Source organism: Halichoerus grypus, chromosome 8 (assembly GCF_964656455.1).
Source record: "Halichoerus grypus chromosome 8, mHalGry1.hap1.1, whole genome shotgun sequence".
Lineage (NCBI taxonomy): Eukaryota > Metazoa > Chordata > Mammalia > Carnivora > Phocidae > Halichoerus > Halichoerus grypus.
In genome coordinates, this window is record NC_135719.1 from 40,100,818 (window position 1) to 40,215,977 (window position 115,160).

The 115,160-nt window shown below is 53.9% G+C and overlaps 4 protein-coding genes across 12 annotated transcripts; 3 read left to right on the forward strand and 1 right to left on the reverse strand.

Annotated features, from left to right (window-relative positions):
- Positions 1–5,246: 5,246 nt before the first annotated feature.
- On the reverse strand, positions 5,247–69,037 carry SNX33 (sorting nexin 33). 6 transcript variants are annotated; one of them, XM_078079058.1, is made up of 4 exons: positions 65,765–67,920; positions 59,680–59,885; positions 43,838–43,954; positions 5,247–6,095 (listed from the first exon to the last, which is right to left on the reverse strand). In XM_078079058.1, the coding sequence occupies exons 1-3, from the start codon at positions 67,221–67,223 to the stop codon at positions 43,841–43,843; spliced, it is 1,779 nt and encodes a 592-aa protein (XP_077935184.1). In that variant the 5' UTR covers positions 67,224–67,920; the 3' UTR covers positions 5,247–6,095; positions 43,838–43,840. The 6 variants fall into 6 exon arrangements, with proteins under 6 accessions (XP_077935184.1, XP_035945893.1, XP_035945889.1 ...); XM_036089994.2 differs by lacking the exons at positions 5,247–6,095; positions 43,838–43,954 and adding exons at positions 54,828–58,763; positions 68,699–69,037 and having other exon boundaries at positions 65,765–67,597; XM_036090000.2 differs by lacking the exons at positions 43,838–43,954; positions 59,680–59,885 and adding an exon at positions 37,076–37,154.
- Positions 8,021–49,723, forward strand: CSPG4 (chondroitin sulfate proteoglycan 4). Its single transcript, XM_036089991.2, has 10 exons — positions 8,021–8,212; positions 26,553–26,716; positions 28,149–31,688; positions 33,005–33,487; positions 33,867–34,043; positions 35,696–35,894; positions 35,975–36,109; positions 36,239–36,405; positions 40,234–40,417; positions 40,728–49,723. Exons 1-10 carry the CDS (start codon positions 8,125–8,127, stop codon positions 42,560–42,562), a joined length of 6,972 nt encoding a protein of 2,323 aa, XP_035945884.2. The 5' UTR covers positions 8,021–8,124; the 3' UTR covers positions 42,563–49,723.
- Positions 68,138–106,952, forward strand: SNUPN (snurportin 1). 4 transcript variants are annotated; one of them, XM_078079063.1, is made up of 11 exons: positions 84,706–84,937; positions 86,356–86,409; positions 87,972–88,134; positions 91,529–91,676; positions 97,549–97,653; positions 98,627–98,723; positions 100,360–100,457; positions 102,792–102,869; positions 104,365–104,445; positions 105,657–105,819; positions 106,359–106,497. In XM_078079063.1, exons 3-10 carry the CDS (start codon positions 87,977–87,979, stop codon positions 105,768–105,770), a joined length of 879 nt encoding a protein of 292 aa, XP_077935189.1. In that variant the 5' UTR covers positions 84,706–84,937; positions 86,356–86,409; positions 87,972–87,976; the 3' UTR covers positions 105,771–105,819; positions 106,359–106,497. The 4 variants fall into 4 exon arrangements, with proteins under 4 accessions (XP_077935188.1, XP_077935189.1, XP_035945907.1 ...); XM_036090014.2 differs by lacking the exon at positions 105,657–105,819 and having other exon boundaries at positions 84,717–84,937; positions 106,359–106,952; XM_078079062.1 differs by lacking the exons at positions 84,706–84,937; positions 86,356–86,409; positions 105,657–105,819 and adding an exon at positions 68,138–68,158 and having other exon boundaries at positions 106,359–106,952.
- IMP3 (IMP U3 small nucleolar ribonucleoprotein 3) lies at positions 74,404–75,598 on the forward strand. The gene has a single exon (XM_036090028.2). It carries the CDS (start codon positions 74,508–74,510, stop codon positions 75,060–75,062), a length of 555 nt encoding a protein of 184 aa, XP_035945921.1. The 5' UTR covers positions 74,404–74,507; the 3' UTR covers positions 75,063–75,598.
- Positions 106,953–115,160: the final 8,208 nt, after the last annotated feature.

Here is a 115,160-nt window from a genome sequence, read left to right on the forward strand (position 1 = left end):
ACTTTACAGGGAGGATCCTGGCAGGCATCACCTCAACCAAGTGATGTAAATTAACATCACCAACAGTGGGCCAGAGAAACGCGGTATACCTCCAAGAGGATGCACTGAGAGAGCACAGCATCACTTCTGGGCTGTTCCGGCCACAGATGCGTGACCCGAGCCCAATTATAAAGAAGCCACATAAACTCAAATCAAGATTCACTTCACCAAAAACTGGTCTGTACTTGCTGAAAAGGGCAATGTCATGAAAGACAAAGAAACACTTAAGGAAAGAACTTTCCCAGATCAATAGAAATCGAGAGGGAGGACAACTCAACGCAATACAGCAACTGGGATTCTCCTTTGCTATCAAGGATATTACTGGGGAAATTAGCAAAACAGAACGAAGGTCTGTAGCTGGTTAAAAATAGGGTAGCAATGTTAACTTCCTGATTTTGATCATTGCTGTCTGGTTATGAAAGAGAAGGTCCTTGTTCTTAGGAAAGAGCTACCAGATGGGGCGCCTGGGTGGCTCAGTCGGTTCAGCCTCTGCCTTTCTGCTCGGGTCATGATCTCAGGTCCTGGAATCGAGCCCCATATCGGGTTCCCTGCTTAGCAGGGAGCTTGCTCCTCTCTCCTGCTTGTGCTCTCTCTCACTGTCACTCTCAAATAAATAAATAAAATCTTAAAAAAAAAAGAAAGAGCCACTGGAGTGTATAAGGATGAAGGAGAGCCATGTCTGCAGCTCACTCTGGATTAGCTCAGGAAAAAATATGTATATACATAGAAAAGAATTTAAGATCTGATAAAATATTAACATTTGGGAAATCTAGGTGAAGAGTATGTGGGAAATATTTGTAATGGCCTCACTGCTTTTCTGTAAGTCTGAAATTATGTCAAAACAAAAAGTTGAAAGAAAACCCGTTAGTGTCTCAGGGTTCAGTCCTGGGCCTTCTGTCATTTTACCCCACCCCTCCTCTTGCCTGGGCGGCCTGCCCTCTCTGTGCTTCAGTCCCAATGTCTGTACTGCCGTGGTTCCCAAACAGACGTGGCTCTGGCGGGGCCTTCCCAGGGGCTTTCAGCCCTCATACCCGACGGCCCACACAGTGTCACTGGATTTCTCACAAACACCTCAAAATCAACATACCCAAAACTTCTCTCCTGAGATGTCGCCTGTCCCCCATTTATCTCAATGAACGACGCCACCAGCCATCCGTGTGCCCAGACTGGAAAACTGGGCTTGTCACGGACATCTCCCTTGTCCTCCCATCTCCATATCCAACAGGCACTGCATCACTGTGGGGAGCCTGTGAGCTCCCCCAGGCAGGCCCCTGCCATTGAGTCTTGTGTCCCCAGTGCCCAGCATAGCGCCTGACGTATACGGTAAGTACTTAAGAAGTATTTGTTGAGGGGCTCCTGGGTGGCCCAGTCAGTGAAGTGTCCAGCTCTTGATTTCAGTTCAGGTCATGATCTCAGGGTCCTGGAATCGAGCCCCGCATCGGGTTCCGCACTCAGCAGGGCGTCTGCTTGTCTCTCTCTCCCTCTGCCCCTCCTCCCATTTGCTCTCTCTCTTGCTCTCTCTCTAAAATAAATAAATAAATCTTAAAAAAAAAAAGATTTGTTGAATGAATAAATGAGTCGATTCATTGATTGATCAAGGAAAGGTCTCTCTTCGCGGGAGCAGAGTCCTACTTTCAGAGTCCCAGCCAGGCTCTCTGGACTATCACTTACACTTGCCCAGATTTGCATCAGTTATCTGCTGCTGCATAACAAATTATCCCCCAAACCTAAGAGCTTAACATAGCAATAAACCTTTACTATCGCACATAGTTTCTATGGGTCGAGAGTTCACAAGCAGCTCAGCGGGACAGTGTGGGCTCCCAGTCTCTCAAGAGACAGTAGTCGAGAGGTCAGTGAGGGCCGAGGTCATCTGAAGCTTTGACGGGTGCTGGCAGACCCACTTCCAAGATGAGCGGTGAGCTGGGGCTGGCTGTGGGCAGGAGGCCTCAGTTTCTCTCTTATAGGGCCTCCAGGGGCCCCTCAGGCATGGTGGCCGGCTTGCCCCAAAGCAAGCAGTCAAAAGCTGCCGTAGCTTTTAAAGATTTTATTTATTTGTCAGAGAGAGACACAGCAGGAGAGGGAACACAAGCAGGGGGAGTGGGAGAGGGAGAAGCAGGCTTCCCGCGGAGCAGGGAGCCCGATGTGGGGCTCGATCCCAGGACCCTGGGATCATGACCTGAGCCGAAGGCAGACGCTGAACTGACTGAGCCACCCAGGCACCCCGGAAGCTGCCATATCTTTTATGACCTCGCCTTGGAGGTCCCACTCAGTCACCGCCGCAGTTCTTAGTGGCCTCACAGCCCAGCCCTGTTCCGTGTGGGAGGTGGCTAAAGGGGGGTTGAATGCCAGAAGGTGGGGACCGTGGAGGGCCATCTTGGAGGCTGGCTACCGCAGGTTTTTCACTACAGCAGGACAACAAGCCAATGGGGCCCGAAGAGGCTGAACTCCAAGCTGTCTGTTCTCGTGTAAGGTGGCGCACGCACTGAGCCCCACACAAGCTGAAGACACCCTGCAAGCTCCCTCCGGATGTCTCTTGGGTGTCAGTCTTGCCTTTCCTTCAAGGGACTCCTGGGAGTCATGCAGAGGGCAGGACCCTGGCATCAACAATTGTCATCATCATAACCACCAGGCACTGCCCCTCCAGCCCCTCTGTCGGAAAACCTCATCAGACACCATGGTGGTTCTACAATTTACAGGTGAGAGAAGAGGCGCAGAGACCTGAAGGGACTCGCCTGAAGCCACACAGGAGAGGCTTGGCAGAACCGGAGCTCTGGCTCCTAACCCGACAGTCTTTCCACCGCCCTGCCCAGCTGCCAGCTCAGACCCACATCTCCTAACGCCCGTCACAAGCCTCGTTTCCATCCTGAGCAGGTACTTCTCCTCCCTCTTTCAGGAGCCCTGCCCTAGCCCCCAAAGGCCAGACTCTGAGCACGTATGTTCACAAATTTTCCATCCGAACAGGAACTCTTCATCCCCCTCCCAGACGCGCTCTCTGCAGGCAGCCAGGTCTACTGCAGGGCACAGGAGGGTTAATAGGATGAACCAGCATTTAGAAACAGCACAACCCCAGGGGCGTCAGCTGCGGCCAGCTGCCCATAGCCACTGAAGCCACAGGCTTTTGTGGACATGGTGTGGCCTGTCCCGGGGACCAGAGACTGAGGGGGTCCTACACCACCCCTCAGCCCTGTCTCCCCGATCCAGCTTGGGCGTGGCACAGAGCCTGCTCCCACTCCCAATCAGCGCCAAGCCCCACCACTAGCCTCCCATCCAGGGCTGGCTCCTGGGGACAGCAAACACAACTTTTCGGCTCCCGAATTGTGTAATTGTTGGGAATGGCTGCCTCCGCCCCTCCTAGGCCTGGCTGCCTGCACTTACAGGAGCCCCACAGACACCTCCAGCCAGGAACAGAAGCAAGACCACTCCTAGCAGAGGCTGCTGGTTGGAAGCCCAGGCCTGGGAGCCCCTGGCCATGAGACTACAGGGCCATGGAACTGGGGCCAAAAACCTGTGACCCTTGCACAGTAGCGGCCTGGGTTCTGTGTCCCTCACGGCAGAAGGCCAATTCCCTAAGGGCAGGACCTGGGCAGCTAGAGTACACCCCAATGCAGACAGCACCCCATCTTGGGCAGAAGCACCCACCATTTACCAGCAAGCTGGCTTTGGCCACGGGTTCCCTGGGTGGAGCCCATGTGGTCAGAGTGCAAAACACAGAGGCACCCAGAGGGCCCGGCGTTGGCCAGGGGCAGGACCAAGCCGTAGCTGCTGCCAGAGCCGGCACTGAGTCCAGGAAGCGTGGAGGGTAAGAGGGACCAGGCGTGCCTGGCCAGCATCGTAGCTGAACTCTGGGGGCAGGCAAGCGGGTGATGCTGGGTTTGCTGTTGTCTTGTTCTCACAGAAGCCGATCACTTAGAGAAACTGAGGCAGCACAAACCACAGGTCCCTGAAGCTTCAGAACACTCTGAATCCTTCTTCATCCTTCAAGTGTATTCTGAGTTTCCCTCAACCCTGCTCCGAGTGCTATCCCCATGCCTTGCTGAGAAGGAGTTAGTCGAGGGGCAGGGGAGACATTGTGTCCCACCTCCTGACCTGGCTAGGCTTGCCCTGGGAGGCACAGGAGTATTCAGGGATCATTATTCCAGGGAGTCCGTGGAAAAGCAGGAAGGACTGGGAGGGCTTCCTGGAGGAGGGTGAGATATGGCCCCGGAGGCAGGGGCAGTCAGGGATGGCCACCAAGGGCAGCTGGCCAGCCCAAGCCAGAGGACTTCATGGCAAAGGTTGGAAGGCAGAGGGAGAAGGCCTGAGCCAGGGAGGATGCCAGGGAGGCCCTGGTCCGCTCTGCTCGGGACCCGGCCTTCGGGGACCCAGGCGGGCATGCTGAGGAGGCCGGGGAGCAGACACTGCCAGGTCCAACAACCTTTGCTCTTGAGACAGTAGGAGGTGGTCAGGGAGCAGCTCCAAGGCCACATGGGGCCTCAACTTTCTGCCAGTCTGCTGGCATGACGTCACTCAGCGCGACCCGGGTTCCGGCCCTGGGTACCGGCTGGACAAAGGCCAACCTGCGTATGCCGGAGCCCCAAGCGCCCGTGCCCACTGGGGCCTCAGTGTTCTCATCAGTGCAAAGGGAAGGCTAGCCCCCATCACGCACAATTCCCAGGGTTGTCAAGAGACCAGGTGCGGGTTCTGTAACTGCGAAGCCCCAGCAGAGAAGCAAGCGCAGGTTACGACTGCTGCGCTGGTTGCCACTATTTGCCTGGGCCCCTGTCTCTCTCCCTGGGTGGCAGCAGGCAGAGGGGCGCTGCGAGCTGGTCCTGACTTGAACCTCGGCTGCGGGCTGCGGGCTGCGGGCTGTGGGCGGGAACTCTGTCCGGAGGCTCCACAGACAAACGGCTCCTGGTAGTGGTGGGTAAATCTGCATGGGGTGGGGGTGGGGGGGGGCGGCAGGGATTGGGGAGAGAGAGCAGATGAGAAGAGGGAAGGAGGAGAAGGGAGGGGAGGGCGATGGGGTGGGTAGAAATCTTCACCCAAGTTTTTGATTCTTCAAGAAGCAGAAGGCACCTCTTCTGTTTTCATTCCTAAAAAGAAAGCTCTTTTCCTCCAAACACAGTGTTCCCAGCAGCGCCCCCAACCCTAGGCCCACACTTGGCCAGTAATTAACCCCTAACAAGGACCAGGTGCCTTGCTGACTGGGGGGTGGGGACAGGGACAAGTTGTGGAATCAATGGCTTTATTGCCACTGGAGACCAGCTGACCACAGCCCCGCCCCAGGCCTCCTAGGGTGAACCGATGAGAGTTCTTCCGTTTGCCAAAGTCCCCACATAACAGCAGCACTGGCTTCTTAGTCAACGTCAGTGCACACTTATTGAGCACCTACTGTATGCAGCTGCCTCTGGTGGGGAAAGTTCAGCCCTCAAGGGGCTGACTTTTCATCAGGGGAGGTGATGAGTGTGGAGCTGTGTACAAACTGTGAAGGGCAGGAGCATGTGAGGGCTACAGAGAAGGAAGAGACAAGTGTTTGTGGAGCGCCTGCTGCATGCTAGCCCCCGGGCTAGGCACGGGAGGTGCATGAATGCATTTAATTGTCACTAACCCAGTTCTACAAATGAGAAAACTGAGCCACAGGAGAGGTGAAGCAACTTGTTCAAAGTTGGACAGCCAAGTAGGAGAGCTGGGATTCGAACTCAGGGCCGGGTTCAAGATCAGCACTCAAACCAGCACACAGACACGGAGCAGCACATTGTGCTGTGTGGTAAGAGCACCAGGTTTGCCGTCAAGGACCTCGTTCCACCTCTTTGCAGCTGTGTAGACTTGCTCAAGGCCCTCGATCTTTCTCAGCCTCAGTTTCTTCATCTGCAAAATGGGGCTCAATTTTGTGGCAAACTGTGAAGTGTTGTACACATGGTGGGATAGTCGCTAGTCAAGGAGAGGGCCTGAATGCTCTGGAAAACAGTGTGGTCTCCTCAAAAAACTCCAAATAGAAGTACCATATGATCCAGTATTTCCACTTCTAGGTATTCAGCTGTGCAGAACCACAGAACCTCTGAGATCCAGTCTTTCCACTGCCAGAAAGAAGAAAACAGAAACATGAATTCAAAAGGATACATGCACCACCAGCAGAACACAGTGTTTACTGCTGCACTGTAGCTGCAAGATACGGAGGCAGCCTGGATGCCCGACTACTGATGAGTGGATGAAGATGTGGTATATACATACAGTGGAACAATACTCAGCCATCAAAAGGAACAAAATCTTGCCATTTGCAGCAACATGGATGGAGCTAGAGGGTATTATGCTAAATGAAATCAGTCTGAGAAAGACAAATACCATACGATTTCACTCATATGTGGAATTTAAGGAACAGAAACACATTTAAGAAACAATTGAGCAAAGGGAAAGAGAGAAAGGCAAACCAAGAAACAGACTCTTAACTATAGAGAACAAACTGAAGGTCACCAGCGAGGAGGTGGGTGGGGAATGAGTTAAACATGTGATGGGGATTAAGGAACGTGTGTGCTGTGATGAGCACCAGCTGTGTATCGAAGTGTTGACTCACTAGATTGTACACCTGAAATTAATATTACACTGTAATTAATTATAAAAAAAATTTTAAGGTGAGGAGGGTCTGGGAAGAGAGTGCTTCCCAGGGGTGGGTTGGGGGTGGGCCGAAGCAGGCAGGTGTGAAAGAGGGATTCTTTTTTTCTTTTTTTAAGATTTTATTTATTTGAGAGAGAGAGCATGAGCTGGGGGAGGGGGAGCAGAGGGAGAGGGAGAAGCAGACTCCCCACTGAGCAGGGAGCCCGATGCAGGGCTCCATCCCAGGACCCTGGGATCATGACCTGAGACAAAGGCAGATGCTTAATGAATGAGCCACCCAGGCATCCCTGAAAGAGGGATTCTGAGGGAAGAAGGGAGGGGAAAAGCCCTGTGGGGTGATCTTCTACCCATTTGCTGGGTGGAGAAGCCGAGGCCAGGCAGTGCCGATGCTGGGGCTCGGCACAGAGCAGGCAGAGCCTCTACGGGCTGGAAGTTCTGCAGTAGTTATCGCCCTTTCTCCTCCTGTTTGGGGCGAGGCTGATGTTGTTGCCTCGGAGGGAGTCAAGAGGAGCAGGACCGCAGCCTGAAGCTGTTAGGTAGGAGTTAATGCAGGGCCAGATTTCCCGCAGGCAGCCTCAGGAAGTTGAAACACCCAGATTCAGGAGTTAGGAGGCCTGGGGTCCTTGTCCCAAAGGGCCAGGGACCTACACTCCACCTGGGGCCTTGTAAGAACCACTTCCAGTTCTGAGCCAGTTTTCTCCTCCATAAAATGGGGCGGGGGGGTAGGGAGGGAGTGGTTCTCACCCACCTTGTAGGGTTATTTTGAGGCAAATGATACTGCCTTGTGGGAGAGTCTAGAACATCTCTCCTTTATAGACTGGAAAACGGAGGCTATGCAGGGCAGAGAAGGCCAAGGTCACAATGCCAGGGGACACAGAGCAGAACCTCAGGCCGGTGCCTCTCTGTCCAAATGGAGTCCCGAGGAGACCTGAGAGGAAAGCAGCCCAAAAGCTGTCTGGGTGGGGGTAGGCGTCTGTCCTCCTAGGCCTGGAGCTTACACGCACGCAGGCGCGCACACATACACACACACACACACACACACACACCACACACCAATCCTTGCAAGGGCAGGAGAAAGAGAAGTGAGGGGGCTAGCCCAGCTCAGGTCTCCTCCCAGAGGAGGTCTCCTGGAGCCCTTGGGTCAAAGCTCTGGGGGTCTAGGCTCCTCTGGGACTTTGTCCCAAATCTGCAGGGCGGGGCCTGGATCTAACAGAGCTGTAAGGGTCTCCTCAGCCCTGCACGGGGAGGAGCAGCCCAGCACGGGCCCTTTAAGGAAGTTGGGGGTGAGGGGGGCCAACGGGGGAGCCCTGTCCTGAAACCGGAGAGGGCTGGCGCCTGCCCCGCCCCCAGAGCTAAGTAAGGCGGCTCCAGAGCCCCAGCCAGAGGCAGTTGAGCCAGCCTTCCAGGCTTCTCTCAGCTCCCGCCTTTCCTCTGGTGTCCAGGCTCCGGACTCTGCTTGGCTCCTCGAAAATCCCGCAGCACAGCCCCGCCGTGATGCGCTCGGGCCAGCAGCCTGTGCCTCCGGCCCCTGCCCTGGCCCTGGCTTTGACCTTGGCTATGTTGGCCAGACTCTCATCCGCAGGTGAGTAAGGTGCCTGAGACCACCGGCCTGGCCGGAGCTGTGGGGGGGGGGGGGGGCTCCTTGGGTAGAAAAATGGGACAGGAGGGCCCAGAAGTCACCCCCAGACTGGGAGACAAGGGGGCTGCACTTCTGCTCCAGGCTGGGCTCTCTGGGAGTTCCACTCTGGGGTCGAAGCAGGATCCCCAGTGAGAGCTCTCCAGCTTGGGGCTTCTGTGGGCTCTGGCTATTTGAGGTTGGCCCCAGTCGGACTGTCTAGGGTGTGGCTTTGTGCAGGACTGTCCGCTAAACCAGTGGGGCCACCCAATGCTGTCTGGGCCCCCTGAGCCCAGCAGGCTTTTGGTGACTGCACTGGTCCCAAAGGACACTCCGTGACAGCCAGAAGCCAGTACCCCGGCCTCCGCGGCCCAGGCCAGGAACGGGGCTTGCGCTGCAAGGCGAGAAATGGGGAGGGGGCCGCCCTGCCCCACCCTGTATGGGGCCCCACATGTGCCTCAGCCTCCACAGCCTGCAGCCTCCTCTGGCCTCCTCCAACGGCTCCGGCCCCCTTCCTTGCCCCCAGGTAAACTTGTACGGCCTCTTCACCACCACCTGCCTCCTGCCTTCCTCTCTAACTCCTATCTCCTCACCCCCCTCTCCTAACTCAGAAGGCCTGGTTAGTGACAGATGGGACCACCCACTCCTCAGCCTCCCTTCAGATATCCCACACCCCCACAGGGGCCTGTCCCCCAGACAACCCTGGGCAACCCTGCCACATTTCCCTGTCCCGGGCTTTGGTGCTTGACCCCAGCAGAGACTGTGACAGTTCACCTTCTGAGGGGCACTAGGATGCATCTCCTCTCTGTTACATGCCAGAAATCCCGCCATGACGGCATTCTTCCTTGAGTCAAGGCATGGTCTAGTTATGCCATAAGAACCATGGCCTCAGGGCCCATCAGTCATTACTACCCATGTATGAATCAGTGCTTCAGCCTACATCTTTCGGGACCATTCCCAAGAGCAGCTCTGAGCAGTGGAAGAGGCTGATTCTCCCTTCCAGGGGCCCAGGCCACACCCTCCTCCCCATCAGATGGGGAAGCCAGCTCTAATGGACAGCATCACGAGGCACCCAGAGGGAAATGAGTCAGGGGAGGACCCCCCACTGGGGTGAGTCAGAGCTGGATCCCCAGGCTCTCTGCTCCTAATCCCAGGGACCCCCTCCTTCAAAGTCTCAGGGCCCGGGTGATGGGCTGGGCCTCTGGAGAGGTGTGAAAGGGCCATCTGGGGTGACTGGAGTGGGCGGCTTATCCAGCCTGAAGCCTCCAGCCAAGAGAGTCTAGCACCCCCATCTCCTTGGGCTTCGACTGAGAGCCATTCTCAAATACCTTCTCAGCATCAACAATGTGCAAGCATTGTGCTGGGCAATAAGGAGTACACAGAAATGGATGGGCTGAACTTGAACTCATTCAGGAGGCAGAAAAGTAAATTAAAACTCAAACAGCAATTCCTATCATGTCTGCAAAGATCCAGATGAAGAATATGGTGAAGAGAAATTGCCAGGCAAGCTGGGGCAGGCCAGAGGTGATCCTGGAGCCAAGCTGTGGAGGATGGGAAGGGGGTCAGTACTCTAGGCAGGAGCTCAGCCTGAGCAAAGGCACTGAGGTGGATGTGAGAAAAGCATGTTGAGACAGGAAGACCAGCAGCCTGGTTAGAAGGCATATTTTGAGCACCAGCCAGGAAGAGCCATTGGGCTGGGGCACAGAATCCTTAAATGGCAGAATACAGCCCACAGCCTATGCCCTGTTGGCAATGGGGAGCCAACGATGATTTTAAGGCAGGAGCGTAGCATGGCAGCGGTGGGGTTTTATAATGTTAAGCCAATCTCTGCCTGTAGGAAGAATTTGGAAATGGGAGGGGGATGGAGAGCTAGAATCTTCTCCCCCTCCCAGGCAGAGTTCCCCTTCAACAATCCATCTCTGTCACCAAACCTGGCTCAGCACCCTCTCCTGGTCTCTGCAGAGGGTCAGCCCATACCTGAGGAAGGCATCATTCCCATCCCTCCTGGACACCCTGAGCCCCAAAGGCCCTCGAGGTCTCAGGTACCAGAGTGAGGCGCCCTGGGACACTTTCCCTGCATTCATCAACATTCCGGGACATCTAGGTCATGAGGCCTGGGAGTCAAGCACCCTTGGAGACCATCTGGGCCAAGCTTGTAGTCGTACAGACTGGGAAACTGAGACCCCAAGGAGGAAGCAAAGTGCTCTAGGTCCCACAGAGAAGTGCAGCAGCGCAGGAAGAGCCCCCAGCCCTGCTTTGAGGGAGCGCCCCGCCTGTGTGGGAGCTTAGGCTAGGGCCACTCTGCCAGTGCGGGGTCTAGCTCCTTCTGAGCCCCGTGGGAGGCGTTCGGCAGTGGGGGAGACTGGGTTTGAGCTGATGTGGACTTGGCATTCCAGTCAGGGGAACAGCATGAGTAAAACTGAGAGGTCAGAGTGAGCACAGAGCCTGCGGGACCAGTGGCTCCCATACCTCTTACCTGGCCTGGCACCCGCTAAGGGTGGGTGGTTGAAGTAGGACTGAGGGTGGGGCAGGAGTACCCCGAAGGGAGGGCTCCTGCATTACCCAGGTGAGGACTCTGACCTGACGGGGTGTTTTAGAGAACAGGACCATGGAGCCATCAAGTGCAAGGAGTTGAGTCGGAGTAGATTCTTCTGCCTCTAGGGATCCTCTGGGGAACAATGGTGCTGGAGACGTGTGTGTTTGCGCCTGTGCGCACTGCCCCGGGGCCTCTGGGGCAGGGCAGAGGCCAGCCCCTTGGCCCAGCCCACCCAGGCTCTGGAAAAGTTGTTCAAAAACCAAGTATAACTGAGCCCGCCCCCACCCGAGGTCCGCCTGCCCTCCGGGGCAGGACAAGGAGGGTCTTTCAGTGCTGTCCGCCTGGGGGCTGTGGAGGGGGCTGCCAGGTGGGCCAGGCAGCGGGCGGTGATGGCAGGAGGGGAGCGGGCTGTGCATGGAGCTCTCAGAGGAAGTGTATAGGCTGCTTCTGGGAACTGGGCGTGCTGCCCAGGAGGGGGCAGGCAGGGGAGGGGGAGTTGGAAATAGCCCTGACGTACACACTCACTGGCGCACACAGATGTGGGTGTGCACACGAGTATGAACAGCTCTGTCCACAGCCGGCCGCGCTCACAGACCTGGGCTGGGTGGGGCCCAGGATAAGGAGGTGAGGGCAGGATGGGGGCAGGGGCTACCCGGCTGTTCTGCGGCTCCTGTTCAGTACCAGGAGCAATCAAACAAGGGGCCTTCAGACTTGAGCCTGCTCCCCTCCTGGTCCCTCTGCTCCTTCATAACCTCTCCCCCAACTCCGGACCCCACCCAGCTCCCTGCTGGCCCCCAACATGCCCCCTGCCCCGGCATGTGCCCAGTTCTGTAGAGCTTTCTAGAGTTAAGACTCTCTCCAGGTGCAAGCTTCGGTTGGGTTTCAAAAGTGCCACGTTATCATTATTACTGAATGTAGATGAGTGATTTTGGAACAGAGTTTGAACAGTTTCGTTGGATTCTTTCTGGGGTAGAGGCGCCTATCTCTCTCGCTTCTCAGAGGGGCACATCATTCCAAACAGGGGAGAGGGTGGAGCTGTCTTCTAATTGGGCCCTCACCTCCAGAGACATCCCACGGTGGGGGCGGTGGGCTACCCGTGTCCTGCGCAGCCTCACAGCAGCCCTGCAAGTCAGGGAACGTTCCCATTTTAGAGATGAGGAAACTGAGGCTCAGAGAAATGCAGGGACTGGGCTCGGGTCCCTCTCCGGGCACACAGGCCACAGTGTTGTCACTCCCCTCAACAACAGCCCAGATGGGGCTAGGTGGGCCCAGGCCCCTGCAGCAGGGGAGAGAGACAGGTCTTCAGGGGCGAGACAGCTCCCCGAGGACCCCAGAACTCTGTTCCTGTGTCCCCATACCCCACCTCTCCGACCCTCCCTCCTTTGTCACAGCAGAAGCAAATCCTCTTCAGGAAAGTCCCCCACCCCCTTCGACGGCTGGGGTAGCAAATGAAGCCACGTTCGTCCTAGATGCAGGGCAGTGGCACTGAAGGCTGCCATTGAGGTGGCCTGGTGGCACGGCTCCCCGAGCTACGGACAGTGCCTATCCTGTTGACCTTTCCTTCCTCCCGCTCCGCTCCTGCCGGCCCCCAGCCGCTCCCAGCCTGCAGACGAGCCAGCTGTGCCGGCTCTGAGGCCCCTTAGCCAGGCCTCCGCCCCTGCTCGCGCCTACCCACATCAGTGTGTGTCTCTCTCATGGCTTTAGCCACGCGCTGGGTCAGTGAGGCTGCCTCCCGTCCCAGACCTTACTGCAGAGGCTCCGCACCCCAGACCCATCTCCCCATGGTTCGTAGGGAAACTGGGGCCCAGAGAGGGGTAGCTACTTTCTCAGCATCACAGACCAAGTCCTTAGCAGGTGGGGGCGAAGCCTCCCTGCTCTTTGTCCTTGTATCCTGCCTCGGGTGGTGGCCTTGCCCACAGGACCAGCAGCTCCCTGCAGGCAGACCTCCCATCTGCTTTCCTCGGGGGTCTCCACCGTCTTGCTCCACACAGGGCTGAGCCCACAGAGGGGCATATTGATCCCTGAGTCAACCAGTGTTTTTCAGACTGTGCCCGGGATGCCCCAGGGCTTTATATCCAGAGGGGGCTGAGCCTGGCAGTGTGGGAGGCCAGCCCCACCCTCAGCCACACATAGCAGCTCCACGAGCAGGCTTATAGATTTGGGTTTTGTGTAAGATGTGGTTTGGGTAACATGTTTTGCGACTTGAAAAAAAAGAAAAAAGACGTGAAAACCAAGCAATTGCTTTGAGTTGAAACATAGAGCAGCGAAGACTCAGGTCAGATACAAGGAAGAACTTCTTGGCTTTCAAAGAATCCAAATCAAGACTGATACCAAGAGCCCCTGGAAGGTATCCTTTCCCAGGTGGAGCAAGGTCCGGGGGCCTGAAGGCAGGGAACAGCACACAATCCCAGCTTCCTCCCAGCCAAGCCTGGGGACCTAGCCCCTCCTGCCCCAGCATCCCATTCCTGCCACTCTTGGAACCAAACGGGACATTCCCGAGCAGCCAGGTAGGCAGGAGCCGCACGGGGGCCACCTGCCTGCAGGCCCAAAGACACCGTGACTATGTTGGGCCCTCTCTCCCCCTCTGATCTATCAGCCTCTACATTCAAGGTGATCCTGTGTCCCAATGGGTGGCTGATGAGCCCAGCCATCAGATGATAATCCATGATCCCTGGGGCCCTTCCACCTTTCTTCAAGCTGTTCCCTGCAACTGGTCTTCTCATTGTTCAAGGCCCAGCTCCAGCTCCACCACCACCACCCCTGTGGGTCTTTCCCAACCCTTGATTGCTGAGGCCCACAGCCTGTCTTCCCCCTTCCTGGGGCCTGCCCTCCTTCTCTGTGGGGCTACAGGCCTTTTTGCCCCCTGCTCCACGACCTCCATCTGTATGACGCCCAGGAGGTACGTGTACACGCATGCGTGCACACGTGTACACACACATACAGTGTTGCTCAGCAGCCTGGCTCAGGGCCTAGCAAGGAGTGTCCAGTCCCTCAGCCGGCAGTCCTGGGAGAAACCCCCGAGTCAGGATTCACAGCCCCCAGCTCCACAGACGAAGCAGGGCCTCTGGCTGGGACCAGCCTCCTCTCTGGGTAGATGGAGGGGGCTGGAGAGAGGAGACCAACTTCCTTTCCCACCTAAGAGCAGCCCTCCCCCACCCACATTTCAGGAGGGGCCAGCTATAAATATCAGTGGGCCCAGGATGCTGGTTCCCACGACTCCAGCCCCTCCCTGCCTCTTCCCTGCGCACAGCAGCTGGGGCCATCCCCCCTCTCCTGCAGCTGGAGGCTAGCCAGGCAGGCCTCAGGCCCAGAAACACACACACACACTTCCCACCATGGTCAGGGAAGGAACAAATCACCCTTTTTGGGTGCCTTGGAGCAGCTAAGAGCGAGCCCCCTCCCGCTCCTCAGTCCTGACTCAGGCCCCACCTCTCCCTCTTCTGAGTCCTCAGCTCCAGGAACTTCTGCAGGGCTGGGGGAGGCGGGAGGTCAGGCACGCCGTGGTAAGGAACATGGCGTTAGAGAGCCCAGGATTTCATTCCAGCCCTACCCCTTGATGTGTGACCTTTCTGAGCCTCAGTCTTCTCTCTAAAATGGGGATAAATGATTCCTACCTCCCGTGCTGTCAAGGATCAAAGCCCTTTGCCAGAGTAAACACTCAGCAGGTGCCTGCTCCTGAGTTTGCTGTCTTTCTGTTGTTCCCATTGTTTTCTGGACCGGGGGCAGACCCAGCAATAAGGGGAACTTTGAGGAAAGTTCCAAGATGGGGGAGTGGATGAGGGGGTCCTGTGAGCGTGTCTGCGTGGGACTCAGAGACACGGAAAAGGGGAGGTGGGTCCCTAAGGGAGCGAGCAGCCAGCTGCAGCCCAGGACACTTCAGAAAGGGGGAGGGGGTCCTGCATCTGACTGACTCGCTGGGCTGAGGTCCACACACCTCTCCCACCATGAGGAGAAGCAGGACAGCCCTCCCCAGCCCCACCCCAAAGCCTAATGGCCCCTTGGACGGAGATCATTGGTCCTGGGTACAACACAATCACTATGTGTTGAAAGAATCACCAAATGAAACTCAGACCCTGTCCAGAGAGCAGATGGGTGGGGACGAAGAGAATGAACAGGCACCGGGAACTTTTGTAGGATGGGGAGCCTAGACACCCATCTTTGCCCTGCCCACTGCCCACACCTGGGGCCCCTCTGGAGGTGGGGGTGGGAGGCAGGGCCTGTGATGCGAAATGCCCTCCAGGGCTCCCATGAGGCTGTTAAGGAGTGGTGACTCCTTAAGCAGGAGGACCTGCATCACGACGAGCAGAATCCAGACGGAGGGAGTGAAGCACCCTCTCCGTCCCGAGCTGCTTGGACCCATCGGGGATGTTGGTGATGCCCGAGTCCGTGTGTGTGAGAGATCAGAGCTGGGGGAGGCGAGGGCAAGTGAGTCTTGGGAACGGGCTGCAGAGCGGGACGAGCAGCAGGGGCCATGACTGCTGGAGGGGCTCTCTGGGTGAGAGGCTGGGCAGAGTCTGGGCCCCCATCTTCTGCCTTCACCCCCATAGAAGTAACTCGCCTCAGCAGACCACTGGGCAGAGCTCAACCAGCTCCCCGGATGTGTGCTAAGCGCATCCAGGCGCCTGCCCCCGGCTGAGGCTCCGTGTCTCGGCAGCTGGTGCCCAGCTGAGGCCCAGCTGAGCTCTTCCAGGGCCAGATACTCAGATGAGAGCCTGTCCCTCCAACTGTTGACAGCCCTGAGGCAGGTGAAATGTTGTAGGGACCGGAGCCAGCTGTGCAACCACAGCCTTGGGATACCTGGCCCTGCTGTGTGGCCTCGGGCAGACTCTCCCTCTCTGGGCCTCTGGGTAGGATATTCAGTCCCCGAGGTCAGCTGTAAAATTGTGAGCTCAAGCCCCTTGAGAATAGGACAGGGGGCTCTGCCTCTATCCAGAGAGAGCCAGCTGCCTGTCTGGGGCCAAACAGCAAAGCGGCCTGGGCCTGGATGGGGGCGAAGAGGCAGCCCAACCTGCCTGAGCTCCCTGGCACCTAGACACCACTTTCCCAGTGGGCACGAAGCCCCGGGGCTCTCCCCGGATGAGAGTAGTGGCTCCACTCCACCCCCGGTTCCCATCCTCCACCCCCTTGCTCTAGCCTCACCCTACCAAAAATAAACCCAGACCACCCCATCTTGTACCAGCCGGACCCACCCAGCTCCTCCAGAGCCAGTTGAGTCACCGCTCCAAGCTGCTCCTTTTTTTAACTGTCTGAGTCACAGGCTGTGGCTAGGGCTTCAGGACACATGCCCCCGGCTCCAGCCACGCCACAGCCTCCAACGGCTCACCCAAGGGGGACCTGGCTAGAGGCTGGCAGCAGGCGTGAGCCCAGGCCACAGCCTCCCCCTGCAACACCTCCAGGCCGGGGGCACCCGCCCCCCCGGCAAGCCAGAGCCCACACCTGTCCCCAGCAGCCCTGGCACCCCCTCGCCTCATCTGCCCGGGGAAGTTTTTCAGGGATCTTGGTGACAAAGCCCATCTGTGTCGGCGCTGACCCCACAGCATTTCTTTGCCTCCAAAGAGGTCTGGGCCTCCCACCCTGGGACGCAGGGTCTCCAGGCCCTGGGCCCTACCATGATGGGAGTGGGCCAGGCCACAGAGATACCTGATTCCTGCCCCTCCTCACTGGCTCCAACTTAGACTCTGACCCCTCTGCCCAGAGCTCCATGAAGACTTTCTATGGCACGGAGGCCTCCACCTCAGGTCTCTCCCGGCTTCCTCTATCCGCTCTCCTCACAGGGTCAACCAAGCTCCAGTCTCTCTTGCCCCATCCCTCCGTCTCTTCCCCATGGCTGTCTCTGTCTCTGGTGGCCCCGTGTCTCTGGTCCTGCTCTGTTCCTTTTCCTCCACCCAGTCCCTGTGGTGCCTCTCCATCCGGCACTTCACACGCGCAGGTCCTTCCCCGGCCATCCCAGCAGACACAACACACCCTCACCTCCGCCCATTCCCAGAAGGGGCTCCGGGCCCCAGGGACCAATCCTGAGAGAAATTTTCCATCCCCTCACCCAAGTCCCCTCCTTCCCCTGCCCTGAAGCACAAGCTACATCCTGTCATCCTGTCGTAGGGGATGTCAAGATCCCACAGGCACTTCCTTGGAGGCTGAGACAGAGGGGCAAGGGGCCTGGGAATGGCCCCACCCCCAGCCCCTGCCTGAGTGGGAGCCCGCACAGCCTCAGCCCCAGCCATCTCCTGTCTGTGGCCATGGCCTCCAGCTATAAATAAGGGCTCTGATGCTATTTTCTTTAAAAACAAGCACCAGACTCAGTCACCATAGACCCAGAAAAGCATTCCCTGGCTGGGGCAGTGTCCCACCCCACCCCAGCCATGGCCCAGCTCCCCCCTCCCCCCACCCGCCTGGGCACTGGAGTCCTGAAGGGAGAGAAGGACTGAAGAGAAGCCTGGAGGTGAGACTAGGTGGGGGAGAGCGGGGGCCAGCTTCCAGATGCGGCCCCTGCCCGCTGGGTCAGCTAGAGAACGCAGCCGCCCCCCTCGCCCTCCCTGCCTCCGGTCTCCCTTCACCAAGCCGCGCCGGTCTTGTTCCTGAGACACCAGTGTTAACAGAGAGGTGACAGTAGCTCAACTCCCCAAGCCACGGTTGAGTGTCTTGGCACCCCAAACGCAGAGAAGGAACTTTGGGCTGTGGAGAAGGGTGGGGGAAGACTTCCTTCCTGAAGGAGCAGGAGGGCATTCTGCAGGCAGGAAAGAAAGAAGAGCTGGCCTGAGCAAAAGGCTGGGAGTGGGGACCTATCAGGTGCAGATGGAAAACAGCCCAAGGTCTAGTGAGGCTGACATGTGGGGTGTTCACGGGAGGTGAACAGGAAAGCCTGGCAGGGCTGTGACAGGGTGACCCAACACCTTCGGTGCCACACTAGGGTTGGGGCTGGATAGAGGGGCAATGGGGAGCCATCGAAGGCTTTCAGACAAGGGAGGATGACAGAGCGACTTTCAGTTTGGGTTAACAGTGGTTGCTATTAGCAAAACAAGGCGGGAAATTCATTAAGCCAAGCAGGGGATGGTGACCATCTGCCTTGTGGGATGGCACAGAGGAGCAAGAGGGGGAGATGAATTTGAAAGAGAATTTAGGGGCAGGATGGCTGGAACATGGGGAGGGAGGAGGGAGAATGTCCAAAATGACTTTCAGATTTCTACCCAGCCATGAGTGGATGGGGAGGCCTTCTCTGGAAGGCAAGCAGGTTTGGCGAGAAATGACACTAAGTCTGGCTTGACATGGGTGGGCTGGGGTTTGGAGGTCCCTCTGGGTGTTCCTGGTGCAGATGTCTCAGGAGGCATTGGCAGGTGGGCCCAGAGCCCCGGAGCGTTGGTGCTGGAGACAGAGATGTGGGTGCCACGGTAAAGAGCCGGTGCCTGAGGCCAGGCGAGAAGAGGTGGCCTGGAGAGAGCACAGCGGTGGGCACAGCTCGGCGGTGCTGGGCGTCTGGGGCATCCGCAGGCCTGGAAGGTGGGGAGTGGTAGGCAGGAACCTATTCCAAGAGAAATAGGGGCCTGCCCATGGGGAGAGGTCTCAGGCTAGGGATCTCTGGGGGACCTGGGTAGCACGGAGGCTACTAGCAAGGACTCTGGGTTTTCCTGGTCCCCCCTGCCAGGCCATGGCTCCTGCAGGCATCCCACTCACGCTGGAAGCTTGCTTCTCGGCCTGTCTATGGTCGGCTGATAGAAAACCCCTCACAGGGGCCAAGGGCCACATGCATTTGATCCCTGTATTCCCTTACGTGCTCATGTTTCCGACATCAGCACACGTGTATGGGCCTCCTGGATGGCAGATGCCCTGCGCAGGGGATATGGGCCCTCCGTCCCGTCCTCAGGAGCCTCCGGTCTGGCTCCACGGTAGCCCCTGTGGTGACCACAGCCCTCCACCAGCCACTTCCTGAGGAGCTGGGCTGGGCAAGCCAGGTCTGCGTTAGTCTCCCCAGCCAGGTCCCCTTTGCACAGATGGGAAAACCGAAGCCAAAGAGAGCACAGCAGCATGTGGTTGGGGGGCGGGGGGGCTGGCCCAAGCCCCTGCTTCCCCCAGCCTCCTGGACAGGGGCCTGCCATCTGTGAGGTTATCCCGCCTCTCTTCCCTGTATTTCAGAGGAGGAACTAAGGCAGAGTAACGGTGGCTTCCGCAAGGCGCACAAACTCTTGAGCACAAGCTGGGCCAAATTGTCCAGGCCTGTGTCCAGATCAACAGTCATGGCTTCCGCCAACCCCCCATCCCAGCTCACACACTCACTGTCTCCAAGCCCAGTCTGCCAGGCTGGGGGAAGCCCCAAGACACCTCCCCAAGGGCCCTGCCCTTAGCGGTTTCTCATCCCAGAGCTGAAGGGGAGCTCAGAGATGAGCAACGCTTCCGTCTGCTTCCTGGCTCTGGATTCAGCCCCAGAGAGGGAGTGGCCCCACAGCGTCCCCATCCCCGGGGCAAGCTTCTCACCCAGGCCCCTTGCCCCTCCGCCCTCTTCCCTGATCTCCAAGACCCCAGTGGGCACGACCAGCATTTATCACTGGCTGTAGGAACGTGCCATCCTTAGCCAGCCCCGAAGAAGGTCCCTCCTGGATCGAGCCAGCCCCAGAACCAGACCCGTCCGGCCACACCAGCAGAGGCCAGCTGCCAAACCAGCCGCAGAAAGCAGATGCTCTCCCCTCCCCTCCTCACTCCCATCCCCCCGCCCCCCAGGGAGCCCCTGAGGACAGGAAGGGAAAAAGTGTGTCTTCAGGGCACGGGGCCAGCTCTCACACCCTCCTCCTGCTGGAGCCAGTGACAGATGCCCCACTTCCAAGTCACACACACACACACACTCCGAGTCTCACACACACACACACGCACACGCACGCACGCACGCAACAACAACCCCCCACTGCTTCTGTGTGCACCCGTCCCTCCCGGAAACCACAACACCAGCTCAGAGCTCAGCCCAGGGGCTCCGATCCAGCCCTGCTGCTCCTCTTGAGGCCTCAGCACAGGCAGTGTCTTCTTTGACCCTCGTCGCCTCACCGGTAGCAGGGGAGCTAGGTCCCAGAGACCCTGTTGGGGGAAGGGGCTGCTGAGCAGGCCCAGCGCGGAGCGAGGAGGGTCTCCCGCTCTGTTTCTTCTCTGCCAGATCCCCTACCTCAACCTGGGCCCGCTAAGACAAGGGTCCCCCCCACCCCCCCGCCCAGGGCCAGGAAAGCCAGGAAGAGGGGATGTGGAGAAGGGCCTGGAAATCCAGCCATCTCCCTGCACAAGGAGGAAAATTATAAGGCGAGGAAAAGCCTCTCAGGATTGCTCCACACACAGCAGCCCCGCCCCTCTGCGCCCGGGGCTGGGGAGCAGCAGGCCCCCACAAAGACTCCATTGAGGCCCTGCTTCCTCCCCGCCCCAGCCCTCCAGCCTGGGTGGACTCTGAGCCGCTTCTGGAGCAAACCTCTCATTTTCCCTCCTGCTTCCTCTGTACCACACATGGCTGAGAGCCCAGGGTACCAATCCTTTTAGGTAATCACCTTTTAGAGGAGGTCCCTAAATTGGAAATGTTCCCCAGTATATGCCCCTCGGCTTGGGTGGCCTCCAAGCTCCGGGTTAGAGAACCGGTAGCTGAGGCCAGTGACAAGGGTCAGGATTCAGCCAATAGCTGAGGAAACTTGTCCCATCCTGGCCTCCTTGGTCTCGCAAGAACCAGAAAGGCAACCAAACCCTCTCAGGGCCCTGAGAGTGAGTCTTATGGCTCAAGAGTTGCTGGAGTGAAGAGAGACGGGCCCACCTCAACCCCAGCTGAGGTCTCCCTAGTGCTGAGACAGGGAGACCGGCTGCCGTGAGCACAGAGCCTGACATCCCGCACTGGGAAGCTACTGTCTGCCAAGAGGAACGGCTCCCTTTTTAAGTTCTGTGTGACTTTGAACTAAGCTACTGTTGTTCCTGTGGCCGTGGCTTGTGGGGCAAGAGAGGAGCAGGTCGTCAGCGGGTCTCTGGGACGGCCCAGGGTTACGGACTCTCAGACTGGGGTCAGGGAGGTAGGAGAGTCAGGGCGTGCAGGTGTGAGCATCTCCCAGGCAGCTAGCGCCAGCAGGTGGTAAGCGTCGAGGCTTGGCTCTTGGGATCCTGCTGTCACCACCATGAGCAGGGTATGTTGTCCCTTTGGTCTGACCTAAAGTCTATCCCTGTAACCTTCCCCCTTGTTACCTTCGGAGGTAACAGGCTAGGGGGAAGGTGACAGCTCAGTGGACAGGGATGAGCCTTGGGACGTGCTGGGGGGCCTGACACCAGAGTAGGCACAGCGTCAGGCACGGCCAGGGCAGGTCGTGTCCAGTATCTAGAGCCAGACTGGACCCCCCACACCACATCGTCACCTGCCCCGCACTCACCTCAGAATGCAGTGACACGGACCTGCACTCCGTCACACTCATGGCTATGTGCCACCCACGGTGGCCGTGCACGGGTCTTCGGGGCTTTGTGTGACTGAGTTCCCACACCAGCTCCTGGCACTGCTTTCCCAGCTTGAAAAAGGGAGTGGGCACTGTGGGGAGCTTCAGCCCCATTGGCCTTGGGGTCTGTCGCTCTGGTTCTAAAGAAGTTTCCACCCCTCCCAGCCTCCTCAGAAGTTCCCTGGCTTGGGGGCAGAAAGCTGGTAAAGAAAAAGCACATCCCTTGGAGGCCCGAGGGGAGGGGGTCTGGCCTGAGTTCTGGAGAGCCTGGGTGACCTCAGGGAGGGCCTGGCTGCAGGAGCAGGGCACCCGGCCCATGCCTGCCCTCACGCAGGGCCACCCACATACATACCCACATACGCACCCACAAGGGAAACAGAAAGCCCTTCATCCCTGCCTTAGCCGTCCTAGAACATTCCCTCACGGCCCCCCTCAGACTTCTCAGGAGAAGGGCTCTCCCAGCCTCACCCCTGCCTGCCTAGGATGTGGATCTGGAACAGGATCTCCGGGTCTCTCTTGGTTTCTCCTCCTTCATCTCCTTCATCAGGCCTCTGGACCCCTGCGTGCAGTTTCTGTGGAGGAGGGAGGTCTTCATTTCTCATTCTCGGTTTTAACATCTTTCTCAGGCTTTCTCCCCCAGGTGGTTCTTCTTTTCCGTGACTGTGTTACTGTGCTTATGAATGAATGAGTGAGTGAGTGAATGAATGAACGAATATGGATCCCCCTTCTCTCACCTCCTGCTCCATCTCAGTACCGCTGGGTACACCTCCCCAGCATACGCATGTCCAAGTCTCCCACTGACCCTCTTTGCCCCTGGGACCTGGGCGTGCCCCTGGGCCATCCTGCCCAGCAGCTCTGACTCCCAAACTTCCTCCCTTATAAAGTCAGGCGGCAGCAGACACCCAGGAATCCTGCTGCCTGTGACGCATGCTGGCTGTGGGGCTGCCTGGCTGCCCTCAGGCAACCAGGAATGTGGCGGGAGCGGGGCACACAGGGATTGATTGCCTGGGAGTAGGGTGGGCTGGGGGTGCCTGTGTGGGCGGGGCTCAGTCGGGTGGCTGGGCCAAGACCTGCCGGCTTTCTGCTTCTCTGTCAAATTGTTTTCTCCTCTGGAGACTCAGTTTGTCTGGAAACCCTACTGAATGCTAAAGCTGCAGAGAACTTTGATATCGTGGAACCCATCACCCAAGGATGGGGGCGCCCAGGGCTGGGGAGGCAAGAGGCCCCAGGCCTAGCTCTCTAGACTGTTCTGGGGCAAGGGTGGTGCTCCCAGTGACAGCCAGGATAGGGCAGGGGGAAGGGGGGAGCCAAAGGCAAAGAAAGACAGGGAGAGGCAGAGATAAGGCAGCAAGGTGGCCAAGTGGCCAAGACAGAGACAGAAGAGATAAGGGACAGAGACAGAGAGAGACAGTGTGGCTAGCCCTAGGCATTGTGAGGATTCAGAAGGATCAGGGTCTGCAGCGACCCCCACCCCCGGTGACTAGAAAAGGGACCCATGCTTGAGAACCTGCCCCTGGTCAGCCCGGGAGAGCATGGTGGGGGCCTGATGGGCAGAGATACTCCCTACAAGGAGACCCCTTGTCCCAAGCCACTGACAGATAAAAGTAGAGCATCGTGGGGCAAGTAAGCCTCACGCTTGGGGCCCCCCAGGGGCAGGCTTCAGGTCCCCATTCATACACACGCTAGGAGTGCCCCAGGGAGACCAGAGATGCCAGCACAACCTGTGACCGGCCAGACGGTGGCTTGCTAGGGACACTACGCTAAGCTTCGTCTCCCATCTGAGACGAGGCTTGGCGGGGAAGGACATAGGCTCTTTCTGTGCCCCCAAGCCTCATCTCAGGAAGAGGGATGGAGCCACTCTGCCTTGGCCCAGACAGAACGCCCAGTCCGTGGTCAGGAAGGGCGGGAAGCTGAGGGATGCTCCACCTTCGGCAAACCTCTGGGATGGATGGGCGCCGGGCAGGAGGGGTGGGTGCCCTCCAGGAACACATGGCCCCTTTCATGGAGCCTGGCCCAGCCGAGTCACGGCGGGCGGCACCGAGGGGCAGGACAGGCCTGGGCACAATCACGGCTCTGTCCCGGCGGCTTCCAGCCCACACGCACACACATGCACAAACACACAGCCTTACGCAAACCCAAAACACACCCCCGAGCAGCCACCCACACACTTCAACACACACGCAAATAGGCATCTACGTAGTCCTGGACACCCACCCACGAACTGTCTTGCAGGTAGAGAAACCCAGACATTCGGCATTCTTTCAGCCCTCCCACTCACCCCAGACCCCTTGTGGCACCTGCCCCCCCACACTGAACGCTTGGCACCACCCAGACAGCCCACACCATTAACCCTCTGCATACCCCTATCTGAGAGCAGACTCCAGCACCAGAAAGGGACCTTTGGGACTAATCCCCACAGACAGGAGGGGGAGAGACTGGGAAGGAGTGCCCATTTTACAAAATGCTGACTGGGAGGCCAGACAGGGCCCCTTCTCCTGGCCCAAAGGGCAGCCCACAAAGCTGCTACAGGCCTGAGCTGGTGTTTGGATGAATCATGGGTCTTCTTGACCCAGGAGAGTCAAGGGCAAGTCTCCAAGCCCTGATGATGCCTTCTCTCCACCCCCCCCACTGCCCTGGGATCCCAGTCAGGCCACTGAGGCTGGCTTGGTTCCTGCTACTTTTCCCTCTCCTCCTCTATCTTCAACTTTCCCAGAGCCTTGCTGCCCTTTGAAACTACCCAGTTCCCTCCCTCTCTCCTCTATACCACCCTCACCTCCTCCAGGAAACCTTCTGGAACTGACTCCTAACTCACTTCTTTATCCTGCACTGCCTCCCCATTTGCAGCCTCTCCCACTGTCTCCCAGGACAGGGATGCTGGGTCCTTGCAACTGCGGCCTATCAGAGCCGATAAGGGGCAGCAGAAGGAGACCAGGAGGTGGGGGGACTGGCGCTGTCAGAGTTTCCAAAACGCTGGCCAGCAAAGCCTCCGAGGCCTCTGTTGGGACGAGGGGGCTGCCCAGCCCGCACACTTCCAGCCGCACAAGGCAGCTTGTGTGAGCGCTTCCCTACCCAGCCCCACAGGAAGCAGCAGGGCCCAGCCCCTCAATAGGCTCATTCAGACCCCAGCTCTATGGAAAGTACCTCTACTTCCTGCCGCCCTCCCACTCTGGCCTGGAGAACGAGGCTAAATGGGCTGCCCCCTCCTCTTGTGGGAGGGGGCTAGAGGCAGGTGGTTAGGTGGGCAGAGCCAGCCATCTCCTTCCCTTCCTGCTGCGCGCTGGACCCGACCATCCCCACATCCACCTTTGACAAAAGGGAGTGTGAATGGGTGTGAGCTTATTCCCCCCTCCCCCCCCCCAGGAGCTGGCCCCTTCCCCATGCATGCTAAACAGGTAAATGTTGAGCAACAGCCTTTCTGGGGGAGAGGGAACAAAGATCTGTAGCCTTTGCCTCTTCCGTGGTGTAACATCACCTGGCTGGCAGAATTCCTACAAACTTAACAGTCAGCTCTTACCAGCTACTGTGAGCTCCAACCTGCGGGGGCCCCACCTTCTGTGCAGGGGCTGCCCTCAGTTCTGTGTGCTGCCTTTTGTTCTTAAGAATCAATGCCCTTGAGGCGCCTGGGTGGCTCAGTCTTTGGGCGCCTGCCTTAGGCTCAGGTCGTGATCTCGGGGTCCCAGGGTCTAGCCCCACATTGGGCTCCCTGCTCAGTGGGGAGTCTGCTTCTTCCTCTCCCTCTGCCCCTCTTCCGCACTGATTTTCTCTCTCTCTCTCTCTCTCTCAAATAAATAAATAAAATGTTAAAAAAAAAAAAAAAAGAATCGATGTCCTTGCGGATGAGGTGCCCGCCCCCTGTCAGTTCTCCCAGGGAGGGTCTGCCCCTCACCAGCACCAGGGTGTGCTGACTCCGCTGGGCCATAGCCACGCAGATGGTTTTGTAGCCCTCAGCTGATCCCTTTAGCTCCTCAGACAAGGTTCTGGCGTTGCCCACAAGTGCTCGCAAGAGGGGATCCCTGGAGGGATTTCAGCTCCGCCCAAGAGGAAGAACGTTATCTTTCTTGGACATCCCTGTGGACTCCTCCAGTGGCTGATGCCACCTCCTCAGGTCAGGAACCAGCATGTATGTGGCTGATGCCACATCATCCCTATCGAGGCCATCAGAAGCCCCAGAGAGATGAATCACCTTTTTAAACCATTCCTGTCCCCGCCGCCCCCCCTGCCGCCACCCCGCCTTCCCTAGCCCTGGACCTCTGGGGGACAGAGTCAAAGTTATACTTGGCCTTAATCTCTGCAAAAAGAATAAACCGGAAATCATTGCAACTGGTTGGAGGTCAAGGGAGGCTAATTTTGGGAAACAGTCTGGAGAAGGTGGCAACTTAAAAAGAGGAGGTATCTCAGTGTGGGACCAAAGGGGCCCTGCACAGTGACCACCAGCCTTGGGAAACCCCAGATATGGCCTGCTCAGGCCATCTGGACTTGGGCCCTCTGGCCTGCTCAGCAAACCTTCAGCCTTCCCAAGCCCTGTCTTTAGCCACAGACCCAGGCTCAGAAAAGTCAGCTGTAGTCATCAACGGCTCCCCAGCCATGGTGGAAACAATAGGGCCGGATCTGACCACTCACCAGGGACTATCAATAGCTCTGCAGCAGGAAGCAATATGGGGTGATGCAGGAAGTTTTAGCCCATTTGGGGTCCAGCACTGCACGTGGTCTCCATCTGGCCTCAGAGCCTTTGCTCCCTGGTGGACTCAGTCCGACGAGTTGCCACCCCCACCCCCAAAGACATCTGGGAGCATGGCCCAAGAGAGAAGCCGGGATGGGTGGGCTGCCTGTTTGAGCACCACAGTGGGAGGGCATGGCATGGAAAGCATTGCCCAAGAACCAAAGCATAGGGCATTTAGGAGAAGGAATTTGAGCAGGGATCAGTGTGGGGTAGGGATGGTTCTCCTGGAACTCCATTTCGGGGGCTACGATCATCAGGCCAGGTTACCCAGTCAAGGATGGTTTTCCTTTAGGCCCGAGAGGGACTAGACCCAGGATGGAGAATCCTCTAGGGCCCAGGGGAGGAGAATTAGAGCTGGCCGAGGCCCCTGGCCCCAGGAACCTCTGAGGAGGAAACGTGAGTTGCTTGGAATGGGTCTGGCCTCCTTTGGAGCCAAGGTCTGGGCTGGACACAAGGTGAGGCTGTGCCTTCTGGCGCCAGGACCAAGCAGGTGATGGGCCACACAGAACCACGAAGCTGCACCAGCATGAACTCCCTCCTGCAGCCTACTCATCCTCTGCAGCCCCTCTCCTCCTCCAGGCACGAGTCCGTACTTTGACCCCAGCCCCCTCTCTCACACAGCCTCCTTCTTCGGAGAGAACCACCTGGAGGTGCCTGTGGCCACGGTTCTGACCGACATAGACCTCCAGCTACAATTCTCCACGTCCCAGCCCGAAGCCCTGCTTCTCCTCGCAGCGGGCCAGGCGGACCACCTCCTCCTGCAGCTCCACTCTGGATACCTAGAGGTCAGTGATGCCTCCCTGCTGGCCTCCTCCTCCAGCCCTGAATGGTCCCCCAACCAGCTGGGTGACCCTGTGTGAGCCACTTTCACCCGGGGTCTCTAGGTCTCCACTGTGAGGTGAACAACAGCACAGCCAAAAGCGTGGCTCCCTCGTGACCTGGCTGCGCCCTGCAGCCTGCCCCCCCACACTCCCACCGCAGCCCCCGGCCAGCCCTTTCCCTCGCTGCGGGCCTGTGGTCCAGGCCAGATGGCCGTCTCTGACCTCTCGCTGCCAGGCCCTCGCTCACCACACGCCCTGGGCTTGGCCCTGCCCCACCCCCGTCTCAGCGCGTCCCCTAGCACTGCCCTGGGCTGGGTGCCCTCTCCTGGGACTCAGCAACCCTGTGAGCGCCCCTGCCGAGCACCAGTCACCCCGCCGTGCTGCTGTCTGTCCGTGACAGGGGAAACAACCAGTACTGCCAAAGCTTCTCCGTTTTCCCGTTTCGTCCTGCCAGTCACCACAAGCTTTAGTAGCAAAGAGTCCTCTGGATCTCTCTCTTGAGGCTCCCCCCTAACCATGAAGAGTTTGAGAACCTGAGGTCTTAGTCCAAATTTGGGAAAGCCATCAGCTTCCACACCCCAGTGGGGAGAGGACTAGGACGGTCAGAGCACCTGCTGCTGCCATTGCTTCTCACTGCCACAAGGTGTCACTGTTGAGCGAAGGCCAGGTACAGCCCAGGCCTGATGCTCTCGCTCTCGGCCAGGTACCGGGATGCCTCAGCCCTGTGGAGGTGCTCCGTACTTGGACTCCCAAGGCCACAGTTCTTAGTGCTCTGCTCTTCCAGTTCCCATACTCTGCCACCACCCATTCTACCATACGGTCGTGGGAACACCACACCAGAGCCAGTTCTGGTGCCAACGTTGTAGAGACAGAACTGCGTTCTCCTCTCCCCAAGGATCTCTCATCCCAGATCCAGGAGCTTTTCTTTACGTAACCTTCAACACAGAGAGCACCTGGAATTGGGCTCTCCATCCCTGAGCAGTGAGCCTGGCTGCCCCTGTGGCCCCAAGGTGTTCAGGGGATTCCCAGGTGCTCATTATTCCAGGGGTGAATCTTCTGGATGCCAAGGTGATTTTCTGGTGGATCTCCCCCATAGGAAAGTTGGGGAGAGTAAAAAATGCAGACTGAATCTCTAGGAAAGCATCGTGCTATATGCCAGTTCTCTGATTCCCATCAGGAAGCCCAGAGCCCATCTAGACCTGACTCAGAGATCACTTTGGTGAGTGTTTGGGGGATAAGTAGAGGTGGCAGGAAGGAGACAGTGGTGGCCTGAGAAGCCCCTGTCCCAGGACCTCCACTCTGGGCACTTTGCTGTGGCAGACCCGCTATGTTCTAACGGTAGAAGCAGATGAACTCAAAGTGCTGCCCCCACTCCCATTCCTCCATCTTTCCCCAGGTCAGACTCACCCTGGGCCAGGAGGAGCTGAGGCTGCAGACCCCAGCTGAGACTCTGCTGAGCAACTCCGCCCTCCACACCGTGGAGCTGACCGTTTCAGACAGCGAGGCCTTGGTGTCCGTCGATGGGCTCCTGAACACCTCCGCCCCCATCCTGGGGGCTCCCCTGGAGGTCCCCTATGGGATCTTCCTGGGGGGCCCTGGGAGCCTTAGCCTGTCCTACCTGAAGGGAGCTAGCAGGCCCCTGAGGGGTTGTCTCCACGCTGCCACCCTCAATGGCCGCAACCTGCTGCGACCACTGACCCCAGGCGTGCACGAGGGCTGCGCTGAAGAGTTTTCTGCTGATGACAGTGTGGCCCTGGGCTTCTCTGGGCCCCACTCACTGGCTGCCTTCCCTGCCTGGAGCACTCGGGAGGAAGGCACCCTGGAGTTTATACTCACCACTCGGAGCCAACAGGCGCCCCTGGCCTTCCAGGCAGGGGGCCGGCATGGGGATTTCATCTACGTGGACATATTTGAGGGCCACCTGCGGGCTGTGGTGGAGAAGGGCCAGGGCACGGTATTGCTCCACAACAGCGTGCCCGTGGCCGATGGGCAACCCCATGAGGTCAGCGTCCACGTGGATGCTCACCAGCTGGAAATCTCCGTGGACCAGTACCCCACACGGACTTCCAACCGTGGGGTCTTCAGCTATCTGGACCCACGTGGCAGTCTCCTCCTGGGGGGGCTGGACACTGACTCCTCTCGCCATCTCCAGGAACACCGCCTGGGCCTGGCCCCGGGGGCCGTCAATGCCTCGCTGCTGGGTTGCATGGAGGACCTCAGCATCAATGGCCAGAGGCAGGGACTCCGGGAAGCCTTGCTGACGCGCGGCATGGCGGCAGGCTGCAGGCTGGAGGAAGACGAGTATGAGGAGGACCCCTATGGCCCGTATGAAGCTTTCTCCACCTTGGCACCTGACGCTTGGCTGGCCATGGAGCTGCCTGAGCCCTGCGTCCCTGAACCAGGGCTGCCTCCTATCTTTGCCAATTTCACCCAGCTGCTGACCATCAGCCCGCTGGTGGTGGCCGAGGGTGGCACGGCCTGGCTCGAATGGCGGCACGTGCAGCCCACGCTGGACCTGAGCGAGGCCGAGCTGCGCAAATCTCAGGTGCTGTTCAGCGTGAGCCGCAGGGCACGCCACGGTGAGCTCGAGCTAGACATCCCCGGTGCCCAGGTACGGAAAATGTTCACCCTCCTGGACGTGGTGAACCGCAAGGCCCGCTTCGTCCACGATGGCTCTGAGGACACCTCCGACCAGGTGATGCTGGAGGTGTCCGTGACAGCCAGGGCGCCCGTGCCCTCCTGCCTTCGGAGGGGCCAAACTTACATCCTGCCCATCCAGATAAACCCCGTCAATGACCCACCCCGTATCATCTTCCCACACGGCAGCCTCATGGTGATCCTGGAGCACACACAGAAGCCACTGGGGCCCGACGTTTTCCAGGCTTACGACCCAGACTCCGCCTGCGAGGGCCTCACCTTCCAGCTCCTTGGCACCCCCACCGGCCACCCCGTGGAGCGCCGAGACCAGCCTGGGGAGCCAGCAACTGAGTTCTCCTGCCGGGAGCTGGAGGCGGGCAGCCTCGTCTATGTCCACCGAAGTGGGCCAGCCCAGGACCTGACGTTCCGGGTCAGCGACGGGCTGCAGGCCAGCCCTCCCGCCACACTGAAGGTGGTGGCTGTCCGGCCCACCATTCAGATCCGCCACAACACAGGGCTGCGCCTGGCCCAGGGCTCCGCTGCCCCTGTCTTGCCCGCCAACCTGTCAGTGGAGACCAACGCCGTGGGGCAGGATGTGAGCGTGCTGTTCCGAGTCACCGAGGCCCTGCAGTTCGGGGAGCTGCAGAAGCAGGGGGCAGGTGGGGCCGAGGGTGCCGAGTGGCGGGCCACACAGGCATTCCAGCAGCGGGATGTGGAGCAGGGCCGCGTGAGATACCTGAGCACTGACCCGCAGCATCGCACCGAGGACACCACGGAGAAGCTGGCCCTGGAGGTGCAGGTGGGCCAGGAGACCCTGAGCAATCTGTCCTTCCCAGTGACAATCCAGAGAGCCACAGTGCAGCTGCTGCGGCTAGAGCCGCTGCACACTCAGAACACCCAGCAGGAGGCGCTCACCACAGCCCACCTGGAGGCCACCCTGGAGGAGGAGGCAAGCCCCAGCCCCACCACCTTCCACTATGAGGTGGTCCAGGCCCCCAGGAAGGGCAATCTTCGGCTACAGGGCACACGGCTCTCTGACGGGCAGGGCTTCACCCAGGATGACCTGCAGGCCGGCCGGGTGACCTATGGGGCCACGGCCCGCACCTCAGAGACAGTCGAGGACAACTTCCGCTTCCGTGTCACAGCCCCGCCGCACTTCTCCCCACTCTACACCTTCCCCATCCACATTGGTGGTGACCCGGACGCTCCCGTCCTCACCAACATCCTCCTCTCGGTGCCGGAGGGTGGCGAGGGCACCCTCTCTGCTGACCACCTCTTCGTCAAGAGTCTCAACAGTGCCAACTACCTCTACGAGGTCATGGAGCGGCCCCGCCATGGGAGGCTGGTTTGGAGGGGGGCACAAGACAAGGCCACCGCGGTGACATCCTTCACCAATGAGGACCTGCTGCGGGGCCGGCTGGTCTACCAGCACGACAACTCCGAGACCACAGAAGACGATATCCCCTTTGTGGCGACCCGCCAGAGTGAGGGCAGCGGTGGCATGGCGTGGGAGGAGGTGCGGGGCGTCTTCCGCGTGGCCATCCAGCCCATAAACGACCATGCTCCCGTGCAGACCATCAGCCGCGTCTTCCACGTGGCCCGGGCTGGGCAGCGGCTGCTGACGACAGACGACGTGGCCTTCACTGATGCCGACTCCGGCTTTGCTGACGCTCAGCTGGTACTGACCCGCAAGGACCTCCTCTTTGGCAGTATCGTGGCCGTGGATGAGCCGACGCGGCCCATCTACCGCTTCACCCAGGAGGACCTCAGGAAGAGGCGAGTCCTGTTTGTGCACTCGGGGGCCGACCGCGGCTGGATCCAGCTGCAGGTGTCTGATGGGCAGCACCAGGCCACCGCGCTGCTCGAGGTGCAGGCCTCAGAGCCCTACCTCCACGTGGCCAATGGCTCCAGCCTTGTGGTCCCTCAAGGAGGCCAGGGCACCATCGACACCGCTGTGCTCCACCTGGACACCAACCTCGACATCCGCAGTGGGGATGAGGTCCGCTACCGTGTCACAGCCGGCCCACACTGGGGGCAGCTGCTCCGGGCCGGCCAGCCAGCCACGGCCTTCTCCCAACAGGACCTGCTGGACGGGGCCATTCTCTACAGCCACGACGGCAGCCTCAGCCCTCGGGACACCCTGGCCTTCTCTGTGGAGGCAGGGCCTGTGCACACAGACGCCACCCTGCAAGTGACCATTGCCCTAGAGGGGCCATTGGCCCCACTGCATCTGGTCCAGCATAAGAAGATCTACGTCTTCCAGGGGGAGGCGGCTGAGATCAGAAAGGATCAGCTGGAGGTAAAGGGCCGGGGGACGGGCAGAGGTGATAGGCCTGATGAAGGGGGCCCTTGTGGTGAGCCCTCCTGCCAGGTGTGCTTGGCTGTCCGGGGATGAGCCTGAGGTGACCGCCAGGTCAGGCGTCTGTCCGCGCCCTGGGTTTGCACCTGCACACGTGCACTGGGGCGTGCCTGAGAGTCTCTGGGGGCGTTTGCGCGTCTGCCCACGAGCTATGTGTGCCTCCACACGTCAGGTGCACACACGCACATGCTGTGCTGACCGTGCGGGTTCCTGGGCCCCACCCAGACCGAGGAATCTCTGAAGTGGAGCCCGAGAATCTGCATTCTAATAATAAGTTCCCTGGGAGATTTTCATGGGTACAGACTTTGAGGACCAGAGGCCTTGGAGACAGACTTGTTTGATCTCCAGGCTCCCGTGTCCTCAGCTCTTTTCCCAGACCCCAGACCAGGCTCAGGACCTGGAGAGCTGCTGACCATCCAGGAACCTCACAGAGCAACCGCAGGCCTTCCAGCAGGCCTACTGACCCAGTGTGTGACCTCAGGCCAGTCCTTGCCCTCTCTGCCACACTGCCTATTTCTGAGCCCTTCTGAGTGGTTCCGGCTGTTCGGATTTGGGGGCAGACTGTGACTAAACATGTCTGGCATCAGAAAGGCTTTGCCCTGAAGGAGGCATCATTTGAGCCAGGCTTTGAAGAGTCTGGGGTTTCAGTGGCAGGGAATGAGGGGACAGTATTCCAGGCAGAGAGAACAGAATTCTGGAATACAGACAGTATTCCAGGCAAAGGCACCGGATCAGGAGTGTGAGTTGGGGGTGACGTGTGGCCTTCTGTAGCTGGCCCATCAGGTGAGGGAGCCCGCAGTGGCCCTTGGGCGGGACCTGGGTCTTCTCGCCCCGTAAAGCCTGTAGTGTGTGGCGCCCGTCCCTCTCAGAAGGGTGGCCCGCCCTCTGGTGGTGAAGAGTAGCAATAGCGGGGGCAGGGGCTCCCTCTGTGTATGTGCGCGTGCATGCGTGTTACAAGGGCGTGTTATGTGTGAGATGTACGTGTGTGTCTGTGTCCACACATCAGTGTGTGCTGATATTGCACTCTGTGTCACTGAATCTGGGGGCATGTGACGGGGTGGGGCCGGCACGAGGGTGCAGCCCCCACCCCCCACCCCCACGACCAGCTGCATGTCTGGGTGGTGTGTGTGTGAGCCTGAGAGCGCCTCTGTGCGTCTAAGCAAGCGGTGGTGTCTGCGGCCCTCCCCGGGAGACCGAGCCTGTTCTGGCCACCTAGGGACCATGACAGCCTCCCTCTGTGACCCTCCGTTACCCAGGCAGCCCAGGAGGCAGTGGCTCCCGCTGACATTGTGTTCTCGGTGAAGACCCCCCCGCGGGCCGGCTACCTGGTGATGCTGTCCCACAGCGCCTCGGCGGCCGGGCCGCCCAGCTTGGACCCGGTGCAGAGCTTCTCTCAGGAGGCGGTGGATGCCGGCAGGGTCCTGTACCTGCACTCCCGCCCGGAGGCCTGGAGGGACGCCTTCTCCCTGGATGTGGCCTCAGGCCTGGGTGCGCCCCTGGAGGGTGTCCGCGTGGAGCTGGAGGTGCTGCCTGCCGCCATCCCCCTGCAGACGCAGAACTTCAGCGTCCCTGAGGGCGGCACCCGCACGCTGGCCCCTCCACTGCTCCGAGTCACCGGGCCTTACTTCCCCGCGCTGCCAGGCCTGGAGCTGCAGGTGCTAGAGCCGCCCCAGCACGGGGCCCTGCGGAGAGAGGACGGTCCCCGAGACGGGACCCTCAGCGCTTTCTCCTGGAAAGAGGTACAGCTCTCAGGGAGGCCCTGGGCGTGCAGCCTGGCTCTGGGCGCAGGGCTGGGGGGAAGCCGTGGGCACTCCCCATCTGGGCGAGCCGCCCACAGGAGGCAGGGCGTTCCCACGGAGGGAAGGCCTCTGCTTTAGATCCCTTACGTCACTCCCTCCTCTCTGGGCAACTGGAAATGACTGTCCCATCTCCCTGACTCCTTCGGTCCTTCACTCTGGGAGAAATGGCTGTCCCCATTTCCACCTGCAGGAACGGAAGCTCTGAAGGAGTCAGGCTCCCCCCACACCCAAAGGCAGAGCAAGAAAGGTGCTCGGCTTGAGACTCACCCCGCTCTCGGGCCTGCTGGGGCCTGACCTTCAGCCTTGGGCCTGCCTGCAGGTGGAACAGCAGCTGATCCGCTATGTGCACGATGGGAGTGAGACGCTGACAGACAGCTTCGTCCTGGTGGCTAATGCCTCAGAGATGGACCGCCAGAGCCATCCTGTGGCCTTCACCGTCACCATCCTGCCCATCAACGACCAACCCCCCATCCTCACCAAAAACACAGGCCTGAAGGTGAGAGCAGCCTGGGGTTACCTCCTACCTCTCTTCCCAAAGAGAGGCCCAGCACATAGCTTCCCCTCTCTGAGCCTCAGTTTCCTTCTCTGAAGGAAACATGCCTCACTAGGTTGTTGGGAAGAGAGAAGAGTTATTGCACTGAAAATAGAACACAGGTATGAGACTTTGTTATTGAAGACTTATAAGTGCAGCAGGCAGCCTTGTGAATGGCCATCCTTGGCCCTGCTGTTCCCTGGACTCGCCCTCAGCAGGAGGCTTTTTCTATGGCTCAGGACCAGAACTCTTGAAGAAAGTTCTTTCAAGCCCTTAAGGGTGGACTCCAGGTAGAGAGTGGTTAAGCTCCTCACTTGCACCCACAGCCGGTGAAGGCCACACCTTGGCTTCCCGAGCTCTGCCCCTTACATCCCCACAGAACAGCAGTGCCCTCACTCAGCAGAGGTCAAAGCTGGGGCCCAGGCAGGTCACAACATTTCTCCACGATCACAGAGGTAGTTACTGGTGGAACAGAAAGGGCATGGCTTGACCAAGATCACACAACATAGTGGATGGGCAGGGCCTTGATGCCAGCTTCTAGGGTCAACAGGAGCCATGGAAGGATTCAGAAGAGAGCTGACTTGGGCTGTCTGTGATATGAGGCACTGGACACCTTCGATGGTAGAGGATGTACCTGAGGGAGCAGTGCAGCGGTGGGGAGGGCAGCAGAGTGGTGGGCAAACCGGCTAACGGCTGCCCTGGAACCACAGGCAGATGGTGCTGTGTGGCATCTTGGCCAGCAGGTGATGCTGTCCACCGTGTTTGTGCCAGGAGCCCGGCGCTCCACGCGGTGGCCCCCCTCCGGAGCTCGGCCTGGGGGTAGTCTGGGGCTGGGAGGAGGTGCCCTGGAATCCCAGAGGGCTCGGTTTTCCCTGTATGGGAGCCCCTCCCCGAGGCTGCCCAAGTTGCTGACCCAGCCAGAGTCAGGTAACAGGATCCCAGAAATGGGATCCTGCCCTGCTGGCAGGCGGGAGGCCGAGGGGGGCTGCTCTTCGCTCTGAGCATGGGGAGGGGCTGCCCACACCCCTCCCCCACCTGGTTGGGCCTCGGGACTGCACTGAAAACACCTGAACCCTCATGGCAATGCTGCTTCCATGCCAAGGGACAGGGGCCAACCCTCAGCCCCTCCAGCCTCTGTGCCTCCCATGCCCTCCCTCACCTGGAAGGGGAGCCCATTCATAAGCATCCTGGAGAGGCAAACTCACCATTCCCGGAGTGTGCCCAGCCCATGCCCAGACTCACTATGGAGGGTCTAAATGGAGACCCCTGCCCTGCCAGTGAGACAGAGCCACTCAATGATAGCGGCACAGTCAGTAGGGGCTGGGGTGGGGGGAGTTCTCTGAAGGGAGAGAACTTGGTGAGGGTAAGAGCTGGGGGCTTCCTGACGTCGGGGACATGAGCTGGCCTTGCAGGACAAGCAGGATTAGGGCGGAGAGAAGGGAGCCTGGGCCCTGGGGTGACAGGGGAAGGTGAATGGGGTGGAGGGCCCTTTGTGAGGGGGAGCCCAGCATGGCCCGGGCCTGAGCTGCAGTGTGATGGTGATGGCCTCAGGGCCAGGGAGGAGCAAGGTGGGAGAGCGTGGTGGGGACAGAACCTTCACAGGCCTGTGTCCCCAGATGTGGGAGGGGGCCACGGTGCCCTTCCTTCCAGAGGCCCTTAGGGGCACAGACAGCGACTCAGGACCGGAGGACCTGGTCTACACCATCGAGCAGCCCAGCAACGGGCGGGTGGTGCTGCGGGCGGCGCCAGGCACCGAGGTCCACAGCTTCACCCAGGCCCAGCTAGACGGCGGGCTCGTGCTGTTCTCGCACAGAGGTGGGTACTCAGAGGTGCGGTGCCCTGAGGATGGGGAGCCACCATGGGCCAGCGAGACCCAACTCCACCCCCATCCGCAGGCGCCCTGGACGGTGGCTTCCGCTTCAGCCTCTCCGACGGGGAGCACACTTCCCCCGGACACTTCTTCCGAGTGACGGCCCAGAAGCAGCTGCTTCTCTCCCTGGAGGGCAGCCGGACGCTGACCGTGTGCCCAGGTGGGTCTGCCGAGCACGGCATGCCTTGTAGGCCAGGTGACACGCCAGGGTCACGCTGCTTCGCCAGCAGTCGCAGACCTCGCCCTGGCTCCTGGTCCAAGGCCAACAGGCCCCTTCTGCCTCTCACAGGGTCGGTCCAGCCGCTCAGCAGCCAGAGCCTGAGAGCCAGCTCCAGTGCAGGCACCGACCCCCGACACCTGCTCTTCCATGTGGTGCAGGGCCCCCGGCTGGGCCGGCTGTTCCATGCCCAGCAGGGCAGCACTGGGGAGGCCCTGGTGAGCTTCACTCAAGCCGAGGTAAGGGCCCAGCTCTCTATAGCCACCACGTAGACTCCATTCAGCCCCGGGTGGCCCACTCTGCCTGTGGACGTGGACACCGCTCCCACATCGTGGGTAGCAGACACTCCCTGGCCCCACCATGGCCCAGGCTGTGCCTGCCTTGCCCTGCGGGAGCCACCAGTCCAGTAGGCAGAGGGTGCGAGAGATCCCGGCCCAGAGCAGGGATAGGGTCCTGGGGCATGGCTTCCAGAAGCCGCAGGTGGACCTTAGGAGCTGGAGAGGGTGCTCTGAGTCAGGGACACTAGGATACCCCCGTGGCTAGTGAGGGGCCGTACTTGGTTCAGGGGTGGAATTTGACATGAAGGCAGCTGTTGGGCTTGTGAGAGATGTGAGCCTAGGGCTCAGGTCAGAAGCCTGCAAGAAGTTGAGCGGATCCTGGGAGCAGATGAGTGGACAGAAGGCAGCCGAAGAGGTTGAAGTAGGAGTGAAGCTGCCATCTCTCTTCAGGGCCTAGCTGTCCAGAGCATGCCAGAGGCCACCGGTTAAACACTAGAACTCTTAGCCATGGGAAGAGGTATACTGCTAGGTTGCTGGGAGCCTCTGCACCCACTGTGCAGGGGTGGGGGCGCGGGGGGGCGGGCAGCCATCGCTAAAATCAACACCCCTTCCAAGTGCAGGAGGTACTTACTGTGAGTGCCTGGCAGCCTTGGCTCTCTCCAAAGGTAGCGCAGGTGGGGAACTTTCAGGCATCAGTGAAAGAGGTGGCTCTAACAAGGGGTACACGGCAAAAGGTCTCACGTCGGCATCCCCCGGGCCCAGGTTTTCTGTTCTCATGAACCCCTGGCTTCTGCCCAGGTCTCCTTCCCACAATAAGAGATTCAGGAGGGTGGCGGCTGCAGCAGCTAAGCACCCTGAGTCCCTGGGAGCCACTGTCATCGGATGCCCAGGAAGGGGGAGGGAAGAGGACCAGGCCCTCAGGGTCCCGCCCCCACCCACAGTGCTTTCCCCACACCCCAGCAATACGTGGGATGAACGTGAATGGCCACCAGGGGGGCAGGATGGCAGTGCCACCCTGGGAAGCTGGGAAGAGGCTTCGTGGCAGAGACTTTGTCCTGGCTTTGGGGCAGGGGCAGGGCAGGACTGGGTCGTGTCTTGACAGCACCATTGTCCTGCAATACTGAGTTGGGTGGGGCAGGGATCAGGTGTCCCGTTTTGCAGACAAGGAAACTGAGGCTTCCTGAGATCGGGTGACTATTCAGAGCACACGGCTAGTAAGAGGCAAAACCAGGATTATGGCTTCTGACTGCTAGTCCAAGATTTCTCTCACCAGAGGACAGCGCTTGCTCCCAGAGCTCAGAGACCCCTCCCCATCTTGCCTGTGATTTGCCTCACCCCCAATCAGACACCTCCCATCCACAGAAGTTCCTGCAGGCATCCATCCTCCCACCCCACTCCTGGGGGTCTCCACTTCCTGCCACCCTTCAGCCTGGGCCAGAGGTTACAGCTGACAGTCCCTGCGGGCCACATCTGGCCCACAGATGTGTTTTATTTGGCCTACACAAGGCATTTAATATTTTTAAATTAATGGTCAACATATAACCTTTGGGGGATTTTACACATAGACACACACACAGACACACACACACGCACACACACACACACAAAAGCCTGATTTCCAGTTTCTTTTTTTTTTTTTAAGATTTTATTTATTCATTTGAGAGAATGAGTGCAAGTAGGGGGGAGGGGCAGAGGGAGAAGCAGACTCCCCGCTGATCAGGGAGCCCAACATGGGGCTCGATCCCAGGACCCTGGGATCATGACCTGAGCTGCAGGCAGATGCTTAACCATCTGAGCCACCCAGGCGCCTGTGATTTCCAGTTTTTTAAAAGGCTCTGTTCCCTCCTACAGCAATCAGCTGAGGAGTAGCCACCCCTTTCACCCAGGCTCTGCTCCCCCTTTAGAACCAAGGTGATCCCCCTTCAGCATGTGGGTGGCTCCCCTGTTAGATGGGGAACTGCTCACCAGGTCATCACTACCCTGCGGTCCTAGAGTCTCCCACACGCTGGGACCCTGGGTTCCATCTCAGTATTGCGCAAGCCCTGTTTTTCTGAGAAGAAGAAATAGATAAGCCACGAGGACACATTTGGATTAGCAGGGGGAGGGAGCATAAGTGAGGAATATCCCCAGGTGTTTACCAGGCATACAGCCCTGGAGAACAGCAGGGATTGTGGCAGTGGGTAGGAGGCGAGGTCGCAGGGTAAGGGGTCAGAGTGGGATCTTTGTGGTCAAAGGAGGAGTCGCTGTACTATCTGAGCAAGAAGGACAGTAACCTTACTTACATTTTAAAAGTCTCACTCTGGCTTCAATGTTAAGAACAACTGTAGGGGAGGGATCAGGGGCCAAAGCTGGGACACAGGAGGCCATGGCAATAATCCAGGCCAGAAGTGATGGCATGGGAGAGAGGGAGGAGTCAGGGATGACTCCAGGGGTTTGGGCCCGAGCCACTGCAAGAACAGAGCTGCCATCACGTGAAGCGGAAGGACTAGCAGGGGTACACAGGTCAGGAGTGGGTCTGCTGCAGGCCACCTTTGAGCCGGCCCTTAGACATCCACACCGAGCTGCCGGAAAGCAAGTGGAAATGTGAGTCTGGAGTTCGGCAGAGAGCAGTCTGGGATGGAGATAGAAGTAAGGGGGTCATCTGCAGAGCTGACCTAGGAGGACACGTGGGATGTGCCTGTAGATGGAGAAGACTCTAAAGGCCAAGCTATAGACATTGGAGAGAAGAGGGGGGAGAACGGAGTCTGTGAAGGAGCAATTAACGAGGCAGGAGGAAAACATGAGAGTGGGACACGCTGGAAGCCAGCGGATGGTAGAGGAAGGAATGCACAATTATGTCCAATGCTGCCAAGCAGGTGAGTAACACGAGGCCCATGAACCCACCATTGGATCTAACAATGCAGACGCTGTGGGCACCTTTGGGTGAGAACAGGAGGAAAGGCCTGGGTAGACTGCACTCAGGACAGCATGCGGGACATTATAGACTATTCTTTTTGGAGTTTTGCTGTAATGGAGAGCAAAATGGAGGAGAGGGGTGACAAATTTGGTGGAAAAAGTGAAGTCACGAGTCTTTTCTTTAAGAGGGAAGAAAGGGGGCGCCTGGCAGGCGTGGTCGGTTAAGCATCTGAGTCAGTTTCGGCTCAGGTCATGATCTCAGGGTCATGATCTCAGGGTTGTGATCTCAGGGTCGTGGGATCGAGCCCTGCGTTGGGCTCTGTGCTTAGCGCAGAGCTTGCTGGAGTTTCTCTCTCTGCCCCTCTCCCCTGCACGCGCACAGGCTCTTGCTCTCTCTCTCTCTCAAAAAATAAATAAATACATCTTTAGAAGAAAAAAAAATGGAAGTGGAAGAGAGAATAACATGGTTGAGTAATGATGGGAATGTTCCCTTTTGGGGGGAAATTGTTGCCATAGGAGAAAGAAGGAAGATGGTAAACTGGTGTCTTCAGTGGGGAAGAGGGGCAGGGACCCAGGGCAGAAGCGGAAGGACCAGCTGTTGACAGAAGCGATAGAATACTGCTTTCCCTGGGGGCTCAGAGAGGTGAGGTGATTTGCCTGAGGTGGCAGAGCCCAGATAAGGCATCGGGCTCCAGGGCCAGTCTCCTCACTGCCACATGACTGCCCATGTGACCCACTGGTAAGGGAGAGCAGGGGTTACAGACATGGGCCGGGGAGAGCCAGGAGAGCCGAGAGTGAGGCTGGGCACGGAGGGCTCATCAAGGAGCCTGGAAGGGGCTCCCGGGCGCCACGGGCTCAACCTGCCTCTCATCCCAAAATGGGGTGCCCCCACAGGTGTATGCTGGGAATGTTCTATATGAGCACGCGATGCCTCCTGAGCCCTTCTGGGAGGTCCACGATACCCTGCAGCTCCAGCTGTCGTCACCCCCTGCCCCCGATGTGGCCACCACCCTTGTTGTGGCTGTGTCTTTTGAGGCTGCCTGTCCCCGGCGCCCCAGCCGCCTCTGGAGGAACCAAGGTGAACCGCATGATGGGCTGGCACAGTTGGGGGGACCCTGGGCGGGTCCAGAGAGGAGGGGACACAAGACCGGGGTCAACAGCTCCCATGTCAGTCCCCAGGACCTGGGAAGTTAAGGGAGGGTGAGAAGGTGGGGACACTTTGAGGTCAGAGAGGAGACATGATCCTCATCCTCCAGGGGACCCTGAACCCCACCCTGGGGTACCTGGTCTGAGGGAAAAGGCACAACCTTGCCGTGGGGGTCCTGGTCTGAGGCTCTGAGGCCTTTCTTCAGTGGACAGGACCTTCATAGCCTCTGTCCCACCCCCAGGTCTCTGGGTCCCCGAAGGCCAGCGGGCCGAGATCACCACGGCCGCCCTCGATGCCTCCAACCTCCTGGCCAGCGTTCCGTCACCCCAGCGCCCAGAGCATGACGTACTCTTCCAAATCACACAGTTCCCCACCCGGGGACAGCTGTTGGTGTCTGAGGAGCCCCTCCACGCCGGCCGGCCCCACTTCCTGCAGTCCGAGCTGGCTGCAGGGCAGCTGGCCTACGCCCACGGCGGCGGGGGCACCCAGCAGGATGGCTTCCGATTCCGTGCCCACCTCCAGGGGCCGGCGGGGGCCTCCGTGGCGGGACCCCAAACCTCAGAGGCCTTCGCCATCACCGTGCGGGACGTGAACGAGCGGCCACCTCGGCCACAGGCGTCCGTGCCGCTCCGGCTCACCCGGGGCTCCCACGCGCCCGTCTCGCGGGCCCAGCTCAGCGTGGTGGACCCGGACTCGGCGCCCGGGGAGATCGAGTACGAGGTGCAGCGCGCCCCCCTCAACGGCTTCCTGAGTCTGGCGGGGGCCGGCCCAGGGCCCGTGACCCGCTTCACGCAGGCCGACGTGGACGCCGGGCGGCTGGCCTTCGTGGCCAACGGGAGCAGTGTGGCCGGCATCTTGCAGCTGAGCGCATCCGACGGGGCCAGCCCTCCCGTGCTCGTGTCCCTGGCCGTGGATGTCTTGCCGTCGGCCATCGAGGTGCAGCTGCGTGCGCCCCTAGAGGTGCCACAGGCCCTGGGGCGCTCCTCACTGAGCCGGCAGCAGCTGCGGGTGGTGTCAGACCAGGATGAGCCGGATGCTGCCTACCACCTCTCCCAGGGGCCCCGGTTCGGGCAGCTCCTGGTGGCCGGGCAGCCCGCCGCCACCTTCAGCCAGCTCCAGGTAGACCAGGGGGAGGTGGTCTTCGCCTTCACCAACTTCTCCTCCTCTCGCGACCACTTCAGCATCCTGGCACTGGCCCGAGGTGCCAACGCGTCAGCCACAGTGAACGTCACCGTCAGGGCTCTGCTGCGCATGGGAGCGGGTGGGCCGTGGCCCCAGGGGGCCACCCTGCGCCTGGACTCCACTGTCCTCGATGCTGGTGAGCTGGCCAACCGCACAGGTAGTGTGCCCCGTTTCCGGCTCCTGGCAGGACCCCAGCATGGCTACGTGGTCCGCGTGCCCCGGGCCAGGACGGAGCCCAGGGACAGCCAGCTTGTGGAGCAATTCACCCAGCGGGACCTTGAGGATGGAAGGCTGGGGCTGGAGGTAGGCAGGCCAGAAGGTCGGTCCCCCGGCCCCATGCGCGACAGTCTCACTCTGGAGCTCTGGGCGCAGGGTGTCCCCCCTGCCGTGGCCTCGCTGGACTTTGACACTGAGCCTTACAATGCGGCCCGACCCTACAGCGTGGCCCTGCTCAGTCTCCCCGAGCCTGCTCAGACAGAAGCAAGGAAACCAGAGAGCAGTACCCCCACGGGGGAGCCAGGCCCATTCGCCTCCAGCCCCGTGCCCACCATGGCCAGTGGGGGCTTCCTGGGCTTCCTGGAGGCCAATATGTTCAGTGTCATCATTCCCGTGTGCCTGGTCCTCCTGCTCCTGGCACTCATTCTGCCCCTGCTCTTCTACCTCCGCAAACGCAACAAGACGGGCAAGCACGATGTCCAGGTCCTGACTGCCAAGCCCCGCAATGGCCTAGCCGGCGACACCGAGACCTTCCGCAAGGTAGAGCCGGGCCAAGCCATCCCGCTCACAGCGGTGCCCAGCCAGGGGCCCCCCGCAGGGGGCCAGCCCGACCCAGAGTTGCTGCAGTTCTGCCGGACACCCAACCCTGCTCTCAAGAACGGCCAGTACTGGGTGTGAGGCCTGGCCTGGGCCCAGATGCTGATCAGGCCGGGGACAGGCTTGCTCAGGCCCCGGCCCCATTGCTCCCATGCCCTGGCGCTGAGTATCCTGAGAGCCAGAGATACCTGGGGACATGTGCAGTGGAGGGTGCTGGGAGGAAGTCCCAGGGATCCGGGACCAAATAGAGTCAAGAGCTGGAATCTCCCCAGCTTTCTCCATGCCTGGAGAACTGCAAGGGGGCGGGCCAAGGTCAGAGGCATGCTTGGAGTCAGTCCCCCTGCCCTGGAGCTAGTTTGGGCTGTCAAAACCAGAGTGACCTCCTAGATACGTCAGGATTCTGGATCCTGGGTCTGTAATCTTGGGTAAGTCACAGCTGACCCAGGCTGCTAAAAGGGCAAGGAGAGGAGAGGGTCGGGGAGATAGACGGGGATTCCTGGCTTTTCCACTCCAAGCCAGGCCTCCCTTTGTCTCTGTCCCAGAGTTGATGGGAAAACTTTTTCCCCTGGTTTTTTAGGGAGATGGTATTCCCTAGAGTAGAGGGCAGGAGGAGGGAGCCCCTCCACTCTCTAGGAGACATAAGCCAGTAGAATAATATATTCAGGGTGCGAGATGGGGTGGGTTGCTCTGGGGATGGGTTTATTTAAGGGGGATTGCGAGGAAGCTATTTAACACAGTGTCGAGCTAGCCCAGACTGATGGAGCCCCTGAGAGTGTGGGATGGAGGAAGGTCTGAGGCCAGTTCATACCCAGAGCCCCACCTTGACAGGCTGAGGGCTAGGTAGGCAGTATGGGTCTGTGGCCCCAGACCAGGCTGGGCTGTGGAGGGGGCAGGGTCTCAGGCCGGGGGCCGCTGCAATGTCTGTGCTCGCCCAAGGACTGGGGGGTGAGCAGCTGGGGGCACTCAACTCCATGGGGCCTGGATAAATGGTGCTGTGGAGGTTCTGGACAGCTGTGTGTTATTTGTCTGACCATGCACTGGGCCCTTGTCCACACCGGCCTGCACTCCCCAGGGGCAGGCTGTCCCACCAGGCCCCAGCCTGCACGCTGGACAGGGCCACATGAGCCCTAAATTTCCACCTCCAGGGGCCTTTCAAATCTCCTCTGTACCCACCTGTGTAGGCAGGTGGGCCAGTCTTTGTGGGATGGGACCAAAGTCCTTTAGTTTAGTAGAGATAGGCTAGGCCCCTCCAAGGAGCTCAAAGAAACAATGAAATCAGGAGATGTATTCAGTGTCCCAGCCATAGATTTCTTAGCCTGAGTTTTGGCCTCCACAGCCTCATCCCTCTGCACCTACCTCTCAAGCAGTTGGAGTGGCAAAGGTCAGGAGACAGGGGGACGTAGGGATCCCAAGGCTGGGACCTGGTGCTTCGGGGGAGACGAGGGGACCACCACTGGTGCCTTCCCTTGGCTCCTGGAGATTTTCACAAGGAAGATTTCTATTGGTCTCCACCCCCCAACAAGAAGACCAAGAAAGGGTGCTCCTCCTCGATGGCAGGGTAAGCAGCAAGGATTCTGAAAAGCCAGCTGTCCCGAAAGGCTGTCCTCTGGTTAGAGAGGGATTTGAGATACAGGGTCTCCAGAAGACCCTCTATGAGCTACTAAGGAGTCACCACCTTCTGCCCCTCTCCCTTTTGAGGGTTATGGGCAATGAGGACAGATTCTGGGTCCCAGGTGATACTGCCTGGCAGTAAGCTGAAGTCCTCAGAGGAAACGCAGCGTGGGAGGTGTGCGAGCTCTGGGGTGTCAGAGCCCGGGGCCTGAGCACAGCTAGATTGGGGGTGGAGAGCCCCAGCCAGCCTTTGACAGCTGACCGGTGTCTGGGGAGTAGAATCACCTCTTCCCTGTGTCTCCATATCGGTAACATCTGAACCAGGAACTAGGGCAAGAGAGGAAACTCCCTCCTCCCCACTGTGCTGCCCCTAGAGTACCTGCCAGGACACCTCTCAGCAGCCCCTTCCCATCCCGGCATCCCCCAGATCCTCCTCCACTCACAAGACTGGGGCAGGTCACCTGGAATCCTGGCATATCACTGCTGAAAGGGCCCCCAGGGGACCAAGGGCCGGCTGAGAATCAGAGAGGGTGCTGTCCAGTCACACACAGCCAGGCAGCATTAGAATAGACCAGACCCCAAGGCCCAGCCAGCTCTTCTTACCACACTGAAGAGCCTGCACCCAAGGCCCGTCACCAGGGCCCATAGATGGGGACCCCCACAGAGATCCCTCTACACCAGAAGCTCAAAATCCTGGCCTGGCTTCCTGCTACAGCCTAGTCTCTCTGGCACCCCTCAGGCCAGCCTCACACAAGGGGCCCTGCCAAGGGTGTCTCCACACCACATCCCACGCGCTCTGCCCTGCCTCTTCCTGGAGCTCGGGGCCGGATCCTCAGGGCCCTAATATCTGGCGCCAGTCTCCACCCAGGGCGACCAGTTTCCCTGGGAGTGTAAGCTGAGACAAGGGTGACAGACCCGCCAGGCAGGATCTGGCCTCATCTCCTATTTCCCTCCCCCCGCCCCCAGGACTGACGACACCCTCTCCGTTCACTCAGCCCAGCCTGCCCTGCCCACCCCCCACCCCCCCAGGGAGCTGGCACAGGCTGACACTGCTCCAGCTCCTTTCAGCCCATGCTGGACAGTGGGCTAGTACCCAGGGCATTGTGCACACAGCGCCATGAGGACCTGGGAGAGGGTCTTCCACTGGAACGCCAAACTTGGAACCCACTCTAAATGTGGGGCCTCGATTTATGTAAATCCCTTGCAGATTTCAGATAGGCACCCAAGGCTTAAGGGGATTGCTATCCACTTTGCAAAATAACTCACTATCCCCTTACTTAAGAAGCTAGCTCCTCCCAGGCACTGAGATAGGAGTGAACCTGTGCACAAGAGTTTAGGAATATCTGGGAGCACTCTGACCTCTTCTTCACACACACATGCACACACACACACACACTGCACTTACGCACACAGCTGTGTACCTTTAGACCTTCAGACACACAGCACACACCTGCCTATGTAATACATCCACCCACACAGAGACACAGATGCACGCACAAGCTTCGGAGCTAAGTACTCCTCACCTGCGGGCCCCCCACAGTCCTCAGAGCCGGCCATGTGGAGCCAAGGGCTAGGACTCCCTGACCATCCAGAGACCCAAACTGACATCAGCAGAGCCAGGAAGTGGAACCACAGCAGGAGGGGGTGTGGGGAACAGGGGGATGGCCAGAGGGCCCAGTTCTTGGGGTCCCCAGCTTGGAAGTCCTGCCCACCACCCAAAATGTTTTAGCCTCTTAGATGCTAAAGAAGGGGCTCCCTTAAGCCCCTCTCCTCATGCTAGGAGCTGGCCCTTCAAGTGGAGCTGCTATGGCAGCTGTGGACCCCACAGAGCTGGAACCATCATCCCCCAAGAGGAAGCACGAGGCATGGATCTGCCCCTCCCTCAACTCCACCTCTCCCGATGGGGGTGGGAACTGCCAGGGATGCTGGCATCTTCTTCTGGGCCCCGAAGATTCAGGATCTTAAAGGAATGGAGGTACTTCAGCAGCTCCCAGAATGCTCCGGTTAGGTCTCCCGTTCCTTGCCAGAACAGGTGAGGAAGCCCTGGCAAAGGATTGGAGCCAGGATGGGAACCAGACCTGCTGGAGGCCTCTCTCCACAGCCCCTCTCCTTCCTCGTTAGTATAGTGGTGAGTATCCCCGCCTGTCACAGCCCCTCTCCTACCCGAGGTTCCCTTGGAGTTAACACCATCCCTGTCGCTAAACCACTAGGATTAGTGGGGCATTGGCAAGGGCATTTTGTGCCAAAAATGCTGTGGGAGATGCCCATAGGAGTCCACCCAGCCCTTCCGAAGAGTCCCAGACATGCCAGTGAGTAACTACCACACCATGACGTGTGCCCTAACCCAAGGCGTGTCAACAGGCTGCTGAGGGAAGCCCAGCGTGGGAAGGCAGCTGGCTCTGCCCGCTTCCCTCTTTCCTGAGAGAGTGTGGGGTCTTCCCACGGAAGGGACAGCCATGCGGTTGCTAAAGCTGAGCATACCCAGCTACCTCGTGGTCTCATTGCCCTTCTCGGTGTCGTGAGGTACAGTACTTATGATAGCTGCTGTCCTCATTAAGGATACCAGCTCCTCAGGGCGCCCGGGGGGCTCAGCCGGTTAAGCGTCCAACTCTTGATTTTGGCTCAGGTCATGATCTCAGGGTGGTGAGACTGAGCCCTGTGCTGGGTGTGGAGCCTGCTTAAAATACTCTCTCCCTCTGCCTCTTTGCCCCTCCCCTCCTTACACACATGCTCTCTTAAAAAAAAAAAATGCCACCTCCTCAGAGGGCCGCCAGGATAACTGGTAGGTTGTTGTGCTGTGTTCCTTCACAATGCAGATGTCCTAAGACCCCCCGAAGACAAAAGTAACCCTTGGTCAAATCATCCTATGGCCAAGAAGGGACTTTTCTACCCAAACACAGCCTCAGCTGGGGGCTCAAGGAGCTCCCATGCCCCTCAACCTGAGCACTGCCAGCTCTGTTAGCCCAAAGCCTAGAGCTAATTCCAAGGCTTCCCTTGGATGCCTTGTGAGGTCACAGAGGGCTCAAGTGACCCTGGGTCCTGAAGGCCCAAGCTGCATGGACTAAGTCTTTGTTGCTCAAAGTGCGGTCCATGGACCGGGAGCACCAGAAGCATGTGGGAGCTTGTTAGAAATAAGAACTCCTGGGACGCCTGGCTGGCTCAGTCAGAAGAGCGAGCGTGCGACTCTTGATCTCAGGGTTGTGAGTTCAAGCCCCACGTTGAGTGGAGAGATTACTTAAAAATAAAATCTTCAAAAAAGAAAAAAAAATGAGGACTCTAAGGCCTCACCCCAGATCAGCTGAAACAGACTCTGCATTTTAACAAATAGTAAAGTTTAAGACACTTTGACTTAGGTCCTCTACCTCCAAATGGAGAAACAGAGCTGAGAGAGGCAGGGACCAGGCCAAGATCATAGTAAGTCAATGACAGAGCTAGAAAGAAGTCAGACCCCATGATCCAGTTCCAGAGTTTTGTCTTTCAACTCAAGCTGTCCATCCTTCTTCCCCACGCTCTTCTGAAGTCCCTATGTCCCCTGCAGATTTGGGCAGACAGGGTTCTGTTGTGGGGATTCCTGCTCAGGGGCCTCCACTGAGGACAAGAGGGAAGCAGAGGAGGACGAGGCTGGTAGCCAGGCCTGACCCAGTGGGGAGGGTCTGCAGAAGAAGCCCACTTCCACCCTCACCTCCCAAAGACAGGTTCCCTGGAAAGTGCAGCAGCCCCCTACCACCCTGCCTTCTGCAGTCCAGCTAGTCCCTCCCTCCCCACCTGTCCAGATTCCACCTGCAGAGGGAGGGACAGAAGGAGGGGTCTGGCCAAGGCCCCCAGTCAGTGTACTGGGTCTCCCCCACAGTAGAGCAGCAGCAGGCAGCAGAGGAAGGACGAAGAAGCTACCTGTCAGGCCACTGCATGGGCCCGGTCAAGAAGGAGGGCATGGGCCTCCCACAGCACTCTGTCCTGTCCTGCAGAGGTGGGGAGCGAGGGAGGCTGGACCACTACCTGTCCCTTCTGGACCCCAGAACAAATGCTGTGGCCCCCCAGCCAGCGTGCTGTGTTGGTGCTGTGCGTGCCTTTGGGGCCCCCAACTGCCCTCCCCCCAGAGGCTGCTGAGGCCCCCAGCCCCCTGTCCTTGCAGTAAACATAAGTCAAGGCTGTGTGCCCACCGGGGGGCAATGTCCAGCCGGGCCCGGGGCTAGGTACATAGCTGATGCTTGGTAAACATCTACTGCCAGCATATAGCCCCTCCTTTCCCACCGTCCAAAAGGTCTCTAACCATGATCCCACCCAGACCCCATATCCTGACTTCCCATCTGGTTCCCCCGGCTTCCCTCATCCCTAGGAGTGCTAGCAGGGCTCCCAACCACTGCTCTGGCCCCCAGACCCCTCCCAGAGCCCAGGCAGACCTGGCCCCAGGTCCTAAGTTTCTAAGGAACAGGTTTAATCTGTCCCTGCCAGACTCTTGAGCACTCACTTCTCTCTTCCTCCATACGCACCAGCGGCTCCCTCCTACCAGATACCTGGGGTCTAGCTGCTCAGAAGCACATGGGCAGAACACTTTGACCAAATCATATATGGGAGCCTACCACTAATGGACTCAAACTGATTAAATGGGACAGGAGGAGGAGACAACCCAGAACCGCCTTACACTCGCCTTCCCTTGCCGCTACACGTCCTCCTCAGAGCTCCAGGAGCCACTGGCCACTGTGCCCGCTGTTCTAACCACTGTAGGGCTCACCTGATCCCAACCTTCAGAGACCAGCCAAGGGTGCCCCCACCTTTACTTGACCTAGAGGACCCTGCATTCAGTTCAGGTCTCAGAGTCCCAGCCTACTTCCTGGAGGCTCAAAACCCTTCCAGATGCCAAAGATGCATCTTTCAGCAGTGGGATTCCCAGCACCTAGAGACGCCTCAGGGCAAGTGTGGGTGAGCCAGGGATGCTGGACATGCTGGCCAGGGCAGAGACCTCCAAGCACCAGAGAGCAGCAGGGAGAACCCTGCTGGGTCTTGTTGGGGAAGGTGGAGCCTTTTCTAAAGGGCTGTTGGTTGAGCAAGCAGGCAGGTGGGTGAGGCTGGCGGAGCCTGGGCACTCCTGGAAGGCTGTGAGTCAGGGCAGAAGGGCTCCTCCTGAGTCAGCCCTGCTAAAAGGTTGCCCTGTGGGCGTGGCTCCTGAGCTAGGCAACTGGGGCGTGACCGGTGGACCCAAGAAGGTTCCAGGCCCTGGGAATTCAGCCCCTCTGCCCCATGAGCTGCCTGAGAAGCTCAGTCTGGGGATAGAAGCCATGAACTAAAGGAGGGAGGGCAGCAATGGTGACTGTGCCTGCCCAGTGAACTTGTACAAGTCCACCCACCTGTGGATGGGATGTGCGACCCTAGCAAGTACGGACCCAGGCCTGGGAGAGCTTGCTACCTGCTTTCTGCCTACGGCCCTGCCTCCTGTCTTCATTTCTGCCCAGTTCCCAGTTCCTACTGCCAGGAATGGTACGTGATTAGCCAGAGGCCCCACCCCCTGCCTGAATTAGAACCTCTCGAAGCAGTGCAACTGACCAAGGCTGCTTTTCCAAGTGTTGTGGCAAAGCTCTTAGAACAGCACCAGGCACAGAGAAAATGCTCAATAAATGTTGACTATTATTATCAGTGCTGTGATGGTGGTTATTACTGAATCGCCTAGCATATGGGTCTGGCATATTGTAGAAGTTTAACAAATGGTCAAATTGACATTATTGTTATTACTATAATTTATTACAGCCATCACAGTGCCTGGCGCAGAGTAAGTGCTAAACAAATGCTCAGTCCTGGAGCATTTGGAAATTCCCCATTTGGAAAAGAGGGACATCAAGGCAGGGAGAGTGAGGTGTGCCGAAGGGGTCAAGTTCTGCCTAGAAGCTGGCAGCCACGCTGACCTCCCTTCCTCCATCCCACCCCATTGATCCAGAAGACCTCGGAGGAGGCTTGACCCCAAGGACCCAAGAGGGAGGAGTTGCACCTGAACCTGCCTGGCCGGTGGAGGAGGGCAGGGTGGGAGAGAGGGTGGGCCCAGGGAAGGCCAGAACACAGGGGCTTCCCGGAGAGGGGAGACTGGGCTATGCCTGAGGGACAGAGTGCCAAGCTTAAAGCGGAACACAAAGACAGGGGCCAGATGATGTGGAGCCAGATGGCCGAGAAGACCGGCCCCGGAACAGACAGGGGCTCTGGGGATCAGGCTTAGAGAAGCTCCTGTGGAACTCCCAGTCTGATAGGGAGTAGCCCCCCGGAGTCAAGGTGGTGCTGGGCTGGAAGCTTGTTCTTTCCCACTGCCCTCCTGCCAGGGCTGACCCTTTAAGATGCAGAACTGGGGTGGGGAGCAGGGGACTGCTGGGCCCCTGGGCCAGAACTCTGCACCCAGGTCCCCCCCACCCAGTTTGAGTGACCTCGGCTGCCCAACTTCCCAGGGGTCACCCTGGGAGCCTTAGGAGTCAGCCAGGTTGGAATACCACCACCCCTCCTACATAGCTAGCCACCCCCCACCCAGCTGATGCCAGCCCAGCCCAGGGAGGGAGGAGGCTGTCTGCTCGGCCACCTGGGATGGCACAGCCTCCTACTAGTCAGAGAAGGACAAGGAGTGGCTCTCCGGGCCACCCTTGCCTCAGACCCAGCCCTCCAGAGGAACGAGCAGGGACTGGTGCGTACATCCTTCCCACCCTTTCACATGCCATGCCTTGCTGAGAAAGGGGGAGATACTCCCCAGAGCAAGTCCCTGGATTCTGGGGGATGTGGGGGATGATGTCAGGAGGAAGCCCGCTTTCAGCCACCAGCTGCTGCAGCAACACACGCCCACGCACGCCCACGCACACCCACGCACGCCCACACATGTTCACAGGACTGCCCCACGTGGCAGCGCACACAGGCATGTGCAGATGCACTCCCTGACAGCAGCCGACCTGTGCAAACCACAAGCCACACACCTACCCTCCCCAGAGATCTGAGGCACAGCCCTGCAGACAACCCAAGTCGCCTGCCGTGAGCGGGGCACTGCGCTAGGCACTGGGGCTATGGCAGTGAGCAAGACGAACCCAGCTCCCCCCAAGGCTGCCTTCTAACAAACAGATATATTTAAAGTCTAACTTTTGCATAGAAGTATTTATTTGCAGATGAGAATGTGTAATGTCTGGAGTTCGCTGGAAGCAAGGGATGTGGGGGAGTAAAATCTTGGCCCAGGATGATCATGGCTGAAGCTGACATATGGGCACATAGGGATCTATTATATTAGTTTCTCTTTTTTGTATATGTTTGAGACATACGTGTATATAGTTGGCTGTTGATAAATAAAATGAAGAACAGTAAGGCAGGGCAAGGGGACAGAGGACTAGGACTAGGAAGACTCTTTAGATGATCAGAAAAGGCTTCTCCAAAGAGGTAACATTTTAAGCAACGACTTGAATTAACTGAGGTTCAAACCACACAAACATCTGAGAGGAAGAACATTCCAAACAGAGGGGGCCAGCAAATGCAAAGGCCCTGGGGTACAAGCATGCTGGGCTTATGTGAGGAACAGCCAAGAGTACAGTGGGTCTGGAATTCTGTGACCAAAGGACAGGGGTCCAAGGCGCCATCAGAAAGGAGCCTTGTGGACTGTGGTAGCAGCTTGGAAGCTGGAGTCAGAATGGCAGGAAGCCCTAGAGGTTGAAAGCAGGGTCAGATATGATTGGATTTTTTTTTTTTTTAAGATTCTGTTTATTTATTTGAGAGAGAGAATGTGTGCGTACATGCATGAGTTGGGGGGAGGGGCAGAGGGAGAAGCAGGCTCCCTGCTGAGCAGGGAGCCGCACGTGGGGCTGGATCCCAGGACTCTGAGATCATGACCTAAGTCGAAGGCAGACACTTAACCACTTAACCGACTGAGCCACCCGGCGCCCCTAGAGTACGGTCTTAAGAGATCACTCCAACTTCTTAAGAGATCACTCTGACTCGAGTTGGACCATCAGGAAGTAGTCGAGAAAGCAGAACAGCTTGGAGGCTACTGCAATTGTCTACGCAGGTGGTGGCTTGGGACAGGCAGTGAGATGGTGACACGGGTCAGATTTGGGATCTCTTCTGAGGAGCTAACAAGGCTTTGCTCATGGATGGATGTGGAGTGTGCAAGAAAGAGAGGAGCTAAGCCTGCCTGCGTGTCTGGGCCTGAGCTTCAGGGTGAGAGGTGTTGCCTCTTCCAGGCTGGGGAGCACAGGGGAAAGCATGTGTGGCCAAATGACTACAGGCAGAGTGCCAGCAGGGGACCCTCACACAAGCACGGGTGCACACACTGACGGGTACTCAGCGACCACACGGGTGGACACACACACTCCGGGTGCCAGGCGCAGACACACACCCCATTCCCCTCCACCTGCCTACCCTACCCCCCACGGAAGCCCCAGGGCCAGAGCCCCTCCCTCCACCCTCTCCAGCTCAGCCTCGGCACTCACAAGAACCCAGTCCTAGCATTCCCTACCAAGCCTCACTCTCACCCCCCATGTGGGCCCCTCAGGTAAGGAGGCTCCCGACCCAGTTCCTTCCACCTGCGTCTTGCCCCTGACCCCTACCCTGCCTTCATCTGCCCAGCCCACTCTTCCATGGCCAGGTCCTGCTCCCACACTCCAGCCTGAGGCCCCACAGAAAATTATCAGTCGACAAATATTTGCTTGGTGCTCTCTGTGGGCCCAGCCTTCTGCCCTTCTGCCTGCTACCTTGAAGGCACGCAGCCACTCGCCGCCCGCCTCCCTGCTCCCCTCGATTCCCAGCACGCGTGCATTCACTCCACAGCAGGACAGCCGTCCCTGGGCCGCCTGGCCTGCCCGCCTGGGAAGGGCACAGCTCTGTGCCCGGACAGCCCTCAGCCTCAGTGGGATGCACTGAAGAGCAGCACGACCTGGCACGGCTGACGCCGTGCCTCTGAGCCCCGTTCTGCTGGGACACGTTGGCAATCATTCTCACCTTCCGGGCAGTTGCGGACAACGAGGTAACTCAAGGGAGGCACTGAGCCCGGTGCCCAGCACGCAGCAGCCATTCAGCGTGAGTTGCTGTGCACTTGGGCCACCCCCCCGACCCCCTGCCTGGCCGGCCTGTGCGGCCCTGAGGCTGCGGCACACCGAAGCAGTGACATGCCCACACTCGTGAACGCATGCCCAAGTGTAACTGTGACAAACCGAGACTGAGTAGTGGCTTTGCCTGAGGTCCCCCGAGTCTACCCAGGGAAGGCCTGACATGAGCCTGCATCTCTTAACTCTTGGGCCCCACTCTCCTGTGTGTGACGGTGTGTGTGACAGCCAATGAATGGCCCAGGGGACACTTCCTGCCCTGGGCTGACGAGTACTGTGACAGCCAGGAAGCCCCAAGGAGTCTGCTCCCCATGAAGACATGGCGGCAACACGGGGCAAGGCTCAAGGTCTGGAGGTGGTCAGGGGCCTAGTCTCAGGCCCAGCCCTGCCATCTACCTACTGTGTGGCCTTAGAGGGCTCGCTCAGTCAGTTTTCTCACTTATGAAGTGGGGTGACAATATTCCTGGCCCAGCCTCTCTCTAGGGCTGCTCTAAGGCTCTGCTCAGAGGCCGGTTATCCCAGCTACCCTTACTGAACACCCGCTATGTGCAGGCCTGTCCAGTTGGTGCGTTGCTCATGTAATCCTCCTAACAGCCATCTGGAACTCCCGTTATAAATAGAGAAATGGAAGCATGAAGCAATGAAGAAACATCCCCAGAACAAGTCCATGTAGGGTAGGATTCGCACAGGGCTCAGCCACTGCAGCCAATCCCAGGGCCCTGCCCCTGGGAGGTGGAGAGAGAGGAAACAGGGGGCTTGTGGCTATCTGGGGGCAGCAGGGCTGTCCAGCGGAGCTTCATACTACCCCGCCCATTATATTCCTGCCGAAATAGCAGCAAGGGGGACCAGGTCAGCCCGGAAGAGGCTCCAGGCACCTCCAGGAGGCCAACTCCCACCTCAGGCATCAACAATTTGCCTCCCAGCACAGGTGACCCAGACCTGGGGACCATCTCACACCCGCTCGGCTACTCCAGCACCTCCCTCACTGGGCCCCCCTTCCTGGTCTGTAGAATGATGCCAGCAATCTCTTGCACGCAGGGTGGTTGGGAAATACTGGCCAGCCAGCATCTGCTGTGGTGCTGCCTGCGCTGGGGGGGGTAGGGGCCCCGAAGTTGGGCGATCCAGGAGCAGCAGGGACTTGGCCCCTTCCCAGGTAGAGCCCCAAGGTGGCAGCCAGACCCCAGATGACAAAGGGTTGCATAGGATCTCTAGTGCCTCCCAGAGCTTCTTGTGCTTGAGTGTGTGCTGGGGAGCTGTGGAATGCTGACCAGGAGCCCCAGAGGGGACCACAGGCCACAGAAGGGACTTTTGCCAGCCCCCTGAGGTCCCTTGAGGTCCACAGGTATACAAGGGAGGGAGGGAGCCCTAAGTGCTCAAAACAGGCCAAAGGCCAGACCCACAGAGGCCTCAGGATGGGGATCAAAGGAGCAGGTGGTGGGAAGACGGGGCGGGGGGGGGGGGCCGATGACCAGAGGATCCAATGCTAACCTAGGACCACGGTGGGCACTACAGGCCCAGCGCCATGGTCCAGGAGTCTGCAAGAACCCACAACAACGTGAGCAGGGAAAGAAAAAAAAAAAAGTAGCAGGACACAAAAAGAAAAGAAAAAGACAAAATCAAAATTAATAAAGTTTAAATAAGTATCTGTAAGACAAGGCATTGCCAAGTAATAAACTGAACCCAACTGCAACAGGTGTATATGAACGATCTTTAATGTGGAAGGCAGGCAAACTTTCATATGTGTGATAGGGTGTGGGATTCAGCCTCTAAAATTCAAAGTGCCAGAGGCCTGCCCACCGTCTTCCAATGTGCCATCCCCAAATCTTTGAAAGGAGGGGTCCACAAATTGATTTGAGATTCCTTTTCTACCATGTGAGGGAATGAGAATGCAACAAAGAAATTCTGGTCAGTTGCAGAGAAATGAGGCGATGCTCCTCACACACGTTCATGTGTAAGGGGAGATCCTGGGGCAAGGCCGTGGCCACTGTGCAGGGCTGTGGTCAGCCTCTTCGTCCCTGGGAGCTGGCGGGACTCACCCTACCCACCAGCCCCTTCACATTTCAGCAGTTGGGTCTGCCAGCCTCCCGTTCTTTCACCTCTGGAGTGGAGCTCTGCCAGACCCTTTTCCTTCAGACCTAAGTGAGTCAATCAAGACTTTGAGGAAAGACGTCAGGGAACTGGGTTCGAGTCCAGCTCCACCTGGGTCTCACTGTGTGATCCCAGGCCGGGCCCATCTTCGCTCTAGCCAAGCCTCAGTCCCTTCGTCTGTGAAATGGAACAACGCCGCCTACCTGGGCTGCTGTGAGGACCAAGGAGGCCACAGCTATGTGAGACTCGCTTTTTCAACAGCCCGGACTGCACTGGGGTTTGACTAACAAAACAAAACCAAAGGAAAAAAGGTTTGCGCTAAACTATCCTGAAACCCGGGACTGGGTTTCACAATCAGAGCGCTCTGCTGAGTGCCATCTGGGGGAGGTGAATTTTCATTTCTCTCCGTGGTTTTTGCCAGGGCTCCTCGTCTCCTACCCCAGCCCACGGAGCCCTACTGGAGCTGAACTGGAAGGGAAGCAGGTTGAGGGTGGGGGGGGCGGGGAGGACAAGCGGGCTTGGCTCCTGGAGGCCTGAGTCAGCAGGCAGGCAGGCAGGGCGGGCCCAGTCCTCACATGCTTGGGGAGGAGATGGTGCAGGAATGTTCCTCCCGCCCAGGCCTGGGCCCTGCCCACTGCGTCCCTGCCCTGGCTCACATGCACACTGCGGCCTCAGCTCTGGCTGGACAGATAGGAGAGGCCTGGAGCTTTGTTGGGTGGGTTCAGCCAGGGGCCTATGAGGCAGGAGGGATTGGCCCTGGGGACCGGCCGCAGAGCTACCTGGGGCTGGGCTCAAGCCCTTGAACACCCTCGGGCCAGTGGCACGGGGTGACACAGCCAGCTGCCACCCCTCACCAGACCTCGAGTTCCCCAACTGGACAGCGCCGGTGTCAGATGACAGGTGATGCCACTGGCTCCCCCAGGAGGTAGCGCGGGTGCAGTCTAGAAGCAGCGACACGCGTGACACCTTTGCTCTGAGCATGTGTGACTTGTGGCCGTGTGTCTGAGTGTGTCGCTCTGTGCGGGTAGGACTGCGGTACGGCTATGCGTGGGGACACAATGTGACCAGTGCTGGGAAGAGATGATGCGTGTGCAGCCATGGCCGTGAACGTGTGCCGTGGGTGGCGCCGTGGCTGGGAGTGCCCCTGGGCGAGCACGTGACTGTGCATCTGTGTGCGGACGGCCAGGGCTGGCCCATGTCCCCGTGGGCAGGGTGTGTTGGCTGCACGTGGCTGTGGCTGCTTGGGCTTGGGCAGCTCTACCTGTGACTTCGTGGACGTGTGGATGACAGCGCGGCTGTGCCACGGGATGGAGGAGAGGTGCTGAGCGGGCTCTGGAGCCACCCGTCTGCCTGCCTCCCCTCCAGGCGTGGCACAGTTGTGGCAGAGCTGTGGCATGGCGGTTCGTGGCCCTCCTGTGTGTCCGGGAGGCAACAGATGCAGGATCTGAGGGCTGCCTCCATCCCCAACCCCCACATGTGGCCACAAAGCCGACTCCTTTCGTGGGCTGGACCACGACTGGGGATCAGAGATTCAGATCCCCCCTACCCCCAGGTCCTGACAGTTGCCCAGGGCAGAAAGAGGGGCCTTGTTTTCCACCCCCTCAGAGCAAAGTGAGGGAGGGTATTGGAGATAGCCGGGCCCAGCTCTGTCTGGAACATCTGCCTGGCAAGTGACTGAGGCCAGCAGCAGGCCCTGCCACCACCAGGATGCTCCCACGCCTTCCCCAACTGGTCCCCCAGGGCCCTCCTTCGAGGGGCTCCGGTCAACCCAGACCAATCTCAAACTGCTCCCCCCAATACCCCAACCCACAGAGAGAAAGAAACCTGAGGGAATGGCTGTGACATCCTCACTCCCCATTACATAGAAGTCTGCCCCAGCCTAGATATCTCAGGATGCCCACAGTAGACCTGGCCCATCCCAACACTTCACTTCTGGACTCTTCTCCCAGGTCCAAGCCCTCCTGAGTAAAGTCTCAGACCACCGCCCTCACGCTGAGGATGGGACACAAGAGGGTAATACTATTCCCAGGGCAGGAAGCATAAGCAGGGGACTTTCCAGGCACTGTGGGTTAAGAAAGGCGTTTCCACCACCCCTCCCCAGACTGACCTCAGTAAGGAGCCTCCCCCACTGTGCTCAAGAGTACTGTCTACAGAGGCGGCCTGGAGGTCAAAGCTGCGAAGAGGTTAAGGCAGGAAGGTCCTTGGGTGGGTTGGAAAATGAAGGAAGGAGGGCAGGGAGGAGGGAGGGGAAAATTCCACAGAAAGTCCCAAATCTGACCTAATTTTGACCCAGGGCCAGGGGCCCATTCCAGAAGTTCCTCTGAGGAAGCTCTGCCCTGAACGGAGAGCCTTTGCTGCCCCCTCCCCACTGCACCCGCCATTCCTTACCCCTCTCACTGCTATAAGCTCCCTGGGTCCCTGGCCTGGTCAAAGCCCCCCGAGGCCCAGACCCTGCCAGCCCTATTCTCCCACCAAGTCCCCCTTGCCCCGAAAGAGAACCGTGGTTTGACTAGCACCCCTCCTTCCCACATGGAAACTGATTCCTGCTCATCCTAACTGGGACACCGCTGAGGGCCCGGCTGGGGGGGGGCGGGTGTAGTTCTCCTCAGTTCCCAACACAGAAGCCGCTACAGGACTGGGTGCTCTGGACTGCTTGCCCCACCTCTCCTGGACCAGGGCTTTCCTGGGGGCCAGGCTGGGGCATGCCTCCCTGGGGAGAAGAACCCCGTCAATTAGACTGTCCTGGAGCAGGTCTCCTCTCCCTCACTCATGCAAGCTCAGCCCTAGATCACTGAGCAGCACAGCCTAAGCCCAGCAGGACTCCACCCGTTTGAGAGATGGGGAGAGTGAGGTCTGGGAAGGATGTGTGTCCAGCTGGGGTCCACGGCCACCTCTAGCTCCCAGCTAGCACCTGCCATCAGCACAGTCCTCCCCCCAGCTTTAGAGGTTTTGTGCCCACCATGACCTCACAGTCTAAGACCTCCCAGGGACACTTAGGGTTTCATCCTTCCCCCACCCTCAATCCCTTTGGGATCCAAACAACAAAAAAAAGCCATGCTTTTGTTGTCTTCATTGCAAAAGGTTTATCAAGAAAATAAGAAAGAAAAAAGACTCAGGCAGCAGGAGCCAGGAGTGGCCATGACCTCCTGGGGAGGCCAGCAGTGGGAACTGTCAGTTCCCCCAACCCGCCGGCCCACACCCTGGCCTGGGCGGAGGGAGTAGCCCCCCTGAGGATGTAAACATGGGTGGGAGACAGCACAACCTGGCTGGGGAGGGAGCCGGGGCTGGCATCACAGTGAGGATGGCCATGGGCATGCGGGCCCAGGACTTCTGGGGCAGTGGGCAAGCCCGCCCCCGTCTTTCTTCCCCTTGGCCTTCCCTCTGTGCAATAGGAAGGATTCCGAGATTCACTGGGGCCCGAGCCTGCTCGAAATGTGGAGAGCCGTTGCTGGTGAACTCAAATATCTGGTAACTTCTGGGTGTCCTCTCCAGGAAGGTGCCACCAAGGTCCTGGGGTCAGTGGCTTGTCTCAGCACCTTGAGCCCAGGGAAAAGATGCGGCATGGTCCCCTAACCAAGGGGTAATGGAGGCTCAGCAGGTGGAGGGGAGTCAGGAGGGAGTTGGCCTGCAACTCCTCCTAAGGGAACAAGGTGAGGCAGGGACAGGGACATGGGAGGAAGAGCCCTCCCCTCTGTCACACAGGCCAAAATCCCCACCAAGGGGGCACCAACTTACTTGGGAAAAGTAAGGGAGAGAAGATGGGCGTTTTCATGTCTTCTCACCTTTGCCCATGCTATTCGTCTCTTCTGAATGTGCCCCCCACCCCTGGCCCCATCTACTGTCTGGCAGGTCCTTGTCATTCTCCAAAACACTACTCAAATGTCACCTACTCTATGGAGCCTTCCCTGACCAGCAGAATGAGTGGTTCTTTCTTTAAGCTTCCAGGAAGCCCTTATTTACCATCAGTCACCCTCCGGTGCCCTTGTCTGTTTCTGTGTCTGACCCCACTTCAACTGGGGACTCCCTGAGGGCAGGCATGTCGCAGCCCTGGGACCCAGCCAGCATCTGACACGGGGCCACAGGAGGCCCCGGTGCCTGCTGAATGAACGCGGGGGTGGTGGCCAGGTGAGCGAGTTCTGTAGGTTCTAGCGGAGGCTAAGACCATGGCCTGACCTCAAGCGACTGACCCAGAGCCCAGGCCTCGGCCTAGAAGATTCCTGACCCCAAATCTCACCCCTGCTGTACCCCTACCTCTAAGAGCTGGGGGTCTTCCCCAGGGGGACCCATGACTCCTCCAAAGCCCACCCCAACCCTCCCAGCCACTACTGGTGCAGGTAGGTCTAGAGAGCAGAGCGCACTGCAGCGACCAGACCCAGGCACAGGGTGGGGGCCGGGGACACATGATCAGAGGCTGTCATACATGCGCAGCGTCTTCTCCAGCTGCTGGCCTACCCGCTGGTAGAAGAGGATCTGCTGGCGCAGGTAGTTCTGCATCATGTGCTTGAAGTCGAGTTCGCGGCGCTGGTGGAAGTGGTTCATTTCGGCCTGCAGGGCGAAGCCCACCACGCGGCAGCGCCTACGAATGCCATCTGCCTCCTCCTGCGCCATGCGGCCCTCGTCACTCATGCGTTGGCTCTCCTTCACCTTGGCGAAGGCGCCTGGCACGGGCACAGTGGAGGAGGACAAGGGAATTAGGGCTCTGGTCTCCCCCCTTTGCTCCCTATGCCCTCCACGAGCCCCCTCAGGGACAGCCACCTGGGTGTCTCCCCCAGGACCGTCCCCAAGCCCTCACCATTGGCACATCTTCCCTCCGAACCTGGGGCACTGTCAGTAGCCCACGGCACTCAGCCTGTCACAACCCTGCTGGCTGTATCGAGTTCCAGGACAGGGCTGTCCTTACCCAACACAGGCACCGATCGCCTCTCACACTGGCTCCTAATCAGCTCAGACATCACCTCCTCCAGAAAGCCTTCCCTGCGCCCCCACGGCATCAGGTGCCTCCCAAAGTTCCCGGGTCTTCCATCAGCCACAGCTCTGACCACCCTGTGCTCACTCTGCCTGCCTCCCTCTGGTCTGTGAGCTCAATGTCTCCAGCACCCGGGGCCAGGTCTGGCCCCCAGGAAAGCTTGGTACATGTCTGCTGAGCTGATTCAATCTGTTCCTCGCTGAACTACTACAACAGGCCCCTAAGGGGCTCCCACCTCGGGCCCAGTGTCTGAGAGGTTCTCCACAGTACCTGAAGAACAGCCAAGATGGGCACCCAAAGCTCCAGACCTCTCCCAGCTCCCCTCTGCCTGCACACGAAGGTCCCTGCCCATTTGCCTAGCCGGGAGGCACCCATTCCACACTGACCCCATGTTCATCAAACTCACCCTGCTCTTCCCTACCTCCACATCTCTGCCTGCTAGATCTTTCTGCATAATTTAAGGCCCCTGATCAGGCTCAGTCACCACCTCCACACCAGAGCCTCCCACAGTGCCCCCAGGTGCAATGCCTCCTGACATTCCAGGGCGCTCCCCACCCCCATCACAATGTTGATTCTAAAACAGCACCTTGAAAGCCACCTGGTATTTTCCTTTGTGTGTGTCTCCCCACAAACAGGCCCTGCCCCTCCTCACACCAGCCTAGAGGGACCAGAGGAGGCCCTGTAATAACCAGGTGACAGATGGGGGACGGGGGACGAACCTGGGCAGGGGACCCAATTTAGAAGAATCTGAATGAATCAGCAAGCAGTTGGTGAATGAATTCCAGTTCTGAATTAACAGACACTTGACTAATTGTGCACTTGAACCGTGTGCACCGTGGGGCCAGTTGCCGGAAGGAGGAGGCAGTTTGCCTGTGCCTGGCCCTCAGCCCTCGCAGGGCTGCAGGGAATCCACTGTGTGAGGCAGAGGAAGGGTGTAGGAAGGCTTGGCATGCAGGACAGCACCCCCCCCCCCCCGCCCCCGAGCACTTCAGAAGCATCCAATGCGCACCAACAGCATGCTGGGGGCCTCCAAGATGTGTTCTTTTGACTCTTCACTCAAGATGTCTGGTGCATTCAAGATCCTTTTTTCGGTCATTTACTCTATGTCAGGCCCAAGGCTCTACATGCTGGAAGTAATTGCAGAAGCCTTTAGAAGGAGCAGCACCCATATAAGCTGGCAAGTGCATGGCTAATTGGCTAACGGGGGCATCTGGGGTGGACAGACACGAGTTTGGAGAATCTCCAGGGCCACTCACACAGCACTCAAAAGAACTCCGCAGTCACCAGCTCCCAACCCACTCAGTCTTTCTGCCACCCTCCCTGAGCCTCTCCTGCCTCCTATTCCATCCCAACTGCCCAGGTGTGGGCAACGGAAGAGGGCTCAGCCCAAGGCCCAGCATGAGGACCCAATAAGACACTTCAGAGTGAAAGAGATCCTAGAGGCCAGCTTCCCACCCCCCACCTTGTACAGAGGAAACTGAGGCCCTGCCAGGGAGGACTTGCCTAGGGGCTCCCAGCCTCCTTCGTGCCCCATATAAGGGGGCCCAGGGGTATCCCTCCATGGCTGGGGGGGTGGACACCACGTCTCCTTCAGAGAGCCCATGCCAAGTCACCCAAGTCACCCCATCTGTGTGGGGACCCAGATAACAGACAAGGAACCTACTTGAAGACGAGACACTAACTAGCCTGGATTCCAGATGCCTGAAAAAATCTGGGTGCAGTGAGGGTGGACCTGTATTCCAGAGGGCTTTTCTGGCCTTGGAGGAAGGAAAGCCTCCTTTTGTTGATGAGAAGACAGAGGCCCAAGTAATAGAAACGCATCTATTGAAATTGCTAGGTATCCACAGACAGGGAGGGGGCCAGGGACGGGGGACAAAAGCTGTGGGGGGGGGGGCAGGCAGAGGTCCCACCCTGCTCTCTGTCACCTCTCCACCTTGTGACTCAGATCTGGGGCTGCCCAGCTAACACTAACATACCCCAGAGACAGGCTGGGAGTTGGGGCTCAGGCCTGTCCAGCATCCCCACTACATTCTGTGTAGGCCTCAACCCTAGAGCTCAGGACCTAGGGGAGCCTCCTGCCCTGGCAGGTGTCCTGTGGGCTGGATCCCAGGAACCAGGAAAGGGGGTGGAAGCTTCAGAGCCCCAGGGTCCCAGGCATACTCCTTAAGCTCCCACCTTAATGCATCCTGTCCCCACCTCTCCGAGGTAATTACCCCCCGCCCCGCCCAGGTCAGGGAAGGAGGTCTGAGTCCTAATCCCAGCTGTGTCACCTCCAGCAAGCCACTGCTCTTGCCTGGGCTGGAGGTCTCCCAGCTGTCAAACGGGACAGGCTGGACCAGGTCTGATGCTGCTGACAACTGTTCTCAGCGGCACAGTGATTTTGAGTTTCCAGATCTGAAAAATGGGATAATATCTGTGCCTGCCCTATAGCGTAGTTAAGGTTTAACTGAACTCGTCTGTACCAAGTACTTAGGCCAGCACCCGACAGAGTCAGAGCTCAGGACGCTACGTGCAACTGTGTGCAGACTGCTTTTCAGTCACAGCAAGAACCAGTTGGTGGTAGCTGGTAGCAAGAGGCTTCTCTTCGTTTACGGAACCCTAGGAGGGGAGGGTTTAGAGGTGGCCAGGTGATGATGGCCTGGAACACAGAGGTTGGACTCACCCATCCCCCAGACAAGCACTAGGTCCTGCAGGGGACATGCTGCCTTGGCCAACCTGAGTCCCATGGCCACGTTCGCTCTGCGGTCCTGGGCCTGCTTCCAGCCCACTAAGCATGCAGCTGAGTTCGTGGTACTAGAGCACCCAGCCTCCCTCGTCCCTCCGCCTCTGGCTCATCTACCCAAGCACCCATCCCTTGGGGAGCTCCTTCACCCCATCTGTCTGGCACAGGGGAAACAGCCTGGGCTGTGCGGTGACACCCCTGGGCCCAATTCCTGCTCTGCGTATCATCCCACCTTGCTACGCCTCATCTGGAAAATGCAGGGGACCACAGTAACTTCCCTGCCCTGGCTGGCTCGCAGGGAGGGGCCCTGCACAGGTACTATTTCCCCTTGTCCCAGCCTAACTATGACCGGGGCCCCCTTCACCCCCCAGACTGCCCGGGGTTTAGATGGTTAGTTATATGGTTCCTCTTCTCTTAGAAGACCCCTGGACTGAGCTCCAGGGGCTGGGCCAGGGGGCAGACAGACTGGTGGCTTCAACTCAGTGCCAAGCAGGTTCCGCGATCCATTTTACTAAGGGGGACACTGAGGGGAGAAAAACACCCTCACAGTCATCTCAGAAGCAATATTTGTCCAGACCCTGGCCTCCTGACCCCACCTAAGCCTCCTGTCTCCTTCCTTCCATGGCCTCTGCCACATGCTTGCCATCTTTCAGATGTCCGGGTGGACTAGACAGAATTCTGGAGACCTGAGGCCCAACTTTCCTGCTCCTTTCTCTGAAAAAGAGTCCCAGCCACAGGGCCAGCATGGAACTCCTCCTCCCCCCATCATCCCCCAAACCTGTCCAATTCCGTCTCAGCCAGATCCCAAGCCCCCCTCCCTAACTTGCCCGACCACAGCCCAGAAGGAGGAAGAGTAGGCCCAAATGGGTTGGTCCACTGGGGAGGGCTCCTCAGGGTGAGGGAAGGCGGGTGAGCCTCTGCCTAAGGTTGAAAGCACCAGCCCAGAGGACTGCCGGGCCCCCACTCTCAGAAAAGCCTCAAGTAGAAAAACTCAGAAATGTCCTCTCTCAGCTCTGTGTCTCTGCCCCGGAGTCAGAAAGGCCAGTGTGGCTTCACCTCTTCCTGCTTCAGTGCAGCCTGGCAGCCCTGGCTGGGTAAGGGGCTGCCTCCCTGCCTGCCCCCAGCTCTGCCCTGGGGGACTGACCGCAGCCACTGCCCACACAGAAACATGCTCACCAAGGAGCTGGTTGAACCAGCTTGCCCAGGCCCGAGCGCAGCAGTGACCATGCCTCCACTTCCGCCCAGGGAGACACCTGCCCCACAGGGCCCCGGCCGGCCCCCTCTGCCACATCCCTGCCCCAGAGCTCAGAGATCCGCTCTAAGGCATCACTCTGTTCTCAGCCAGATCCTCCCCAGGAGTCTCCCCTCCTGAGAGCTCAGTGGCTCGACCCTCCCTTGTTTTCTAGATCAGGAAACTAAGGTCCAGAGAGGAGGAGGCACGTCCCAGGAATACCCAGCAAAGTGGCAACACAGCCAAAACGAGAACTCAGGGCTCATGTCTCCTGAGGCTGAAAGAAGAGGGAAGGAGAAGGACAGGAATGTGAAGGTGAGAAAAAAGGGCAGGGAAAGGAAGGAGGATGAGAAAGTGAGGAGAGAAAGGAGCCTGGGAGATGGAGAAGTTCTAGAAGTCTATCTCCTGGTAAAGTAGAGCAGGGCTGGCTTACTCCCGACTCTCCAGGATACTGAGGCAGAGGGTGGTGTTTGCTGTCCCCGAGGCTCAGTCCAGAGGTCTGCCTCGGGGCCCCGCCCAGAGGAAAACTCTGCACCAAGCCAGGCCTGACCTCAGGGCCTAGGGGCCAGGGAGCCAGCCCCACGCCCTGCAGACGTTCTTCCTGAGTTACCAAGCAGCCCCAGGGAGGACCACACCTCTCTCCTGACATCTGCCCTGCCTGTTGTCCCAGGACTCAGCCACCTGCCAGGTCAGCCCCTGACTCACTGTTCAGGCAAGAGAAGCCAGGTTAAGGAAGAGGGAGTTGGATGGGCCATGTGGGTAGTGCCCTGAACCCCTGTTGCTCCCCTGGACCAGCCCGGGTGCCCCTAGGTGACCTGGGATGAGTCACTTCCCTGGCAGTTCCTTGACGGCCCAACAGTAACAGACAGGGGCCCATCCTGTCCCTCCCCCACGGAGTGGGGGCCATGAGAACTGAAAACACAGCTGGGCTTGGGAACTGGCCAACATGGACGTGTCCTTGGGGAGGCGCAGAAGGAAGGGACAGTCTCAGCTGGGCCACGGACTCCCTGTGCAACCAGCCTTCTGTGGACACCAGCTTCTTCATCTGCAAAATGGGGACAGCGAGCCTCCCGCACACAGACAGGGAGCTCACAGATAGGGTATGCGGTGGAAAGAACAGGCTCTGAAGCCACAGGGGCAGGGAGTGGAGCTTGAGAGGAGTGGGAAGACAGGCCACACTCTGTGCTCGTTATCTGTGTCCCTGTCCCCCACGAGCCTGTGGGCTCCTCAAGGGCAAGGCCTGGGCCCCAGTCATCTCCGTGTTCCCAGACTCAGCCTGATACCTTGATCAGCCTGATACCTGATACCTAGGCTCAGCACAAAATGGATAGATGAGCAAATGAGACAGAAACAGAAAAAATGGAATGCACGAGCAAACAATTGGACAACACAAGGTAAACAGCGAGCTCCATGAGGTCAGAGACCAGAGCTGTCTACAATAATATCCCTGCACCTAGACTAGCACCTGCCCCATAGCAGGTGCTCGACACACTGTGGAATAAATGAATGAGACTGAAAGACTAGATGGCCTGCTCCATTCCCCTAGGCCATCCTCAGATCCCCAGTTCCCAGCAGAGCGCAGACTCAGCAGGGGTCTCCTGCCCACTCTGGCTCTTACCTTTCTGCAGGTGGATGATGTCAGGGAAGTTTGAGAGCAGGCCCTGGTAGAGAGACAGCGTGTCGAGCATCTGGAAGAGGTCGTTCTTGGGCTGCTCAGCGAACATCTCACCAACAGCTTCATAGGTACGGCCCGTGTGAGAAATGGCACTGTTGAGAGCCTCGGAGCTAAAGGGGGGGTCCATCTGGAAAGCATGACTGATGGCCTGGAAGGCATTGCCCAGCTTCTGGAACTCCTTGCGGAAGCCTCCCACATGCTTGCGCACCAGCTCGGATGCTACGGTGCTGAGCTGCAGGACGCTGTCGTCCATCTTCTTGCTGAAGGCCTTGAAGGTGTCCACACGGTCCTCCACATCCTGCAGGTCCTGGTGCTCCGTGGGGATCTGGAAGGTGAGCAGGAAGCTGGCACCCACCATCTCATCCTTCTCTGCCCTGCGTTTGCCCATCTTCCACTGCTTGTCATCCAGGCAGCTGAGGAAATGCTGGAAGCCCTCGTACTGGGACAGCACAGGGTGGCTGGTCATGTGGTCCATCCAGAGGATGAGCCGACGCTTCCGCTTCTCAATAAAGTCTTCCTCGAAGCGACCTGTGGCCTGCTTCTCTGGCAGGTGGGGCACCGAGATGACAGTGAACTTGTGCAGCAGGCGGTTATAGAGCCAGTCAAAGTGTTTGTAGCGCCGGTAGACTGGCGAGCCAGCGTGGGTAGGTGTGAGCTTGTAGGAGATATAGCTTTTGATGCCCTTGAATTTGGTCTGTTTGGTGGGGTCCTCCACTGAACAGGCAAACGGGTGGGGGTTGGCCTTCCACTGGGGGCCACGAGGGCCCATTTCGATGGAGTACGTCTCAGCGATCTTGGCCATCATGGGCACATCACCCAAGATAAAGGCCTCCACTCCAGAGCGCACGAAGCACGAGAAACGGTTGAGGTTGCGCCCCACCACACTGCCACGCTTGGCAGATGCCAGGCTGTCCTGCCGCTCCAGGGCTGGCTTGGGCCGAAAAGCCATGTGCTGGCTGGGGTAGGCACCAGGGTAGGAGAGGTTGAGAGGGGGGTGCCCGTTGGTGCCCAGCCCACCAGCCCGAGGCTCCTCCACCACTGTGCATCCATCGTCCCAGTCATCCCAGTCATCGTCATCGTCCTCCTCGAAGCTGCCCTGGTGTGAGAGGAAGCCACTGCCCCCACCACTCCTGGAAGGGCTGGCCACGTCATATGAGCTCACCTGGGTGCCCAGAGAGCCTGGGCTGCTGGAGTAGTCGGCATGGTTGGAGCTGGGACCAACCCGGATGATCTCCACGTAAGAGGCAGGGAAGAGCCCTGTCTCACCTCGGCTGTTCTGGCCCTGCAGCCAGCCATCCAGCGAGGTCTCACTGAAGATGACCAGGTCCTCATCCTGATGGATGCTGATCTCCTCCTTGTTCTCGCTGCGGAAGTCATAGAGGGCTCGGCCTTTCAGCGCCATGGCTGGGCCAGTCGTAGAGAGAGATGAGACAGGGTCCTACCCAGAACTGAGAATGCACTAGCAGCTCAAGGCCTGTCACAGCAACTCAGTCTCTCAGCCCCTAAACTGGGGTATAAGCACCCACAGATGCTATCCAGCCTCCCACTACTCAAAGCAATGTCCTCGGCCCATTAACTGCCCTATTATTATTAGGTCTCCAGCACACTGCTGTGAGCAGGAAGGGATCATGTCCATAATCTGCCTCCCTTCCCCTGGCAGCCCCAGAATGGGTAGTCTCTCCTTCCTTCCACTCCCAGAAGAAAAGTCAAGTGACTTGGAGAAATCAGCTCTGAAAGGGCAAGAATTTGTTTGACACTTTCCACTGGAACAATGTTCTGAAATAGAAGAGAATCACTCAGAAACCACCGTTCCAGAAATCCGGGCAGCTCTGGCTCCCAGCTCCTTCTGGCTTCTCTCACATTCCTCTGCAGATCTGCTCCTTCCTCCTCCTCCTGGGCCACTGGGTTTTCAAAAATCCAGAAAATCCAAGAGGGGCATGGAGAAAAGCAGCAGCCTCTTGAATCCAGTCCAAGGGTGGATGTGTCCGGCTTCCCAACCAGCCAGGCCGGGGAAAACAAGGACTGAGGCTTACACAACAGGCCGCCAACTCCGTCGACCCCAGCGGCCCAGCCCGGTCTGGCCTGGCCCCCAGCCCCCAGCCCCCAGCCCCCGGGCCCCCGGGGCCCCCCGGCCCCCAAGCCCTCAGCCGGCTCAGGAGGCTTCCCCCACCCCGCCTCCCGAGTGGCCAGCCCCCACCCTAGGGAAGGAGGGGGTGCGACGAGCCGCTCTGGCGACTTCTGGCCACTAGCTGAGTGGCCTCTTTTGTTTGCCTAGCTCCTCAGCAGCTTCTGAGCCTGAAGCTAACCCTGCTCTGAGTCCAAGGACCCCATCCAAAGGTAACCTCCGCGGTCCCCGGTCCCGGCGCGCAGGTCGTACAGACCCCCAGCCCTGGCGTGCCCGCACACACTCAACAGGAGTTTGGAGAGTGCGCTCCGGCAAGCAGATGGCGCGCCCGGCCGGCTGGCGGTCCGTCGTCCACTCGGCCCCGCGGTGTCCGGCCGGTGGGCGGCGGGCCCTCGTCCAGCACTCGCAGCCCCTCCGCGCCGCCAGCGAGAAGCTAGCTCCAAAACAACAGAAAAAAGGGATTCCGGGAGGTGGCGTCCGGAGAAAGGAGGGAAGAGCCGAGGGGGAGGTGAGGGGTGGGGAGAGGGAGGGAGGGAGGAAAAGCAGGCTGGGGAATTGGGCAAACTCCACAGCACTTCCGTGCGTCCTGGCTCGGCAGGGATGGCCCAGCTCCGCCCTCCCGCGGCCTGGGGCGCTGCAGCCCGCGCCCCCGCCCACTCCTCGCCCGCTTTCCTTCTGGCGCTCCGGGACGGGCTTGAGGGAAGGCGCCGGGACCCCCCGCCCGTCCACCCTCGCGGGGAGACACCTCTTACCCGAGGGGCTTGAGCGCCGCCGCCGCCTCGCCTCCTGGGTTCTGTCACCCTCCTGCCTTTCCCATGACGCAAGTGGAGGAAAACTCGGAAAGTTCGCAAAGTGAGGGCTTGTGACGGGGGCGCCAGAGCCGAGACCCGGGGCAGGGGGTTGAAGAAGGGTGCTGGGAGAGCCGCAGACAGCCGCTTCCCATTCCCGTGCCCCTCCACCCCACTCTGGCGAGACTGGATGAAACTGGGCCGTGGCGCAGCCTGGGGATTGTTCTCCGGAGGGGGCCCCAGGGCGGGCCCCAGTGCCAGCAGCGCCCTCTGGGAAGAAGCCTGAGAGGTCTGGGATACTGGCCGCTGCAGGTCCTGGTACCTTAGCCAGACAGGGCCAGAAGCACCCCTGCCCTGGGAGACTTCCTTCAGAGGGAAAGACAAGACCCTACATATGTAGCAACAGGGAACAAAGCTTAGGCACGACCCGGCGCGGCCTCGGGGACTAGATTTTAATCGGCCGGCAGTCAGCGGCAAGGAGAGAGGGGTGGTCTGCTTAGGCTTGCACGAACAGGCAAGGGGGATCTGACCCTTGGTCACCCCATCCGGGACACTCTGGGCACCGACTGCCAGGCACTGTGCCAGGCACTGGGGATGACATCACAACAGGCAGTAGGTGTTGTGCCCTCTTGGGTTTACAGTCCACCATCTTGTCCTTAATTCATCTATCATACTGTGTCTGTCTCACTCATTCAATCATGCAATCAAGGAAACATTAACTGAGTAATCATTCTGTTATCAGGCCCCCTGGGCTACAAAGATAAATAAGACATTGTCCTAACCCTCCAGAAGCTCAGGTATGTCAGAAGTAGACCGGTAACTCCCTACCCAGTGTCACCAGGGCCATGAAATGTGCATGGGAGGGCACCTATCTATCCCATGGGTGGAGTAAGGATCAAGGCAGGCTTCCTGGAGGAGGAGGGGCCTAAGGTGGGACCAAGACTTTAGCTCGACTCCTCTTCTAGCTATGCCCTGGAGCCTTGCCTACCCCTTCTAGCTAGAACTTCCTTCCTCCTCATTCTGACTCTTCCTACTTGCTGCAGATTAATTGGCCCAAAGTAGATCTGCTAAAGGTGGGCACCTTTGATGTTTTGAGGGGTGTAGGGCGCAGGCCTCTGGCTCCAAAACCCAATTTCATCGGTGCAGTGAGTAGATCCAATTCCCTATACAGGGCTGGCATATGACCTGAATAAAGGCTTATATACAAACCCCAGAAGGCCAGGTATTTTTTTTTTTAATTTTTATTTGTCACTGTAGTTGACATATAATATTACATTAGTTTTGGGTGTACAACATAGTGATTCAACAATTATATACATTACCAAATGCTCACGGTGGTAAGTGTAGTTACCAGCCCAGGGATTAAATTGCACAGAGAAATACAACTGGTCAGGCAGACCTGAATTTTTGCATCAACAGCGCAAGGCAGTCTGAGCTGCTCCTTAGGAAGCCCAGTTATCAGGTTAGCTCAGAACCTGGAAACCCCATGATAGGAAGAGATGGTGTGACAAGTCTTTCAGCCAAAAAGCCTTGAGATCTTGTCCCCCACAATAGGGCCAGCCCTTGATTCTAAGGATTCGGGTCATCCTACTCTTGCTACAACCAGAGCTGGAGTATGTTTCCTCCAGCTACTTTTGGGACACCCCTTCTCTGGGATCTCGCTTCAGTTCACATAGCCTCTCTCCAAGCTGAGCCTAACAACAGCAATTACTTCATTAGTGCCACATACTGTGATAAACATTTTACCTTTATTAGCTCCCTTAATACAATCGATGGGATTTCTGCTCCCCCAAGCAGGATCCTAGTCCAGCTACCACCCTATGGCTTTTAGTTGGTTCCCAAACACCTCAGACACAGTCATAGACCAAGCATCTTAGACTTACTCCCACATCTGTTCTGGGTGGGTTTTTCTAACTCTCAGGGGCCACCCTTATTTCCAGGTTCTTGGGGAAAATTCTCTTGAGCCTCACAGAGATTTCCATCCAGTACTGATATCTTCCATTCCCTCCCTTTCAGTGACCCTCTTCAAGCCTAGGGATAACACAGCGCGCGCGCACACACACACACACACACACCGCCAGGTGCTAGTCTCAGAAAACTGCACTAACCTTTGTGGTTTCCCTACACCCTGCCCATTCCCTTGAGACAAAGTCCCTTTATTCAATTCTCTTCACATTATTCTAATTGGAGTGTGTTCTCTCTTTCCTGCTGGGGCCCTGACTCATGCTTGACAAATAACATCCATTCCCCATCCAAGCACCCAACTTTCCTCCTTTAGGAAAGGAGTCAGCAAGGGAGAAGTGCAGCCAGTGGTTTCCAGGCTGACCCCCCTGGTGGCAGTGTGGGTACACTGGACTACATTGTAACAACGCACACAAGAGGACAACAGCCTGAGATAATGCAAGGGTACCGGGCTAGGGAGAAGTAAATCTGGGAGTTTATGCAAGTAGAATGGACTGGAATGGCATCCAACAAGCTGTGGGTATTGAAGAAAGAGTCAACCCACATCTTTAAAAAATAGATTCTCCACTCTACTTCCCCCACCAGCTACTGTCCCATTTCTCTGCACGCATGAGCAAAATTCCTCAAAATAGCCATCTATACTAGCTGCCTGCAATTTCTTTCCTCTTCTTAAACACCTCTAGCCAGTCTTTCACCGGCAGATTCCACTGAAACTATTCTTGTCAAGGTCAAAGTCATCAATGACCTAATGGTTATTCTCAGTTCCCCTCTTACTCCCCTCTTACTCAACCTCTCCATAGCATTTGACCGGGTTGATACACTTTCTTCACTTGCATCGGGAAGACCATACTCTCCTGGTTTCCCTTCTACCTCACTGGTTCATCCTCCTCTCTCCAATAATTCTTAATACTAGAGTGACTACAGAAAGCAGTCCTCTTGTCTTTTCTATCATATTCACTCCTTTGATGACCTCGTCCAGGCTCATGGCTTGATACATCATCTATCTGCCAATAACATCTCAATTTTTTAATCTCCAGCCTAGGCCTTTCTCTAGAATTCCAGACTCAAAAGTCTTTCACCTTGACATCTCCCCTGGGATGTCTAATAGACACCTCCAACCCAACATGTCCCAAACAGTATCAGGCATTGCACCCTAAACCTGTTCTACTTGGCAGCCTTCCCGATCTCAAGTGATGAGTAGTTTCTTCCACTTGCTCAGGAGAAAAACTGGAGCCATCCTTGACTCTCCTCATCATCCTGGGATTCCTTTCACATCAGAGTCTCACTACTGCTCTCCTGGTCCCAGCCACCATCTTTCTCACCCAGATCACTGCAATAGCTTCCTAATGATCTGTTTCCATCCTTGCCTTCTGACAGTCTGTTCTCAACACGGCAGTTGGAGTGATCCATTTAAAATATAAGTTAGATGTCAATCCTCTGCTCAAAACCATTCAGTGTCCTCATCTCACAAACATAAAAACCAAAGTCCTTACTTACTCGAAGGCCTATGAGCCTGTCATCTGAACCCTCTTTCCTCCCCTCCTAGCCCACTGCTCCTTCGAGGATGGCTATTACTCCTCTTCTGGCATGCCAGGTGCATTCCTGTCTTAAGGCATTTGCAGACTGTGTCCTCTTCCTCAAATACTCTTCCCCTAGATATCCATATGGCTAAATCCCTATAAAATATCACCTTCTCAATAAGACCTACCCTGACATGCCCTATATAAAATTACAGCCCTTCCTCACCCCAAGTTCTCCTATATCCTGCTCAGTTTTGTTTCATAATGCTTATCACTTGCTAACACATATAGTTTAGTTTTTACTATGTTTATTGTCTGGGGAGAAGGAAGTTAACCAAGAGTCCTACTGCAGACATGCTGAGCAAGGGCTGAGGATGGGAGTAAGGTTGGGGGAATATGAAGGGCAAGGATGCAGTGCAAACTGGGAGAAGATATTTGTTCCATATATAACTGGTTAAGGCTTAATAGCCATAATACATAAAGAACATCTTCAAATCAATTAGAAAAAAAGAAAAAAAAGCAAACTGTATTAGTTTTCTATTGCAGCTACTACAAGTTACCACAGACTTGGTGGCTTAAAGCAACCCAGTTTTATTCTTTTACAGAAATCCAAACTGGGATCTCACTGGGCTAAAATTAAAGTGTCAGCAGGGCTGTGTTCCTTCTGGAAGCTCTAAGGAAAAATTTGTTTCCTTGCCTTTCCAGCTTCTAGAGGCTGCCCATAGTCCCCTGCTCTTGGATCCCTTTCATCTTCAAAGCCTGCTAGCACGTCACTCAGACTTCTGCTTTCATCATCCTATGTCCTGACTCTTCTGCCTCCCTCTTTCACTTATAAGGACCCTTATGATATCATGGGACCCACTCAGGTAATTGAGAATATTCTCACCATCTAAAAATCTTTCATTTAACCACATCTGCAAAATCAGTGTGTATACAAATTACCTGGGGACCTTGTTAAATGCAGACTCTGATTCTGTAGGTCAGGAATGGGCCTAAAATACTGCATTTCCAACAAGCTCTTTGCTGGTCCACTGGCTCCACTTTGAATAAGAAGGTTCTCAATGTATTTAGAGATTCATGTGTAATGATAAAACTATTTTTTTCTTTTTAAGCGAAAAGGAAAAATAAACACAAAACTCAGTATAGATACCATTACCTCTGGCTGGAGGAGTGGCTGGAAGAAGTAGATGAAATGGTCCTGGTGACATTTTCTTAAACTGGGTGTCCGGTTCATAAGTATTCATTATACTTTGTAACTTACGTATATTACATATATTATTTTCCACATATCAAGTATTATACTTAAAAGGACATGAAAACCATACAAAAATAAGACAAAATGATCAGCGAAGAAGCTAGGTGGCGTCAAAGGCCTGGGCAAATAAAGTGGTTAGTCTATATAACTTACAGATATAACTAGCCTAACAGCGTTTAATTTATTAAACTCAGTACTGGCTGACCAGAAGTCCACCCAGTCGGGCTAATTTATATGAGCTCAACTAAGGAGTTAAGTTTCATATTTAATATCCAAATTTCTCAGACTTGCTGGGTTTTATGAACCGCCTAGCATTCCTGCTAACAATACCGATTTCCAGGAGGCTCCCGTGTAAATCTCGATTCTGTGCGTGTAAGGAAACAGCCGGGAAATCAATATTTTATATGTTCGCCGGCGTCCAGCCCCACTAAACAGGGACCACTCGCCCGCCTGGTGAAGGGCCTCGCGGTAGCGAGCGACCGGGACTACCCGGTTAGCCCCCGGCCCGCTGGCTTCGGTAAGCTCCCCACCAGGTGGGAGGAACCCGACGAGAGGTTAGCACGGTAAACCCCATCAAACAAGCACGGACGGCGGTCACCCGTCTTCCCCAGGATTGTCCTCAGCTTCTCCGAGCAGACTCACCTGGAAGTCCCTAAAAGACGTTAAGTCTGAATGAGAGGAAACGATTACCGCACTAGAGGATATATTTTTGGTAACTGAAGACCTCGCGAAAATTTAAAACAAAAAAACGAAAACAAAAACACCTCCCAGTGTCATGTCCCCGCCCGCCGCCCCACCTCCAGCCTTTCTTCGCTACTTCTTCCCGGTTCCTTCCGCCAACGCGAAAGGAAACGCGAGAAGAGACGTGGGGCGTGGCTCCACTCTGACCAATGGAAATCGAGGGCGTGGCCCTGAGCCTTTCTCTCATTGGCCCAGGGTCCCCCGGCCTGATCTTCGCGCTCGGAGACGACGGAAGTCGCCCAGCCGCTTGTACGCGCTCGTAGCCTGGGGTTTTGCCGCCCCGGGAGCCACCATCATGGTGCGGAAGCTTAAGTTTCACGAGCAGAAGCTGCTGAAGCAGGTGGATTTCCTGAACTGGGAGGTCACTGATCACAACCTGCACGAGCTGCGCGTGTTGCGGCGTTATCGGCTGCAGCGGCGGGAGGACTACACGCGCTACAACCAGCTGAGCCGGGCCGTGCGCGAGCTGGCGCGGCGCCTGCGCGACCTACCCGAGCGCGACCCGTTTCGCGTGCGCGCCTCGGCCGCACTGCTGGACAAGTTGTACGCTCTCGGCCTGGTGCCCACGCGCGGCTCGCTCGAGCTCTGCGACTTCGTCACGGCCTCGTCCTTCTGCCGCCGCCGACTGCCCACCGTGCTCCTGAAGCTGCGTATGGCGCAGCACCTCCAGGCCGCCGTGGCCTTCGTGGAGCAGGGCCACGTGCGCGTGGGCCCCGACGTGGTCACCGACCCCGCCTTCCTTGTCACGCGCAGCATGGAGGACTTCGTCACCTGGGTTGACTCGTCCAAGATCAAGCGCCACGTGCTGGAGTACAATGAGGAGCGCGATGACTTCGATCTGGAGGCCTAGCGGGTCGTCCCAGCCGCGGCTGTATTTCATAGATGGGAAAGCTGAGACTTGGTGTTTGAGATTCTGAGAGGGCGCTCTCCCCGAGAGTGTGTCAGCCAGGCTTTGGTTCTTAAGAACTTGGCCCCTCAGCCGCAGGCCACGCACAGAGCCAAAGGGTACGGCCGTTTTCCATGAACTTTTGTTAGTCGTTGGACTATTGATAATTAAATGACTTATTTAAGAGACACTGGGAAGCAGTTTTGTGCTGCACTACGGAATTGTTAGATTATGTGCCTGAAACATGGTAGTGTGAAGGAACTTTGCTCCCCACCCCTTCCCCTTAGCTTTCTCTTTATTTTATAGCAGGATGGTTTGGGTCAGTGTGTTTAATTCGAATACTTGCTCTGGTTTTGTGATTACGCTGTGTACAGACGATGGAGAATTTGGTCTCAAGTTTTCATAAAATGGGTGAGACTGTAGTGTTGTGGGTGCCCTCCCTTGCCTAAAGGAAGACTTCCTAATGCCAATAAATGGTCAAGCTGCTTTGTATATGCAAATTTTTGTCTGTCTGGTTTTCTCATATAGGTTCACATCTGGGCTCCTTGGCCCAAGAACCCAGTAGAAAAGAATAAGGTCAGGAGCGACCTGCCTGTGGGTGAGGCCTGCCACAGGGGGGCATGTGGAGGTTGCAGGATGTTGTACAGGGCTGGGCAAATTAGTCAGTTTACCAATCCCTTCCTCGGAATGAGTGTTTTGGCAGAGCTCTTCCCCACAGGACTTCCTGTTGACATTCCAGCCCCAGGAAATACCATATTAGAGGGCTGAAGTGTTTGCTGTTTGCTTGCCTAAGGAAATAATCACCCTGTAGCTTGGCCATCTAGCGGTTGGAAGTGGCCCAGGAGGTTCCTGGAAACATGTTCGTGGTAGGCAATTGGGAGAATAGGGAGACTACCTCTTTTTACACAAGGAGAAAAAGTAGGATGCCAAGACCAATGGATTGGCTTTTATATATGCCTTCTCAATGGAGGTGAAAGGCAGCATCTGGTAGAGAAACAAGGGAAGGGGACACTGTGGATGGTAATAGCAAATGCCTCCACTATATGTCAGGCACAGTTATAAGTGCATTAATCTGTTTAATCCTCCCAACAATGCTAAGAAGTGGGGAATCCAATTATCCTCTGCTTTTCAGATGAGGGAACTGAGGCAGAGATGGATCAAACTGCCCGAGATTGCATAGCCAATAAGCGGCGGAGCTGGTATCATGCTCCCTTTAAGAGACTGTCAGCATTGGCACAGCCAGCCCTTGAGATATGTAGGGCTTTAGAGAGAATCCCTGAATTTGAGTTTCTAACCCAGCAGAGAAGAAGCACCAAGCAACGGCATTGGTCCCCAGCAAGATGCTATATAAAGGTTGAGCAAGGAGCAGGCTTTGAGCTGCCAAGGCTTAACACTCACTGAGACCCTACGTGTTAGGCTGCCATTTGCTCTTCCCAACAACTCTGCAAGGTAGGTGGTGTTATCCCTGTCTTTTCAGTTTGGGAAATAACTGAAACAAGAACTTTGTCCAAGGTTGAGGTTCAAGTCCAGGCTTATGTGGCTCTAAAGGCCATGTTCTTTTCTTTTCTTTTTTTTTTTTTTTTAAAGATTTTTTATTTATTTGACAGACACAGTGAGAGAGGGAACACAAGCAGGGGAGTGGGAGAGGGAGAAGCAGGCTTCCTGCCAAGCAGGGAGCCCGATGTGGGGCTCGATCCTAGGACCCTGGGATCATGACCTGAGCCGAAGGCAGGCGCTTAACGACTGAGCCACCCAGGCGCCCCAAGGCCATGTTCTTTTCAATGCCGTTCCTTTAGAAGTGGAAGGAGAGAAAATTCTACTCCTCAGCTCTGGTGGCTGGGCACATTCTCTGCCCATTTGAGGAATGTCCTCAGCGCTCCCAGGATTGGGGATTTCATGGAGAAGTTGGTGTTCTAAAAGCCACCTCTGGCTCCTACCCAGATCGCACAGGGCAAGGCAGGTAGATTGGCCCTTTGGAGTAGTTGGAGCCTGCATCGGTAGACTAAACATACAACTTCAAAGTTCTCTTGAAGGAAACTGGGTTTAGGAACTTGGGAGTAAAATCCAAGATTCCTTAGAAAAGTCTTTCTTTCTTTGGGAGTAAGGTATGAAAGAAATAACTTACCAAAAGTTATTTAAAAACTGGGGCGCCTCGGTGGCTCAGTCAGTTAAGCGTCTGCCTTTGGCTCAGGTCATGATCCTGGGATTGAGCCCCACATCTGGCTCCCTGCTTAGTGGGGAGTCTGCTTCTCTCTCCCTCTGCCTCCCCTCCCACTCACTCTCACTGTCTCTTGCATGAACGCTCTGCACTCTGAAAATCTTTAAAAAAACTTTTTTAAAAACTTAAAAAACAAAAACAAAACCTATGCAAGATTCAGAAGGCAAGTTCTAGAACCAGACTATGTGCTCTGAATCAGGACTTCTAGGCTTAACTAGCTGTGTAATATTGACCATTTTTCTTAGCCTCTTATGTGCCTCCATTTTCTATATTACAAATATGTGGTAATACAGAGTAGGGGAAAAGAATGGGGAACTATTGCTCAACAGGTACAGAATTTCCATTTGGGGCGAGAAAAAATTTTGGAAATAGATTATGGTAATGGTTGTACAACGTTGTGAATGTAATTAACACCACTGAGTTGTGCACTTAAAAATGGCTAAAATGGGGGTGCCTGGGTGGCTCAGTCAGCTGGGCAGCTGCCTTTGGCTCAGGTCATGATCCCAGAGTCCTGGGATCAAGACCCACATTGGGCTCCCTGCCCACGGGGGAGTCTGCTTCTCCCTCTCCCTCTCCCGCTCCCCCTGCTTGTGCTTGTGCTCTCTCTGTCTCTCAAATAGATAAAATCTTAAAAATAAATTATTTTTTTAAACAGCTAAAATCGCAAATTTTATGTTATACATTTTTTTTTTAAGATTTTATTTATGTATTTGACAGAGAGACAGCAAGAGAGGGAACACAAGCAGGGGGAGTGGGAGAGGGAGAAGCAGGCCTCCCGTAGAGCAGGGATCCCCAAGGCAGACGCCCAACGACTGAGCCACCCAGGCGCCCCTGTTACACATATTTTACCACAATTTTTTTTTAAGTTTTATTTAGTGATTTAAGTAATCTCTACACCCAGCGTGGGGCTCAAACTCACAACTCTTGAGATCAAGAGTCACACGCCCTACTGACTGAGCTGGCCTGGTGCCCCCACAATTTTTAAAAAGTGAAAAAAATGGGGGTGGGTAATAACAGTACTGACATTAAAAATTAAGAAAAGGATTAAATGGTTTAATTCCTACAAAGTGCTTAGAGGAGCTCCCGGCATGTATTAAAACCTTAAAGCTTAGCTCCTCCTTCCCCTCCCTCCTCAGGCCACAAAAGAAAGTCAGGGAGCTAGACATGTTACAACAAAAAAGCCTAATATGAAAAAAATGTATATACACGGGCAAGAAAGAAAATTGGTGCGACCTCTCAGAGCAATTTTACAATGTGTATCAAGAACCTTAGGGGCGCCTGGGTGGCTCAGTCAGTTGAGTGTCTGCCTTCCACTCAGGTCATGATCTCGGTGTCCTGGGATTGAGCCCTGCATCGGGCTCTCTGCTCAGCAGGAGTCTGCTTCTCCCTCTCACTCTCCCTCTGTGCTCTCCCCACACACCCTCTCAAATAAATAAAAATAAAAATAAAAGAACCCTAAAAACATACATTATATATGGGGCACCTGGGTGGCTCAGTCAGGTCATGATCCCAGCATCCTGAGATGGAGCCCTGTTTCGTGCTCTCTGCTCATCAGGGAGTCTGCTTGTCCCTCTGCCCCTCCTGCTCGTGCTCTCTCTCTCTCTCTCTCAAATAAATAAATAAAATCTTTTAAAAAAAAATACATTGGGGCGCCTGGGTGGCTCAGTCGTTAAGCGTCTGCCTTCGGCTCAGGTCATGATCCCGGGGTCCTGGGATCGAGCCCCGCATCGGGCTCCTTGCTCGCTGGGGAGCCTGCTTCTCCCTCTCCCACTCTCCCTGCTTGTGTTCCCTCTCTCTCTGTCTCTCTGTCAAATAAATGGATAAAATCTTAAAAAAAAAAACATTTATATACCCTCTGACATAGAAATGTCACTTTTAAGAGTAGCATAATTATTGGTCTTTGCAGAAAATTAACTATGGGGATCTTCATCACAGTATTTTTAATACAGAATAATAGGGAAAAATTGAAAATGTGTCCCAAGTGGACTGGTTAAATTATTGGATAGCCTTATGAGGAAACACAACTATTAAAAATTGTAGGGGCGTCTGGGTGGCGCTGTCGGTTAAGTGTCAGACTCTTGGTTTTGGCTCAGGTCATGATCTCAGGGTCGTGAGATGGAGCCCTGAGTGGAGCTCTGCACTCAATGGGGAGTCTGAGATTCCCCTCTCTCTCTCCCTTTCTCTCCCTCTAGCCCTCCCCCACCTCACGCACGTGTGTGCACGCACACATGTGCACACACACACACTCTCTCTCTCTCAAATAAGTCTTAAAAAAATAATATTATTATAGCAAGATAGCCCATCCCCTCCAGATTTCTGACTCAAGTCTGGAGTGGGCCTGAGGTGCTGCTGGTCACATTTTTTTTTTAATTTTTTATTGTTATGTTAACCACCATACATTACACCATTAGTTTTTGATGTAGTGTTCCATGATTCATTGTTTGTGTATAACACCCAGTGCTCCATGCAGGACATGCCCTCTTTAATACCCATCACCAGGCTAACCCATCCCCCCACCCCCCTCCCCTCTAGAACCCTCAGTTTGTTTTTCAGAGTCCATCGTCTCTCATGGTTCATCTCCCCCTCTGATTCCCCCCTTCATTCTTCCCCTCCTGCTATCTTTTTTTTTTTAAACATATATGTTGTATTATTTGTTTCAGAGGTACAGATCTGTGATTCAACAGTCTTGCACAATTCACAGCACTCACCATAGCACATACCCTCCCCAATGTCTATCACCCAGCCACCCCAGCCCTCCCAACCCCCACCACTCCAGCAACCCTCAGTTTGTTTCCTGAGATTAAGAATTCCTCATATCAGTGAGGTCATATGATACATGTCTTTTTCTGATTGACTTATTTCGCTCAGCATAACACCCTCCAGTTCCATCCACGTCGTTGCAAATGGCAAAAATCTCATTCCTTTTGATGGCTGCATAATATTCCATTGTGTATATATATACCACATCTTCTTTATCCATTCATCTGTCGATGGACATCTTGGCTCTTTCCACAATTTGGCTATTGTGGACATTGCTGCTATAAACATCGGGGTGCACGTACCACTCTGGATCCCTACATTTGTATCTTTGGGGTAAATACCCAGTAGTGTACTTGCTGGATCGTATGGTGCTGTTGGTCACATTTTGAGAAGCACGAGCCTTGTGCCTAGTCCAGTGCTTGGCATACAGCAAGCACTGGGACAATGTGAGATCATCTCCCAAAAACTGAGGGGGCAGAGGCTGGACTGGCTGCCCGCAAGCATGGGCAGAAAGCAAGAGAAGCAGGGGCCGGCTCTGCTGATGACTTAAAGCATGACTTGGGGCATATCCTCCTGGGCTGGACCTCACTCCCTCTCCTGTCTGTAATAGAAGGAGGCGGAACCAGGTGGCCCCTAGTTTCTGCTCTGAAAGTTTTTGATTTGGAGGAGAGGATATGAAAGAGTGCAGTCAACATTTAAAAAGAGGCAGAGAAGAAATTAGAGGCTCTGTCTGGCCCAGTAATCCCCAGTCCTGACTCAAGTTGAAAGCTGTGCTAGCTTCAGGACAAATCTGAGAACGGGCCCCCACTGTCTGGCCCCGGGGAAGTTTCCAGGGGATATCTTCCCCCACCCCCACCCCAACACCATCCAGGGCTGGGACTCTTCCCAGCCTGGGAGGTGAGAGGGCAACGTGGAGATGAACCAAGTCACCCATTCAGTTCACCAGCTGAAAATCAGGAGCAAAACGAGACCCCCTTAAAATACAGAGCAGGCAATGTCTCATGGGCTAAAGATAAGGAACTTTGGACTCACTAGGCCTGGATTAAAATCATGGCCCATCACCTTCTGACTGTACGTGACCTGGGCAAGCACTTTTATCTACAAGGAAGAGACTCTTGGGCTTACCTAATTAGAAATTGACATACTTATGATTAAGTGAATCAGTAAGGGAAAGGTTATCTTATAACAAGAAGTTATGTACTAATAAAACAAGATTTTTGAGGATTTACTCTGTGCCAGGTACTATCCTAATCACCTTACCTGGATTATGTCACTTAACTATAACCATCTTGGGAGGTAGGTGCTATTATTAGCCACATGGGGGAGGAAACTGAGGCATATGTAGGTGAAATAAGTCACAGAGGCCACAGAGCCAGCCGGTAGGTGAGTCTGGATTTGGACCCAAGCCATCCAGCTCCAGAACACAAGACCTGAACCACTCTAACATGCTTCCTCTCACCCAGAGCTGGGCCCTAGGGACCTTGTGGGAGTGGGGGAGAAAAGGTTTGGCCCCTCTGAGCTTTAGGGTCTCCTGTGCCTGCAGTTTCTGCACCCTGGCTCACACAACACCTGTTAATACATGACTTTGCCACCCTCTCATGTCAGAGTCTCCCTCCTCCCACAACTGGCTGAAGAAAGCCTCTTACATGGTCACCAAGTGGGTGGTGAGAAGCACTGGTCCTCAAGATGGCTTAGATGGTACAGGGTCTAGGCCTTAAATCATATTAAATTACATGGGGAGAAAGCTGTTCCCTTTTCAATTCTCTTTCAGTTCCAGTAACCTCAGGGGAAGGTCTTGGCTAGGGGGCTAGACTTGAACACTGTATAATTCTTGCTACCTCCTCCCCTGCTTTGAGAACAGTAAGCCCTCTCAGTTTTTTTTGGATATATCCCAAAGGCAGCCCTGCCTACCACAACTTGAGTGCAAGCCCCGCTCACTGGCCTCCTGATCACCACGGGGACTTCAGTTCTCCATTGAGTAGCCAGGATGAGCTCTTTCAAGCTCAAATTTCGTTATCTCATAACTTTAAAAACCTCCATCTGCAATGCAGATAAAATCCAAACTCCTGGCTACGGCCTACAGGCTTCTGCATCCCACCTGCCTCTGTGACCTCATCTCCCCACTGCCTCCCCTTCCTCCTACGCCTCCTGCCCACCCCTTCACACAAAGCCTCTCTGGAAATGCATTCAATCTCCCTGTCCTCAGGGATGGCTCCTTTCCATTATTCAGGTCTTGACGCAAATGTCACCTCCTGAGAAGAGTTCCCTGAATACTGGCCCCAGCAGCCCCACCCCACTCCCTCTCAACCCAGCCACCTGAGCTCCTTAACACTGGTCTGCACCCACCTATAGCACCTATCTCTTGGCTTTCTCTACCGCACAACTGGGCTGTAAGGTCCTGGAGGGTGGGGACTAGGTCAGTCTTGGTCATCTTGGTATTTTCTGTGCTTGGCTCAGTACCTAACCAACAGCAGACATTAAACACATATCTGTTAATTGACCGATGACAGAGTGACACTCGGGGGTCCTCCTGAGAGCCTCTTCTTTTGGAAATGCCTGGCAACCTTCCTGCTCTTGAGGTCCTCTTTTTTAGGCAGGGATTCTCCCACCAGTGGGCACTTACCAGATGATTTTAGGGGGTGCACAGATTCCACCTTAAATAACATTGAATCATGGAGAAAGGGGAACTTCCCTCTTCTGTTCTCTTTGAATTTTCCTGATTATACAAGAGAAAAATTCTGTTAGTGTTACTCTTTATCACTTCTCCAACACTTGCTAATCTCAGATTCTTACAAAGTCCTCAGTTTCACAGTTTTCTGCACATACTGGTATTTAGCTAGATTATAACATTATACTATTTTCACTGTGTATATATTTTATAGATACTTTGTTAAAGTGGGAAGTGATTTAAGGTAATGGTATGGCATACCTCTTTTAAATAAATGTATTTAGGTTTTTTTAAATAGCAAATTGATTTAAAGACTTCAAACACAGGTGTATGTGTCTGTGGCCAGTATTGTGAAGGTGGGGTGCCATTGGTGATAGTTGGGGGACCTCTCACTGTTCCAGGCAGAGCAGGCTCTTTTGGAACACAGGGCTCCAAAGAGCCCCTGGGCCAAGTGCCATTTAGTTTGTTCATTGATATGAGAAGTTATTCAGCTGAATATGAATGAACTTTTTTCCCTGGACCTCAGTGCATTAATTTGGGGGACCTCTTTGTCAATCTCAGTCTATTTTGCTTTAATGTGTAAGGCCTCTGTTCTTTTCTGTGCAGTTCTGACCACTTGGTATGACCTCCATGGTCATGAGTAGAGAATGGTGGCTCTGGGACACAAAATACTTAATATCCTGATGTCAAAGTTCCCTAGTGAAGACAGGCCCTGGGCTTTTCTTTGTCCATCATATAAACCAGGCAAACATGAGCTATTATTTGTGGATGCACCAAATAAATAACCTAGTGCACAGCTTTGCTCAACCCAACTATTGAAAGATAGAACTCAGCTACATAAATTCTGAGGTCCAAAAAATTGGACCTTCCAGGGCCCTAAACACCTTTTACCCTCTGTGTCAGTCAGATCTCCTGTTCTTTTTAGTCCAAACGGATGGTGTTAGGTATTTAAAATATGCAGCAAGTATACATCTTTGCATTCCTTGGACTCAAAATGTGCCAGCTTCGTGTATTTTCTGTAGTATACTAATATCCAACTTCTAAGTCAAACATTCAGCAAATTCAAATGCTTGGCTTGAAAGCTGTGTGACTTTGGCCAAGTACTTACCCTCTCTGAGCTTCAGTCTACTTCCTTGTGTTATTTGAAGATTAAAGGAGATAATGCATGTGAAGCAGTGGCATTCAATAAATGGCTGTCATATTTTTAGTTTGCATCTCATCAGTCCCCTCTGTCGAAGAGGCTGCACTCTAATTTGATTAGCTCTCCTAACTAACTCTCTCGGCTGCTTCCCCTCGACCCCTTGCAGTTATTCAGTCATTGCTTTACCAAGATCTACTGAGTGCCATGTTTTGTGCTGGACGCTGCCTACGTAAGCAGGAATCAAGCCAGGTCCCCGCCATTGCCAAGCCCACAGCCGAGTAAGAAAGAGACTCCCAAACGGAGCAAATGGCCTGTAATCGAGGTATGTCGCCAGTGTAGTCAGAGCGAATGCGGCGGGAATGTCTAATTGAGACTTAGGGGTGCGAGGAGTCGATGGAGAGGGGGATGTCATTCAGGTAACTGGCACTGTCCGTACAAAAAGCACAAGCACAGGAGAGGGGGCGGACGGCTGGTGTACCGCTAAAGCCCGGTGGATCTGGCGCAAGCTTCAGGACCCGGGGCCCGGAGGGCTTTGAATGCTCGGCCCCGAGATCGGGGTTCCTCCCACTGGCAAAAGAAGCCCCGAGGAGCTTGTGCTCAGGAGTGAAGCCTCGGTGCGGCCAAGTCACCTTGCAGGAATGGTTCCGGACAGTGCATCACAAGAGCCAGGACCCCTGCTCCGGCCGACAGATAAAACGCCAGCCATTGAAGGCGGAAATAACGGCCCGCGAACTACCGGACAGCGACTGCGCTACCGGCATTCACGACGGTGGGCGGAACCGGAAACTCCGGGCGCGTGGCGGGTGGGCCCGGCGGCGCGGCTGCGGCCCAGGGGGCGGGCCCGGCTCTCCCTGGGCCACTGATTGGTCGGCCCCCGGCAGCGGAGGCCGCGGCTCCTGGAACTGTCATCTCCGCCTGTGAGTCCTGGGTTCGAGCCTGGGCCCTGCTGGCTCCCGAATTGCTCCTCGGCGCCCGGCTGTGACTCCCTCTGGCCGGCTAGCTCTGATCCAGCCGGCTTTTCGGATCCGGACTATCGGGCCAGGACCCCTCAGGTAGTTTTTGTGGGGGAGGGGCGAATCATGAGTGGCCTACGGGACCTCGTCCCTAGAGAAAGGTAATGCGGCGCTGTGGCGGGGAGGAAGACCGAGTGGAGCAGGTAGAGGCCAGGAGGCTGAAGCCCGGCGGAAGCCGCAGGGGAGGCCTCGATCCCGGACTGAGGGGTGGGAGGGGGAGGAGGCGGTGGCAGAGGCGGCAGGGGACGCGCGTGGGTCTGGACGAGACCACCCAGGATAAGGTCCGAACCGTTGGAAGCAGGACCATCCGAGGAATTGATTGAAAGCTCAGGAGCCAGCCAAGAACAGCCGTAAAGGTACAGAGGGCCGCCCCAGTATCCAAGGCGTGTTTATTGATTTTGTGATTCTTGGCAGAACGGAGGCCACACCGAGATAAAGCGTGATACGACCTAATAAGTGTATTTTATTTTGGGGCATTACTTTGGTAAGCCGAAGACATAATTAATTTTTTAAAAGAGTGTATTATGGAAGTGTTTAGACGTATACAAAAGTCAGTAAAACACGGGAAATAGCATACCATTATGGATCCCAAGTACTCATCACCCAGCCTCAATCACAAATGGCCACCCTGGTTGCGTTACAAATATGTTAAGATTCGCCTCAAATCCATACCGATAATATGTCAATCTTAAGTTAAAAAAAAAAAGTTCCTTTTGGGGCGCCTGGGTGGCTCAGTCTTTAAGCGTCTGCCTTCGGCTCAGGTCATGATCCCAGGGTCCTGGGATCGAGCCCCGCCTTGGGCTCCCTGCTCGGTGGAAAGCCTGCTTCTCCCTCTCCCACTCCCCCTGCTTATGTTCCTGCTCTCGCTATCTCTCTGTCAAATAAATAAATAAAATCTTTAAAAGAAAAAAAAGTTCCTCTCATTTTAATGGGTATAGAGGTCCAGTTTTGCAAGATGAGAAGAGTTCTGGAAATTGGTTGCACAGCAACTACTGAACTGTAACTTAAAATGGTTAAGATGGTAAATTTTATGTCATGGGTTTTAACCACAATTTTTTAAAAATTCCTTTCAAATTAAAAAAAAAATGCTGCAAATTAGGGAAAAAATCTGACTTCAAACGTGCAGTGGAAAGTAACTCATTGCCAAGGAGAGGCCCATAGAATTGTTTTTAACTATGGAGGCTCTGGAATGAACCTGTTGGTTTTGGTGCTCAAAGCAGGGGGACCAGGCCTGGGGTGGAGTTTAAGCCTTGGTGGTGCCTTCTGGTTTATTCTAGACCTGAAGGGTTAGGCCAGCCTGGCTTTGCCAGTTGGATTTCTCCCATATGTTCCTGTTTCTTACACTCTGAGGCACACCTTTAACCCTTAGCTAAGCTCCTATGCCACTTCGTACCTTCATTCACAGGAGGCTGAGTGAAGTGTGAATTCACCTTTTTCTCTCCATTCTCATTCTTTAGGGCACACCTGGGTACTCTGTCTCCAATCTACTCCATCTCCCAAATGTACCACAGGTCAGTCTTTCACACTCCTTGGTGTTAACTGGTAGGCAGCCTTCTACATTCTAGCTCTTTTCCAAGTGAGTCCTGCATGGATAGCCCTGTAACCTTCCTTTTGTCCACCCCAAACAAATAAAACAAACTATAAAATGAGAAAGCAACTGCCAGGTTTGGGTTTTGGGCTCCCCTTGTCTTGCTCTGGGGCCCCAGGACCAGCTAAATTTTCTTACTGTAAGTTGGCTTTTCTTAGTCAAACAACAATTGGATAAAATTTGCATCAGAAAGTTATATTAGAGGGTCGCCTGGCTGGCTCAGTTGGTGGAGCATGTGACTCTTGATCTCAGGGTTGTGAGTTCAAGCCCCACATTAGGTACAGAGCTTTAAAAAATAAAATACAGTCACCTGGGTGGCTCAGTTGAGCGTCTGCCTTCAGCTCAGGTCATGATCCCAGGGTCCTGGGATCGAGCCCCATATTAGGTTCCCTGCTCAGCAGGAAGCCTGCTTCTCTCTCTCCCTCTCTCTCTGCCTGCCACTCCCCATACTTGTGTTCTCTCTCTCTCTGTGTCAAATACATAAAATCTTTTATTTATTTTTTAAAGATTTTATTTATTTATTTGACAGAGAGAGACACAGCGAGAGAGGGAACACAAGCAGGGGGAGTGGGAGAGGGAGAAGCAGGCCCCCCGTGGAGCAGGGAGCCCGATGCGGGGCTCGATCCCAGGACCCCGAGATCGTGACCCGAGCTGAAGGCAGACACCCAATGACTGAGCCACCCAGGCACTCATACATAAAATCTTTTAAAAAATAAAATAAGGAGCCTGTTTCTCCCTCTGCCTGCCCCTCCCTCAGCTTGTACTCTCTCTCTCTCCTTCTCTAACAAATAAATAAATAAAATCTTAAAAAAAAAAAAAAAAGAAAAGAAGGGATGCCTGGGTGGCTCAGTCAGTTAGGTGTCTGCCTTTGGCTCAGGTCATGATCCCAGGGTCCTGGGATCGAGTCCCGCAACGGGCTCCTTGGTTGGTGGGGAGCCTGCTTCTCCCTCTGCTTGCCTCTCCTTCTGCTTGTGCTCGCTCTCTCTCTCTTCCTCTCTAACAAATAAATAAATAAAATCTTTAAAAACAATTAAATAAATAAAATAAAATGTATGCATTAAAAATAAGTAATATTATTGAGTAATGGCTATTTAGAACTATTCAGGAAAAAATCAGGCGCTTGATCACATCACTAGATGTTAATGATGGAAAGAAGGAATTAGTGACAGGGCTGCTGGTAATGAATGACAGAGCAAAAGCTAGATTCAGTCACAGGGTGAACTTGCTTAGTGTACGATGTGTACATTTATATCTGTTCACTGAGAGCTCTTAAGATGATCATTATTAAAATATCTGCAGGAAATAATGCTGTTGCTCATACATAACTCATTTACCTTTAACTTCCTTTTTCCCCATAGAAACAGTTGTGATTTTGGATTAAGTGAGTTTTTGTTAGGAATGTAGCCATCATGTTCCATCATAACTGCCTGTACACAGGAGGTGATATGAAATCAATGAACTGTTTTCTTATGTTTTCCTTTGTAGGGAAGATGGAAGAGCTGAGTCAAGCCCTGGCTAGTAGCTTTTCTGTGTCTCAAGATCTGAACAGCACAGCTGCCCCACACCCCCGCCTGTCCCAGTACAAGTCCAAGCACAGTTCCTTGGAGCAGAGTGAGCGGCGCCGCCGGTTATTGGAACTGCAGAAATCGTAAGGGATGCTTTAACTCTTTGGCCTCTTTCTTCAGGCTGGGAGCTGTGAACCAATCAGGAGGCTCTAGGTCTGTCTCTTCAAAGTAGACCCTTTATAGGTACATCTTGCCCATGAGATTGGGAGGGGTAAATCCTGGCAGAGGTAGACATCCTTTACACCGAAAGCTTAGGAAAAGATGGAAACGTAGGGAGAGACTGAAGTTTGAAAGCAAAAGCTGTTATTTGGTTAAATTTTTCTTTTTTTCCTGGCAGCAGTACTGAGCTTTGCGATTTAGGGACTTGTGAAAGCCACGCCCAGGCTTCCACTCCCCACATTCCCTGTGTGGCTTCTGCACTCTGAATCCTGGCATTGGTGTGGTCTTCCTGTCTGCCTTCAGCCCAAATGTTTCTGTGGAGCCCTTGAGAGCTCAATACAAATAATTCCACAGGGAATCTGAGGAAATGTCTTCCATACACTGAATTCTCAATGCCAAGATGAGCAAGCAGGGGGAGAGGGCAGGATAGGAGTGTTTGAGGCTGGGCTGCTCTGAAGGCAGGGCCTGTCCATTTATCCTGAGTACAACATGGGCCTCTTCTTGGTCATAGGAATTGAGGATTCGAAGGAACTATTAACAGCTACACAGTTTCTCTACGGTCTGCATTCTGCCCAGTGCTCCATCATTGGATGTGTTTAGCAGAAATGGTTCCCTGTGGCCTCTGGGTTGCTTGCAGATTACATTCTCAGATCACCTCCCCCGCTCCACACCCCCACCTCTGTTGTTTAAAAGTTATTTTGGAATAGGTAACACATTAATTGTATGTATTCACATTCAAAATTCAAAATTTGTAAGAATATATGGTGAAAAGTCTCCATCCCAGTATAATGCTAAGTGAAATAAGTCAGACTGAAAAAGAAATACCATGATTTCACTCATATGTGGACTCTGAATAATAAAACAAATAAATAAACAAACAAAAAGTAGAATTGGACCATAAATACAGAGAACAAATTGGTGGTTGCCAGAGGGGCAGGGGTAGGAGAATGGGCAAAATGGGCGAAGGGGAGTGGGAGATGCAGGCCTCCAGTTAAGGAATGAATGAGTCACGGGAATAAAAGGCACAGTGTGGGGAATACAGTCAGTGATATTTAATAGTGTTGTAGTAGCTACACTTATGATGAGCACAGGGTAACATAGAGAAGTTGCATCAGTGTATGTACACCTGAAACTAATGTAACATTGTGTGTCAGCTATACTAAAAAAAAAAAAAATTTTTTTTAAAGGAAATAAAGTCTCCCTCTCAATTCTGTCCTCTGGCCGTTCAGTTCCTCTCCCATATTATTAGTTTCTTTTGTATCTTTCCAAAGATATTCTGTGCAGATATGAGCAAGTGTGTGGTTGTACGTATGTATACCATTTTTTTAAACAATTAGTGTACAAACACTGTTATGCACATTTTATTTAACAGCAGATTTTGGAGAGATTCTATATCAGTACCATCTCATTCCTTTATTATGGTGCCAGGTATTCTATTGAATGGGTATTTCATAATGTAATCTAACCAATCCCCTACTGATGGGCATCTGGGTAGTTTCTTCTCTTGTGAATACAAACAGTACATGGGAAAGAACCATGGATATGCACCCTGTGCACATGTACAAGTACACCAGCTCTTCCTCATTCTTGAAATAAAAGACCACTGTGCTCGCATGTGCTCTCTGTGGTGTGCACCGTCATGGGAATGTGCATGAGCTCGTGTGTGTGTTTGAGAGGAAACCACTGAGCTGGTCTCATTGCCTCAGTGGTGGATCTTGCCTTAGCATTGAGGAAACCAAGTGCAGGAGGTTACATGGTATCTACAAATCACTTTGGAACAATCAGATTCCAAACAGTTCTTATTCTTTCTTTTTTTTTTTTTTTTAAGATTTTACTTATTTATGAGAGAGAGCATGAGCTTGGGGAGGATGGAGTGGGAGGGAGAGGGAGAGAGAGAATCCAAACCAGACTCCACATTGAGCATTCAATCCAACGACCTCGAGACCACAACCTGAGCCAAAACCAAGAGTCAGACGCTCAACAAACTGAGCCACCCAAGCACCCCAGTTCTTATTCTTTTTTAATCAATTGCCCAAGCTTTCTAGAATATGTAGTTTTGTTTTTTTTTTTTTAAGGAGGGTAAAAATAAAGGGAAATAAGTAAAAAGATATATTAAATTGAGGGGCGCGTGGGGGCCCCTCCCCCACTTGTTCCAGCTTTCTCTCTCTCTCTCAAATAAATAACATTTTTTTTCAAAGATTTTATTTATTTATTTGAGAGAGAGGGAGAGCACAGAGGGAGAGGGAGAAGCAGACTCCCTGCTGAGGAGAGAGCCCAACTTGGGGCTCGATACCAGGACCCTGAGATCATGACCTGAGCTGAGGGCAGACGCTTAACCGACTGAGCCACCCAGGTGCCCCAAATAAAGAAAATCTTAAAAAAAAGAAAGAAAGAAAGAAAAAAGAAATGGAAGAAGGCCTGGCTGCTCCTCAGAAAGCTTTATAAATTAGGGGCACCTGGGTGACTCAGGCAGTTAAGCATCCCACTCTTGATTTTGGCTCCGGTCATGATCTAATGGTTGGGCTCCACGCTCAGTGGGGGGTCTACTTGAGATTCTCTCTTCCTCTGCCCCTCCCACCCCACATGTCCACACATGCTCTCTCTCTCTCTCTCTCAAATAAATAAATACATCTTTAAAAAAATAAAGAAAGAGGGGCGCCTGGGTGGCTCAGTCAGTTAAGTGTCTGCCTTCTGCTCAGGTCATGATCCCAGGGTCCTGGGATCAAGCCCCGCATCAGGTTCCCTGCTCAGCAGAGAGCCTGCTTCTCTCTCCATCTGCTGCTCCCCCTGCTTGTGCTCTCTCTCTCTCTGTCAAATAAATTAATTAATTAAATATTTTTAAAAATAAAGAAAGAAAGCTGTATAAATTGGAAAGTCCCAGAAGTGGTCCTTGTTTTAAACTCCTCACCACATCTCAGTGATTCCTCTCTTCAATCACTGGGGGCCTTTGGATGAGATGCCTGCCAGGCAGGAAAGTGTCAGCTCTAAGAGCGGGTAGAGATGCGAATCTGGAATGGGGTGGCAGGAGCGGGGTCAGCCTTTCCAGCTAGTGAACCTTGAAGATTCCTTTCAATATGTTAATCTGCCTGTTTTTAGGAAACTGAGGAAGGCTGAGTGTGTTCAGAGGAGGCTTCCTACCTAGGACCAGTGAGGGGGCCATCACTATGTTAGCCTTACATAGGAAATTCTACCATCTCTTCCACTAGAATCCCTAGGGTACTCCTGAACTGGAAGTATCTGAGTTAAAGTAAACTTGTCACATTGTGGGGGTCTTCCTAGGAGACATAAAGGCCTGTCCTTGTGCCTTCTTTTTTCCAGCAAGCGGCTGGATTACGTGAATCATGCCAGAAGACTGGCTGAAGATGACTGGACAGGAATGGAGAGTGAGGAAGAGGAAGATAAGAAAGATGATGAAGAGATGGACGTTGACACTGGCAAGAAGTTACCAAAACGCTATGCTAATCAAGTGAGTAGTCCAGGGAAGGTGAGGCCCAGGTCCAGCCCCACTGAAGTAAGTGTTGCCGTAAAGAGAGAAGGAGACAGGAGGAAGGAATGGGGGACTTCAGAGAAGCTGCTTTACATGCATAAAGTGTATGGACTTAGAGAAGAAATGGCTTACGGTGTCATGTACTGAAGGCGGGGTCACTGAGGGAGGCTGTGGGTGCTGGGTTTGAGAATCTTTACCCCATACTATAACCAAAGGTCACCAGCCTTCTACAGAAAGCCCCTGAGCTATTGCTACACTAAGAGAGTCCCTGCACTTGTCATTTCTTAGTGGTCATTGTAGGGCAACTCTAGATTGGGCCTGCCCAGGCTAGCACTGCCCCCACCCTACCTCCTAGGTTGGTAGTCTTTCCTGAGCAGTAGACTAACATGTCAGCCTTGGATCTTCACATTCAGATGGTGGAAGGTGGGGAGGACAGCTGCCCTTGAATATGGGGCGCCTGGCCAGCCACTCCAGGCCAGCCCATTGGCCTACATGCGGTTGAGGCTATGAAACAATAGATGACTATAACAAACTTGACTAAGTGGCCTATTGGTTGCAGGAAGAAACCAGTGTGGTTTGTGGAGCTATAGGGGAAGCAGGCATGAAGACTGCCAGTGCTTCAGGCAGCCCGGGTATTCCAGAGGCAGGGTATGGGTTCAAGTGGGGCCAGGGCTCTACCTGGCTATTATATTCTCTCTATAACCCAAGTGTCTTGTCACCTCAGAATCCTGTCCCACCTTAGGATATGGTTTCTGGGGGTGCCTGGGTGGCTCAGTCGGTTAAGCGTCTGCCTTCAGCTCACGTCATGATCCCAGAGTCCTGGGATCAAGCCCTGCATCAGGCTCTCTGCTCAGCAGGGAGCCTGCTTCTCCCTCTCCCTCTGCCTTCCACTCCCCCTGCTTGTTCTCTCTTTCTCTGCCAAATAAATAAATAAAATCTTAAAAAAAAAAAATGGTTTCTGGGTATACACACTCCCATCTTCTTTCTGTGCCCCCAGTACAGCACAGATAACATCTTCTATGACAAAGTGTAGTTCAGTTCTGTTCAGCAAGCATTCTTGAAGACCCTGCTCTGTAGTAAGCTAGGCTATGTGTGGGAAGATGGACAAGGGTCAGAAATGGCCCTTGTACTCCTGGAATAGTTGGAGATGATAGTTTTTGCTGTAAGAAAGTGAGATTAGCTAATAGCGAGGAAGGAAGTAGGATTGTGAAATCAGGAAAAGGTTAATGAAAGAGGAGGCAGCTTGTTTCTTTTTTAAAGATTTTATTTATTTATTTGCGAGAGGGAGAGAGTATGTGCTTGAGCAGGGGGAGGGGCAGAGGGAGAAGCAGACTCCCCGCTGAGCAAGGAAGCCTGACTGGGGCAGGGCTCACCCCAGGACCCTGGAATCATAACCTGAGCCAAAGGCAGTCACTTAACCCACTGAGCCACCCAGGTGCCCCAAGAGGAGGTAGGACATTGACAGGCAGAGGTGCAGAGCATTCCAGGGCCTTCCAGGCAGCAGGAAGAGGCTGAACAAGAGCCCTATGTGTGTTGAGAGCAGTGTGCAGGCCAGTGAGGTTGGAGCAACATAGGGCTGGAAGGAGGAATACGGCAGAAACATCTGCGGGAGTGTAGACTGTGTTCTAGATTGTGGTGAACCATCGAGAATTTTTGAGCCAGGGACAGAGTTGGGACTTTGTATGGCATGCACGTCTGTGTATAGAAGGACCTGGAAGAGAGAAGCTGGAGTAGGGAGCTTGGCTTTGCTAAAACACTCTGCTGCCGGTGCTGAGGACAGTGAGGGTGCAAAGGAAATGAGGTCATGAGTGTGAGAAGTGTCGCCAGGATGAATGGACAGAATTTAACAGTGGACCGGATAGAAGAGGCAGTGTGAGAAGTGGTTAAGTGTTTAAGCTCTGAAGTCATGTTGACCTGACATCAAAGTCAGGCTCTTTGTTGACCTTGAGCAGGTTATTTCACGGCTCTAAGTCTCTGGTTTCTTATCTATAGAATGGGGATAGTTACAGTACTATTTCACAGGATTGTTAGAAGGATTGAAGCAGATAGTGTACCCTAAATACCTAGCACGGAGCCCGTAATAGATGCCCCACAAATATTAACTACTATTTTTTTTAAACAGCCGTGTTGAGATAAATTCACATACCATACAATTCACACATTTACAGGGTACAATTCAGTGTTTTTTAGTATAGTCACAGGGCTGTGCAGCCATTACCACTCTCTAATTCCAGAATATTTTCATCACCTCCAAAAGGACCCTCATACCCATCAGCAGTCAACTCCCATTCTTTCTTTCCCCCAGCCCTTAACAGTCAGGAATCTACTTTCTGTCTCTCTGGATTTGCCTCTTCGGGACATGTGCTGTAAGTGGAATCATATGAGATGTGCTCTTTGTGTCTGGTTTCTTTCACTCAGCATAAGGTTTTTTAAGTTCATCTGTGTTGGAGTGTGCATTAGAACTTCATTTCTTTTTATTCCCAGACAATGTTCTGTTGTCCGGATACCCCGCATTTGGCTGGTCTACCCATCAGGTGGTGGCATTTGAGTTGCTCCCACTTTCTGGCTGTTGTGAATAATAATGCTGCTGTGGATAGTCATGAACAAGTTTTTGTGTGGATATGTTTTTATTTCTCTTTGGTATATACCTGGGAATGGAATTACTAGGGCCTATGATCATTCTATGTTTGACGTTTTGAGGGACTACCAGACTGTTTTCCAAAGTGACTAGAGCATTTTACATTCCCACCAGCAGTGTATGAGGGCTCCAGTGTCTCCACATCTTTGCCAATGCTTTTTATTGTCCATCATTTTGAGTATAGCCATCCTAGAGGGTATGAAGTGGTGTCTCATGGTTTTGATTTGCATTTCCTTAAGGACTGATGATATCGAGCATCTTTTTATGTGCTTATTAACCATTTGTATATCTTCTTTGGAGAAATGTCTATGCCCATTTTTTTCTTTTGGAAGGGGGGAGAGAGAGAGACAGAGAGAGAGAAAGAAAGAGAGAAAGATGAGGGGCAGAGGAAGAGGGAGAGAGAGAATCTCAAGCAGGCTCCACGCCCGGCACAGAGCCTGACAAGGGCTCAATCTCACGACCCTGATCATGACCTGAGCCAAAATCAAGAGTTGGATGCTTAACTGACTAAGCTACTCAGACACCCCTCTATGCCCATTTAATTGGGTTGTCTTTTATTATTAAGTGGTAAGAGTTCTTTATATATTCTACATACAAGTCTCTTATCAGGGGGCACCTGGGTGGCTCAGTCAGTTAAGCATCTGCCTTCAGCTAAGGTCATGATCCCAAGGGCCTCGGATCAAGCCCCCATTGGGCTCCCTGCTCAGTGGGGAGCCTGCTTCTCCCTCTCCCTCTGCCTGTCACTCCCCCTGCTTGTGCTCTCTCTCTCTCCCTGTCAAATAAATAAATAAAATCTAAAAAAAACACAACACAACAATCTCTTACCAGATACATAATTTGCAATATTTTCTCCCATTCTGTGGGTTGTCTTTTTACTTTCTTGATGGTATTACAGGCAGCACTAAAGTTTTAAATTTTGATGTAGTCTTATTTATCTATCCTTTGTGTTGTCACTTGTGCTTTTGGTGTTGTAACACTAAAATTTCTTTAAGGATGTGTTGATTATGCTTGGTTTAAGATTTGGTAACAGAGAACGGTGTTGCCATTAACAGGGCTACAGGGTGCAGAAGGGGAAGTAGGGGGGTTTCTGGGATGGAAGCTACTTGGGCAACCAAAGACCATGAATCCTGTTTTGGGGACCCTGAGTTTAAGGTACAGAGAGAGCAAGCAGAGAAGGAGATACCACGTGGATGGCTGGAAATATAGGTCTGGAGAAAAGGAAAGCAGTCTGGAGATGAAAAGGCAGGAGAATTGGGGCACCTGGCTGGCTCAGTCAGTGGAGCATGTGACTCTTGATCTCGGGGTTGTGAGTTTGTGCCCTGTGTTGGGTGTAGAGCTTACTTAAGAGAAAAAAAGAGGACAGAAAAGAAACAGAAGGAGAATTGGGGGGTGTCCTCTCAGAAGCGGCAGGTGAAGCTGCAGAAGTAGATGCGGCCTAGCCCTGAGCGGACAGCCTCTGAGAGAAAAGAAAAGGGGAACCTAAAACAGCCTCCTGAAGATTCTCTACATGTTTTGGGGGAGTGTGTGGAGGAGCGTTTGGAGGAAAAAAAAGAATAGCACTGGCTCACACGGGTGGCACATGGTCACAGGGAACATGTGTCAAGGAGGATGAGGAGGTGGTGACATGAGCAGTGGAGCAAGGGGGATAAGGGGGAGGAGAGGGAAGAGAGACACGTGGCAGGGAGCGGGTCCCTGACGGCCTCTGACTGGGCTGCGGGGTAGCAGTTCTGGACTGAAGGTGTCAGAGTGGGCAGAGGGCAGCATCTAGAAATAGGAAGTCGTTTTAAGAAGGACAAAGTGGGATACTTTAACAGAAATGCAGAGTGATAAAAGGTTTTCATTTTTGTTTTGTTTTTGAAGATTAGGGCGTGAGCATTTTGTGGGCTAAGGGAAGGAGAGATGAAAGATTCCGTGGGGGCTATTCGTTGATAGGCCAGTCTCTGTGTAATGCGAGGAATTGTGAGCCAAGAGTGGAAGAGTTATTCTTTGCAAAATTCATTTCACCACCACCACCACCAACCCCCACCCCTTTTTTTTAGTTTAAATTTTGTTAGTTACCATACAGTGCAATATTGGTTTCTGGAGTAGAATTCAGTGATTCGTCACTTCCATACAGCACCCAGGGCTCATCACAAGTGCCCTCCTTAATACCCATCAGCCATCTAGCCCATCCCCCACCCACCTCCCTCCATCACCCCTCAGTTTGTTCTCTATCATTAAGAGTCACTTATGGCTTATTTCCCTCTCTCCTTTTTTTATTTTCCCCCTTCCCATATGTTCATCTGTTTTCTTTCTTAAATTCCACATAGGAGTGAGATCATATGGTATTTGTCTTTCTCTAACTGATTTATTTCACTTAGCATAATACACTCTAGTTCCATCCACGTCATTGCAAATGGCAAGATTTCATTCTTTTTTTTAAGATTTTATTTATTTGAGAGAGAGAGAGAGAATGAGAGAGAGAGAGCATGAGAGAGGGGCAGAGGGAGAAGCAGACTCCCTGCTGAGCAGGAAGCCCCACGCGGGACTCGATCCTGGGACTCCAGGATCATGACCTGAGCCGAAGCCAGTCGCTTAACCAACTGAGCCACCCAGGCACCCCACAAGATTTCATTCTTCATCCCCCCTTTCTTGAGGCAGATTTCCTAACATCCTTTGTACAGTATTTGGGGTCACCAGTTTGGGAAATGGTGATCTAGATTAAGAGCATCTCAAGGTCAGGGACCTTATTCATCTCTGAGGTATAGCCCCTGGAACGTAATAGTTATGAGAACGGCAAGTGAATGGACAAAGTAAGAGGAGGAAGGAGGTCCCGTCACCCAGATACAGGAGGCGAGGTAGTAAGAATGTACTATGGATGCAGGAAATGAAGATGAGGAGAGAAGTTGAAGCTCACAGTGAGCGGCCTCCATGCCGTCAGCTGAGACAAGTCGACTAAGAGCAAGTGGGGCAGAGGTCTACCATCAGCCTTATATGTATTTTCATTATATATATATATATATAGGATGTGAATTCTTTGTCACTGCAAACATTGCAGCAGCACACCCCTTTTGGTCTTTTTTTAATATTTCATTTTTCTAAGTAATCTCTCCACCCAAGTGGGGCTTGAATTCACAACCCTGAGAGATCAAGAGTTGCACGCTCTACCAACTGATCAAGCTGGGCACCCCCCACCCCTGTTGATTTTTAATGCCATTTTTTTTGTGTTCCCAGTTGATGCTGTCTGAGTGGTTAATTGACGTCCCTTCAGATTTGGGGCAGGAATGGATTATGGTCGTGTGCCCTGTTGGAAAAAGAGCCCTGATTGTGGCCTCCAGGGTGAGTCGCTTCCTCCTCCCTATCCCAGCATGCTGGCTATAGCAGGAGGAATTCTTTGCACTTCGTGTTCCTTTTTTTTTGGTGGGCAGCAAAGCGAGGTTTATTGAGTGATAGCAAAATGATAGTAAAAGCTCCCAAGGAGGAAGGGGCCCCGAGGGGGTTGCCACCAGGGAGTTTCTAAGTCTGGGGGGTTTTATGGGCTTGTTAGCGGGCTGTTTTCATCTGATGAACCCTCCCTGCACCTGTCATCCAATCAGGTTTTTGTCATCTACCTATCACATGGGAAAGGGTGGAGGGCTCCTTCCAGGCTGATGTAAGATCCTTTCAAGGGTGGTTTCTCTTAGGGCGGGGGCCCCTTGTCCCTACCTGTCTGCCCTCCAACTATCCTTCATCATTCCCCCCTCTGAAGAGGTAATCCTAACTGCTGTTAGGGAAGAAGGATGACGACTGTTCATAGCTACCTTCTGCTGGTCAGGGGCGTCTCATCCTGATCTATCAAGAGGTCCCCTGTGGATGTCTAGTTTGACAACCATGTGAGGCTCCATCTGAACCACCATTTGGAGTTTGATGACCTTTATTGGTTAGTTGTCCTTAACGATGGTAGAGATCCCGGACGAGCCCCCATAAATGTTTCAGGATTTTTTTCTCCATCGGTGCCCATGGTTCTTGGTCACATCACTTCGAAAAATGAAGAGGTAGACCAGACAGAGTAGTGGGCAACAAAGCAAGATTTATTGAGTGATAGCAAAGTGATAGTACAAAGCTCCCGAGGAGGGAGGGTGCCTGGGATGGTTGCCCACACTTTGCGTTCCATATCTGCTGCAGCAGCTTGCCTGGCATGGGGGTTGAAATACTTTCCTTCAGGAGGGATTTGTTGAGAGCCATCTTTGGGCTGATGACACCTCTGCAGATTGTGGAAGCAAGAGGTTAAGGAGACCTTGATGCCTAATGGGAATGGTAACTTTCCACACAGGGTTCTACCAGTGCCTACACCAAGAGTGGTTACTGTGTCAACAGGTTTTCTTCCCTTCTGCCAGGAGGCAACAGGCAAAACTCAACAACAGCAAAAGGTACCTACATAAAATTGTCTATTTATTAAGTTTGTTTGTTTGTTTAGAAATATATATATATTTTTACGTAATCTTTACACCCAACAGGGGTTCAAACTCACCATCCCAAGATCAAGAGTCACATGCTCTACCAACTGAGCCTGCCAGGTGCCCCTATTTATTAAGTTTTGTAATTAGTAAAAGACAGTGGAAGGTCCTTGGTTACTTGCTTTAAAGACTCACTTTGAAAGCATACCTTTGAAACTGTACATCTGGATTCGGGCCATCTCCTTCAAGGTCAAGCAAGTCCTGTCCACTGGATTCAGGCCATCTTCTTCAAGGTCAGGCCTCCTCAGTTGCAGAATAGATGCAGCCCTGTGAGGCCTGCTGGGCAACAAATCCCTGAATTAAAGTCGACACACCTTCCCCGTGGACATCCATTACAAGGTGACATGTGCAGTTTTGGGGGGGTAGGTTCCTCAGAATGCCGAGTGTAAAGTACAGTGAGCTGTTGCTGGGGCTTCCTGCCAAATTCCCTTTTCTCCTTTATCATTGTTCTAACCTTAGCCTCTCCTTCCAACCTAGGCTCAGCTGAGGAGACTAAGATCACAGAGGTTAAATCACTTGCCAACAGCCATTCATTGAAGTGGCAAAGCTGGGCCTGAACCCTGTTCTCTTCCCTGCCTGCTCAGGCTCCCTTGGTGGTTCCTTGTGTGCTTGGTACTGAGCCTAGACTTTTCTGTTCGCTTTTAGAACACTTCACACGTGAACTTTGGCTCACCCATCCTCATGTCTTTCCCCTACTCCTTATACCCACTCCTAGCTCTATTCAGCTCGCTTGCCTGCTTGTTGCCTACATGTGCCCAGTTCGTTCTACCTGTAGGTCTTTGCTCACGCCACATCAGTATTCTGGCCTGAAATGCCGTTCCACCTCCCCTCTGCTCTGTTGTTTTAATCCTCTGATCCCAGAAGACTATGTTCACGTACCATCTCTTCTGTGAAGCATTCCCTGCTATGCCAATCTCCCTCTTCTGGAATTCCTGTTGCTCTTAGTTTGTGTTGTACAGTTCAGCTCTTGGTTCTTTTCTCTATGATCATCTTATCTCCTTAACTGGATTGTCACTTCCTTAAAGGCAGGGACTACTTATGGTTAATATTCCACACAGAGCACACCACCTATGATAGGAACTCAAAAGTGCATGTAAGGGGCGCCTGGGTGGCTCAGTCGTTAGGCATCTGCCTTCGGCTCAGGTCATGATCCCAGGGTTCTGGGATCAAGCCCTGTGTCGGGCTCCCCACTCTGCGGGAAGCCTGCTTCTCCCTCTCCCACTCCCCCTGCTTGCGTTCCCTCTCTTGCTGTGTCTCTCTCTGTCAAATAAATAAATAAAATCTTAAAAAAAAAAAAAAAGTGCATGTAAATTAAAATGGATTACTTGCTTTTGGACTGGAGCTTTTCTAAGGTGAGTAAATGTCCCAGTTTATCTAAAAGTTTAGAATTCCCACCTGGCTTAAGGGTTACCTTGATCTCTCTCATGCTGTCCTACTCACGTCACCCTTAAGCGCACCAGGAGCAAGAAAGGGCCATGAAGAACTTTCTCCCTAATGAACTCTGATTGGAAGGGGTACCCTGTACTGACTTTCTCCTCTGTATCCCCAGACTACACCATTCTGGACTGCATTTACAGCGAGGTGAACCAGACGTACTATGTTCTGGATGTGATGTGCTGGCGGGGACACCCTTTTTATGACTGCCAGGTAAGGATTAATGCTCTCCTCATGTCTTCTCCTGTTTTCTCCTCTCCTCCCGGGAATGTGGCTCAGCATGTGGGTTTGGTACGTGACCAGCTTCTTGGTGTGCACAGGATGTGGTATATCAAGAACATTATCTAATGTTCCTTGCATCTTTGAGTGTGTTTAAATTAGCTTCATTTAAAAAAAAAGAAGTAGGAGGAACTAAGGGAAGTACAGCAATTCTTGAGGGGAGGAAAGAGTGAAACAGAGCAGAGGGGTAGGCTGGGACTTTGTAGAAGCTGCCGCCACCCCCCTGCCTCTCCAGAGTTGGGGAGGATTGCTGGCAGGGGAGATTGTGGGCAACAAGGATGCCACCTTGTACAGGCAGCACAAGGAAGAGAAGGTGGAGTTAAGTCACCACCGAGAGTCTCCAGCCAGCTCTGCTGCCTCACCAACCACATCCTGACCCTGAAAACAGCAGGGCCTCCTTCGTATGACACAATGGCGCGAATCTCTGAGGGGCCAGCTCTGGAAGGAGATTTTCCAAGTGAGGAGATGCCCCAATATTCTCCCCTCAAGTTTCACCTTCCCCCAAGGTTTTTCTGAGATTGGTGATTCCTATGAGTGACGGTGGCAGTCATTGGAGTGAGGCTGGGTCAGCCCCTCAGACTCCACTTGTGTTCCCCACACTCCCCCATCATTGTCTCAGTTTTCTAGTGGTGATTTTTTGTCCTCCCTTTCAATTAGTTTATCACAGTTCTCAATGTGGTTAGAAATGCAAATTTCCAGACCTACTGAATCAGAAACTCTGGGGTCAACTCATGTTTTAACAAGCCTCCAGGCGATCCTCATGTAGGCCCAAGTGTGAGACTCACTGGTTGTCACTATAGGCTGCTGCTTTCTGTAGCCATTAGCCGAAGCGTGATTTTCCAAAGCGTTATGTTAGGTGGTGGTGCTGCAGAATTCGAATACACGCCTCGTTCTAACAATATAGCTAAGACTTGCATTGCCAAGCACTTTCCAAGCACTATCTCATTGAAGCCCTTACAACAACTCTATAAGGTGAGTACTGTTGTCCTTCCTCATCATATAGGTATGGAAGCTGAGAGCCACAGGTGGTAAGTACCTTGCTCCAGTGCAGAGCCACACCTAAAACTCAGATCTCATAAATTCAATCTAGGACATATTTTTCTTTAATTCTGCTGAAGGATGTTTTATAACATGTATTCACAACTTGTAAATTTGGATACTAAAATTACCTGTATTTCGGGCGCCTGGGTGGTTCAGTGGGTTAAGCGTCTGCCTTCGGCTCAGGTCATGATCCTGGAGTCCTGGGATGGAGCCTCACATCGGGCTCCCTGCTCAGCGAGGAGTCTGCTTCTCCCTCTGCCCCTCCCCCTGCTTATGCACACACGCTCTCTCTCTCTCTCTCTCTCAAATAAATAAATAAAATCTTTAAAAATAAATAAATAAAATTACCTGTGTTTCTATAATATATAGAATAGACTTTATTTTTATTTATTTATTTTTTAAAGATTTTATTTATTTATTTGACAGAGAGAGACACCGTGAGAGAGGGAACACAAGCAGGGGGAGTGGGAGAGGGAGAAGCAGGCTTCCTGCCGAGCAGGGAGCCCGATGCGAGGCTCGAACCCAAGGCCCTGGGATCATGACCTGAGCCAAAGGCAGACGTTTAACGACTGAGCCACCCAGGTGCCCCTGACATTTTTTTTATTTTTAAAAGCAAAATAATGTACAAGAAACAAAAGGCACTTAATAGCTACAGAAGTGTGCATATCCGTAATTCAGGGAATAAAGTAGTTTATGAGAAGTTACAACTATATAGTAGTTTCTTATCCTCAGAATTAAAATAAAACAAAGGTTGTTTTATTTTAATGGTAAGTACCAACAATATATGTTGACTGGACTGCTATTAAAAATCTTAATTGGGGGGCGCGCCTGGGTGGCTCAGTTGGTTGAGCAACTGCCTTCGGCTGAGGTCATGATCCTGGAGTCCCTGGATCGCGTCCCGCATCGGGCTCCCTGCTCGGCGGGGAGTCTGCTTCTCCCTCTGACCCTCCCCCCTCTCATGTACTCTCTCTCTCTCTCAAATAAATAAATAAATAAATCTTTTAAAAAAAATTTTAAAAGTCTTAATTGGGTTTTAAGAAAAAATCTTCAAAGATTTTATAAACATTTTCCTGACCTTATGGCAGTGTTTGAAGGGACAATGAGGGTAATGATAGAGGAGCTTAGGTCTCTATAAATTAGGTGGCTATTTAGAATGGGGTGTTTTTGTTCATATTATTGTTTGAAATGAGCAGCATTTCATCTTTCTGTTTCCCTTTTCTGTGGCAGACTGATTTCCGATTCTACTGGATGCATTCAAAGTTACCAGAAGAACAAGGACTGGGAGAGAAAACCAAGCTCAATCCTGTAAGGCCTGGTGTTAGGACTGTAGGATTCTTTAGGTGGATTGGTTTGGATTGTTCTATTATCTAAATATAATCATTATGAATGAAATTATCTTGTTGTTGAGGCAGCGTGGCACAATGAGAAGGATGTGGACTTAACAGTCATCCAGATCTGAACTAGTTTTGGCTTTAACAATTACTAGCTAAAGTTAATAACCTCATTTGGCCTTAGTTTCTTCATCTCTGTTGTAGGGTTAATAACACCTACTTTACAGGGTTGTTCTAAGAACCAAGTGATACAAATGTGCCAGTTCTCCTAACATGATACTTACGGTAGTCACTCAATAAGTAGTGATTGATATAAAATGCTAATAGCTCTCGTACAGTGGTTCTCAAACTGTAGCATGCGTCAGCAGTATCTGGAGGCTTGGTAAACATAGATGCCTAGGCCTGCTCGCCCAAGTTTCTGATTCAGTAGGTCAGGGTGAGCCTGAGGATTTGCATTTCTAAGAAGTTCCCCAGTGTTGCCAGTACTGCTAGTCCGCGGACCACACTTTGAGAACCTCTGTTCTTGTATCTGAGCTGAGAGTGACCTCATCTAGTCAGCTGCCTCATTTTACACATGAGGATGTAAGCTCAGAGAGGGGACTGCCTTCCCCAAGGTCCCACAGCCCAGGATGACAGCCCATGTGTCTTTGCTACCCACTCAGCGATGAAATATGTGACAGCTGTGTTCAGGGCATTTTATTAGCAAAGCCCCATAGATTGGCATTTGCTTGGATTGCTTACAACACTTTTAAAGGCATTCGGATAACCAATTACAGGACAGTAAATGGGGTCAGTATCCAGTGATGTTACCAGGAGGTCCTGGAAGAACATGTATTGAGGAAGGGAACATGGGAGCAGCTGGGTCTGAAATGTTCTGAGTGCTCTGCATGTATTATCTCACTGAACCCATGCAACAACCCTATGAGGGAGATACTTTTATTATCCTATTTTATAGATGGGACAGCAGAGGCATATATAGATGAAATGATTGGCAGAGTTGGGAGTCAAACCCAAGCAATCTGACTTTAGAATTTTAGTCCTAATCACTTTGTTACACTGTTCAGTCTAAAAATTCTTGCTGATGTGAAAGGGGCTGCACTAGTCCTTTCGCACTGTCATATGGCTTCGAGAATAACATACGGTCCCTAAACCTAGCACAGGACAGTGGTTCTCGGTCCTGGTTGTGTGTCAAAATCAACTGGATAGCTTTAAAAAAAAAAATGCCTGGGACCCAGGCCAATTCAGTCAGAATCTCGGGGTGGGGCCTGGGCTTCAGTGATTTTTAAGAGTTCCCCTGGTGATTCTTGTGGATAAAGCAAGGTTGAGGACTACCAACCCAGTAATTCATAGGGTTGAGGAGGGTAAGGAAGGATGAGACTGAACTTTTCTTCTTTGATACAGTTTTTCACTTGCTGGAACCAATATTATTTGTAACATGTACTAATTCTTTGCTCTAATTTATATTTTAGTTTAAATTTGTGGGGCTAAAGAATTTCCCTTGTACTCCTGAGAGCCTGTGTAAGGTGCTATCTATGGATTTCCCTTTTGAGGTAACAACCATTGTCTTTATTGCTCTGACCCGATTGCAGGATGCAGGGATGCTTGGCTACACAGAGTCTTAGGATATCCTCTGACTTTGCATCAGAGAAGGGCTAAAAGCTGATTCCTGGGAAAGGATGTGCCACTGCCCTTCAGAGCCTCAGCTCCACCCTGCTAGAGAAGTCAGAATGCCAGGGCTGGAAGGACCCTGCAAGGACAGCTCATCTACACCCCTCATTGTACAGATGGAGAGGCAGGGGCTCAGGGAGGGCCAAGGCTTCCATTCCCAGGTCCTTCTTGGGTGCCTGTTTTCTGCTACGAGCCTGATAGCCAGGCCCCTTGTTTGACTGCCATAGCCGATGGTAAAGTTGGGGGCTCCTGTGACTGACAGACCAAGGGGGCACGAACTCCTTATCCTCCCTCCCAAGAGGAGATGGTCCCTGGGGGTGGTGCCGCTTGCTGAGCAGTGGCACGGGAGCAGGGTGACCAACCTGCCCTGCTTTGTCCAAAACTGTCCCAGTTTAGCACTGAAAGTCTCATGTCCCTAGAAGTTCCTCAGTCCTGGGCAGTCTTTTGTCATCCTCAGAACCTGCAGTTACCCTCTCCAGGCTCAGCACACAAACTTTCCTTTGCCCCTCACATCCTTTAAAATTCTGCCTAGTCACCCACAAGTATTTGCTTGAACTCGATATAATTTCGCTAAAAGGATCATAGCTTCCCAAATGAGGAAATGGCAAAGGCCGAGTTGCCTTCATTTCTGGGAGTCAATTAAGAAGGTGGTAAAAACACCATCTTTATTTATAATCCTTATGCCCCAGTGACAATAAATGCTTTTTAGAGATGAGTCACTGAATCATGGAAAAGAAAATGTGGGACCGTAGGAGGTCTTCCCGTTGAGAAAAACTGAGTTTCCCAGAACATAGCTTGTAGATAATTTAGGGGAAGGTTAGGCAGCCAACAATGGCATGGGGAACAGGGCTTCCTGACAGCCTGTTTCCCCTGTGCTCAGCAGTCCAGCATCTTGGAGGGGCCTGTCCAATTCCCCTGCTTTGTTCCCTGTGTGGAGCACATTCCCTATTACAAAGACGTCTGAGTGATGAAAAGTGCATGGGATCTGGGGACAGAAAACCTGGGTTCAAGTTGAATTTCTGCTTCATACTGTGTTTTTATTTTTTATTTATTTATTTTATTTTAAAAAGATTTTTATTTATTTACTTGAGAGAGTGAGCAAGAGAAAGAAAGAGAGCACATGCCAAGGAAGAGGCAGAGGGAGAGGGAGAAGCAGAATCCCCACCAAGTAGGGAGCCCAGTGCGGGGCTTGATCCCAGGACCCTAGGATCATGACCTGAGCCAAAGATAGACGCTTAACCAACTGAGTCACCCAGGTACCCCTATTTTTTTTTTTTTTTAAGATTTATTTATTTGAAAGAGAGAGAGAGCCCAAGCAGAAGGGGCAGAGGTAGAGGAAGAGAGAATCTCAAGCAGACATTGTGCTGAGCGTGGAGCCCAATGCGGGGCTCGATCTCACAACTCTGAGATCACGACCTGAGCTGAAACCAAGAGTCGGACACTCAACCGACTCTGCCACCCAGGCTCCCCCATACTGTGTTTTTAGGGAGGACCCCAGAACTAGCCCTAGCCCCTTTTCTTAAACACCCTCAGCGGTGGGTAAGAGGATAAAGTAGTGGGTAGCAAGCACCCTGCAAACAAGAAGTGCTATTTATGTTTTTATTTTCTAAAATTTAGTTTTCTAGGCCATTTCTTCATTTAGAGAAATTGCATGTGTGAGAAACAAGGATTCTTTTTCCCCTGGCAGTGATCCAGGAAAGGGAGTTGGCACCCTAGAGCTGCCCCGGTGTGCATAGACTCTCCTGGAACATGGGGCCCCAGAAGTCATTTTGGTCCCTGGTTTCCCCTTTTATAGGTAGATGGACTTCTCTTCTACCACAAGCAGACCCACTATAGCCCTGGAAGCACTCCTCTGGTGGGCTGGCTGCGCCCCTACATGGTGTCCGATGTTCTTGGCGTAGCCGTGCCAGCCGGCCCTCTGACTGCCAAGCCAGAATATGCTGGGCACCAGCTCCAGCAGATTATTGAGCACAAGAGGAGCCAGGAAGGCATGAAGGAGAATGTCACACACAAGGCGTCTGAGAACGGACGCTATGAGTTGGAACACCTGTCTACCCCCAAGCTGAAGAGCCCTCCCCATAGCCTGGACCCCCCTGGGAGCCTCATGGAGAACTGAACAGGGTGGCTCCTTGGGGAGTCACAGGATGGTGCTTCATCCCAAAAAGAAGTCTGGGGAGGAAGACAGTGACAACAACAGGTTATTTCGTTTTAAGAGTGGCCTTTCCAAAGCCACTCCAGTTGGATACAGCTTATCTCCTATCTGAAATGCTGGCTCAGACCGTTGAGAGAGGTTCCCAGATTGGGTGGTCTTTGGATTTGAGCAGTAATTCCTGTGAAAAGTATATCCCAGATATCCACAATGTAAATATATGTAATTCTTACGAAAGAAGTTGTTTGTGGTTCTTAAACTTTAGATGGTTGTGACCCTCCCCCACCTCCCTCCCTTCCCCCCCGCCCGCCAAGGCTACCTAAACCATGACTGTTCAAGTCTTGGCCCATTTCACTGTTTTTAGCACTTAAGCATTCTGCTGAGTTTCCAGTCGCTGCTGTTAGTAACGTCATTTTCTAAAAGGTCTTACCAGGAACTGCAGTTCTTGGTATTTGAATATGTTCCCTCTTCTGAGAAGTGTGATTCTCTTTGGTTTAGACAATGCCAGAGATAAAATGCAAATGGAGTTCATTCACAACTTCGACAAACATTGCGCCTTTCAGAAGATAAGCCTTGTGCTAGGCCCCAGTGATGTAGAGGGGGTTATGGGGATAGATAGGACTCAGACCCTGCCCTTGAGGATTAACAGTCCAGTTGAGGAAAGAAACCCACCGGCATGGTGGTGAGAAGATTGCTTTCGGGCTGAAAGATGCAGAGAACCCTGGGCAGGAAAGCAGAGGGAGGCTCCGTAGAGGAGGTTGGAGCTAGACTGAGGCTCAGAGCAGGACAGAAAGGGCTCTGCAGAGGAGGAGAGCAGGAGTTTCTCACAGAGGCAGGAGGGTATGCAGTCGCCCCCTCTGGAGCGGGGTCAGACTCGCTCTGGGACCTGAAGCAGGTTCAGCATGCCTCAGGCTTAAATGAGGGTTGGGGAGCTGCCCAGGAGGAGGCTGGAGAGAGAGGTGGGCCTGGGTATTCTGCAGAGGTTTTAGATTTTATGTCATGGAAGAGCTTTGAGCAGGCCAGATCCATTTAGATCTGTAAACTAGGGCTCTTTGGCAGCTGTGGCAGTGGAAGATAGTGTCTAAAACTAACCAATTCATTTCTGCTCTGTGTTCAGGAAATGTGTCCCATTTCCCGTGGCCTCAATCTGCTGCTCTCACTGCTTTCCACCTTTCTCGGATTTCTTTTATTGGACAAAAAGAGTTCACTATTTTACTCCCACAATACTAGCTAGTGTCCTGTGGCAAAATTTTGGAGGCATGCAGGTCGGATCTTGTCTGACTTGCAGTTGGTTCCTTTGGGTTGATTAATTCTGGGAACAGATCTGGGCAGAAGTTGTGGTTAAGTGGAGCCTGATTACACAAATTCAGCACATCAGTGGAACTAGCCTCAGTGTTGGGCTTTTACAGAGCTGCTCAAGCTGACTCTGTAAAATCGGAGAAGGAAGACAACACCCCCCCCCCAATAATGATCCTGCTGGCTGCAGATTTAAGCATGCCTACATCAATAAGCTCTTTTCTGAATTTGGGTCAATGCTGCAATAGGAACATTGTATTCCTCTTGCCAAGGAGCATGTTGTCAGCTGCCTAGATGCTACATGATCTTCCCAAGGAGAATGCACTAGTCTGTGCTCTTAGCAAGCCAACTGTATCATTTCAGGAGCTGTGCATGCTAGCTAGTATCAGTAGAGACTTGGCTGGGCCCTGCTCAGAAATAAGCATGTCTGGAGAGACTACTTCCACAAAAGGACACTCTTGGGAGACAGATGCGCAAGTCACAGAACATACCAGGCAAACTTATCACCAAGCACAACTTGATATTGTTGAATGATAGCTTGAAGGATGTATTTCACAGGAGTGCCCCTTCTATTTTTAACCGAGGAGCCAATATTATTAATCACTGAATAGCATGTCCTCTGGTCATATTTCTTGTGAATTGTAAAACCACCTCCTGCCACCTGTTTCAAAGATGGCTGTGTAAATAAGTTGTTGTGATTGGATATTAGTTTTCTGGCCACCCTTCCGAATAGCGACCAGTTTCTTTTTTTGTGGAATTATCTCTTCCTTATGCAGTGTGATCTGATGGGACTGTAATCTGGGGGAACTGCGCTCCTTTAGCCAAACATCAGGCTCATGACTCAAGATGGACCAATCACCTGCTCCTCACCAGGAATCTGTATCCTGAGCAGAGGAACAAAGAAAGTGAATCTGTTGGAATTCATTTATTTTGCCCTCGGAAAGGTAGGGGGTGTTGCTTGTTCTTGCTATTAAACCAACGAGCACCCAGTAAATTCAGTCTTGCTTAAATTAGCCAGAGCTGATTTCTGGACTTGCAACCAAAGAATCCTAGCTGATACTATTGCCTGTGGCCTATCCTGCTCGCCTTGGCTAGAGGGCCAGCTTGGCCTGAGTTAACTAAGGACTACTAGTTGAGATCACCTATTTCATCTCAAGCGCCATTGGAACCCACACACCTGGAAAAGAGTAGGCTCTTCAAACAGTTGATACAAAGTAAGCAGTCTTGGTGGTTTTACTGTTAACTCAGAAAGCCACACTGGGTTCTAATGCCTACATCAAAAGTTGGGGTCATCCTGATTCACTGGTGTTTGATATTAGTTTGTCTATAATCTCTGTTTTTTTCTTTTAAAGATTTTATTTATTTATTTGAGAGATAGAGACAGCAAAAGAGGGAACACAAGCAGGGGGAGTGGGAGAGGGAGAAGCAGGCTTCCAGCCGAGCAGGGATCCCAATGTGGGGCCCGATCCCAGGACCCTGGGATCATGACCTGAGCCGAAGGCAGACGCTTAACGACTGAGCCACCCAGACGCCCCTATAATCACTGTTTTTTCACTAGTTCACTTCACACTTACTTGTGTCAGAAATCTGACTTCTGTTCCTACCACTTTTGGGTGCTCTCATCAAGGGACTGGTGGTCTCCTCTTTTCCAAATGTAAGGGGCATTTCCCAGCCTTTCTCTTCCCTGGCTTCACTGCTGTGTATGTGCTGATGCCTGCCCTGCGCTCCAGCCCTGTCTATGTATCTAACTCCTTACCAGTCAATCTCCCAGTCACTTCAAACTCGGCATGTCCCAAACTGAACTCATTATCTCTCCCCCACAGTCCCTCTCAATCATGCTCTCTTCCTGCGATCCTTGTCTTTGTTAATAGCATTTAGTCACCCCAGCTAGGAACCTAGGTATTATTCTGATGATTCCTGTACATTTCTTACCTTTCACAGCTAGTGAGTCACCACATCCTTTAAACTCCACCTTTCTCTTCTCCATTTCCTCTATGACCTAAAGCCTTAATTCAAGTCTTCATCATCCTGGAGTACTGCCAGAGTTTCTTACCTAGTTTCCCTGCCACCAATTCTCCCCCCGCTGCCATCCACTCCTGCCATAACTGGCAGAGTGATTCTTTCTAAAAATGCATTGCTTCAAGGATTTCCCATTGCCTACAAGCTTCTCAGCCTGCCATGCAAGTTTCTTCATGACCTGGCCTTAGCATATCTGTCCAGCCTCATAAATTACCTTCCTTCCTTTGCTGCCTCCTCTCCAGTGATGCTGCTTTACAGTTCCTTGTACAAAAACATGTGTTTCATACCACATCCTCCCACCCCCACCACCATGTCCCTCTTCACTCGGACTTCATTCATCTGGTAAATATATCTACTCATCTTTGGAAAACTCCATTTAACAGATACCTGGTTGAACCTTTACCTCTGCAGGTAGAATTAGCCATTCTCATGTTTGTGCCCTCCCCATCCCACTGCATATATCTCTCTCTCCCAAATTTAGGGATAGTCCTCAAGACCACACTTAGGTTTGATAATTCACCAGAAGAACTCACTGAAAGCTGTTATACTCACGGATAGAGTTTGTCACAGTGTTAGGAAACAGATTAGTCAGTCGAGGGAAGAAATGCATGGGGCAGAGTCCTGAAAGTTCCAAATGTGAATCTTCCAGTTTTCCTCTCCCAGTGGAATCATGAATAGCATTAACTTCCCTGGGACCTGTGATAGTACTCAGGGAGAACTGCCAACCAGAGAATTTCACCTGAGCCTTGGTGTCCCAAGTTTTTATTGGAGCTTGGTCATTTGGACCTGGTTGGCTGACCTCAGTCTCCAGCCTCTCCAGAGGTCTAGCTGATAACACAGGATCCAAAGTCCTCCTTTCCCCCAGTCACAGTGCTAGACTATCTGGTGTGGCCAAAGACCCCCAGGCAAACAAACTTTCTTAGGACATTTCAAAGGCTTAGAGGTTATTTCCTAGGAGCCAAGGGCAAAGGCCAACTTCTCTTTGAGCAAGGTTAAATTCCTTACTACACACTCCCTCTATTAAATGGCAAGCTTTTTTTTTTTTCAAAGATTTTTATTTATTTATTTGACAGAGAGAGTGAGAGCGTGTGTACACAAGTAGGCAGAGCAGTAGGCAGAGGGAGAGGGAGAGGGAGAAGCAGGCTCCCGGCTGAGCAGAGAGCCCAACTCGGAGCTCAATCCCAAGACCCCAGGAACATGACCTGAGCCAAAGGCAGACGCTTAACTGACTGAGCCACCCAGGCGCCCCTAGATTGCAAACTCTTTCAGGTCAGAGACCTGGTCTTATTCATCTTTAGCTCCCCAGTGCCTGGCATTTATTAAAATGTTGGTTGGGTGGGTCTGCCTGGGTGGCTCAGTCATTAAGCGTCTGCCTTCAGCTCAGGTCATGATCCCAGGGTCCTGGGATCGAGCCCCGCATCGGGTTCCCTGCTCAGCGGGAAGCCTGCTTCTCCCTCTCCCACTCCCCCTGCTTGTTTTCCCTTTCTCGCTGTGTCTCTCTCTGTCAAATAAATAAAATAAAAAATCTTCTAAAAAAAATGTTGCTTGGGTGAATGAGATGATGAGCTGGAATGAGAAGGCAGTCCCTCTTCTCTTCTGCACAGAGCAGTGACCCTGGAGAGGAGGCTGAGTGGAAGTGTGTGGTGGGCTGCTAATGGGTGGATGGATATGCTGCAGAGTTCTAAAAACAAGAACTATATTTAGTGCTCTGAATGTGCTTAAAAGGACAACCTAAAAACTTCTCATACATTGGAGGAGGGAAAGAAATGATGTTCACAGCTACAGATTTCCTCTCTAGTAAGGAAGTGAGCAAAAACCTCACAATACATATTTTTAAGCAGATGTGGCCATTTGTTTTATGCATTCTGATATGTAGGGCAGGAAAAGTGGACAAAAGCCTTGAGATCTTGGCAAGAGTATGACTGCTTGTTTTGGTAAGATGGGCTGATTTCTGAGTTCCTACCCTGTCTTAGGATTCTGTGATTACACCCAGTGCTTATGTCAAAAAAGAAGAAAATTTATTTTTTTTAAAGATTCTATTTATTTATTTTAGAGAGAGTGCGTGCGCGTACAGGGGGGAAGGGCAGAGGGAGAGGGAGAGTCTTAAGCAGACCCTGCACTGAGCATGGAGCCCATTGCAGGGCTAGATCTCACGACCTTGAGATCACAACCCGAGCCGAAACCAAGAGTCCAGCGCTTAAACAACTGCACCACCCAGGCACCCTGAGAACCGAATTAATTTAAAATTTTTGTTTCCCCACCAAGTCTTGAGAGGTTTGGTCTTGGGTGTTGCTTTGATTGTGACTCACCCTCTACGCCCCTCCCCAGTGGGTCTACTGCAAGGCAGAGGCAAGGAGGAGGGGCCTGGGAGAGCTGGGAGGTTGGCGGTAGTGAAGATGAATCAAAGAGTGGCCTCAGGCAGGAAATATCTGAGGGAAGAGACAGAGTCCCTAATCTAGGATGTGTGCATTTGTTTCTCACATCCATTCCCAGTGATAGTGATTATTTTGAAAAGTGGATTTTTGTGTCTGTTTTGAGGAGGCAGAGAAGTGGCCAGAGGCAGCCTGGGAAACTAGGGGGTAGGCCTCACTATGGGGCCCAGCCCAGAGGCATTCTCCTCATCCTCAGAGACAGTATGGAACCAGAAGAGACAAAATTTGAAACCTAGAGAGTTCTTCTGGCCAAGACTTGGCACAGACCACTAGCATTTATAGCAAGCTTCTTTCCAGCTGGCTGGCGGTCCCTTCAAGCCTCTCCCTCTGCTTTTGCCCTGCAGGTTTTCTCCGCTGTCAAACTGGGGAAATAAAAGATGGAACTCGTCTGTCAGTTCTGCTTCTCGCTGGCAACGTTAACAAAAGCTTTTGTAAGGGAGGAAGTTGAAACTGGTTCAGACAAGGTTCTGTCTATTTGTGGACTTAACTTATCCCTTCTGTTCTGGACTCCCGTTAACACAGATTAAGTCAAAGTGAGTGAAAGCAGTGTAACTCAGATGGTACCTCCCTCTTACATTGAATGTTTTTTCATAAGCAACAAAGTATCCGGGGTAACCAAAACAGTTTGGTATTCTTTGATAAAAATTGGACCTGTTGGCTAGGAAAGGACAGATCCATTCTTTCAGCAAACATTGACTGAGCACCACCTGCTGTGTACAGTGTATCGCACTAGGTTCTGAAGAAAGAGGAGTGACTAAGACATGGTCCCTGCCCCCAAGGAGCTCGTGGTCTAGTGGGAGAAATGGGCAAGGAAGCAAATAATTGTCCTCAGAGTGTTAGATAAACTCTAGACACAGGTGTCAGATACAAAAGTAACATAGAATAGTGACTGATTAACCCGTGATTTAGGAGTGGTGCATAGGATGTCAGATGAGAAAATTGAATGTGGAAAGAGACAGCTCATGTTCTAGTTTAAAAAGAAGACAAAAGCAAAAACGGTCAAGATCAGCAACAGGGAAGGATGGTCCCTGGAGCATTTTGGGTAATGGGGGAATGTAATCTACATGGGATAGGGTTTTTCACCTTCCTTGCAAAGCACACCTTCCGCCATTCTAGTGGTGATAGATTTAGCCTATGAGTAAATAAGAAAAAAAGTCCCCCCTAGACATTGGTTAGCAGTATGACCTTATTTAGCCTGTATCTGTTTCCCTTTTAGAAAAAAGGCAGTAAGAATTTTGGGGGGATCTTTTATAGCCAAAGTATGTGTGTATAACACAACATATCTTTTCCATAGGCAGTAGACATTTTGGAGCAATGTTTGAGAGGAGCTTTGGATTTTATTTTATTTTATTTTAAGATTTTATTTATTTATTTGACAGAGAGAGAGAGAGAGGCAGAGGGAGAGGGAGAAGCAGACACCCCGCTGAGCAGGGAGCCCGATATGGGGCTTGATCACAGGACCCTGGGATCAGGGCCTGAGCCAAAGGCAGACAATTAATTGGCTGAGCCACCCGGGCACCACATGAGCTTTGGATTTTATTTTATTTTATTTATTTTACTTTTTTTTTTTTTTTAAGATTTTATTTATTTGACAGAGAGACAGCGAGAGAGGGAACACAAGCAGGGGGAGTGGGAGAGGGAGAAGCAGGCTTCCCGCTGAGCAGAGAGCCCGATGCGGGACTCAATCCCAGGACCCTGGGATCATGACCTGAGCCGAAGGCAGACGCTTAACGACTGAGCCACCCAGGCACCCCAAGCTTTGGATTTTAGAAGTAAAGGTGTTTTGGGGGAAGGTGTTGTAAAATTCCAATCACAGTTTTGGAAATATCTCTTTTCCAAACAAATATACCTGAGCAAGTATAAGAAAGGCAGGAGAAAATGGCAAGCTAGAGGTCTCAGAGTTAAGGTGGCTATCTTTTTAAATTTTATTTCATTTATTTATTTTTATAAGGTGGCTGCCTTCACTGATTCAGTCATTTAACACATTTATGAAGGGCCTGCCTACTAGGTACCAGGCTGTAGATTCTGAGGGGTCAGGGGCCAACAAGACAGAGGTGGTTCCTGCCTTCCTGGAGCTTATAGTCTAGTAATACAGGCAGAGACTAGGCTGATGGACATGGAAACAAGGGCACAGTTAGAAACTGTGATCGGCTCTCTGATAAAAAAAATAATAATAAGAGGAAGAGAGAGAGCAACAGGGTGTCTAATTCAGTTTAGGGAGTAGCCAAGGAAGATCTTGCTGAGGAAGTGACTTTTGAGCTGAGACCTTAAGGATGAGTCACATTTGTCTGGTGAAGAAGGTGGGAGGAAGGGGAGGAAAAGCTTTCTAGACAGAGACCTGAAACCTTTGCTTTAAAAGCAAAAGACAGGGCGTCTGGGTAGCTCAGTTGGTTAAGCGACTGCCTTCGGCTCAAGTCATGATCCTGGAGTCCCGGGATCGAGTCCCGCATCGGGCTCCCTGCTTGGCAGGGAGTCTGCTTCTCCCTCTGACCCTCCTCCCTCTCATGCTCTCTGTCTCTCTTTCTCTTTCTCTCAAATAAATAAATAAATAAATCTTTAAAAAAAAAAAGCAAAAGACAAAAGTGCAATTCAAGGTTCCCTCTTTGTCATTTATTTTCTACTTTCAGATTTCAGTTCATGTTAATTTAATAAAAATGTGATTTGAGGGGCGCCCGGTTAGGTCAGTCATTTGAGCGTCTGC

Coding starts and splice junctions, on each gene's coding strand:
- CSPG4 (XM_036089991.2), top strand. CDS start 8,125: ATGCGCTCGGGCCAGCAGCCTGTGCCTCCGGCCCCTGCCCTGGCCCTG. Junction 33,488..33,866: donor GCGCTTTCTCCTGGAAAGAG/GTACAGCTCTCA, acceptor GCCTGCCTGCAG/GTGGAACAGCAGCTGATCCG. Junction 40,418..40,727: donor CCGCCTCTGGAGGAACCAAG/GTGAACCGCATG, acceptor TCCCACCCCCAG/GTCTCTGGGTCCCCGAAGGC.
- SNX33 (XM_036089994.2), bottom strand. CDS start 67,223: ATGGCGCTGAAAGGCCGAGCCCTCTATGACTTCCGCAGCGAGAACAAG. Junction 59,886..65,764: donor CATCATCCACCTGCAGAAAG/GTAAGAGCCAGA, acceptor TGCCCGTGCCAG/GCGCCTTCGCCAAGGTGAAG. Junction 58,764..59,679: donor AGATCCTCTTCTACCAGCGG/GTAGGCCAGCAG, acceptor CCTGGGCTCAAG/GTGCTGAGACAAGCCACTGA.
- IMP3 (XM_036090028.2), top strand. CDS start 74,508: ATGGTGCGGAAGCTTAAGTTTCACGAGCAGAAGCTGCTGAAGCAGGTG.
- SNUPN (XM_078079062.1), top strand. CDS start 87,977: ATGGAAGAGCTGAGTCAAGCCCTGGCTAGTAGCTTTTCTGTGTCTCAA. Junction 98,724..100,359: donor AAACTCAACAACAGCAAAAG/GTACCTACATAA, acceptor CTGTATCCCCAG/ACTACACCATTCTGGACTGC. Junction 104,446..106,358: donor CTATGGATTTCCCTTTTGAG/GTAACAACCATT, acceptor CCCCTTTTATAG/GTAGATGGACTTCTCTTCTA.